The following is a 130,394-nucleotide window of genomic DNA, read 5'->3' as shown; positions in this document are numbered from 1 at the left end:
AAAAAGCATCTCATTATTTTTTTTTTCAGACGAGGTACCACCATACCCCATTGTGGGATGCACACTGCACACACCTGTTGCACATGGAACGGAAAAAGAAAACTACATGGATCAGCAGTTAGTTCTGTGCTCGGAAATGTCCCTGAATCATCTCGCTCAACAAAGGGAGAGCTTTGCTGAAGAGTTTTAGCCACTTGGAACAAAACTGCTGCTTTCTGAAGAACTATATACGGTTTTGCTTTTTGCTTTAAAAAAGGGGGGGGAAACACATACAGTTGATGAATATAAAGGCCATAATCTTGTAGCAATGAAAAGTGAGTGTGACAGGGCCGGCCCACCCATGAGGCAAGGTGAGATGACCGCCTCAGGTGGCAGGATCCACAGGGGCAGCAGATCCCAATGTAGATTTTTATTCTCCCCTTGTTCCTGATGCAGATCCTTGCTCACCCCTTCTTCCCTGGTAGGGAGTGGAAGCCTTTTTGTGGTTTGCCTCAGGCGCCAAAATGTCTTGGGCCGGCGCTGGAGTGTGATGTGTATTCAGTCATACTCAGAGTAGGACCACTGAAACCACTGAATTTACTCAAAGTATGCTTAATATTGGATATCATCCAAAGATTGGTGATGGGCATAGTCTCATTTGAAGACCTTGCCTGTCTGGCCATGTCAGCTTCTGATGCTTTCAGATTTCACCACAATTCAAGGTTACTGAATATCAGAAGCTATCCACCTTTCAAGCATCTTGAGTTGACAGACCTTAGGAGTTCTACATTCTTTCTGTGGGTGTAAGAACAAACAAGCCAACACACAGACAGACAGAAACAACATGCTAGCAATTTTCATTAAGGAGTTAGGAAAATGACAGTAGCTCTCGGTTACAATCAATTTTCTTTCAGAAAGTGCTTTGAATTTCAGGACAGCAGCATGGAGAACATGCAAAGTACAAAAATAAAATAAAAGGTAGTGCACATAAAAGTGTCCTTTGCAAGACCAATGACCCAGAGGCCTTGCCAAATTTGGTGGTGAATCAGGTTCTACTCATTAGGGGAGTGGTTTTCTGACGGTGCTCCAAGAAACCATGGGCTCCTTTGGGATACTATCAGGGAAGATCAAAAACAGCAGCTATGTTTTCCTGAAAGAGTTTGTCCATCACATCCACCTTCTTGCCCTTTAATGTGCATCTGCATGGGAGTCTTGGGTGTTGCACTTCAGTCACAACACAGCAATATATACACATCAAAACACTCCCCTACCCCCAGAACGCTTTGCAAATGCACTGGACTTTGTTGTGGGTTTTTTTTTACCAGAAAAGTTAATGCAGAAAGGATTCCCTGATAGTATTGTGTTTGAAAACCACTGCTTTGTATCTGCAGAAGAAACCATGAATGTGACAGCATCTAAACCAGTCTTTCTCCAACCTGCTGCCCCTCAGATATTGGAGTTGTGATGATGGGAGTTGTGGTCCAAAAGCATGAGGAGGGTATTAGGTTGAGAAAGCCTGATATAAACACTAAACTGATCTAATCAGCCCTTTTAGGGAAGGTTTTGACATGGTCCTCTATTTGCAGGGCAATGGTTTTCTAGTTCATTAGACAGGAGTTGCTTGCTCTGTTCAAGTAAATGGCACAAATAGCAATGCTGCAAACTACAGGTGTAGGATAACAGAAGAGCAGATTTCTAAACCATACCAAACACTAGTTTGCCCTAATTGAAAAGGGGAATCAAGGAGCTTGGGATAGTTTGAATACCAAGGAGCAAAGGGACCTTCTACTATACAATTTTGAACTTTTAAGGTGCTGCAATTTTAATGGCAAAAATCTTTGGTTTCACACGGGTACAAACGTTATTCATAATTTGCTTTAAAATTACATTGGAGTTTTAATTTCCTGCATTAACTTCAGCGCTTAGGCAATGTTAACAATGACCTAAACAAAAGTTCTGTTGGAACAACCTAATTTTTAACATTTAAATCAGAAGAAAGAGCCTTTAGATGGAAAAGGACAGAAGGTCGTGGAAACTGAAAGAGAGAAAGCTGGAGCGCCAATTTCTACATTCACAACAGAATTTGGTGAGGTGAATGCAACCTTCTGTACACTTTTCAGTATAAAAACGACCTAAGGAAAATAATTATAATTTGGAACCCTTTCCTGTGTCTTTATGTTTTAAAATTGACCAAACAACAACAAAAATCCACTGTTGAAAAACAGTGGATGTAAGAAATCATATAAAAAGAAAATAAACTTGGCACAATGATGATTAAGAGTGAACGACACGAAGGATAAAATGCTGATCCAAAGGGAAGACTCAGGTAGGCAGTCTTCCAGGCTGACTTGCAACCCAACATCAGAGTTCGGACCATCACAAAGTCATAAAAATAAACACAAAACTAGCTCTTGCATACCATTAAAAAAGAAAAAGAAAAAACCACCCAAACAACCCAGAACCACAAAACCAAACCCTGGTCCTGCAGCATTTATTCAGTTAGTAGTGCTCCCTCTTAGTAAGGTTTGAAGTGCAGATTCCCACTGCAGAATCAGGGACATTGCAAAAAATGAAAACCCAACAGCCACACTACATTCTACTCTGCCGTGCTCTTTTGAGAGAGCTGCAGAAAGCTGGAATCGCAATAGTTTTGGAAAGAGAATTGAAAGTGGTTTGAAAGAGAGCACTGCTTTACCTCCCCTTATTGCACACACAAATTTCTTGTGTCTCACTTTTGTTGCTGGTCAATGTATGGTGCATGATTTTTGGAGGAGTTAGCTGCCTTGAGGTTAGTATGAAAGGCGGGATATATAAACCCCCAAATAAATAAATAAGCAAGTTTTGCATGACTTTTAAAGAACAACAAACAAACCCCAAATGAGGCAAAACCTGCTTACTGGGCGCAGAAGTCAGAAGACACACTGCAAGCCATGACCCCTCTTTTAAACCACTTTCAAGTCTCCGAGAAAGGTACAGCAAGGAACTGCTTTGCATCCAGTTTTCTCGGTGGTTTATCAAACATTTAGCTATCAAAGATCTTTTAGAGGAACTCAGTCCTATAAGCATCTCACACCCCAGTGAATGTAGCAGCAGTTTCATATTTAATCGACTGTAATCCTAAACGTGCTTATTGGGCTAGGAAGTAAGCTCTGTTGAAGATAATGGGACTTGCTTCTGAGTAAACACGCATGGAATATTTAGTTTGACTCACAGACCTGCACAGGACTTGTTTTTCATTTAAGACAGAGTAAAAACAGAGTAAGATGGATCAGTTCAGAAGTGGAGAAAGAGCAGTATATAGTCTGATATAGAAAGGCTATATAAATTGTGACAAAAACAAGTAACAGGCTGCTATCCTAGGTACGCTGGCATGGATTTTGAGCTGAAGTTCTAAGCCCACTTACCAGGGATTAAACCCCACTGAAGTTACTTTAGAATAAAGCATGCATAGGGTTGTGTTGTAAATCTCAGTTCAATTTATAGGATTTACTACTAAATAAAGAGTTTAGGATCTTACTGTTAGCTTCCTAAGTAGGTCTCAAACCACAACATTTAACTAAACATTCAAGTACTTGCATATCAAAAAGGTTGGCCCATGAAGAGACTTTTTGGGGTGAGTGGGAACCAATATGTTATCAAAACCACCTCCTTTCTCAACTTATTTGCTGCTTGAGGGCAACTGCTAGTTTCTGCAGTCTGCTTCTCTGTTGCCTTTTATATTATTTTATTTAGTCTCCATCTACTTGGAAGCATGACCTGGCCAGGTAAGGGCTGCACTGCATGATGCCACAGAGCCAATCAAATGTGGTGACATTATGATGTCATAAAGCCAATTCAGAGTGAGGTCAACACTTCCCTTCCTTCCTAAGAATATGCAAGCCCCTTTCCGCCCCCCTCCTGTTCATAACTCCCCCTCCAAAATAAATAAATAAAGCTGGAAGGGCTGTGTGCTTTGACGAGCTGTGAAACAAACACTCAAAGCTACAGTCATGTTCCTAGATTCTAGAACATGAAGCCTAAAAATGCCTTTTGAATGCTGCACAGATGAGCATACCCTTCCTTTTGCCACACAACCATTTTGTATATTGTCACTGCTACTACTCATAGTTGCTAGCTGCACTGAGAAACTGTATAGTACCAGTACAACTTCCTGGGACTGCTCACAAAGTGTCAGGGATTGTGGGAGTGTACTGGGGTAGCAATCGTGCGAATCATCATATACATTTGCTAGTTCAGTGGCTCATAGTGTATAAGACACCTGTGTACTACTGGTTTGTGAATAATAATAATAAAATTTTATTTGTACCCCGCCCTTCCTGGCTGAAGCAGGGCTCAGGGCAGCTAACATAATAAAACTAACACAGTATCAGCTTTTGGGGAATTCAGTGCTTTATGGCAAAATTCATCTATCTTGTACTCTCTCTCTCTCTTTTGCAGCATACATTCCCAAATAAAGAAATATTTTCATGTTTAATCTATTGGCCACTTTGGTATCAGAGTAGAGAGCCTTTTCTTTCCTCCACTTCAGGAGCCGTGCAATACATTTCATACTGTCAATGTAAAACTTACTCAGCTTCCCCCGATAAACACAGCTTAAACGCATCATTACTGGAATTCCAGTAACGTTTGGAATTCCCCCTGCCCTGCACCCCAAAATACATTAGTAGTTGTATTCTCTCTTCAGACCACACAAGTGAATCTGTTTCAGGAGCAAATTCAAGGCACAAGTTTGAGACCAACTTAAGAAATTCTCCCCCCTCCCCCTCCAAAAAGAATGTAAGAAATCTTGGGAGATAGGAGACTCACTTTGTTTGCATGGCTTTAATTCTATGGGTTTTGCATATGGATTAACTACATTATGGGACTCTTCAACATAAATAACCATTGCCATCCTATATGCATTTTTGTCAGATCATGTATTTGTGTGTGTGTACATAATGCAGTACAATCAAATACCACATAGAATAAATCTTTTATCAGGGTGAGAGTATAAGTATCATTCTGTTGAAAAATAACCAGCAATAAAAATAACAAACTGAACAAAATTCAGAATTTCGGGCTTGTGGGGTTTTGGAATCCAAATCCGGACTCCTTTAAAGTGCAGGCAATTTCCAGTCTGCCATGAAATGAGACCTGTGACTGGAGTTTTTGTCTCTTGGGCCCACAAGCAAAAGGGAAGGAAATTATTAGGCATATATAGACCATTCCTTTTCTGGGGTGATGAGGGAACAGTACAAGAACATAATGCCTCTTCTTGAATTATTTGTCTTTACTTCTGGGTCTTACCTTAGATTATGGCATTCCTAGAATAGGAAGAAAGTGCTTTTAGCATATACTCTGGCTTATATATTATACAGATGTTCCCTCTGATGCCATAACTCAAAGACACCTGAATGCTTCAAGGTTGTCCTATACAGATCAGGCCTACCTAACATATAAGCAAACCTTCCTTATCCTATTGGTATCCTTTGGACGGGCTAATCCAATCAGAGACTTAAAAGCCTCATCCGATAAGCGCCCACAGTTAGGCAGCAGCATGTGCATACTGTCAGCTTGCGGGGACATCTTGTTCCCTTGCTCTAGCACAAGAGCACCATCCCAGTGGCAATCATTGCAGAATCAGTGATGCTCTTCCACTTATTCTTTGCCATGGTCCCATTGGGCTGGGGCACAAGGGCAGAGGACGGCAAGAAGCCAACTTAAGCAGCATGTAAAGGGCTGTTCATTGGCTCTAGAGCAGGGTTTTCCCAAATTTGGGTCTCCAGCTGTTTTTGGACTACAACTCCCATCATCCCTAGCTAGCAGGACCAGCGGCCAGGGATGATGGGAACTGTAGTCCAAAAACAGCTGGAGACCCAAATTTGGGAAACCCTGCTCTAGAGGCAGAAAAGAACACACAAGCATTTGCCTGTACCCGCATCCCCCAGGTATATGGGGCAGAGTATGGCATCTCTCTACACACACACCCTCATGTGTTTCAGCCTCAGTTTCAACTTTTCTGATGCACTAGGGGCAGCTGAAGCTGATTCTTGGGATTCGCTTGCCAGCTTAGGTCAATACTGATATTCATCATGAAAGACAAAAGAAGATTAAGTAGTACGTTTCTCCCTTTGCATAAAACTAAGGTTCAAAATGAGCAATGAATTCCTCACACCAATTAAAAATGAAGTGATCTGTTTGAAAAATAATAATTCCTATTTACAGCACACTTCCCAGTACAGTATAATGAATTTCCTGTGCACATATTTGCACTGAAAGGGATCAGCAGTTCTGTGCAATTTGAGTGATTCATGCGTGCAGGAGACGGCCTACAGCAGACTTTTCCACAAGCGGCTCTAGCAGGGCCTTTAAGCTTCTTCCTGCTGCTTGTATGGATGTGGGCTGATTCAGACATGCATGCACGTAATCTGATAACTGAACGCTTGGATGCTGAGCCAGCTCACACATTTTTAGGGGACCAGCTGGAAATCACCTGTGAATGCATGGAAACACATTTAGGATACTACACAAGCTACATGTATGCAAATATGTTTTCTATCATACGCTCAGCAGAGGGCCAGGACTCTGCTGAGTGTACAACACTTTGGGAAACCCAGGCTTGCCTCTATGTAATGTGTGAAACAGCCCTGTGAGATTCAATTGCCTTGAGAAATCTTGTGTCTAAGGAGAAGCATTATGGAAGTTCTATCCCTGATGGTTCACTCACACCTGATGTATACCAGGTGATGAAACATGGACAGGAGAACTAGCCTGTAAGAGAGGGAAATGGGGGGGGGGAGAGAGAGAGATTTAAATCTGCATTGCAATCTCGATGCGTTTCAAAATGCTTCCTGTGAGCAGAAAGGCTCTGTGTGGAACACACTATTCTACTTTCCCATAGAGTTGTACGCTGAAATTTGAGGGCAGGCTTTTAATGCATAATTTTTTCTTTCCTTCCTTTCCAGAAGTTCCTCTAAGGTCATTGTGAATTGGGCCAGCATGGGCTAAAATGGATGGGTGAAAGGGAAAAGAGTATCCTATTTAGTGGGGGGTGGGGGTTGTTGTGTGGACCTTTACAGTGCAAAAAGACTTGAGTTGTGAACAGTGAGAATGATTGACAGCAGGAAGGTTGGTGGCATCACCAAAGATCTGTGTGCAATAATTCAAGCAGTTTAAAAGTCCCTTGTGAGAAGCCCTGCTTGCCTCCTGCCATGGGGTATATAGTATTCTGTCACTGATACAATTAGTGCAGGAATTCTGCCAAATAGCTGAGCATGCAAAAATATATTTAATTTCTTTTTCTTTAATTCACAAAACCTTTTAGCTATCCAATATATTTTATTTAGCAATGTACATTAAAAAAAATAAAAAAGCTATTTATAAAGATAACTTGTGCTTCTGTAGAAACTGCATTTACCAGCGTAACTTTTCGTTATTTTGGAGTCAAGGAATGGTAATTAAAATATTAAATGTTTTTGGGGCGAATCTTGGTGGGATCAGCGTTTCAGCATTCCATGTAGCCAAGGTGAACCACCCCAGATGTAATCAGGAAGTGCTGTGGCTGAGTAGCAGAGCACCTGTGTTACATGCATAAGGTCCCGGGTTCAAACCCCCTGGCAGCTCTGGGAAGAGCTGGGAGAGATCCCTGTCTGAAATCCTGGAGAGCTGCTGCCGGTCAGTGCAAACTTGGCCCTCCAGATGTTTTGGGACTACAACTCCCATCATCCCTGATCACTGGTCCTGTTAGCTAGGGATCATGGGAGTTGTAGTCCCAAAACATCTGGAGGGCCAAGTTTGCCTATGCCTGGTGTAGACAACACTGAGCTAGATGGAGCAATGGCCTGACTCAGTATAAGGCAGCTTCCGACGTTCCTATGTATAAGCGGCTTGCGCTTCGTGTTTTGTGCTTCTCCTTAAAGGTCTAAAGTGGGGCCTTTTGCGTTTCCCTTGCATGATCTAGACACAAGCTCTAGATGCGGGTACAAGTAGTGCACCTCAACATGCTGGAGGTGTGCATCTCCTTGCTTATACAAGAAGAGCAAATACAGGCTGAAAGAGGTATTCTACTCTTGGTCACATCCCCCCCCCCCCCGGAAAAACAAAAACCCAACAACCTTACACTTATTTTATTTGTGATCTATGCTGGTGAGAAATGGAAACCAGGTTGTGGTTCTAGGGGGCTATGATTCTTAACTCCACTGCCAAGTCAGTCATGATTTGCAAAACAAACAAACAAACAAACAAACAAACAAACAAACAAACAAACACCTCTTGGATGCAGATTGAGCTAATATAAATTCTCAGAGTGCACTTGGGCCATATTGGCAGCATACATTTAAAGCACGATTGTACTACTTTAAACAGTCATACCTTCCCCCAAATAATTCTGGGAACTCTTTTTTTAAGGGTGCTGAGAGTTGTTAGAAGCCCTATGTTCCCTTCATAGAGCTACAATTCCCAGGGTAGTTTAACAGTTCATCTCACCAGCGGCAGAGGAAGCCTCTTGGGTGCCTGGGGCAGCACACCCAGGGGTGGGGCGAGCCACTGTGGGGCCTCCAAAGTCTGCCTGCCTCCTCCCACTCAGCTGCCCTACAGCTGGGGGGAGGCAGCAGGTGGACTGTTTGGGTAGAGCGGAGCCTGCGCGCGCCCAAGCCACCATGTCTCTCCCAGGAGCGATGCATGGCTCGGGCGCACTGCAGGCCCCTCAGCGAGTGCCGCATGGCATTTTGTCACCCCCCCCCCAGTGGTGATACCCACGGCGGCCCGCCCCCACGCACCCCCCTTCCTCCGCCACTGCATCTCACTGCCCAGGGAACTGTGGGAATTGTAACCCTTTGTGAAGAATAGGGGCCTCATCACAACTCTCAAGACTCTTAACAAGCTGCAGTTCCCCCCCAAAAAAATTGGGAGGGGGAAAGTCATGCTGTTAAAGTGGCATAAGAGTGTTTAAAAGGTATGGTGCAGATGCAGCCTTGGTGAGAGAGAATTTAGTCTGCAAAGTGCTGAGCAGTAGATGGCAGCAAAGCAATCAAGCAGGTAAATAGCTGGGACCCTTGCTTTCCTCCACGAAACTGCCCATGTGCTTGGATTTAAGGGTTCTCAATTGATATCACCCCCCCCCCCAATGTTTCTCAGTTTTATCACTGGACTGGGACTGTGGTGCTGTTTGCCTAACTCAACAGATACGGGGCATCAAATAGTCTCGCCACTCTTAGCCGATAATGATCACAGTGCTAACAAAGCAGGCGCAAGCTGTGCCCAAAGGTGGGTTCAAATGTGCAGGGCATGAATAATAATGTATACCTGTGCACACCATGCAGTGCTCCACAATTATTTCACTGTGTGCCCAGGTCCCAGTTTTTCAAAGCAGGGTAACAGCTCTTTTACCGTGATCCTACTGCCCAGTTTTCCCCCCAAAACCTTTTGCTAAAACACAAGCCTGTTTGAAAAAGAAAGGCTTGAGCATGTGGCAAAGCGATTGCACGGCCATTTCCACTGGGCACTTAAAGAGACGCAGCTGAAATTTCAGTCCACCTTCAGGACGGTGGAGACGAGCCCCAACAGCAGAACAACAACAAACCAGGGGTTGTGCAACAACTTTTAGAGCAGCTACATCTATTACGAATATGTTAAAGACCTCCAAATCCACAGTGCACCTATGAAGACCTGGAAGGCATGTGGATTAGACTGACTTTCTTCTTCTTCTTCTTCTTCAGATGATTACCTTCACGATTAGTTACTGAGCACCCAGGTATTTAAGTTTTCAGTTTTCCTCTAAAATTAGGGGTTACGCTTACTGGTGCTGGCACAACATTTTGACTTGTAAGCTTCATATTCCATGTATAGTCAAGCTTGATATTTGCAATTGTTCCTCACTGATTGCAGGACAATGTGTTGTTGCTATTTTCAAGTATGGACAGCTCCATTTTAGGTACCAAGATTTTCAGAGTACATCATCAGTAGTGCTGTATTATCCTTTTCCTTCTCTTACTGTTGCTGTATCTTTCACACCTTTCTTTTAAAAAAAATAAAATAAAAAAGTAAAAACAGGGTGACAAAGTACTACTGAACACCACCAATGACTCCTCAGTGTCAGTGAAAGTTCTCTATAAACAGAGCACTTGAAAGGGGGGGGGGGCAAATAGGAGGTCCTTAGTAGTGCATGCCATAGTAAGTCCATTAGAGGCCATGGCCAAGATGCTTGCAAGGACCCGAGATAAAATCTCAACCCTTTCTCTTTCCTCTTATCTGGAAAGCCAAAGGAAGGTATGTCCCCACCCCCTGCCCGCAACAAGCTTCATATCAATGTTGATGGATGGTTGACTGCCTAAATGAGCCTGAAACAGGATACCACTGGGCTTTTGCAAGTTTTGCTTGAGATCCACACCAAAGAGGAGCAAGAGGGAAATGCTTTGGTTGCCTTGAGCTTGTTATTCAAAGAAGCATCTGCTTTCCTTCCAAGTAGAGGAAAAGTGCCTGTAAGGTGATGAAGCAGGAAAGACACTGAGATTTTGGATACGAAGCAGGTAGAAATGTAAAATGTCTCCTGTCATTTATAGCAGAACAATATAGATGACATCCGACGGCGGTTTCTTTCAGTCATCTTCTCGGCACATTGGAAAGTTGACAAAAGTGAAGACGTTAAACTCTATCAGTATCGAGAAGCACAAGAAAACGGCGTAAAGGACAAGCACGTAGATGCCCAGTTTCTTGTCAAGTTTCCATTTGTTTATATGGATCCCGCCAACCTGCAAGAATATGATGCATGAGTTAAACAAGCATTGGAGGAAACAAACGCTTCAGCCTCGAAGGACCTTTCTAAATTTGTATTTCAATCACTGCACAAGGAAACTGGCACCCATGCATTCTGATGTCATGAGGATTTTTACCCCACGCACACCAGTAGTGGATGAGAGACTGTCAGGGGTTTCTGAGTGAAGCTTTGCAGTACACAAACAGCAGGATGGGAGCAGAAGGGGAGCATCTTCTCCAATGCTCAGTTGCATAAAAGAGTACAAAAGTGGCAGCAGAGGAGGAGGATATGCAGGGAGATAGGGCTTGGGGGGGGTCACCTGTTGTGGTATGGACCTTGGTCAATACCCAGCCCATGATACATATTCTGCATGAAGCCCCAATGTTGGATAAAACCCAAAGGAAGTATACCATCATCATCATCACTTCAGAACCATTATTTATCTTAAATTAAAACATGTCTGGAAATTTAATTGACTGACTACAATTCATGTGATCAATCAATTAGGATTTATTTAACTGAATGACAGCCTTGAAACATGACAGCATGTTGCTCTAGTCAGGAGAGATTCGCAGCTGCCTTTAGTGTTACCTAAAATATAAAGGAAATATACCTCTTGAGATTTCATGGATTTCAATGAAGCTTTGGCATCTAAAAATACACGAATTGTGAAGTTCTCTGGAGAACCTGGCTTCTGGCATCACATTCAAATTATATAGCTGTACCACATGAAACTGACTGGATGCAAAGAATGACTAATACAATACACACTTACAGTAAGAGCTACAGATCCCAGGAGAAGGACGACAGAATAGACTAGACCTTTGCTGTTTATCTTGACCTATGAAAATCAGAAGGAGAAAAATGCAGCTGAAAACTATGCCACTGTACCTCAAGGACGCACTAACTAGCAAATTGCTGTTTTCTACGTAACATGGTGCATGCAAAAATAATGAACGAGGTTTAGTTCTGTATAAACAAAGGAAATTTTCTGCTCATTTGAAGTCAATGGGGACTGTGCTATGGACATCAGCGGAAAAGGATCTGATTAAAGAACCAGAGAGAAGCAGTGATCAGACATTATTTTCCACAACAAAAACCAGCTCCAAACAGGAACCTGGAGTGTAATGCATCTCTGCAGAGGTGGTTTTAGGGTAGCAGGACTGCTTCTGCCACACTTGGCGCCAGTGCTGCAGGGGGTGCCACAACAATGATGTAGAATGGAGCGTGAGAGGCAAGGGAGGGGTGCCAAATTTTAGCATGGCACAGGGCGCTGCTGAAATTTCCGCCACTGATCTTTCTGTGCTTTTGACTGGGCAAAGTGAGGAGAGGATAAGGCTATATCTTTGGCAACAGCAGAGGGAGCAATCCTATCAAACCAGGAGCTGAAGACTAACAAATGAGAAACCAGTAGCAGTTGGGGAAGCTTCAACATGTATATTCAACCCATTATATTGAGCTACACAGTGCCTTAGGCCAGGCACAGCCCACCGGCCGTTCTATGGCCTATTGTTGGGTACCCATGATAAACAGAAGGACACTGCAGATGCCTCTGTATTATTGGGGAGGATTCTGGGTTGTCTTGCTGCTTTATGTATGGCTGAACTCATTGGACATGTATTGTAACTGTGGAGTTTGCAACAGTCAAGGCACTACTTCCAGTTGGGCAGCTGGCCCATGTGAAGTGAGAAAAAGTGGCCAATTTTTTCACCTGCCAGCAGGGCTACTTAATCAAGGCCCTTCATGGCCAACTGTCAGGGATAATGATGTGAGTTGTAGCGCAACAACAACTGGAGGGCCAATGGTTCTCCACCCCTGCCTTTTTGGAGGACTGGACACACAGCGAATTTGAACACCTAGGAATTTCAGCTAAGCAGTGCCCAGATAATGGTCTTTCAACTGTATCTGCTTCTGAAACAAGAAGTTTAATGAGGAATGTCTAAGTTTGTATACGTACAAATGAGCCGTAATTAACCACCATCGTCTGCAAGCCCCATGGCACTCCGAGGCCCACCAGAATGTCAAACACATTGCTGCCAATTGTATTGGAAACTGCCATGTCACCTAAGCCTGAAAAGGGAATAATTTCACAATTAAAACAAGCACATTTATTCATGCAATGACTGTCTTTACAACCAAGCAAGAAGTAGAGAGGACAAGTCATGTTTAGGCAATAAGCTTATCACCATTCTTGCCTGTTTTATTTTTATGGTTTGCTCTTGGTACATTTGACCCCCACCCCCAAATCAGACTGATACAGTAACTCTTGTTATCAAAGAAGGGTTAGATGGGCTTAGCTGTCGTGGCCTTGGGGGCTATAGGTTTGTGTGCTGGCCAGGGATCTCTCTGAGAATGTTCACCAGGTTTAGAAAACAACAGTCTTCATGGTTCATAGTGTGGGAATGAGTCCCATGTCATCTGGACTGGTTCAAAACCATAGTATATTTGTAGTCCTACGGTATGCAAAGACTAAATCTTGGAGCATTATGTGACACCCTTGGCATCTTAGTCATGTATCTTAATACAATGACATTCACTTAATTCTAATAGCTTGTACTTTTTATTTCAGCTGTAATTATTTTCTTGACTGATGATTCAAATTTAAGAGACCTACTTAAAGGTCAAAAAGTTGATTTAAGATATGCCACATTAACTCTGAGGTTGGAGTAAAAACTTGAGCATGGATTCTAGGGCTCTCCACTGATTTCTTCCCTTGACCAGTACAAAACCCAATCAGAAATGGGAAACCTGTGGCCCTCCAGATGTTGTTGAACTCCAGCTCCCAGCAGCCCCATGCATCATTGGTTAATAGGGATGATGGGAGATGCAGCTCAACAACATCTGGAGAGTTAACTTCTGGGAGAACCCACCTCCCCAGAACAGCACGCAAGGGAAGGAGAGGGGAGGTTATTCTGGCAGGGAAGCAGAAATGTTGCACTGACTGAACATTTGTTTTAGTATGACATGGAACCCCCCCTTTCTTTCTAGATGATCTAATATGTGCATAGCAGCAGAGATCTTATATGAAAGGGGGGTACCTTATAAAAACTGGTTAAAAAATTGCATATGCATACCAGAACCAGTAATTTTTGACTTCTACAAAACTGCAGGTGTCCAGCAACATCTTAAACGAGGTATTCTGTCCTTTTCCTCAAGTCATAGAATCATAGAATCATAGAGTTGGAATAGACCTCAATAGGCCATTGAGTCCAACCCCTGCCAAGCAGGAAACACCATCAGAGCACTCCTGACATATGGTTGTCAAGCCTCTGCTTAAAGACCTCCAAAGAAGGAGACTCCATCACACTCCTTGGCAGCAAATTCCACTGTCGAACAGCTCTTACTGTCAGGAAGTTCTTCCTAATGTTTAGGTGTATGCATATACCTGCTACTCAATTAATCAAGAGCACCTATTTAGTTAATGAAAAGTATTTATTTGATTAATCTAAGTGATTAACCATTGCAACCCTATTTTAGCCGCACATTGCTTTTCAAACAGGGTCAAACCCATTTGTGTATATCACACGCAAGAGAATTGCTTGAATGTGTCGAGAACACACGCCCCATTTCCCTGAAACTGATGCAGACCATACCTTGTCTTGCTACTATTAAACTGGCCATACAGTCTGGCACACTGGTTCCTGCAGCTAGGAAGGTAATGCCCATGATAACATCAGGGATCCCCAGAGTGTAACCAATCACCGTAACCTACGCGACAAAGGAAAACACAGGAGTTGAAAACAATAGAGAAGCCTCTTTTTTGGCGGCCCTGCGTTCACGATAAGAATTGTGACTCACAGGATACTTTAACTCCTTAAGTGTGTGGGAGTTAAAGTGAATCAAACACACAAACATGAGAATTTCAGAAATGGAAGTAAATTGCAGCAATAATCTGCCTAACCACCTAGAACAACAACAAAAAGGTGCTTGCAGATAACAAGAATCATCCACAAGAGGAGAGCTGTGTGGTGTGTTCCTTTGTCTACCTCCCATTCATTTAATAGAAATTGTGCGGGAGACATTCCCAGCGCCTGTGTGAGGCATCAAAAAACATGTGAAGTGGCAATCCATACATAAGCTGCCTGGGATGGTTCAACTATGCAGCCCTTGGGTTCTATCCTAAATACCTATATATTTCTCCTCCAACGGGCACGACTCTTCGCTGCTGATCTAACACAGCAGGAAAACCATAGAAAGCCAGGCCACCATACATTTAAAGTACTATTATACCACTGTGAACAGTCATGGCTTCCCCAAAAGCATGTTGGGAACTGTGTAGTTTGTTAAGGGTGCTGAGAGTTGTTAGGAGAAACCTGTTCACAGAGCCACAGTTCCCAGACGGGGTTCAACAAACAATCCCTCTTCCCCAGGGAACTCTGAGAATTGTAGCTCTGTGAGAGGAATAGGGGTCTCCTAACATCTCTCAATACCCAAACTACAACTCCCAGGATGCTTTGGGGGAAAGCCATGACTGTTAAAGAAGCATAACAGTGCTTTAACTGTATAGTGCAGATGGGTCCCCCAATGTGGTGTGGTGGTTGCAGTAGGCGGGCAGGTAAAAAGTGAACAGAACAATGGGTGTGTCTCTTACCTTTGCCCATTAGGGGAATTTCCAGCCAATCATAGGCTTACTCACAGACATACACAGACACCTGTCTCCATCCAAACAAGCAAGAAGCATTGTTATGGTTCGAGGACACATTCCCCTGGGCTAAAGCCCTTTTGAGGAGGGCACAGAGCAGGATGAGTAAGGTGTTGTGGTCTGGGGAGAGGGGGCTTGGCCTGATGAGAGTCCCAGGAGTGGGGTAGAGACTTGAAAGGACCTCATATGGCCCCTGGGCCTGAGCTGGGACTAGAACTGGGAAAACTGAGGTTCAAATCCCCACTCAACCCTGAAGATGCCTGGATGATCTCAGACCAGCCACCATAGCTCAGTCCAAAGTGCCTCACAGGCTTGTTGTGAAGGTAAAATTAGCAAGTGAGAACAATGTATGTGCATTCCTTGGAGGAAATGCAAAATAAAAATGTGATGCATAAACTTGTTTTAAAATAATTAAATGGTGGTGGTAAGATGGAAGTTCAGTTGCCTATGTTTTTAAAAAAACAAATGACCATAAAATATAATTAAGGCTACAAAACTATATAGTAAATATGTAGATGCCTACAATTACACACACACTTTTGCCCCATTGTTCTCGCTGGCCAAATTTGTTTTGCAGGTTACTGAACCCAACAAAGAAATGTCCCTGTTTATGTGAGCAGAGATGATAATAGGATGAGTGCATATCATGGCCAACGGTGCCTCTATCACGTCATCTATTCCCTACCTCCTGTGTTGGTATGTGGAGTTATTCCTTACTGGAACCTGTATTCTGAACTGTATTTCAAAATAAATCTTCATGTTAAAAAGTGTCTTTGCACTCACCAGCCACACCATAAAGTAGGAAAACACAGCAATCCACAGGGTGGATAAGAGAAACGTCAGCATGAAAAAATTCTCCCATCGTGGTTTGCTGCAGTTTGGGATGGTGAAAAAGAGGAGGATTATCAGCGGCCAGGTCAGAATCCACTTGACTTTGTCCATTTTTCCTTCTGAAAAATAAGAAAGGGAAAAGGAGCAATTTGAATATCAGTACTTAAACATAAAATGTGGGCACATTGATAATTTTTTAAAAAATATACCAACATGCAATTTATTGGTGCCCATATGGTACTACAGCAACTGTTCAGAATAAAATAAGATGCCAACAAAAACATGGCCCCGATCCCTGCTCCACCCTCCACATTAGCGTTATCAACCACATTCTTTCCTCATGTCTACTTTGGCCTTTAGTATGCATGTACAGAAAACAGTTAACCTATTGGACAGGATTCAGTTAATGGGTTCTGTCAGTGGAAGCCCTGTGCAATGGAAAACCCCTCAGCCTCGATCCACAAGAAGCCACAAAACAGATCATACCCATGAAGCAGTTTGTCTGTTGCACTAGATAGTTGGTGCTGCAGTTGTGGGTTTTTCTGGGGTTTTTTAATTCATCTGAACTCAGAACTGACAAAACTTCTTAGCAGAAAATACTATAATGCACTGGGCTGACAACGCTTGAATGCACCGTAAAAGTTAGTGGAGAAAGATTGGCAATCAGTAGCATGGTGGGATAGAGAGACATGACCTCCAGTCAGCTGCACTGCTGCAGTTTCGTTGTAGGGGGAGGCATGAGTCAATGCAATGCTCCCGGCTACTGTGTTTGCACTGCGATGCCCTCCCCACTGCCTCTACCCTCACCCTCCTGGTAAGAAACAATGAGTCACCTGCCACGAGATCAGGCAAAGTGCCTCTGCTCCACCATGCCATTTACTAGTGCTGTCAATACCAGGGAAAATGCTACTGTGTAAGCAAACTAAGACACAGTCATGCTGGTAGAGTGGCCAGATACAACAAGGCTCCTGCAGCTTCAACAGTTTTGTAACAAGGAGATTCCAGCAGGTATAGCCCTGTCCACTTTTTCACCGACATGATGCTTGAGTTAGGCCCCAAACAGAGATTTGAATCCAAGTCTCTCCAGTCCTAGTCTAATGCTCTGTCAATTCCACCACACTGCCTAGCAGGAATAGTTCTGTCACTGATTACCAGTGGTGTTCAAGGCACCTTTCAAATTGCTCTTGGGATCACAATGAGTAGCACAGACTAGGAAAGGAAAACTGCTTACCCCAGAACCTTCACTGAGGACAATTTAAAAGGCAATCCCCACATTGCTTAAACTTATCAATAAATACAGTGGTACCTCTGGATGCGAACAGGAACCGTTCCGGAGCCCCATTCGCATCCAGAAGCGAATGCAACCAGCGTCCGCGCATGCACGGGTAGCGATTCGCCGCTTCCGCGCATGCGCGTGACGTCATTTTGACCGTCTGCACATGCACAAGCGGCGAAACCCAGAAGTAACACGCTCCGTTACTTCTGGGTCACCACAGCGCGCAACCCGAAAATACTTATCCCGAAGCTACTTCAACATGAGGTATGACTGTAATTCATTAAGCCAGGAAACCTCAATATTTGCCTTAAAATAAACCCCCAAACACTGGCACCTGAATGTTGATTTCATGCCAGATTCTGCACTTGTGCCATGTAGCCTTTCTAACCAAACAGCTGAAAACCCCTGTCTCTTTCTAAAAACAATAACTTGCAGTGGTGAAAACTGTTTTGCGACTGGGCCACTTTGGAGGATGGTGGCGGGTAATGCTTGCTTTTCTCCCTTTGTAAACAGTTGTGGTGGATCATGAGCTTGATGTGAAGAAAGGGTAAAACCTCCCTCTATGACAACGTTCTGATCTGTCCTCTCTCCCTGGCCTTCCATGACTATTCATTAAAAAAAAAAAAACCATTACAGAAATTTGAATGTGTAGTTTGGCCTTGAGATGCTACAGACCAAAGACATACAGGGTTGTATCCTGCAAAGTCATCTTGTTAACACAAGGACTTCTGCCTGTACAACAGGAGCTCCTCTACCTTTCCTCTCTCCATGTGTCCCTACCCTACACCAAATTTTTTTCCAGAAGGTTGGTGGAAAACAGAGAACAGATTTGGGGGGGCACATGGGGAGAGGAGAGGGAAAGGAATTCTCATTGTGCATGCAGAAGTCCTAGAAGATCAACAAAATTCAACAGCAGAAGAACAGATACTAAAAAAACCCCTCATGATTTTATGCCACAGGTCTTCAGGGCTCTTATGTAAACCCTTGAATTCTTAACTGATCCATTGCTCCTTTGTAGTCTGAAGCATAAGAGCTGCTGGTCAGTGCGGTCAGCTGTACATCAACTATTGTAAGGGATGTTCTTTAAAAAGAAGAAGCTGAATAAACAAACTAAAATTAAGCTAGTAGCTAAACCAGCAGTTCTATTCTTAATTCAAACCACTATGCCTTACAGCATGTAATAAGTTCTGTTTGTTCATTTCTATCTCACTCTTTTATTATTATTATTATTAAATGCAGGTTGCATTTCTATATATATCTACGAAAGCATATATATATATATATATATATAAAAATAAGAGCCTGCTGGATGAGACCAATGGCTCATCAAGCCCTGCATACGGTTCTCACAGTGGCCAATCAGATGCCTGTGGGAAACCAGCATGCAGGATTTGAGGACAAGAGAACAAGAGAACTCTCCCATCCTTTGGTTACCAGCGACTGGTAAAATAATGATGATGACGAAGTTCAGGGAGCTAAACAAATCCCAAAAGGGGAGAGGAGGGAAGAGCCATTACGATTGTGACTATAATTTACATTTGCCAGTCAATTTATATAAAAAAGAAAAGGTTTCAAAGTGACTTAACAAGATACGAGCAATGTAATTCACTTGCTACATACTGAATATAGATCAAAGACTATACGAGTTTTCCAATGAAACACAGAGAATAGAACACAATTTGGAGCATAGCTAAACCAATAGCCAAAAACCACAGATTGGTTTTAAGCTGTTGTCAGCAATTTCTTCTAACCTTAAGGTTAGAAGTATTTTTGTGTCTTCCTAACAATTCACAGCAGTCATTTATTCTTAGGGCTGGATGAACTGGGTCTGATTAAAGTCAGGAAGTGGAAGGCATAAATATTTGACCCAATGGGCACAATTTGCTGTGGGCGCTCTATTAAAATAATTTCCCGGTGGGTATGTTGCAGCAGAAAAAATAAAGAACGCTGTGGCATCTGATGAAGTAGGTTCTGGTCCACGGAAACCAGTAGAGTACAGTATATGTAAAATCTAGCTACTTCCGTGATCTGAACCATTTGATGACCCTCCCCCTCTCAAGGTCTCTTTTTTTAATCTACAGCAAATTGCATCTAATTTATCTGAAGGAGCTTCAAGGAAGGGGCCATGTGGGTACAATATTGCAACTTCAGCATTTAAAGGGGAGGGGGAAACTGAAGCCTGCAATTCTTGAGGAAGGAAGCATGGATTTGCAGGAATAGTCTGAATGTACCCCGTAAGACTCATCCATATGCCACAATCAGTCCCTGGGGCATATCTTCACATAAATGTACAAGCATTCTATATCACTTTAGCTGCCTTGGCTTCCTATAAAGTATGCTGTGGTGTGTTTTTTTTAGTTTGCTGAGAAAGATGAGAATTCTCTTTGCCATCTTCACATAACTGCCCTTTCCTGGGCTGCCTGGGAAGAGGAGTTGTTTCTTAAATCAGTTTGTGATTCAGATATTCCCTTTGTGCACATTTCCTAACCCAAAATACTAAGACCACTTGCAATGGCAACAAATCTAAGATATCGTTTCTGGAAATATAAAGCTGATAAGGAGTACGAGTTCACTTTAAGGAGACCAAATATTCACTCACTGAGATCATAACTTGGAGACGACTTTTATTGCAGCCAAACAATTCCAAACATGTGTACAAGATTCACTTGTGTACAGATGAAAAGTTTGCCTTGCATACTATCCCTGGCCCCTGGGTGAGCACACGTTAATGAACCCCGCTCCCTGGAGTCTCCAAATGGTAGACGACCCAAGCAGGCAACTTGAATATACCTATTCTCCTTTTTGCTGGGCCAACCAGTAAGAAGACAAAGCAGAGTAGGAGAATGGGGAAACGACATAACTGGTGATCAAAGGAAAAGGAGAAGAGCTGGGTCTCAGTGGCAAAGCACATGCTTTTGATGCAGAAGGACCCTTGCTTAATACCCAGCATCTCCAGGTCACGCTGGTATAGACCCTTGCGTGAAACCCTGGCCTGAGCCATTGCCCAGTGTAGACAATACTGAGCTAGATGGACCAATGGTCTGGTTCAGCTTTTCATGTTCTTAGAGCTGGAAGTGAGAGGAACTGGCTGGCTGGAGGGTGGTGGTGATAGCTTGGAAGCTGAATGCCATGGCTGGTTCCATGGGGCAAAGCGATCTTGCTCACCCATTCATTCTGTATTACAATTGAGATTTACCTGGTGGTGAAAAAGGAGACAGGTTGGTATGTTCATGCTCCTCTTCTTGGTTATCAACATGGATGGCCCCATTTTCGATATTCTCATGCTTCCCATTCTGGATCAGCTTGCCATTGGCAGCATGAATTAGTCGCTGGCGCTAGAAGACATGTGAACCAAATCCAGTGAATACACTATTTCTGGAGTGTTTCCTAATCTTACTTGTATTTGTTTGTTTGTATAATTTTTCCATAAAGTACTCCCTCCCTCCGTGTCATCTTTGGGCAATTCTGGTTTTAGAATTCATCAGTTAGCCATTTCTGGCCCTCTATGGTTGGATCCAAAGATTTACTCTGGCATATTTTCAGCACATGTGTGGCCTTCTTTCTTTCTTTCAGACTGAAAATCGTGTTGATATATATGAAATGCTGCTGCCAAAGTTATTTCTATATAATTTTAAGTTTTCCTCTTGCATCAACATAAATAATATCAAGAACCATAAAATTTATTCCTTCCCTTGAGCTCCAATAGAACATTGGAAATGCAGAAAAGAAAGGTATCTCAATAACTGGAGGGGTAGCACATTGATAAAATAGAGAGAGAAGAATATTTAATACGCCTACAGTAAAGTCTCAGACAAGAACTGGGGATACTCAGGTTCAAAACTCCCTTACAATCATGAAGGTCACTATCTCAGCCTAACTTACCCTCACAGGGTTGTTTTGAGGATAAAATATGAGTGAAAGGGGGAGAGAATCATGCATGCTGCCTTTGGAGGAAAAGTGAACTACTATTTTTTAAATAAATACAGTGAGATGGGATCTTCTGTATGCTACAAAAAGGGCATCTAGGTTAACAAGAAATCAGAATAGCTGCCTATCTTCATCTGGACCATATTTTTGCCATCACTAGAAGTGCACTTTAAAATGCCCTCCTGTTCATCTTGCCTAGACCAGGGGTAGGGAGCCAGTGGCTCGCCAGATGTTGTTGGCAAGTGGCCAATGGTCAGAAACAATGAGCCTAGACATTATCACTGGAAACAAGAGCCCAAATCCAGTTAAGTATTACCTATGAAGTCGTTCAAAGGGACATGGGTGGCACTGTGGGTTAAACCACAGAGCCTAGGACTTGCCGATCAGAAGGTTGGCGGTTCGAATCCCTGCGACAGGGTGAGCTCCTGTTGCTTGGTCCCTGCTCCTGCCAACCTAGCAGTTCAAAAGCACGTCAAGTGCAAATAGATAAATAGGTACCGCTCTGGCGGGAAGATAAACAGCGTTCTGTGCACTGCTCTGGTTCACCAGAAGCAGCTTAGTCATGCTGGCCACATGACCCGGAAGCTGTACGCCGGCTCTCTCGGCCAATAAAGTGAGATGAGCACCGCAACTCCAGAGTCGGCCACGACTGGACCTAATGGTCAGGGGTCCCTTTACCTTTACCTTATGAAGTCGTTGCTTGCTTAAGCTGTCACAGATCTTCATTCTTAACCACACAAAAATACAAATAGGCTTGCTGGATATGACAAATGGTTAATCTAGTGCAGGGTTTCCCAAACTCAAGTTTTGCGTCTTCAGCTCCCACCATCCCTTGCTAGCAGGACCAGTGGTCAGGTATGATGGGAACTGTAGTCCAAAAACAGCTGGAGATCCAAGTTTGGGACACCCTGATCTAGTCCAACATCCTGTTTCCACACTGTGGTCAGCTGAATGCTTCTGTCAAGGCAAGAGCAGTCTCCCATTGCTGCTCCCCAGATACTGCCTCTGGACAGAAAGGTTCTGTACACCTTTGCAGCTAATATTCACTGATAGATCTTTCCCTTACAGATTTATCTAATGCCTTTTAAAAAGCTACCTAAGGTGGTGGCTGCTACCACATCCATGTGTGAAGAAGTACTTCAGGACTGCAGCTTGTGTGAAGGAGTATTTCAGACAATGAAATATGGAACCACAACAAATTACATGCATTTGTTCCCTCGTTCCTTTTTTCGCCCCTATCCCTCCTCTTTCCAATTCCCTTCTCGCTGTAAAACTTTAGTAGATTGTGAATGCCTTTGGGCAAAGTACTTTCCAAATAAATTATTCCGTAAACCATCATATACATTGACCGCTGCACAAACAATACATAACAGTGATGAAATGAATTGCGAAAAATAAAAAAATGATTGAGTAAGCGCTTTAATTATTCCCGCCCTTGCAGACTCACCTCATTAATAATAATCCTGCTTGCCATCCGTAGCCTGGTTCTCGGCCCAAATTTGTTTGTAATCATTATTCGCAAGCCAGCTTCAGGGAAACGATATTTTGGAGGACTGGAACAAATGATCTCATCGACCATCACAACGGAGTTTCGGCCATACTGTTGCGTTCCCTTCACTATTGACCACAATGCCAATGGTTAGCTATACAATCTGCTTCCTTTTCTGTGCCTGCCTCTGCCCTTACTTGCCCCTTAATGGCTTTTATAGGTTGCTGAAGCGTAATGTCACCTGGAGCCTTAAAAACCGCAAATCAGCAAAATTAGGTAGTACGTCAACAATGCCATTTTATGCTGCAGTTGTGTGGCAAGAGATTGGGTATGTGTGGAAACAGGCAGGTTTCCCCTTGGCACTTCACCTTGACCCACGAATCTCCTTCATTAATTTAATCAACTGCTTAATAATTTGTCTGTTATAAGGTAATCTTATTGTATAGCACCTACTAAATTTCACATGGTAAATTTATAATCAAGGCTGCAATCTATCCCAAGTTCCATCTCATTGATCTTAACAGAAACAGCATGTGCTCACCTCTCTGCCATCAGAGTTAATAGGCCTTAAAAGTGCATAACTTGTCTGGAATATGCACCATCATAATAAATAACTCCTTATAACAGGTTGGATTCAGACCTGCCCTTTCCCAGGAGGCAATATTCACTAATTACACCTTCTGCACGTTGCTCTCAGTGCCAACTCCCATGCTGTTCCTAGATTGTCCCCCAACACTTGAGCAGAGATTTTTAGGGGACACAGGGGGCTGCAAGGGGAAAGGAGGGGAATATCTGAAAATCCCCTCCCCCATTTCTGTCAGCAGGACAACATGGAGAATAGTGTGGGAGTAGTTCTGCGCACACATAGTGGGTCCAACCCAATAATAACACTAAAGTGTCAATCACTGCTGAGACAGAGAAGACAGCTCCTCAAAAATGAGTATTACTATTCAACAAAAGAATGAGCACGTTTGTAGCCAGTTCATTGCCCTAGCGACCAAATGATTTAATCCTTTCAGCCTCAACTATGGTTTTAGAAGGTGCTTTTGTCTTCACTGTAACTTTTCGGGTTACTGTGCTGGTTAGCAAATAATTGTTTCAAAGGAATTGCGACAATTTATATATAAATGGGAGCTTTAAGTTATCCCTAACTCTGTTACTAAACCAGAGGGGTCAGGGGGACATGCAGCCCTGAGAATTAATAAAAGGAACACATAATAAATGCATGCAAGTATTAACAACAAATGCAACCAGCTGGACATAGCAAGTGTAGCAAGGCTTAGCAGACAGGAGACATGTGGTGTTAGAAAACACATTGCAATGAAGTAAAATATTAACCCCAGAGAAAAAGGGGATGTGGACAATGGGGAAGGGAAAGAATGGAGGGGCAATACCATTCTTTATTGCCTCACTTATCAAGTTGGATAAATATATACATATACATTTACAGCAGGTTACTTACATTAGCAGGAACAGGAAAATTTAGTCAACAGGAAAATGAAATAAACAAATGAGTCATTAGTGTAGAATTTCAGTTCAAAAGCACTGGAGATCAGTGAAAACATTCAACTCAAACAAAAGAATAACAGAAGAACCCTCAGAAAAATCTCACACCTGGTGATCACATGCCTGTTATCTAAAACAGATGAAGACCCGTGAGAGAGGTAGGGAAGGGGTCAAAACTAACATTTAGTTTCAGACTATATCAGGCTATCACCTGAAGCATCTCTCAAGGCTGAGCTCAGATGACGGGTCCCTGGCCCCTGCTCACACAATTCTGTACTGAACTGGGGCCCCCAGTGTATTCATTTGAAAACAGATGTAGGTGGTCCCAGTGATTGTGTGTGTGTGTGTGTGTGTATCTACACCTGCCCAATGACATGGTGAGTGGGCATATACCAGGATTCCCACCTCCTTCATTCACCCAAGGCATGTGTAGGAAGCAAAAGGTGTGGATAAGCTAACCAATGGATGGGTTTTCAAATGTGTACAGTCATACCTCGGGTTACAGACACTTCAAGTTGTGTTTTTTCAGGTTACAGACCCACCGAAAGTACTGGAATGGGTTGCTTCCGGGTTTCGAAGGTTGTGCATGCACAGAAGTGCTAAATCGCGCTTTGCGCATGCACAGAAGTGCCAAATCGCAACCCGCGTGTGCACAGACACGCCGCTGCGGGTTGCGAACATGCATCCTGCACGGATCACATTCGCAACCCGAGCGTCCACTGTATCAAGTAACTTTGTGGAAGGTAAGATGTAGAATTAATCAAGACTGAAAGCAGCATGTTGAGGATTAGCATGAACGACTCCGGACTGAGAAAAACTACACCTCTGTGCTGCACATAGGTTTAACTGAACCTGGGCTCCACTGAAAGTTAGTCATGCCTATCAAGGGTCAGCATAGCCAGGTATCCGGGGTCAACCTTAATCTGCTGAAGTGAAGAGCTATGTTCACTAATAGAGGAGTGCCCCTGGAGGGTGTCTTGCCCAATGGCCTCCAAAACCTGGAGGCAGCACTAGTCATGACTGCGTAAAGCCCCATTAATTTCAGTGGGGAATTAACTACAACTCACTCAGTCTGGATCGAGCACAATGACTGCCATAGGTGCTGGAAGGCTGCAGCTTATGCATGGTACTCTTAATCTTCAGGAAGCTGGTTAAAGACAGTGTGGGGAACCTATAAGTCTGAACTACAACTCTCATCATCCCTCACCATTGCCCATGCTTGTAGGGGCTGATGGGAGTTGCAGTTCAGCAGTTCAACATCCAGAGGTCCAAAGGTTCACCTCCAGTGTGAAAGTCTCCCCTCAGATGGTTAAACCAGAATATATGAGCTGGAATGGCCTGGTTCAAATGCCAGCTGAGCCGTGAACTTAACATAGATGGCCTTAGGCATGTCACTACCTTAGCTTTAGCCACAATACCTTTAATAAGGATGGAAATATTGTTCTATCTATCTAATGGAATTGTTGCAGGCATTACTGAGAATAATCTATGAGAAGCACTTGAGCACTTAGGCAAAAGTGCTACAGGAGTACTAAGTGCCATTAAGTATGATTATTATCAAGAGCAAGAGACAGCCACAGATGCTTATCGCTGGATTTTAGTGGAATAAGAAGTCATGACATTTTTTAAAGAGCTAATCTTACTAAGGAAGCCTCTCTCGGGTGAAGCACATTATTAAAAGCAACACAGAAGCATCAATGCAGTTGCTACGGAACTTGCTTGAGGAGCCCCAATGAGACTGAGGAATGAGCATTGAAGTACCTGGGAGGATATACAAGGATGAAGGCTGTACTCTACGTATAGAGGGATCAAGGTTCTGGGTTCTGGACCCAGGAAGACTTGGCTGTGGCTGGATGAATCTGTCAATTTTGGCTTCTCTCAGTTTCAGTTTCTCATTTTTCCAATCTTAAGTTCCTTGTACATCAGTTTGCAATTTTCTTTAAAGTCCTCATGAAAACTCACTGCAAATTTCTCCTAACACACACATTTTACAAACGTTTCCCCTAATGTGCACATTTTTACCAAGCAGTTTTCACTAGCATAATGCATTTTTGAATGTTATTTTGACTGATATATGTATTTTTATGTACACTGTATCCTAGTAAATGCATTTTTGTACACATTACTTGGCTGGAGAAGTGCCCTGCAAATTTCAGACATATATGAAATTCAAAAGATGGCTGTGTTTCAGTCCTTGTACTGTTTTGGAAAGTGCAAATTAAATAAGTTTTCATTTAAATGCAACCTGAATCATATTCCTCCTCCATCACCAACTGCAGCTTAACTGCAAACACAGCACATTACTCTTTTGCTTGTAGCAAGTCCTCTGGCTCTATTGCTTCAAACTGATTCTCTTTGCCCCTTGAGATTATACATCAGCACCAAGCCATGGGTACCAAGGAAACCAGGGTGCTGCTTGCATAAATCTCAGCAGGATGAGATGGAACTTCTCAGGTGGAGAAGATGGGAAAGCCTGGAAGGGAGATCTGAAGGACAGGCAGGCACAGAGACTGGTGAACAGGCAAAGAGGATGGGATGTGCTGAGGCTTGGAATGTATTTGAAGAGTTTTGTAGAAGGGAATGGGGGAAAGAATCTGTCCGTTGCTTAAAGAAAATACCCAGACCTGACCCATAAGCATTTATAGCCAAGTCAGGCTGGGGGAACAAATGTGCTGCCTCCGTGAGTGGAGTTGGGACCTAGGAGAACAATGCCGTTGTTTCCACCAACTCGCTGCAGTCTCAAGTGGATTCACCACACGGTACACTGAAACACAGGTTTCAAGGTTGAGTAGAGTGTTGAGCACATATTGCATTTTACCCCTTGGCTGTTCCACTAAGAGGTAAGCTGCTGTATACCCTGGAGTAGTCCTTTCTAGGAGGTCATTCCCCAGGAGGAAGCAAGCATCTGTCATGGGTAGCTACAACCTTCTAGAGTAAAGTGGGGCAGGGGGAACGAGAATTACTTCAGGTAAAAGTGCTACAGAAATATATAATGTCCTCTTCTGGATAATTATCAAATAGGTAGAAGTCCTGTCCTTTTTCCTTCTGAGCACCCTGGTCCAGGGATTTCCAAACTGTGGTCTGTGGACCATCAGTAGTCCACCAGCTTCACCCAGGTGGTCTGCGGAGTGTCTGCAGATTTGTGGTTGAAGGTGGGAGATTGCACATCTATAGCACTGAATATTCAAATTGATTTTTTTATTGTACTTTTATTGTAATGTTTTTGTTGTACTTTTATTGCTTCTTTCATTTCTTAGAATTCAGATTGTAATACAATATAAGAAATTACAATTGGTACAATGGGCAGAAACATCATTAAGTGGTCTGCCAAGAGGCTCAGCAATTTTCAAGTGGTCCATGGGTGGTGCTGGAGTTTGGGAACCACTGCCCCAATTGTTTTGGGTAAGTTGTATCAGACAAAGTGGGCTCTAGCCCAGGGAAATCTATGGTACAACAAGTCTGTTAATCTTTTAGAGTGCCACACATCTCTGTGTTGTTTTTGCCGAAATAGATAAATGCCACCCTCTGGAATGTGAATAAGTTGTTGAAGCAGCTGACCTCTATTCCACACAATCCCATGCCCTAACGTATTTAATCACTATGTGGTTTCTATTGACTAGCTAGAAATCAAAGCCAATCTGTGGACCATCACAATAAAAACCAGGGGGTCCAGCCACCATGTTATTACTGTCAAAACATGGGCATTAGCAGCAAAGGTACAAATCTTCTCTTCTTGCGTAGAAGGCTTGTCTCTGAAATTGGATTTTCCTCTGGGTGAAAAGCTCTCTATATATGAGAATCCAGTAATAGAAGCTTTTATGTTTTTCCAGTCGAAGCTCTTGGAAGCAATAAAAGTTACAAGCTTCAAAGGCCGCTCAGCAGTCTGTGAACCTCCCTTTTATCTGCACCCTCAAGTAATAGAATTCCCACCACCAGGATGTAGAATACATTGGGTAGAGAGCAGGTGTTCTTTGTTAGAAAATAATCAGACCTTGCACTCATACACTGGAGAAGATTAAGGTGAGATCTGAGGCCCACTGACCCCAGAGAGGTGTTAACCAAGGACCTGGGCAGCTTTGCTGGAGGCTGTGCTCAAAGCTACAAGTAGGGCATGTTTCAGCAGCCAGGGCAACAGAAAGATGTGGCATATTTCAGCTAGCAGCAAAAAGGCTGCCTGGAGGCACTTAGTTGTGCAGAGGAGAGGTCAAATGAAGGCAAGCTATTGTGCAGCTTTAACATGGCAAATAGCTTCATTCTGGCTCAGTTTGCACAGTGCTCTTACAAAGGACAATGCTAGATGGATACTCACGCTGTATTAACATTCCCCCTTGAGTGAAAAAACCGAAGCAAGGAAGACAAAAACTAAGAACAGACCTTTTGGCATTCTCACTGCTTGAACCCTTACAGAAAAAGCTAACGATAACTGTTGTGTGAAAGCTTTTCTTTTCCGTAAAGAGGAGGAGATAGATAGATAGATGATCGACAGATAGATAGATGATATGGAAATCTTTCAGGATAAAAAAAAACAGGGTCGGAAATATAGTCTTCCATGCAGCGTTAGTTTAAATGGGAAAAAGAGAAGGGGAGAACGAAAGAAAAAGATGCAGTTCCTTTTCTAAACAGTTTTTTAAAAAATGCCTACTTTTCTTCCTACAAGTGTTGAGACTGTCTGTATATGGTGAGAGCCATCTCTCAATGTCCGCTTCGAAAATTCAAACACTTCGTAGTACCACCTAATGCACCAGTCTCTTGGCTGTTACTTTCCCCACTCAGGAATTGCTGGTAACTTCACAGACAAGCCTGTGAAAGGCAGCATATCTTGCACAGCTGGGTGCCAGTAATTGCTTCTGAGGACACAACATGATACCAAAGTGCCAGAACACTTGCTCCACACTGGAATCCAGCACTCTTATGGATGCTTCAGTTTTCCTGCTGTTCCTCACTCAGCGGCCACACATTAATGCTGAAACAAACGTTCTGTTTGGTGCCTTATTAAAATAGTTTCCAGGCTTTCCACCACTCGTATGGACTTGTCAAGGGATTCCTGCACACCTGCACCAGAACCCCAGCATGTTGCAAACGAGTCTTTTGCATGTTCTTAGGTGCAAGAGAGCCGTTGCCAGGCATGTTGGGCCTTTTTGAGGCTCTGTGCATGGCCTCCTGGAATACATAAAATGCTCTGCTGTAGCTGTATATTGCTAAGCTGTCTTTTAGAGACGACTGTCTCCTATTACTGATGTTCTCCAGGGTCCTCCAGAATGCAGCATGAAAAACAATGCTATCGTAAGTCCCAAGGCGGTGCTATATATAATACATCTGGGAGCATATATCTGCATGAATGATCTATGTGGCCACAAGGGCATGTCAGTCAGGGAAGAAACAGCGTGTCTGTGAGCCAGCTTCCATTCAAGAAATAAGCCTGAGATTCCAAGAGAAGCCAGTAAGCACCTGTGGGAATCTTGAGGTGCATCACTACAAGTGTGGCCGTACCTGAGAGCAAGAATGCCAGCAAGACGGGTGATATAGGGCATTTTCCCTTCCAGTGGCCCAACTTTGGAATGCTTGCCAGGTGCAAAGAGAGAATTGCCTGGTGCAAAATCTCTCTTTTCAGCAGCAGCTAAAGACCTTTTTTATTCACACAGGTATTCCTAGTTTGTGCAGCTTGCATTACTTGTTTTAATCTATCTCTTGTTTCCGTCACATGCTGGTTATATTGTACCTTCTATTGACTTGATTGTTGATTTAAATTGGTGTGAACCATTCCGAGAGGCTTTCACTCGAAGAGTGGCCTATTAATAATCTAAAATAAATAAATAAACCACAGCAAAGCTGCAGGCACAGACATTAGGATCCGTGTTAGCATCATGTGAACATGTGTGCTAGGGCAAAGGTGGATAACCCTCCCCCCACCCGGTCTTTGGGGCTCCATGTGGTCATCCCAGCATCTCTGAACTCTCTGTAGGCTAGATTCCCTTCCTAGCACATGCCCCTCATGAGCCATGCCCTGTGTCCTCCTTGAGTGCTTTTGCTTGGCTGGAATTGACCTGCTAGCTAGATGGATGATGAAGAGATATATCTGATAGTCTTGAGTTCTGCATATCTGGCAGGTAGCCTACCATACAACTGCAAGAGTTGCATCCATTGCTCCACTCCCTTTTGATTCTGGCCATGCCCAACACTGGCTTGCGGACCCTGGAAGCTTCTCTACAACTGAGCATGGCCTTCAGGCTGAAAAGGGCTCCTTGCCCTCACGCTGGGGTAATTTTGAAAAGGCTTAGCTGTGTCAGATGTGATTGGGTTGCATCCAGCTATGTTTTACTCAAACCACTAAAATTCATAAACCTAAATTAGTCATGTCCATTGATTTCAGTGGGTCTACTCTGAGTAGGGCTAACATTAGCTACAATTCTCAGAGAGTAGTGAAAGAAAAAAAGAAAGAACTGGAAAATATTATATAATTCTGCTTGAGACTGTGGGAGCTGGCTAACATACCCTCTGTTTCTGATGTTCAGGCATGAGCACCATTGTTCTTGGAACCAAAACTGCCTCTCTCTCTCTCTCTCTCTCTCTCTCCAGTTCTAGTTACAGGTAGGTAGCTGTGTTGGTCTGCCATAGTTGAATCAAAATATAAAAAATCCTTCCAGTAGCACCCAGTAGATACCTAGTATATTAAGAAGTGTGCATGCACACGAAAGCTCATACCAATAACAAACTTAGTTGGTCTCTAAGGTGGTACTGGAAGGAATTTTTTTTATTTTGTTTCTCTCTCACACACCCACACACCTCACAACCACCCACATCAAAACAGCCCAGTTGAAAACTGAGCATACTCAGTTGCCACAGAATGGTGATTGGCTCTTGGGCAAGGACCAGGACATAAAAATGGAACAGAATGCCCTGTCATGAAGGAGAGCATAGCTGCATGACTTGGGGCAGAAAAGAGGAGTGTTCCCCATCACAACATTTTGTTGCAGGTGCCAGTTGTCAACGTATGGAGAAACACTATCAGAGAACAATATTTCTCGTCAAGCTTTTGTCCAGCTCCTGTCTGCTTAGCCTTACCTTTCCACAGCAATGGCAATGAAGGGTCATCACAGCTAATGTCAAAAGATTCATTACCATCTTCCAGTTCGCTGTTGACAGTGTTGCCATTGCCAACATTCATGCTTTTGATAGTAAAGAACTTCTGCATCTTCACATTGTACCTAGATGGATAGAGGGAGAAAAATGTTAACATTCTAATGGCAGATAGTTAACTTCCAGCAATCTTTTCTATGGCACTTTGCAGTGCTTGTTACCACTGTGAAAAGGGTAGGTTGAGACACAGCTATTTGCCAAAGGCCACCCAGGGAACATCACTGGATGATGAATGCAATACACTTTGGCCGTGATCCAGCCAAAATTAATCAGTTTTACACAGCATTGATTTTCAAGTGCAGAACTAAGAGCATGCCTATATATCTCCCGCTAAATGCAATGGAGTCTAAAAGTACATATGCTTCAGCTGGATCATGACTTATGCCTTTTATGGGTACACATACAAACAAAAGGTATGCATGCAACAATTGTGTATATTACACAGGTATAAAAGCCATGTAATATACATGGTGCATTGCTACATGAACACACACTATTACTAACTTCCTATAGCACCTCTCCACATTTCAGTCAAGGTTCTCTCCCAGTTCCAGCCCTAACTGGAGGTGCAGCAGAATTGTACCTAGGACCTACTGCATCCAAAGCAGCTACTCTACTACTGGGCTAAGAGCCTTCCCTCAAACAAGGCACAATCCCTGGTTCAGATGTAATGGTTTGCTTTCTCTGCATGCAAGTGGGTAGAACAGAGCCCTTTTATGTGTGATCATGGCAAACCATTAACTATTGTTCAACATGGCATGCAAACATGACCATTGTCTACTTCTGCTCTATGAAATGAAAAAGATGAACAGCAACAGAAGAAGAAGAAGAGAGAGAGAGAACATCTCCCATACACATCAGACTTTTGATCTTTCTCAAGATCAAACCTTTCTCCTACTGCAAGTCATGTATTTACTTACACTGGGTTATAAGTAAAGGTAAAGGGACCCCTGACCATTAGGTCCAGTCGTGGCCGACTCTGGGGTTGTGGCGCTCATCTTCCTTTATTGGCTGAGGGAGCCAGTGTACAGCTTCTGGGTCATGTGGCCAGCATGACTAAGCCGCTTCTGGTGAACCAGAGCAGCGCACGGAAACGCTGTTTACCTTCTCGCTGGAGCGGTACCTATTTATCTACTTGCACTTTGACGTGCTTTCGAACTGCTAGGTTGGCAGGAGCAGGGACCGAGCAACGGGAGCTAACCCATTCGCGGGGATTCAAACCACCGACCTTATGATCGGCAAGTCCTAGGCTCTGTGGTTTAACCCACAGTGCCACCTGTGCTGGGTTATATCTAATAGTAAAAAAAGTAAAAGGTAAAGGACCCCTGGGTGGCTAAGTCCAGTCAAAGGCAACTATGGGGTGTGGCACTCATCTCGCTTCAGGCCAAGGGAACCAGCATTTGTCCACAGACAGCTTTCCGGGTCATGTGGCCAGCAGGACTAAACCGCATCTGGTGCAACAGGACACCTTGATGAGTGCCAGAGTGCATGGAAACACCATTTAGCTCCCCGCCACAGTGGTACCTATTTATCTACTTGCATTGCCATGCTTTCAAACTCCTAGGTTGGCAGGAACTGGGACAAAGCAATGGGAGCTCAACCTGTCGCATGGATTCGAACCACCGACCTTCCGATCAGCAAGCCCAAGAGGCTCAGTGGTTTAGACCACAGCGCCATCCACTCCTTCCACTGATGAAAGGTTCTTTGATCTAGAGGATGCCTTTTATCAGTGAAACAGCCCAGGAGGCCATTTTTACCAAATCCCCTTCCCCCTTGCAATCTGCACACCACACCAAATCACCTCCCATGCTGTTCTAGAGGCTCCCCTAAGTTGGAATGGGTGAATCCATCAGTTTTGGTTCCTCTCAGCTTCTCATTTTTCCAGTCTTAGGTTCAGTTTTCCACATTTCCATAGCAGCTTGTTGTGCATATTTGTACAGAGTGGATGGCTGGAAAACTGCATTGCATATTTCAGAGAAGTGTAAATGTCAAAGGATGGCTGTTTTTAAGTTTCCATTTGTTTCAGAATTGGATAGGTTTGCCTTCAAATGCAAACTGAATCAAATTTCTTCCCCACCCCTACCAGCAATCATTTGGAGTAGATTTGCAGGGGAGGGTTTGGTTAGCTTAAGGAGACAATGGAAGGCAAGAAACCCACTTTCCATATTAGTATTTCTTCTTAGTTGCAACTCCCTTCAGTACTACGGCAGCCTCCACAGGGCCAAACTGCTAACTCTCTGTGCTTTTTTGCACACAATATATATCCAGACAAAAATCTATCCAGCCTGGGGAATGTTACAGCAATAAAAGGAAAAGGTGATGTTATCTGAGTAATCATTAGGCATGCATTAAATCACAATGCACCCCCAGATTAACAATAGCCAAACACAATTAAAGATCAGTGGGAGAAAAGAAAAGTACTTACTTCATGATAAGTATATAGAACGAATACATAATGATGAGCACAAGACTTTCCCACCTCAAAGAAATAAAAAGAAGGAAATTAGTAAAGTACCAGGTGCAATTAGAAGTGCTGTCACTAGGCCACAAAGCGTACTTTTCTTGGGAAAGCACCACTGATACCACTGTGAGCAATTATTTTCTGCCTTTTGTGCATGCAGGGCTCCCATCGTTCATGCAAACAGATTTGCCTCTTTGGGGCTTTTTGTTGCGGGAAGCAATTCGTAAATTTAATAAGCTAACTAAACTAACTATTGTCATGGGCAAAAGCTCTTTGCTCCCCCTTTCCCTTTGCACCTCGTCTCATTATCTGCATTATTTGGAAGTTCGGATCCCAATTTGTTCATAATTACTTTTTTTGGCTTGTTGGGACTTTCATCTCTTTAGCCTCTTCTCATGCCATCCTTTCTGCTTTCAGCTCCATTTTCTCTGTTGCCCAGTGTTACCTTCTGAACTGGCATTCTCTAGGTCTAACAGCCTCTGCCACTCTGCTTGCCAAACCATTTCCCTCTCCTGAGACACCTTTCTTCAGCAAAGACTTCCCTGAAACACTGTAGCATCACTTTATTCATTTATCTAATGCTACGTGACCTTCACCAGCCCCTTCACCCCGGCTAACCATTCACTTATTTCAATCATCGGAACTGCAATGACAGAATGGGCTCAAGCCAGGGGTCTCTCTCTTGTCATATGGCCCAAAATACTTAAGAAAGGGTTGCATTCTAATCCTCAATCCACGTGTAAGAAATAAGAACCACAGCTTACCATACAATTTTCTCATCATAGATAAACTAAAAGGGGGGAGAAAGGAGAGGAAAGAAGAATTATATTTCTCTAGCACAATTTAACGAATTTCCAGTACATTACACAGCACATGAAAAGGTTTAACAGAGGCAGATATTAAGGTCTGGCATAGAATGGTTTCTGGGCAGAAAATGACTTTCACTCTCAACCACTTCAAATGTTTGATACTGTATAACTGTTGTGGCAGTCAAGGCCAAATTCAACACCACATCTATACTGGGTGTTTGTGGCAAAATAAGGTGGCAATTATATTGTACGGATGCAGATAGTGCCTTAGGTTTAACAGCACTGAGGTGGTGGGGAGTAAATGAAATATTACACACAGGTTTATCATGAAGCCCTGGCATTCCCCCCCCCCCCATTTTTTCAAACATATTTTTATTAAAGATTTCTTGGTTTACAAAAGTATGTGGAATGTCTCTTTATTGTTTCCCTGTTTAGGGAAGTTTTTTAATGACTAATAATAATAATTTATTATTTATACCCCGCCCATCTGGCTGGGTTTCCCCAGCCACTCTGGGCGGCTTCCAACAGAATAATAAAATACAATAACCTATTAAACATTAAAAGCTTCCCTAAACAGGGCTGCCTTCAGATGACTTCTGAAAGTCTAAAAGTCTGGTAGTTGTTTTTCTCTTTGACATCTGGTGGGAGGACATTCCACAGGGCAGGCGCCACTACCAAGAAGGCCCTCTGCCTGGTTCCCTGTAACTTGGCTTCTTGCAGAGAGGGAACCACCAGAAGGCCCTTGGCACTGGACCTCAGTGTCCAGGCAGAACGATGGGGGTGGAGACACTCCTTCAGGTATACTGGACCGAGGCCTGATGACTGATGTTTTAATGTATTTTTAATCTCCTGTTGGAGGCCGCCCAGAGTGGCTGGGGGGACCCTGCCACATGAGCAGGGTATAAGTAATAAGTTGTTGTTGTTACATTTTCTACAGATCAGTTTCACTTGTGGAGACATTTAGTGCTACATTAGGAAGAAAAGGGGGAAAGAGGTGGAGGGGGGGGCATGGTGAATGGGGGTGGGGTCGGGTGGCAATGTTTCTATTCTACTTGACGTATGTATTATTTTTTAAATAAAAAGTGGCCCTGGGAAGACTGTAGTTTTGAGTAGCAATACTGCAGGTTGCTTTACTCAACCATTTCTAAACTGGCCTCCCAACTTCTTCCCCACTCCTGTTGGAATCCAGAAATATGTTTTTAATATTGGTTTTTCACCTTGGGGGGGGGAAAGTTAAGACCTTGTTCGTGCATTTGCATGCAGTTCTCCCCTACAACAGAATGCAGTTCCCTGCTCCGGGAACATTGTGAGAATGGCAGTTAGACCCAGCCAGCCAGAGCTACTTGAAGCATCGTTGCTCCCTCTACCACTGTCAGGTACTGTAAGCTCATCTGGGTTAATCAAAGTGCCACCAGAGACCATCTTGCCCAGGTCCCTCTCAAACATGGAGCCAGCAATGATGGATTGCATGGGGCTTGAACACTGCACTCCCCTAGGTAACATCATAAGTGGGAGGACTTCCAGTTCCAGTTGAGGATGGGAACGGCAGCTAGATTCACAGCTCAGTAGTTTTTTGAGCTTTGAAATTTAGTTTTAAATTTAGTTTTAAGCATCATAAGTGACCTCATCTACTGATTATCATAAGAAATCCTAAAACAAACAAGAACTTTCTGGTGGCAACAGCACGTCTCAAATTCAGGCTCTTCACAACTCCATGGAGGAGCAGGTCAAAAATGGAAACTTACCGCGATAAGCACGATCACAGAAAGGGTATAGTAGACAGAGTCCCTGAACACAGACCACCAGGTGAGACGGACCACCTGGAAAGAGGACAGAGTTACTCCAGAATTACTCCTTAGCCATCCTTTCATCTTAGGGTTTTAAAGGACTGATTCTGAAAATACCTGGTTGTATAGTAGCTTTACTATACATGAGCAATGCTAATGAACAAAGCGCCGGTTCACATATGCAAGCACATCTCTCTGTTTGCTCATCACATATGACTTAGGACAAGATAGCCAACCTGGTCCTCTCCAAATGCTGTTTGATGCCAACTCCCATCATTTCTGACCATTGGCCAAACTGGCTGTGGAGGATGGGAATTGTAGTCATACAACATCTGGAGGGCACCATGTTAATGTAGTAAGAACCGTGCTAATACAGTCTATGAGCTATTTCAATGCAATCCTGCCCACCCAACACAACATGCATGGTCTCTTATCTTCTTTTGCTATCAGAGCAGCATAGGCAAGCTTTTCAACAGGAACTGTCTCCCCCCGCCCAAGGCTATCAATGGCTACTAGTCATGGCTATGTAGTGCCACCAGGATCAGAGGCAGTAAGCCTCTTAGTGCCATTTGCTGGGGAACAACATTGGGAGATAGATCTGGGAGATTTCCAGGCATATTGTTGGCCACTGTGGGAAATGGGATGTTGAACTAGATTCAGCAAGGGCTCTTTTTTCTTAAGGGGAGTTCTGGATCTCAAGGGAAAGGGCCAAAATTAGTAGTAGGTAGACCATGCAGAGCCACTGCCAGTTGGGGTAATTAACAAGGAGTCAAATGGACTGATGGTCTGACTCAGTATTAGGCAGCTTCCTATGGTCCTATGTTCTTATGTTTTAAGAACCACACGGGAGACATCAGAAAGCAGTAGCCACATGGGTATTCATCCAGGGTACCCTACCACATAGAATGAAAGCCCTCATACCATAGGATGGGGAAACTGTTGGCCTTCCAGATGTTGCTGAACTACAATGCCCAGCAAGCATGGCCAGTGGCCAGGGATGATGGGAGTTGTAGTTCAGCAACTTCTGGAGGACCAAAGGGTCCCCCACAGCTGCTGTAGGATATTCAGGGCTATTATGGAAGAACTGCTTCACTCTGACGTAAGAAAAATTCTGAACAACACGGTCTTAATTCTGTCTGGTTAAGCACCCACAAGGAAAACAGTTATACAGTGTGATGCTTTGTGGGCATAATTCAAAGTTAAGCACACTTTTAAATCCCACCGACAACCATGGGATATTGAGCATATGCACAAGTCTTTACCAGCGAAAGCAATGGACTTCGAAGTGCTTCATTTTGGCTGGACTGCACCTCTTGTTCATTACAATTTACCATGAAAGTAGAAATATTCAGGTTTGCAAAGTAGAGAAAGGGCTGTGTGCTCAGCTGAATATAAGGAGAAACATTAGGTACTTCTGCTATTCAGATGAGTATTCTAAAGAAGTAATTCTTTAGTAATTACGAAGTATTCTAAAGAACATTCATCTGAATAGCAGAAGTACCTAATGTTCTCCTTATATTCGAATGAGTACACAGTGCTTTTTCTCCATGTCAAAGTTGAATATTTCTACTTGTTTGGTAAACTTTAATGAATGTCCATTAATATTTTAAGAACAGGTGCAACACACACACACACACACACACACACACACGTTCCCAAGGAAGGCCAGTGTCAACAAAGCTGCAGGGGAATATTCTACAGTTCTTTGTGACTCAGCCTGCTGTGTTGGAGAGAGGCACTCTGGAAAGAGGAAGAGCAGATTCTCCCCCAGAGCTGAAAAGCACCTCTGGAGAGAGGGGATTTTCACTGGGATTGTGATGTGGGAGGGAAAGTTTAAAAAATGTATATGCCATAGTCCGTAACCTGCTGCTCCCCTCCAAACCTTATTTAATGTTTTTAAAAGATTTGCTCAAATACAAGTGCGAGTTTAGCATCAGATCCACTTTGGTCAACAGAAACTACAGCAAGCCCAAAACTTATAGCACATTTGTTAAGTCTCTTGTTTCTGTGAATAAGGCCAAAAGAAATACTTCCCTTAAGAGGCAGGACATTAGATATGGCACTACATCACAAGAACTGAAGATATGTCTCCCTCAAGCCAGTATTTTTTAAATAAACAAGTATATTTATATTTGCGCACACACCAGCTGGGTTTGCACATAACACTAAGGCATGGTTTATTTTAACCATGGTTTGTTCAACAAACCACAATAAATCTTACAGTGGAACAAACAAGTCATGGCTTGTTCCTCCAAATCCAGGTGCTGTTGCTCTGTAGCTTGGTGAACACCCGAGCAGAGGTGTCCATGTAAACCATGCCAAAGCAAGACTGTTGGGGTTGGATACACCACCCAACCATAGTTAAATAAGCTATGCTTCATAAACCAACAACAAACCACGGCTTCACAACATGGGTTATTACTAGAAAACAAACCATGGTTAGCCTGCTGGGCTGGGTTCAGATGAAAAAACAAACCACACTTTGGCTAAACAAGCCAGGACACTGTGAAACTACTTCAAGTTGATTCATTTAGGTATCATCAGGAAATGAACAGAGCTTATTATGTTCACAATCACACAATTCCTTTGATTTTTAAATAAGATTTACTCCATATTATATTATCTGATTTACCACCCTATGCAGAAGTAATGGTAAAGAAAATGAAAGAAACCTACTAACCTGTCCAGCAAAAAGTCCACAGACCCCAATAATGCAAAGAATATTGAAAACGGCTGAACCAACAATGGTTCCAACTCCTACATCACCATGAGTGATAAACACACCTAGACAGAGAGAAAGGGAGAAAGAAGGAGGGGGTTAGTAATAGATATGCTAAAAATAACAACTAAATGACACGATCCTTGGGAAGGGCCGTAGTTCAGTGGCAGAGCATCTGCTTTGCATGCAGAAGGTCCCAGGTTCAATACCCACCATCTCCAGGTAGGGCTGGGAGAGATTTGTGCCTGAACCCCTGGAGAGCCTCTGCCAGTCAGTGTAAACAATGCTGATCTTGATGGACCAATGGACTGACTTGGTACATGGCAAATTCTTACGTTCCCAGAAGCTGTGCCAGAGGAGTAGTAGTATGATGAAACATCAACAACAGAAGCTACTTAAAGAGAGGGAGGTCCCCAAAATAATATACATTATACATTATTACGTGGGAGGGGCCAAATGCTGCTTAGAGTGCTGGAAACCCAAGAACAGTAAAGGGAGCATATAGCCCACCAGATTTTGTTGTACTACAACTCCCACCTTCTCCAGCTATTAGCCAACAACATCTGGAAGCATGGAGACGAGGAGCAGCATAAGGATTTGGTTAACAAATGAAGGGGGAGAGGGAAGGGCATAGAATCGAAGCAGGGGAAGCAAGAGGAATGATGCACACAGATTAGCATATGAGTCTAACGAGGAAAGCAGAAAGACAAGACAGTATGTAGAAAAACCGAGAGAAGTCTGCATTTAATGCTAAAGTTCACTTTGGTGCATAATGAAATAGAGACTTGGATGTGAATTTAAGGAAGTTCATGAGGAAAAAGTTTCTCCTTCTCTCAACAGCCACCAGCACCTCCCCCTGTTAGCCAAAAACATCCCAAAAGGGGTGAAGGCCCTCCTGGACATTGTGTGTGGCTGAAGTGTAGCTGACTGTACAAACATAAGTTACACCCATCGTTCTACCCACATTTGCCTCTGGATCTGCCCTCACCAGTTCCCACCCCTGACACAGTGTATGATTACTGTGTGAAGTAGGCTCCCACTTGAACGTCATTAGGATAGTTATTTTGAATACCAGTGGTCCATGCACACATCTGTGTAGTAGCCACCTTAGCACCCTTTCCTTTGGAAAACTGGTGCATATGAACACTATAAAGGAGATTCCTTACCTATGACAGATGCAAATAACTCTGGGGTTGAGCTTCCTGCAGCCATAAATGTGGCTCCTGCAACATCTTCGCTCAGATGTAGTTTCTGAAAGAAACATTTGGGACCCATTATTTCAGTATGTGATTGGCAGCAATGCTAAATCTTAAAATGCCATTCTTGGCTGACATGGCCTTCAGATGCTGGGGTGAAGCAGACCACAAACAATTAGAACTAAGAATGGAAGGATCTGTCCATTTTGGTTCTCTCAGTTTCACATTTTTCCAATAATAAACACATTTTTTATGATATGCAGTTTTGATTAATGTTTTGCTTCGCATATTGTTTCAGAAAGCGTGACCTTGGTAGATTCAGCTTCAAATAAGACCTGAATCAACCCCCCTCCCCCATTCCTGGTTAGAACAAACAGTCCCGTGTTTGATGTGAAGGATGAAATAATATAGGTTCCATTTTGTCAGGCAGGGATGCAGCTTCTCCCCCTTAAGTCTACCAACTGTGAATGCATAGGTTTTAAAGAGCAAAAATCCTCTATTACGTACCTCACATATTTTTTCTAAAGATGGAACAAAGAAATCATCACACACAATAGCCAAGGCATAGAACATATACAGAGCCTGTGGGTTGGAGAAAAAAACAAGAATATATTACAAAACTTGGTCATAAGTGAAACTCACTTAGTACTGAGTACTGATCCTAATTAAACAAATGAACCCTGAACTCAACTGACAACTGAATCACTTAGAAAGAATGCCCATTACAAGTACCAAGTCTTCGTGGCAGCAGTGGTGATGGTAGGAGCTGGAGTCTAATAAACATTTGTTCTCCATTCCTGTTCTACTGTGTACTCCCTTCCTTCTGCCACTTTTCACCTAGGTCCCCTACCCTTAGCTTTCCTGTCTTCTGTGTCCTCCATCTCCTTATCTGAAATAAGGGTGGAGCGCTGGATTTGGCCAGCAGGCTAGATTCTTAATTCCCACCCCCATGGGTCAACACTGACAGGTCAGTAGAGTGGTCAAAATTCAAAAGGGCTTTCAATAACTGCTGATTAGTGGTTACAGTGAGCGGCTTTGAAGTCTGCTTGCAAGCACAGTTTGGATTCAAACCACACCTGCAAATGGACAGAGTGAGGCTTCTTGACCGGCACTGACAGTGAACCCATCAGCTGCACTAGGGAGCTCCTGATGGCCCTAACACTATGAACAAATAACCAAGATGCGAAAGCTAGGAGCTGTTGTTGTTGTTTAGTCGTTCAGTCGTGTCTGACTCTTCGTGACCCCATGGACCAGAGCACGCCAGGCACTCCTGTCTTCCACTGCCACCCGCAGTTTGGTCAAACTCATGTTTGTAGCTTCGAGAACACTGTCTAACCATCTCGTCCTCTGTAGTCCCCTTCTCCTTGTGCCCTCCATCTTTACCAGCATCAGGGTCTTTTCCAGGGAGTCTTCTCTTCTCATGAGGTGGCCAAAGTATTGGAGCCTCAGCTTCAGGATCTGTCCTTCCAGTGAGCACTCTGGGCTGATTTCCTTAAGAATGGATGCGTTTGATCTTCTTGCAGCCCATGGGACTCTCAAGAGTCTCCTCCAGCACCATAATTCAAAAGCGTCAATTCTTCGGCGATCAGCCTTCTTTATGGTCCAGCTCTCACTTCCATACATCACTACTGGGAAAACCATAGCTTTTACTATATGGACCTTTGTTGGCAAGGTGATATCTCTACTTTTTAAAATGCTGTCTAGGTTTGTCATTGCTTTCCTCCCAAGAAGCAGGCGTCTCTTAATTTCGTGGCTGCTGTCACCATCTGCAGTGATCATGGAGCCCAAGAAAGTAAAATCTCTCACTGCCTCCATTTCTTCCCTTTCTATTTGCCAGGAGGTGGTGGGACCAGTGGCCATGATCTTCGTTTTTTTGATGTTGAGCTTCAGACCATATTTTGCGCTCTCCTCTTTCACCCTCAATAAAAGGTTCTTTAATTCCTCCTCACTTTCTGCCATCAAGGTTGTGTCATCTGCATATCTGAGGTTGTTGATATTTCTTCCAGCAATCTTAATTCCGGCTAGGGATTCATCCAGCCCAGCCTTTCACATGATGAATTCTGCATATAAGTTAAATAAGCAGGGAGGCAAAATACAGCCTTGTCGTACTCCTTTCCCAATTTTGAACCAATCAGTTGTTCCATATCCAGTTCTAACTGTAGCTTCTTGTCCCACATAGAGATTTCTCAGGAGACAGATGAGGTGATCAGGCACTCCCATTTCTTTAAGAACTTGCCATAGTTTGCTGTGGTCGACACAGTCAAAGGCTTTTGCATAGTCAATGAAGCAGAAGTAGATGTCTTTCTGGAAATCTCTAGCTTTCTCCATAATCCAGCGCATGTTTGCAATTTGGTCTCTGGTTCCTCTGCCTCTTCTAAATCCAGCTTGCACTTCTGGGAGTTCTCGGTCCACATACTGCTTGAGCCTTCCTTGTAGAATTTTACGCATAACCTTGCTAGCGTGTGAAATGAGTGCAATTGTGCGGTAGTTGGAGCATTCTTTAGCACTGCCCTTCTTTGGGATTGGGATGTAGACTGACCTTCTCCAATCCTCTGGCCACTGCTGAGTTTTCCAAACTTGCTGGCATATTGAGTGTAGCACCTTAACAGCATCATCTTTTAAAATTTTAAATAGTTCAGCTGGAATACCATCACTTCCACTGGCCTTGTTATTTGCAATGCTTTCTAAGGCCCATTTGACTTCACTCTCCAGGATGTCTGGCTCAAGGTCAGCAACCACACTACCTGGGGTGTACGAGACATCCATATCTTTCTGGTATAATTCCTCTGTGTATTCTTGCCACCTCTTCTTGATGTCTTCTGCTTCTGTTAGATCCTTACCACTTTTGTCCTTTATTATGGTAATCTTTGTACAAAATGTTCCTTTCATATCTCCAATTTTCTTGAACAGATCTCTGGTTCTTCCCATTCTGTTGTTTTCCTCTATTTCTTTGCATTGCTCGTTTAAGAAGGCCTTCTTGTCTCTCCTTGCTATTTTTTGGAATTCTGCATTCAATTTCCTGTATCTTTCTCTATCTCCCTCGCATTTTGCTTGCCTTCTCTCCCCCGCTATTTGTAAGGCCTCATTGGACAGCCACTTTGCTTTCTTGCATTTCCTTTTCATTGGGATGGTTTTCGTTGCTGCCTCCTGTATAATGTTGCGAGCCTCCATCCATAGTTCTTCAGGCACTCAGTCCAGCAAATCTAAATCCTTAAACCTGTTCCTCACTTCCACTGTGTATTCATAAGGGATTTGATTTAGATTGTATCTTACTGGCCCCGTGGTATTTCCTACTTTCTTCAGTTTAAGCTTGAATTTTGAATTTTGCTATAAGAAGCTGATGATCTGAGCCACAGTCCACTCCAGGTCTTGTTTTTGCTGACTGTATAGAGCTTCTCCATCTTTGGCTGCAGAGAATATAATCAATCTGATTTCGATGCTGCCCATCTGGTGATGTCCATGTGTAGAGTCGTCTCTTGTGTTGTTGGAAAAGAGTGTTTGTGATGACCAGCTTGTTCTCTTGACAGAACTCTATTAGCCTTTGCCCTGCTTCGTTTTGAATTCCAAGACCAAATTTGCCAGTTGTTCCTTTTATCTCTTGATTCCCTACTTTAGCATTCCAATCCCCTATAATGAGAAGAACATCCTTCTTTGGTGTCACTTCTATAACGTGTTGTAAGTCTTCATAGAATTGGTCAATTTCAGTTTCTTCAGCACCAGTAGTTGGTGCATAAACTTGGATTACTGTTATATTAAAAGGTCTGCCTTGGATTCAAATCGAGATCATTCTATCATTTTTGAGATTGCATCCCAGTACAGCTTTCGCCACTCTTTTGTTGACTATGAGGGCCACTCCATTTCTTTTGCGGGTTTCTTGCCCACAGTAGTAGATATGATGGTCATCCGAACTGAATTCGCCCATTCCCGTCCATTTTAGTTCACTGATGCCCAGGATGTCAATGGCACATTAAACCTAGGTTATGGGTGCAACAATGGAATGTCTAGGCACACTTTTTATAGAAAGAAAGAATACAGAGCTGAAAATGAATGAACTGCAGCTAAAATATTATGTTCATTTTTCACATGGTCTAGTTCTGTTTCCCCTGCCTGCCCCCCTAATCTTCTTAAGAGGGTCTCTTCTCCAGTCTTCAGAGAGTAGCTGGAAGTGGGGAAGCAGAAAAAGGTCCTCCTTTCCTTCCACTCTATAGTTTTAATCTGAAATCTTAGGTACTGCACCCAGAGCTCAGAAACTGCTCGCGCTAATGAAATTCCTTGTAGCAACAAATGCCTAGGACTATTGGAGTTTCGAATGCTGAGAACAAACCATTGAAACTGGATCCGAAATGGATGGGTTTCCTGGTCAAGAAGATTGCAATCCTATGAATAACAGTGACCCTACCCTAGGTCCTCCAACTTGTGTGGCTGCTGCACCAAGTAACCAGAAGGGCAAAGCTTCTGAGGACACCTCTCCAGGTCTTAGTATTACATGCCAGATTCATCAACTATCAAATGGTAGGTCAGGGATCTCTTGTTATGGGCTGATTTGGCCCTTAGCAGCAACAGGACCAGGGATGAGGACTTTCGGTTATGGCAACCCAAAGCCTTTTGTGTGGAAGATGGCCCAGAAGGAAAAATGACCTTCAACTTTCTTATGCCCCTTCTTCTTACCTGGTCTGATCAATCCCTGGCCCCATACCTCCCTCTGCTAGTCACAGCAGCAATACGGGGTGCCAAAACACTCTCCCAGTTCTCCTCGCCAAGACAGACCTCTAATCTCCTTTATTATTAAAATAGCAATTTAGCCAGAGGCCATTTGAATCATCCGATTCCTCAAAATACAAACATGAAATTCAGATTTATTCTTTAAAACAGTACAATTGAAAAGAACAATTTGCATTTAAAATGTGAAACCACTGAAGAGGTGGCTTTAAAGCAGAAATGTAAATATAACTGAGCCTGATTATGGATACTGAATTGAATTAGTTCAGAAATTTGTAGAACTGCTGAAGAGAAAAGAGGAGGCTTTATCATAGGCAAGCCATTACTACTTCCTGAAATCGAAAACAGAAATGGGTTTGTAACTTGCAGCCATCTTATAGACCTGGACCCTAAGCGTGCTTTCTGTGAACAGAAGGAGTCCTTCCTTTTTCAAAAGGACCTTCAATCCATTAAATGCTGGTGGAAGGGAGAAGGAGGGTGATTTCTGCTCATACTGCTCCACCCCCCGCATAACCCACCCCCTCCCAGCAAACTGTTTTAGAAGGTCTTCTAACATTAGATTTTGGGGGGCCACAAGAAGCTGCAGAGGGGAGGAGAATCAACAAAAATCACCCCCTTCTGACGGAAGGTGTGTCCAATGAGCAGAAATTGCACCTGAAATGTATGTTAGATGCTAAACAATGAATAAAATAGGTAAGTCCCTTCCCTGAACTACACACAGTCAATTGAATACATGGGTGTTTTGCAGGCATGGAGACTCCAAAGCAAGACCTCCCCCCCACCTGCAAGATCTTCATTATTCAGTTCTACAGAGAGAAGGTTCCACTTGTTCATTACTGTCTCTTCCATTGACAGGAATGGGGATCCAGAATGGGGAGCCACGATGCTGTGTGTGTATTCACACAAGTATACACACAAGGCTTGGGGCTGGTCTTCTTGTTTTAAGAAGCACCATAGGTCTCTTCCTCCTTCTTAGTGCAACCCATCTCACAGCCTGGAAAATGCACCTGCAAGAGTTCTCCTACCATTCATTTATATGGGCCTGCATCTTCCTGTGAAGTCTGTGAGCAGGCCTGTATGTTCAAGAGATCTGTGTTGCATTGCTGTATACAAACCACCTTAAAGTTGCAAATTCTGCACAGGCTGATCTAGGAGAAAGTCTCACCGGACAAAATTTGGCTTATTTCTGACCAATGTGCATAGGATCAGGCTGCATGTGTACTTGGTTGCTTGGAGGGATCCATTTACCAATCTTAGATGAAGAAAACTGGGTTATGCCCAATGGTCTTCTTTCTAGAAAGTTTGCAATGAACCATAAAGAAACAGCCACAACTCCCTAAGGTTGCCACTTGGTGTTTTGTTTATTTTGTCTTGCTGCTCCCTGTATGGGATATTTTGTAGTCCACCTCAATGAAATCTATATATAACAATATAGGATCTATATTTCACAATAATCCACAGCTGCAGGGCATACTGCAGGTTTACTTTTAAAAACTAGGAAAAGGTTGCACCACAATTGTAACAGGTTTTCCTGGAAATATACTGTTATCCTTTTTTCTGAGGGCTAAACTACAATGAATGTTATGAACTGGGGGTCAGTGCACATGGCTATTAATCAGAAGGTTGGTGGTTCGAGCCCACCCAGGGACAGCATTGCAGGGACCAGATGATCCGAGGGGGGGGGGGGGTAATTTCCAACTCTGCAATTCTATGATTCTATGAATGCTTGCAAAATATATTTAAAACTACATGAGGAGAAGTGAAAGGGTTATGTGCTCAGCCCTGCATCTTTGCTCCCAATCAGCTTTTACAATAATAATAATCTCCATCAGACTTCTGTTACATGCATTCGCACGCAACATGTAATTTGGTCCTGAAGCACAAGGAGGATGTAAAGGAGAACTCTCCATGTTTTGCATCAGAATAACCAAAGTTAAAAGGCAAATAAAACAGGATAGAACTGCGCATTATGAGGCTGCTAGAAATAGCAGGCAAGTCTTAAGTTATTCCCTTCAGCTTTCCTAACATGCAGCAAAACTTGTGAGTGTCCTGGCATCATCACACTGAATTTCCCTGCCCTTACCAGCAGAAGCCAATGATACAGGGTGAAGAGATATCCTACCGCATTTCTGTCAACTACTAGCCCATATTAAGTGTCATGTGAGATTCTGCCCTGAGCTTTTTTAGGAGCTGAGGCTCTGTGGACACTCCTACTGCATCGTATCAGGTCAGATGGTTTGTCCATCTAAGCAAGTATTTTCTGTTTTGACTGGCTGTGTGGCTTTTCATAGTCTCCAGGAAGTCTGTCAACTGAAAGCAGAGCTCCATTAAAGAACTTACTCTCTCCAACCCTTCAGGATGAGGTGGGCTATAAATGGAAAGCATATATAAATTAAGGGCATGGGTGGGAATCAGTGTGTCATCTCCCCCCCCCCCCACGATGTTTTTGGACTCCAACTTCCACCAGCCCCAGCTAGGACAATGGTTAGGGATCATTGGGGTCATAGTCCAACAACATCTGCACCCCAAGTTAATAAATAAATCAGTGTCGTGCTTAAGCAAACCATCTGCACAATAACAGCAACATATATGAGAAAAGTTAGGTATACTTACACCAAGAATATGTAGCAATACTGCTCCTTTCTGCCTTTCCTTATTTGTGAATAGATCATCAGGAAATTCATGAATTGCTGAAAGAAAGAAAGAAAAAGGGAACAGGAAAGATTAAATTAGGGTGTCAAAAACAAACAAACAGAAGGGGGGAGGAGTAGCATTATATGCAAATAATGTTGCTCCTCATCATCTCGGGGGGAAATGACAAGTGGGGTGCTGCAGGGTTCTGCCTGGGCCCTGTTGCTGTTCAATGACTTGGATGAAGGAATTCAGGTGATGCAGATGACACCAAATTTGCAGATAATGTCAAACCACAGGGGTAGCAAATGCCACAGAAAACAATATCATGATTCAATATAACCTTAACAGATTGGAGAACTGGGTCCAAACTAACAAAACAAAATTCAGCAGGGACAAATGTAAGGTTCTACACTTAGGCAAGAAAAACCATCAGCACAAATATAAAATGGAAGACACTTGGCTTGCTAGTAGTAGTAGTAGTAATATTAATTACTTTATTTATACCCTGCCCATCTGGCTGGGCTGCCCCAGCCACTCTGGGCTGCTTCCAACACATATAAAAACATAGTAAATGTGAAAAGGATCTAAGGGTCTTAGCAGACAACAAGCTTAACTTGAGTCAAAAGTGTGATGCAGTTGCAAAAAAAAAGCTAATGTTTCTCTAGTCTGTACCAACAGAAGTATAGTGTCCAGATCAAGGGAAGTAATAGTCACTCTCTATTGTGTCTTGGTCAGACCACACCTGGAGTACTGTGTCCAGTTCTGGGTGCCACTATTTAAGAAGGGTATTGACTAGCTGAAAGTGTGCAGAGGAAGGCGACCAAGATGATCAAGGGTCTGGAAACCAAGCCTTATGAGGAACTTGATGGGGTTGGATATGTTTAGCCTGGAAAAGAGGAGAGATGATAGCCACCTTCCATATCTCTAGAGCTGTCACTTGGGAGATGGAGCAAGCTTGTTTTCTCCTGCTCTGGAGGGTCGGACACAAAGCAACAGCTTCAAGTTACAGGAAAGGAGATTCCAATTAAACATTAGGAATAACTTTCAGATAAAAGAGCTGTTTGACAGTGGAACAGAGTCCCTCAGGAGGTGGTAGTTTCTCCTTCACTGGAGGTTTTAAAGCAGAGGTTGGATGGCCATTTGCCATGGATGCTTTAGTTGAGATTCCTGCATTGCAGGGGTTGGACCAGAAGACCCCCCAAGTCCTTTCCAACTCTACAGTTCGATGATTCTGTATGGCAACAGCACTGACGCCATAAAGAAAGCTTAACATTCAGGAAAGGCTAGGATTAGCTGAGTACACTGCAGACGGCAACACTTTCATTCTGTCTCTGGGGAACAAATATTAAACCTCAAATAAATAAATCTCAATCCAATTAATTTTCCTGAAATAGAGATTTTGGCCTCAATACACCACGGAATAATCTGCATGCAGAGAGCATATCTAAGCCAATGCACACATGAGAGGCAACAGGACTGCAGGGAATCCTTTACACCAAGCAGATTTAGGCACACACATAGTGCTTGATCTCCTTTCCATCAACACCAGATAGGACAATACCCAATACTCAATTTGTGCGATAGTAACTTCTGTGGGCTGATTTGCAAGGCTAAAGTGAAAGCCTGTTTTTTTTTTTAATTCTTGCAGCCTCTAAGTGACTGAAGGCCATGGTTCCTACCACATTCCCCAGGATTTTTGAGTGGCTGCAAAAGGATGTTTTGGATGTGCCCCATTTTACTCAGAAAATGAATTTGGTTCAACAGAGCTGAATCAGAAACACGAGCAGCTCTTGGGAACACAGGAAGCTGCCAGGAAGCTGAGTCAGATGATTGGCTCATATAGCTCAGCATTGTCTACACAATGCTTGACAGCATCTCTCCAGGGTTTCAGGCAGGAGGCTCTCCATGACCTACAGGGGAATGAACCTGGGACCTTTTGCATGCAAGGCAGAAGTGCTATCACTGAGCTACAGCCTTTCCCCCGTAGCTCTTTTTAGACTGTCTCCTATGGTCACCCTACAGCATGGATGGGGAACTTAAAAAAACAAATCCAAACTGAGCATTGCAGCTCAGTTGGTAGAGCCCCATTGTTGGGCAGAATATTCATGCATTGCAGGGAGTTGGACTATATGCTCCTCGTAGACCCTTCCAGCGCTACAACTCTATGATTCTAAGAAGGGGAATCAGCTGAGAGCCACATGCCAGTGTGGGGCAAAGGATGTGTCTCTCATCTTTGTACCATTGGCCACATCCCATTCATGCAAAATTTAGGTGCTGGCAAGGGTGTGTCCTGGGGCCCAGACAGAGCGGCCTGGGGGGCTGCATTTTGGGCCCAGGAGGATCCCCACCCTTGCTCTACAGCAGTATTTCCCAAACTTGGGTCCCTAGCTGTTGCTGGACTGCAACTCCCATCATCCCTGACCACTGCTCCTGCTAGCTTGGGATGATGGGAGTTGTAGTCCAACAACAGCTGGGGACCCAAGTTTGAGATGGGAGCTCTCATGATGAAAAATACAAATAACATGGGTTTCCTGCCACTTTCCGTCTCTCAAGGACATGTCCCTAAGTGTGAGCTACCTTCTCTTTCCCTTATCCCATCATGTTCATTTGGGTCTACACTGTCCCTACAGTGAAAACCATGTGGTCAGTTCTTCAAGAATTTGCTGCGCAGAGCTCTTTGATACACTTTAATTGCCCCAACCTAAATTTCTGGAATGCGACTGAATCCCTCCCACAAAACAGAGGCAGTCTGGAGGCAACAGAGCAGGCACAGGAGTCAGCTAACCAAAGTCTTCCCCACTATGGTGAGATAAATTGTATTCCTATTTAAATTAAGGTAATTATTGATAAATATGCATCTAGACACATAAACCAACACTGCACAATGCAAATGTTATGCAAATATTTGTATTCATTTGCAGTGGATAGTTTCCTTTTTCACATTACAAATTGGCCCCTCAAATTTTAACCATGATTCTCAAACCCAATTCAAATTGTGGTTAAAATCTTGGTCTGTTTGCGATAATGATGTGAACGTGCAAATATTTTTTTTTTGGGGGGGGGAGGGAGAGGCCCATTGCATTTTAAATTTCTGGTGCACCTGTAGCAGCAGAAGGGCAACAAACCTGCTTTTCAGAGTGTGTTGCCAAGTACTGCAAATCAGATTTGTTTTGTTTTTTTAAGTCCCAAGCCTGGCTCCTTTAAAAACAGCAGGAACTTCTGAAAACCCAGCCAAAAGGAACTAAATAAAGTTGTGTTAATGCTGCAAACTGCATTAAAGGACTGAATTATTCATAATATGTTCAGGAGCATAGCCGATAAATCACTTCAAAATTCAATAGGCAATCAATTGGGAGTAGCACATAAAATGTTGCTTTGATACAGATACAAACCTTCCCAGTTGCACTTTTCATGCCCATGGGCACCAAATTGCGCAACATCATCACAGAATAAAAGAATAATAATGTGCCAATCTTTTCTGAAGTCCCAAAGACAAAGCTGTATTTTTACAAACCTCTCTGCCAATATTCAAGACAAATGCAAATAATCCAGCGGCCAATAAAGCAAGAAGGAGAGGGGGAAAGAGTACAAGAATTTGGCATATAACAGAAACAGAGTGCTTATTGCTGTTTTTGTGTTCTGCAATATATTTCATCATTGCTATCAAGCCAGAGTTGCCTAGCAATTCTTATATGAAGAGTCACCTTAATTTACAACGGCTTTTCTATCTGGATTTTCACTGTTTGAAATATGGCAACCCTAATGTTGTGAGTCTAGCAGAGTACGTATTTCAGCTTACCTGGGAATCTCAACATTCGTTTTTAAAAATCTCACAAGTTCCTAGCCTCCATCACTGCTGAAATCTGAGAAGCTGGGGCGGGGAGAGGCTGAATAAGATTTGAAGTGGTTGGGGAGTCAGTACTGTATTCCAAAGCATAGTTCCCCCCTCCCCCAACCCCGCCGCCAAGAATGGCCAACACAGAATTAATTAAGCAAAGCAGTAAAAGTGAAGTATAATAAATTAAGCTCAACGTGTATGATTCATATCAGTTGCAGAATCCATATTTTTTAGCACAGAATATGCACATGCATGTTCTTTCTCCAGAACCACATGGACCATTGAAGACATGCTTATTACAGAAAAGAATATATTAGGCTCTGCTGCAGTTCCATAGAAGTGATGTGCTAACTGCTTCTTTTTATATTTGAAATTCTGATCAGACAACGCTATGCAGAATTCTTGCTGGCAACTAGCTGACAATACAGAGAGTGGCCCAGAAAATAATTTGAGAATGTTACCTACAAGTGGAGGCTGTGGGACAAAGGAAGCACATGCAAAACATATATATCATATGAAGCCGCATTTTGCATCCCAAAGTAGTGCAGCCTTAGGGTGAGTTGGCCATCATTGGTCACAACCTGACTGTTGCTGGATTTTTGCCATTTCTCAATAGGGCCGTATGTCTCTATCTGCTTAAAGGTGCAATGAAAGCTCCAGCCAAGGATTGCAATTGAGTGTGCCCTCCATTATGGTGGGTCTTAACCAGGTTTCAAGGTCCAGGCAGGCACCTGTGGAGAGAGGCAGTTTTCTTTTAGAGCACCCCCACCCCAAGCTGGTCCCAAGCTGTGAAGGATCTTAAAGTTCAAAACCATGAGTAGGGCCCAGCAATGGAGAACCAGTGAAGATGGCAAAGCACTGATCCAATGCGCTTAGATTGCTCAGTTCGAGATATTTAGTTCCTAAGTAACTTAAATTTCTGGAACATTTTCAAAGACAGCCCCAAATATTGTGCTATGTTAAAAGAGGGGGGGGGTGAAGAATTCAACGGAAAAGAAAAATGGGGCGTTTATGAGGTCACCTCTGAAATGACTCTCACCAATTCCAAATGAAAGGGTGGAGAAAGTCACAAACAGGCAACACTTAATTCTCAGTCTAGTTCCCTCACTTCTCTCCTTCTGTGCTTGGAAGAACCATATACAAGGGGTGTGGGAGGGCGAGTGTGTTTGTTTTGAGCAGCAGAGATGAGGGGAAATAGGGAAAGGGAGATTGGCAGCATTTTTGGCACCATGTTCATCAGGAGATGGTGCATATTGACACTGGGATGAAAGTGACATTATTAATCTTCTGGGACGTTGAAGCAGATAATCCACAAAACGGCTGCTGGCGTGCGGTAATCTTCAGTGGTTGTTGTCAATTTTTCGAGAGGCCAGAATCGCTACACATTATGTAAACCGGATGTTACTAAATCCAGCAGCTCCCTCAAATCACTTGCATCAGGCAGTGCATTATCCTCCTATACAGCTGCCCCCTGCGCTGCCGCTCGGGATTTATCATTCTCTCCCAGACCTCAGTACAAAAGGCAGCATGCGTCCCCATTTATGATTAACCAGCTAAATTCCCACTGTGTCGCTTGGCAAAGCTGGTACCAAACAACAGGACAATGTTTATGCACCTAAAATGTAAGGGAGAGAAAATGGAACACGTGTCCATTATAGCCAGCTTAATTAAATTACTCCCAGCTCCTCCCAGTCTTTCATTAGAAACCTTCAAAAACCCAAAACAATGCAGCTGTGTTGTGATGGGATTAATTGACTGGAAGTTACACCATGACACTGGTGGTGCATCTGGAAGTCCGCAATGTTCCTCCATGCACTTTGTGGACTGTTAATGGTTTTGTGGATATCTAATGAATCTGAATTTTGAAGGACATACTTCTTCATGCAGCACATTGTCCAACTATGGGACACTACATTCCACATAAGGCAGTGATAACCAGCAATTTTAAAAGAGGATTAGACAAATTCATGAAGGATAAGGGAACCAATGGTTGCTAGCTGTGATGACTATGCTCTGCTTCCATGGTCAGAGGCAGTAATGCTTCTGAATACCAGTTGCTGGAAACCACAGGAGGGGAAAGTGCTCTTGCCTTCAGGTCCTGCTTGCATGTTTCACACAGGCATGTGGTTGGCAATCATGAGAACAGAATGCAGGACTAAGATGGGCCATTGGCCTCATCCAGCAGGCTCTTCTTATGTTCTTACATCCCCACTTCCTGACCTCAAATAAGTAAGCCCGGGATGTATGTTATTTTATTTCTCTATCTCATTTGCATGCCACCCTTGCTCCAGGGAGCTCACAATAGCATCCCTGGGGTGATCCCATTTTATGTGCACTACAGGTAGGTTAGTCTAGAGAACTGGGCAAAAGCAAACAAGATGAATTTTAACAGGGAGAAATGTAAAGTATTGCACTTGGGCAAAAAAATTGAGAGGCACAAATACAAGATCGGTGACACCTGGCTTGAGAGCAGTACATGTGAAAAGGATCTAGGAGTCTTGGTTGACCGCAAACTTGACATGAGCCAACAGTGTGACGTGGCAGCTAAAAAAGCCAATGCAGTTCTGGGCTGCATCAATAGGAGTATAGCATCTAGATCAAGGGAAGTAATAGTGCCACTGTATTCTGCTCTGGTCAGACCTCACCTGGAGTACTGTGTCCAGTTCTGGGCACCACAGTTCAAGGACACTGACAAACTGGAACGTGTCCAGAGGAGGGCAACCAAAATGGTCAAAGGCCTGGAAATGATGCCTTATGAGGAACGGCTAAGGGAGCTGGGCATGTTTAGCCTGGAGAAGAGGAGGTTAAGGGGTGATATGATAGCCATGTTCAAATATATAAAAGGATGTCATATAGAGGAGGGAGAAAGGTTGTTTTCTGCTGCTCCAGAGAAGCGGACATGGAGCAATGGATCCAAACTACAAGAAAGAAGATTCCACCTAAACATTAGGAAGAACTTCCTGACAGTAAGAGCTGTTCGACAGTGGAATTTGCTGCCAAGGAGTGTGGTGGAGTCTCCTTCTTTGGGGGTCTTTAAGCAGAGGCTTGACAACCATATGTCAGGAGTGCTCTGATGGTGTTTCCTGCTTGGCAGGGGGTTGGACTCTTGTGGTCTCTTCCAACTCTATGATTCTATGATTCTATGATTCTAAATGCTAATTACTTGCTCAACAGATTCCAGGAAGCTGCACAGCAAAGCCAAGTAAGGATTTCTAGTCCATGCATGATAACACATCGATAGCAGTGCAATCCTACGCAATGATAATGATGATATTATTAATAATAATAATAATAATAATAATAATAATAATGCATTCTTATTCAGAAGTCCCTGTAATTTCAAAAGGGCTTACTCTCTAAAAGAGAGTATACACTCAGCAAGCGAAAATTCTATTAAAATAATAATTGTACATAAGATTGCAGCTTAGGAACTGCATCACTAAGCAGCAACCTTAAAACTTATCAGAGGGTGAGTGCCATTCATCAATAAGACAAGGTGAAGCCATTTGCCTCAGGTAGCAGATCCGACCCTTGCCCTACCTTCTCCCCACCCCAGCCACTGAGCTGCTGCCAACCTCCCCCCCCCCCCCCCGCAGGCTTCACTCGCACCACTGCACCCTTGTCACTGCATTGTGGCGGCATTGTGGCACAGCCACAGGCACCTGTGCAGTTTCACTGGCAGGGCTGGTGGCAGAACAGGTGCAACAGCTGGGCAAGGAGGCTTGGTTCTGTGGGGTGTGGCATCAGGGCATTTTGCCTACAGCAGCAAAACATCTCAGGCTGGTTCCACTGGACACAGTGGAAATAACTTCCAAGTAAGCATATCCAAGATATGTCCTGTGAATTGCCATTTTAGGTTTTTCTTTCAACTCTATTCTTTTAACTTTTCCCCAATAATCTGCTGCGAGCACCAGAAATTTGAACGGAGACCACTTCTTCCAAACACAGTCTTTTGTTTGTTAAAACCAGAGGTGTGGTGACCCAGTCGTCACAGGGGATCAAAGACTCAGCAAGGTCCCTGTCTCTAGCACCCTAGAACCACCCAGTCAGCATGAAAGTGGATCTTTCCAGCCACTGAGAAGGAGCCGTCTCCCCCTTTGTGCTGATTCAAGCCAATCAGAGTGAAAGGTGAGTCAGCCACTGAGGACTGGCTCCTGCTGGGATTTTTATCTCTCCGAGCTGCTCCAGCAAGTGGTACTGTTGTACTATGTTTTGTGTACATCATGTGAGTGTCTGAGTGAGCATGAGACAGGAAGTCTGAGGGCTGTTGGAAGTTAGTTTCACTTCTGAAAGTGTTGCTGTTCTGTACTGATGCTGAAAGAGCACAGACGCGCTGATGGAGTCTTTGTATATACTGTAAATAAAGTAGTTTTAGAGCTACTGATTGTTTCTTTCTTCTGCAATGATACACCAGAAGATAAGTGTGCTCCTCTCAGGAGAGAGGAGTCGCTTATCACCGGTCTCTCTGGACTGAGGGAGATTTACAGCCAGGGAGGACCACTGGAGAGACGCCCCAAAGACTTGGGAAGTTGGGGGCCTTCCCAGGCGTGTTTCCAACAGCTCCTTGGGTCACTCTTGAGAAGGCACATGGGAAGAACATCATGCAGTTGTTGTTCTGTATGCTCCAAAGCTAAGCATTTGGGAACACTGAAAACAAAGGGTGTTCCAAGTTCTGTTATATAAGATGGAACTGCAAGGAAAACGCCATTCGCTCTGAAAGAAGAGACTGGAGCTCTCCAAATCATTTGCCTATGCATACGCACACACACAAAAAGTAGCACATGCATCCTTAATTGCTCTTATTGTATAATTATAAGATTACTGTATAATCTTAGTGGATTATAAAGTCTTATAAGGAAGCATAGCAGTGAGAGGGGCGTGGCTGTGATTTGTATGAATGGATCTTGCGTATCAGGGACTGGCTAGATGAGGGGGAATGGTGGGAGGCTACAGCCAGCGAAACCAACCCACCCCACAGGGAAGCATCAGAGTGGGAAGGCTCCGAGTCAGGAGAATGGTGGTGGGATTCAGAAGATAAGTCAGAGGAAGAAAGGGGGCAGACAGGTTGGAGGCTGAGCAAGCAATAGGTTTAATTGAGAGTGAGGCAGCTGAGGAGGAGGAGGCTGGAGGCAGCAACAGATCCCCAGCAATCTGCCACTTCCAGTTTCCCCCTCCCCTCCTCCTCTGTCCTGAAGAACGAGGAGGCCATTGCATGCAGCAGAAGAAAAGGCACAGGCAGCCCCTCCATGAAGGAGTTTGCTACTATTCGGAAGGCAGCTCGCTGGAGGCTCAGATCCACAGTTCTGGCAACTGCTTCATTGGGCTGGTTCTGACCACGAAGGTCTCTGCTGTGTTTTGTCTCTCTGAATAAACCTTACTGCTCACTTTTGAATTTCTGTGCTGAACCAGCCCTGACACTGCACTTCTAAATTTGCTACTGCACTACTGGTTAAAACACCATGAAAATTTCTGTATCAATCTCTGTATTTACAGATAGATCTTTTTTAAACAAGCTCTGGACAACTCAGCAGATGATCATGTGATATGTTTGTTTTTTGAAAAACACTCTCAACAACTGGGTTATCAACACACAAGTGTTAAATGGAAATGCATTGCTTAAATGACCACTCTGTGTGTCTCCTCTAGTTTTCAAATGTAGAGTGGCTCTGCAGGAGCAAGGGGTGTGTGGATTTGTGACTGACACCTGATGGTTATACTAGATAATGATTGCAGCAGACATTCCTGTATAGCAGGAGAGCATTGCTCCCACATGCCCTGTCTATACTGCTGAAGGCAGCCTGCCAATGGACTAAGTTCCAAAATCTCATAAGCCTGACAGAACATCTCACCAGCCACGTGGAACTGCTGTTTTATAACCCATCCAGGCATGTGATTTCTTCACCTTATCGCCAGATGATTCACCCACAGAGGCAAGAAATCCTCAGCAGGATGCTGATTGTACAGGGCATTCTGTGACTTCCCTGACACAGTTACTGCAAGTGGGATTAGTCCTTCTACCGGAGCCTCCCTGATCTTAAATAGCTATACATAACGGGCTGGGCTATGGGTTATTTTAGGCAGGAATTTGGGTTGATAAGGAGCAAGTTGTTGGGAAATTCTTGCTGATTCTGCAGTTTAATCGAAGCATCCTAGAGGGGGATTTGTTTGCTTGTTTTTGTAGAGCATTCTGTTTCCTGGGGTTAATTTCTGTTCAGGTTGGAAAAGATGACAGGGCTCCTGCACCTTTAATAGTTGTGTAGAAGATGAAATTTCACCAGGTGCAGTTTATTATTAAAGGTGCAGGAGCCCTGTACTCACCTGCTCATTTTATTTCTGTTTTACATGAAATGAATAGGGTCCATTTTAAGACTCACTATCCAGGAAGAGTGTGTGTGCGCGCACACACAGACAGGAACAGCAGATGTTTCTGGGAAGCAGACAACCAGGACATTGAATTATCCATCGCGTGTTCTTTCATCCCAGCATCTGATCACCAGGGATATGCTGCCCATGAACATGTTAATAAGCCTTTTAAGCCTGGATAGCTCAGCTGGCTAAAACATGGTGCTGATAATACCAAGGTTGCAGGTTTGATTCCCATATGGGGCAGCTGCACATTCCTGCATTGTAGGGGGTTGGACTGGATGATCCTCAGGATCCCTTCCAACTATATGATTCTAAGTGATCTGGTTTTTTTTTATTTTAAAAAAAAACATTGCAGAATCAAAATATAGCATGCAGAGATGAAGGAGATATCTACTAAATGGGTGGGTCATTAGGTCTTTCTAGATTGTTGTCACTGTACAAAACATTTCCTCCCCTACCTCATTCCAAAATTCCATAACATACATTTGTGAAAAAGCTGGCAAATATTAAAGGAGCATAACTGCAATATATCAGTTTGTGGCTTGATAAATGTCTGCTTGTTTATATTAGTACTGTAAAGCATATGAAACCAAAGTAACAAACATTCAAGGAATCAGGGTTGTTGTTGATTTGTCCTCCTGCTACTAGGATCTTTTCAGTTAATTTACTCATAATTGCAAAGTCCCATAGCTAACAGAGAGAGTAGGGACCTTAGATAACCTCCATAACTAGGCAAGACATAGCTTAGTGGCAGCAAGTAGGCATTTAATTACTACTTCATAAGTAGGAAAGGTATCTCCTGCCAACCACTATTAAGGAGAATAAAAAGCACCTGTTTCATTTATTTAAAACATGTCTATACCATCCTTAATCCTATTTGGAGTTAAGGGCAGCATACAACCAATTTATATCGTGATATAAATAATAGAGAAGACAAAATCCTTGAAAATGAAAGTAGGATTTACAACATATTAGAATGCCTGGGTAAATGCAAATGTTTTTGCCTGGGGCCAAAATGTTTTGCAGGTATCATGTGAGACTGTTAAGGGATGGCATTCCATAACTGAGGTGCCACTACTAAGAAAGCTCTCTCCCTTGTTCCTGAATACAGCACCTCTATTAATGGGGATCTCAGTAGAAGTTATGGGCCCATTGCAATGCTCCTTCTTGAATCTACATCCCAAACTATCTATGGCATTATTAAAGATAATGATGGACACTTTGCATTGGTGCAGAGCTATAATAGTAGTAGTAGTAGTAGTAGTAGTAGTAGTAGTAGTATTTATACCCTGCCCATCAGGCTAGGTTTCCCCAGCCACTATAATAAACCAGGCAGTCCCAGTCATAACTATGACCTCTGCATTCTTCCCCAACTGAAGCTCCCAGTTTGTCTCCAAGGGCAGTGCCATGAATGACCCACTGCAGCAATCCAACTGGGGTTGACCAAAGCAAACACCACTGCGGCCAGACTATCTCTGTCCAAAGATCAATTGATTCTATGAATTCATTACAGTCAATAAACCAAAAATAAAAAGCATACAGTACACAATCTCATCACAAAAGAGATTGAAAAGTTTAACCTAAAAAACTATCACATAGAACTATAATAAAATCATCATCATCATTGAATATGACGCCCCTATTTTCATTGAAGAAATGTTGGAGGGTATGTAGACTTACTGAAATCAATAAACATTATTAAGTCGTGGCCAATAATTTCAATCGGTGGTCTACTCTGAGTAAAAACTTAGTTGAAGGCCACCCTCTGCCAAAGGGTGATTTCATGCATCTGACAAAATGAGCTCTGCCAGAATAAAGGCACCACACAATACTCTGTTGTTTTTTCTGCAACTGACTAACATGGTTACCCCTCTGGAATAACATAATCAGACTGTCGTTTCCAAAACAACCGCCCCTTTCTTTTTCAGTTCTTAGCAGTGGGCAGAAAACACCTGAGCTCTGCTTCTGTTAACCAATGAGTTTGTGAGAGAGATGCAAGATGAGTTACAAGCCCTTTAATTCAAAGCAACACACAACTTCATGAGCGACACTGAAAGAGCCTGCAAAGGGCAAGTTCTTCAGAAGCCGTTCTGCACACAGATTTAATGGGCTGCCCTGCTAAGACAATGACTAGCGGTTGCAAAGGAGCCTGGAATGAAACAGCACTTAGCATGCTTGCAGTCCCCACCCCACCCCACTTCTTCTTAGTAATCAATTTGATGTGGTGAGAAGCCAAAGATCAAACCTTCTCTCTCAGGGAGAGCACCATATGGCAGGACAGGAAGTAAGCTCCTTGTGCTCCAAAACCTGCTTGCTCTCCCTCTCCCAATTCTGCAAGCAACAGCAATTGCTAAAACATTTAATCTCTGCAGTATATTAATTCAATTTGCCTGGCTCAACCAAGAGAAGGCTGCCAAATACGATTATCTTTGTCACGGCGAGTGGCAGGTTACAAAGCAAACGGCGGACTCTAACTGCAAACTATTAAATCCACCGAATATTTGCATTCTGAAAGGGTGGTGTACTGTGTCTTAAAGAAACAAGACTCCAGAAATGCTCTTTTGCTCTGACTATAAACATTCTTTGTGTAAAAGTCAAGATTAGCGAAATAAATGCAGCACTAATTCATTCGGATTTTTGTTTAATTCCCTTAAAAGGTAGTTCAGTACTATTAACCCTATTTTACAGATGGAGGCACTGAGCTGGAGAGAAAGTAGCTTGGGTCACCTCCAGACCGTCAGTATTTTTCAGGAGGGATTCAACCACATCGTGGAAAGTTAGGTTTGTGCAATTAAAGTAGATTAAAGTGCTCTATCGCCCTATCACACACACACAAAAAACCTATTTTTAAAAAATAAATTTAAAAACCTTACTTTTTTGCTGTTAGGAAGGTGACAGGAAAATACACTGAAAAGTGTGGTATGATTAACAGATGATTAACAGGAAGATGCAGAAACACCCAGCAAGCAAATCAGGATGAAAGCTCATTGTTATATTAAAAAAAAAAAAAAAAAAGGTAAAGGACCCCTGACAGTTAAGTCCAGTCGCGGACGACTCTGGGATTGTGGCGCTCATCTTGCTTTACTGGCCGAGGGAGCCGACGTTTGTTCACTGACAGTTTTTACAAGTCATGTGCCCAGCATGACTAAGCTGCTTCTGGCAAAACCAGAGCAGTGCACGGAAATGCCATTTACCTTCCCGCCTCAGCAGTACCTATTTATCTACTTGCACTTTGACATGCTTTTGAACTGCTAGGTTGGCAGGAGCTGGGACCAAGGAATGGAGCTCACCCCGTCGCAGGGATTCGAACTGCCGATCTTCTGATTGGCAAGCCCAAGGCTCAGTGGTTTAGATTGTATACAAATCAACAAATGATTGCTCAGTAAAATGTAACCTCAGTGTTTGCTTTGTTCAAACCCTTCAGGATGTCACACTCCCTTCCTAAAAAACATGACAGTGACTTTTATTTGTAAGGAAGGAAGAGATCTTTATTCAGACTAATAGGGGTACAGACTCAGCAGCAAGCTAAGTCCAGAAGTCACAATTCCCAGGTATAAGAGCAAGGTAAGAGGTTCATAACTGAATGGAAGCTACAAAGATATCCCACCAGTTGACCTGCTCCTCCCACTAAGCTTCTAGAGATGAGGTGGGGCAAGCTCAGTCCTTAGAATCATAGAATAGAATCATAGAGTTGGAATAGACCACAAGGGCCATCGAGTCCAACGCCCTGCCAAGCATAGCGACTCTTTGGCCCAATGCACACACATGCTCCATTGGGGGGAGGTGTGTCTGATCCCACCTATAAAGAAGGCACCTGGTTCTTAGTGACAAGGCTGTGTCTTTCTCCTCAGCCTCCATGTTTCTTCCTGTTCTAGGCATCTTTCCTTTGTGAGCCAATTTAATGTACTTTACGGCGCTTCTTTCAAAATGGAGCGTAACTCTTTCTGTGACTCAGCACTGTGAAAAGATTCTCAGTTATATACAGTGGTACCTCAGGTTAAGTACTTAATTCGTTCCGTAGGTCCGTTCTTAACCTGAAACTGTTTTTAACCTGAAGCACCACTTTAGCTAATGGGGCCTCCTGCTGCTGCTGCGCCGCCGGAGCCCGATTTCTATTCTTATCCTGAAGCAAAGTTCTTAACTCGAGGTACTATTTCTGGGTTAGCAGAGTGTGTAACCTGAAGCGTGTGTAACCTGAAGCGTATGTAACCCGAGGTACCACTCTACTGGAAAAGATTCTCAGTTATATACCCCCTACCTCCACCCTCCAAACCCTGTTACCCACAAGCACTCCTGAAACAGTTCTTTGAAACTCTCCACTGTGGCTGGAATGGCTGGAATGTTGGAGTGAAATGAAGATAGCTGGTTTATTCAAAACCTATGAGCTAATTTGTGCTCCAGCCCTGTTAAAACAAAAACAAAAGAACCCTTTCCTTCTATTGTGTTTTGTTGTGTTTTCACTATATTGCTGTGCTACGGGACAAAGCAGCTCCCGGGAAGATTGCAGAAATTCCCAACAGACGATTGAGAGTGAAATTTTGTTTTCCGTATAAGTGTACTTGCTTCCGCAATACTACATGGCACATATTCCTGAGAGACTGAGGAGGGTCAAATATATACACTCTAGGAAAGAAGCGATCCAATGGGAAATGGCCACCATTTCTAAATATTATCTATGTAACCATGCAGAAAGAGACAGGGGATTATTTGGAAGTCTCAAAAGAAAGCGGCGCTTGAGAGTTAAATTTTGTTTCCATATGAGTGTGCTTGCTTCCACAGGATCACATTCCTGGGAGATTGAAGGGGGTCAAATATATATTGTCTAGAAAGGAAGAGGTCCACTGGGCATTTCCAAATATTACCTATTTAACCATGCAGAAGAACACAGGGAATTACTTGGAAATCTCAGAAGAGAATGGAAACTGAGGGCGAAATTTTGACAGCAACTGAGACTGAAATCTCTCCCCCCCCCCCCCCGCACATGTGCAGTTGCTTCCATAGCAAGCAATGCCTGGCACATGTCCCTGAGAGACAGAAAGGTGCCAAATAGATAAACTTCAGGAAAGAAGAGACCTAGTGCAGCACAGCCACCTTTTCTGAATATTGTCTACGTAACCATGCAGAAGAAGACAGGAAATTACTCAGAAGACTTGGAAGATGGCAGGGGTTCCGTGCCTCCGGAGAGACAGGAGCCAGACCTGGAGGGTGGGGAGGGGTCTGAGCAGTCAGAGACAAGGGTGGAGGTGCAGGACGTGGGAGAGGAGCTGGAGCTGCAGGAAGGCCACGTTGCACCAGGAGCTGAGAGATGGTGCCTGAAGGGAAGTGGCAGCAGGATTCCTTCTGTCCTCTCCCCCACTGTCCCCTAGAAACAGGAGGGGCTTGAAGAGGCAGGCACAGCGACAACTTGCATGTAGAAGTTGCAGGATGTTTGCACTCACACTGTCAGATGAGGGTATAGGTGTGGCCACCCATTGCTCCAACCATCCATTGCTCCAGCACAGAGAGAGAGAGAGAGAGAGAGAGAGAGAGAGAGAGAGAGAGCGCATGCACGCATTTAGTGCACCTCAGGAGCTACTGTAAGTTCATATTTTGTCAATAAAGAATTAAACTATGGGGCAGCTGTCCTGCTTGGGCTGAGCTCAGGACAAGCACAAATAATAGGGGGGCAAGGAACCTCAAAGGGCAGGGAGAAACTCAAAACCCAAGGTCATCTAACCAAGCTCATTGGTCAGAGAGTGCTGATGGCGAAATGGAAAACCATGGAGGAATGGGGACCAGAATGAAGTGTAACTGAAGAAGATATGGCTGGCTGACTAGAAACCTAAACAGGAGCACTCCATAACACATTTTTTTTTGTTATAAGTCCCACCTGTAAAATTCTATAGTAATATTAAAAAATAAATAATTATATAAATATTATGATTCTTCTAATCTCAAGAAAGTCCCAAGGAGATTACATCCAAAAAGAACGAGTCCGAGACAACAAGCTGCTGAAACAGTAAGAAGGAGTCAATACATTTTTATTGATATCACTGTTATCACGTGTGATTTCCAACTACTCCACTCCAGTAACAGAAGTTGTTTGGAAATATTCCTTTGGGTGCATATGACATGAATGTGCCATTGCTCCAAGCTGCAGGATCCGACAGACTTCAGGATGCAGGGCATGGGATCACCCTTGAAGAAGCCACAGAGGTTATTTCTCTAAGTGGAAGACTATTGATCCATTTGGCATCCACACTGATCAGGGATGACTGCAAAGAGCTCCTGTGGATTACGGATGGGGGAGGAATTCAATTCAGTTTGCATCTAAAGGTGAATCTAGCAAATTTGTACTTTCCCAAACAGTATCAGAACCGAAGCACAGCCATCGTTTGAAATGCACACTTTTCTGAATTTCGTGAGGCGGTTCTCCAACCAACCAAAAATGTTTTCATAATAAACACATATATCAGGGCAAAGTGTGAATAAAAATTGAATACATCTGTGAAAAGAACTCACAAAAATGCATTATATGGGGGTAACTGCTTTGCAAAAAATGTGTACGTTTGTAAAAACTGCATACAAAAACGTGTTTATTAGGAGAAATCTGCACTAAAATGAAGATGAATTTTCATTAGGAATTTTAGATAGATGATAGTGGATAGATAGATAGATGGATAGATGTAGAAAAAATTCAGATTCCTGAAGAAATGCAGAGAACAGAATTTAAGATTAGGAAAATGTGAAACTGAGAAAACCAAAAATGACAGGCCCTTCCATTCCTACTGTGGATACATGATGCTATATTTTAACTGGCATTCACAGCAGCATTGTGAATCTGCTCTGAAGTTCTAATAATGGGACTGGAAAAAACACCTCCCCCCCCCCAAAAAAACCCAGCAAATGATTTCAAAGCAATGCACCACACCCATTAACACCTTGTATTTCAGTGATTATGGGGAAATTTGGATGAACTTTATGCAGGCAGTTTCATCTTGAAGAATATGAACAGGAAGATTAAGGAAATAATATCCATTTCTTTCAAATATAGATGCAAGATTATTACAAAGTAGCTTGAGTCAGCTTTCCAAGTTTCATAACCTCTTGCTTAACACATAAAAAAAACTGCCTGCAAGCAATAAATAGTTAACAGTACCTGTTTACCCGAGGCAACAGTTTGTGCAGACCCAAGGCTCCAGGCAAATTCCTAGATTCTGTACTCCTAGATTCTTGTCAAGTTTTCACTATCTTGGAGTCAGCTGCGTAGTATGTCAATCTAAGGCCACCTAACCAACAGGTCAGCTTTATGTTGTAAAATGACAGTCTGATATTAAACATAGATCCATATATGACAGGGTATACGAGCCCCTAGATAGTATGTATAAGACAATAATCACTTGAAGCCTGAACTACAAAGCTAAATACACTTTATCTTGATCTTCCATATCCAATAGCTGTTTGGCATTTCAGCATTTTGTTATCAACAGATTTAAGTTCCAGTTAAGGAGGCAATCCTATACATGCTTCTCTGGGTGTAGGTCCCATTGAGCTCATTAGTGATTACTTCACTAAAGCTTGCATACTCTCCCTTCCCTTTGCATTTAAGAATTAAATCTTCCATACCTGGTTTGTTCTAAGCAGCAGTTTCCTATTTTATCTGAATACAGGAAACTGTGGTTTGTAGGAACCACAGTAAGTTAACAGGCCAGGACATCAAACCATGGTTAGTTGTTACACATGAACTGAGTCAGTAAGTGGCTTAGTTCAGTTCAGTTCAGTTCAGTTCAGTTCAGTTGGCTGGCTTCACACATTTCTAGACTTCATTTATGAAATCGTCAAGTGGGATTTGTAATATACCATATGGAGGTCAAATACTCTCCTGTGTGAACCTCCATGAAACAAAAGGAAAAATGCACTGGAGTTCTGCCATTTAGAGTAAGTTGGAAAGAAATTAAAAACCCAGTAGGAGATGCTATGAGCTTGGATCAGGACCGAGAAATGGCCTAGGGACTAGCATATGGATGTAGATTTCCTCCTAAAATTTGTTTAGCGTGACATGAACAGAATATTTATTACTGTTTAATGAACAAACAAATAGGGGAGACCACTATCTAGGAGGGTACATGTAATAGCCTGCCATATACTTACAGCAATTGTTGGATAACAATTTGAGTTGTCAGTGCTGTGACCTGAATACACTAACCTATATTTTGTCCTTCCTTGAAAACACCTTTTCTTTTTCTTTTCTTTTTTTTAAATGCTCCTCCTGTTATCAAAAGCATTAGGAGAATCTACATGCTAATTATTAGCTCTGCAACAAAGGCACAGCTCTGATCTACTCAAACTGCATTTACACTGGTGTCTAAAGTATGCTAATGAAAATAAAAATGCTTATTTGAAAATATCGGTCAAAGTCATGGCTCAAAAGGATAATTTTTAAAATTCCCTTTTCCTCAACAGCAAACTGCTAGTACTGGTAATCAATTATCTATAATCAATTATCTATAACTGTATATCTACCTGTAAAATAAATCAAAATAACATAACATAAAAATAAAAATATGATCTCAAAACATGAACAATGCCAGAGAAGCATCACAGGGGGGTGGGAATCTATTATAAAAGTTATGTCAGAACCAATGAAGCAATACTTTCATAAATAAATTACTGCAGACTGAAATGGATAAGCCAAACTACAGCTCTAAACAGTAACAAGTCCTCATATTGAAGAAAGAAGCCAAATTATTGTGGGGGAGGTGGAGGCAGGTCTGAAGAAGAGTGTAATTGCCGTAATATGTATTCCACTCATGCTGGCAATGTTGAAACAGCATGCAAAGGACAGGCAGAATCTTAGGAAGCCTCTCATTGTGACACTGTCAGGGCTCTGGAAGAGAACTGGAACCAGAAGAGGTGCCAAGGGTGAATATGAACAAACTCACATAAAGGGTTTTTTAATTGAAGGGAAGACTTTGAAAATGGAGAAAGGCAAGATAATGGCAGTGAAACATCTGTCCAAACTGACTGCAGGAAGTTCATTCCCAGTATATGATGAACACATCCACAACAACAGCAACAACATATTTCTGATACCCCCACCCATCTGATTGGGTTGCCCCAGCCACTCTGGGTGGCTTCCAAGAAAAATACAGGGGAAAAACAAACATGAAAAGCCTTATGAAACAGGGCTGCCTTCAGATGTTTATAGCTGTTTATAGCTAAAATATAGCTGTTTAACTCTTTGGCATCTGCCAGAAAGGCATTCCACAAGGTGTGGGTACGGCTACTGAAAAGGCATTTCCCCAATTCCCTGTAATTTCACTTCTTGCAGGGAGAGAACCTCCAGAAGGCCCTCAGACCTGGACCTCAGTGTCTGTGCTGAACAATGTAGGCGGAGATGCTCCTTCAGGTATACCAGGCCGAGGCCATTTAGGGCTTTGAAGGTCAACACCAACACTTTGACTTGTGCTTGGAAACATACTGGGAGCCAATGAAGATCCTTTAGGACCGCTGTTATATGGTCCCGCTGGCTGCTCCCAGTCACCAGTCTAGCAGCCACATTCTGGATTAATTGTAGTTTTCAAGTCACCTTCAAAGGTAGCCGCATGTCTATGGTGAAATAGTACAAGCTAAACACATGGAGGGAGAAGGGGGATCATGCCTGATGACCTATCTCCACAGGATCCAGTTGAACCTGGATGTCTTATTGTCTTTAAACCAGACTTTAAACCAGCGAAGGAACAACCAAAGGGCACCATTAGTCTTGCTGGATAATATAACAGCTAAAGGGAGTCTAAATCTAAACCTCGTTAAAATAGAAGTGAGGTATATATTCAACCATGTCCATATTAAATAATACATCTTTCCAACTATAGAGCTCGGGGTATTTATTTTGGTATGGCAAACTATACTAACAGAAAAGCACCAACATCACATGCCAAAGATGTCTTCAGTATTCAAATTTACATTCACCAGGGTAGTCCCACACATATCAAGTGTTGCATTTATGATGTTAATAATTTTTTTTAACCACCTTTCATTTCCAAAAAAAACCTGGAGTTGATCACTTTATCAAACTCTGTATCCTTTGCCAAAGATTGGTCAGCTAAAATAACTGCAAAGTGAGAACATATTTCTTGGAACAGTGGCAATTTCATTTTGTTATTAATTTACTTTACTGAAACTCCATAAGTTAGTTATTAGTACACTGTGCTTTTTGTATATTCGAGTCACTCTGCAGACAATTAGTATTTTCAGGAGCACTGGCTGTGGAAATGATAGTCATCTTCCCTTCTACCTCTGCTGGATAAGCTACATAAGTTTGCCACGTTACTGTGGTTGTTGACAAAATGCAACTCCTTCCCCTCTCCTGACACTGTGTCCAACTTAAACAACTTAAGGCTGTGTCCACCTTAAACAACACATGTGATCTTCTTAATGGGAACTCTGCTGACGTCTGATATTGTTGCTGATACAATATACAAATCTTGTCTCTCATGCCTGCACTTCCAGTGGTAACACCAAAGTGTGGATCACCACAGCAAGGCTATACTGGTCCAGGAGAAGCCACAGCCAAAAAGATTTGGAAAAATGCACCAGTAGCCACCAAGATCACTTGATCACATATGATTGCACCCACTGGGTGGCAGTAGTGATGACAAAGAGAGCTTGACTAATGACACAGCATCTTCAAGTGGCTGTCAAGCAGCCAAGCTCCTCAAGTTGAGGATGTGGCTGGTTGCTTCCAGTCTCCCTTCTGGGTCAACAATTCCCCCTAAAGCTGAACATGACAATTTCCCAAGGCACTTTCAATTATTTAATGATTTTTTAAAAAAATATATCATTGCAGTGTGTTCGGGTACTCCATAAGGACTACATCATGCCCCGTGGGCATTCCAGAAGTTATGGCCCACTGAAATTAATAAGCATGGCAAATTTGGGTCCATTAATTTCAGCAGATCTACTCTGAGTAAAATTTAGTTGAATACAACTCAGGATCTCTACCTGCTTTTTTGGGATGGAGCTTTCTTTTCATCTTCCCCAACCCACAAATGGCTGATGGGTGGGTGTATGATTAGCTGCAATAATTGGAATAACTCTGCTCTCATTTATTAGTTCATTCTCTACTTTTCAGATGCATGTCCTGAAGAGAGAACTGTCCAGATGTGTTCATTTCCCCCAAATTTCATTTTATGATGTCAGATGCAAAGAATGTGCAATATCTTTCTCTCTCTCATGGGTACATATTTCAGACCTTCATTATCTAGAGATACAACTGACTGCCAAGCAGACTTTCTACTTCTAATATTTCATATAGTTAAAAATATCCAGTTTGTTTGTTTTCAGGAAAATCCTCTTAAATGTAACTTGCTAAACCAAAGGCACTATTTTTGCTCATTCTGATTACACTTCCAATTTTTGCACAATACCTTTTTGGTTTTTAATCTTTTCTTTGTATGATGCAATTTCACTTCTTTTTCTTCTATATAGTTTTCATTTGATTGGATTGAGGATGCAGCCTAAACACTCTTGCTAAATAGTAAGTGTGGGAAATAAAACATTTACCTCTTTAAGCATCTAGTGTACCTAGAACGATGCCCAAATTTTCCCCAATACATAGCACTCTATCTATCACATTTCAAGTATCATCCATACCTTGCAAACATCAAGAGGAATCTGGGCAGATGCATGTAATCTTTGAGATTTATTAATTATTGTCTGACCTAGAATTATTTAGATACTTGTTTTCTTTTGATATTGTCCTGTAAGCCAGTAGTGAGCAGACTTCAAGCTACTTTGTTTTTTAATTAGAGCTCTAAGGCTTAAGTGGTATACTAGCATCTCAGCAGGTGGGTCACTTGATTGCTTACCAGGTGTTAGGATGCTGTCAGCAGCTACCGGCTGGTTGCCCAGGAAGTATAAAGACAAGGGAAAGCTTCTTACCGTCCTTTTTTATTTCAATACTTACATAGAGAGGCTACAGAACACATCCTCTTGGATAATGGCATTGTCCCAAGTGAATTTCCACCCCTGTCTTTCCTACTTCCTCATCCGGGTGCTGCTACGTGCCCTCTGTCTTCAAGCTCTTCGCTCTCCTACTTTTAAGGCTCGCCAGGTTCTGGGAAATTGAGGGTCTGGGATGCTTTCTAATGACACCATGTCAGCCAGCTGCTGCTCTAGTTCTGCCTTCCCAACTTTTCCACCTCATCTGTGACCCTCTGCAAACCACTGTTGTAAATCTATACTGTCGTCCTCTCCCTCCTCCCTGGAAGGGTCAGGATGGGGAGGCAGTCTCCATCATTCGTCCTCTGCCCAGTCGCTGACACCAGGAGAGGGGAAAGTTGGAAAGGAGGTTCGCACATTAAACATGCACCAGTAGAGCCAGGCCAGCACTCCTTGCCAGTGCTTTTGCACCATGCCGACATCCCCACCATCTTGGCCCTCTCCCTCCCAGTATGCAACAGTGACCTACCTGCCAGGAAGTAGTGTAACAGTCCTGTTCCACCTAGCAAGCTGCTTCTGCCCTGAGGTATAACATCCAGAGCCAAGGGAAAAGAAGAGACTCAGGAGGAATATGGACACACCCTTACAATTAAAGAACATGGTGCCTCTGGGCGCATACTAAGTCCAAGAATTTGTTTCCAATTCCATAATTGTGCTTCCAGTCCTTTCAAACAAAGAACCACTCCTCAATTTCCTTCAGGCTGGCTTAATTCTAGCAGCCTAGCAGTTGCTACTATTGTTAGACAACTGGGAGTGAGAAAGTGTTGCCAATCTACTGCAATTCACCCAGAAACCTACCATGTAGGTGCTGATCTTCCCTCTGCCCACACCTGATGTAAGGCATTGAGGCAATCCAAAATGCCAATAACGACCGGAGAATGTGTGCTTTTGGGAACAGCCAATTTTAAAATTTCAGTTTACTTAATTAAGTGACTGAGCGCAAGGATGTGTCTCCTGCCAGATTCATCTGGCTTCTTGCCGTGGCCATTTTCCCCTAGGGCTTATTGTAGGTGATTAAGGTATTTGCTGAAGATGGACCATCTCCCTGAGCAAGTCAAGTCCACTCTGCTGTTAATCAACTGCAATCCCACAAGTTCTAATCAAATGTAAAAGTGTGGTATCCGACACTCACTGATTGCTAGGTCAAAATTTTCAACCCAAAGGTGACAATCTGGAACTGTACTGCCTGAAATAAAGGCTTCTGCCTTCTGATGTGGAGCTAAAGCGTATTGCTCAAGTCGCACATCAGCATGGTGCACTGAGAAAAACCAGTGTTATTATTTGTTAATAGAGTGAAATGTTCTGAGAAAACTCTTGATGCAAATGTTTTATGATGCCAGCTGATCTCTTGGGATCCCCAATTAAGTTCCAAACTGGCAGCGAGCTCTGCGATTTTAACGCCTTCTAGCCTGAACATGAATATGACCCAGCCTCACTCACAAAGCTAATTTGGAGCTAGCTGTTATTCATCATTGCTGCTAAGGTTCATGAGCTGTGTTCAAAATCCATGGTTTTCTCTTATGATTTTTAAAAATACTTTCCTGAAATTAAAATATCAAAAAGCTTTGCCTCTCAAGTCGTCCAACTTGTGCCTCTTTATCTTGCAGCATGAAGCTAGGATAGCTTTCACCAATGATGACAATGTACTGGAACTGCCAGCTGCCCTGGGAACTTTCACAGAGCAGGCCTCCTGCTCCCACCTGTCTCACAGTGATTAGGCAGAGAAGACCATATCATCTGTCACCATCAACCGTGTCTCTCTTTCTGTATGGGATACAGAGAAGGAGCTCTCCACCTTATGTTGCAGAATGAGCAGGTTGGTACGGGAGGAGGCATACTTCAAATATCCTGGACCCAAGCCATTCAGGAGGACTTGCAGTTTGGGCCATTTGCTTTCTGAGGGTCACTACACTTCTTCCTTAAGAAGAAAGATGGAGGGGATAGCTTGTCAATATCCATATGTGAGGAACTATCTTTAGAGTTTAAAGTGCCCATTTCCTAGTAAGATGATCTACAGATATTTGCTGGAGTCCTGCAATGTATGAGAACAGAGGCAAAAAAAAAAAAAAGGTTCTTTATACATTTTAAAAAGCAGAGGCTTCCAGTGCATCGTGCCTCTGTACCAGAGGATAATCCCTGCTGTGGGAGCAGCATAGTACCCATCCCACAGGCATTAACAAGGTGAGATGAAACTCTCAGTGCTCACCTGGAAGCATGAAACATCCAGCCTCATTTCTATTGTCCCTCAGTCAAAAATAGCTGTTATGATTCTGTGCACAGCATGCATTCATATTACAGCCCAAAAATTTTCCTTTGCTAAATTGCAACATGCAAGAAACAGTAGAATCCAGAAAGCTTTCATTTTTTTTTTTCTACTGTGGGCACTTCCAGACAGTCGCTATTTAGCATATGGGATTCAACTGCATACTAGCAAATTCAGGTTCCACAGCTGAACAGGGATTTGGTGATCTTGTGCAATAAACTTGCCCCCCCCCCCCCCAATGGATTTTTTGAGGTAAGGAAAGTGACAGGAAAATGCACTGGAAAATTGTGGGACAACAATTGCTTGATGTGACATCATATTAAAAGGTATGAAAAGGTAAAGGACCCCTTGGATGTTAAGCTCAGTCAAATTCAACTATGGGGTACGGTGCTCATGTATGCTTTCAGGCCAAGGGAGCCGGCGTTTGTCTGCACATCTTTCTGGGTCATGTGGCCAACATGACTAAACCACTTCTGGCATAACAGAACACCTGACGGAAGCCAGAGTGCATGGAAACACCGTTTACCTTCCCGCCACAGCGGTACTTATTTATCTACTTTGTGCCGGAATGCTTTTGAGCTGCTAGGTTGACCGGAGCTGGAACAGGGCAATGGGAGCTCACCCTGTCGCGTGGATTCAACCTGCTGACCTTGTGATCAGCAAGCTCAAGAGGCTCAGTGGTTTAGATCACAGCACCACCTGCGTCCCTTGACATCATATTATCTCCCCACAAGCAAATCAAAATGAATAAATACTCAATTAGCAGCCAACACTGTAATACCTCCCAGAAAGCTTTGTTCGAATAAATCTGGATGAATGCTCAGGAAACATGTTGTCCAGAAGTGACCTGAGGTAGTTCAAAGCCGTATTTGGGGTTTGGCATCTTATTTGATGGAAACTGGAGGAGTATTTCCATCACTCCCCCGCCCACCTTTTAAACAAACTGAAGGGAAGGACTAAAGTGGATAAGAAAGGAGAGAAGGGAAAGAGGAAGATAATGCCCTACATTAATTCATGTGGTGCATCTTTTATTATCACAATCCAAGATGTTGAGAAATCACTTTATCCTAATCTTCTAAAATAAACCCTCTCCACAAACTTAACTGAACTACTGGGGGTTTTGGATGTATTGACATATGCCAAAAAATTTAGGTCCTGTCCATCTTCACCATTCTCCCCTAACATTGTTGTCATCATCAATTACTACCACCAGGTCTCAGTATGGATTATGACTATTATGGTGGCAGGTACAACTCTCTGGTGAGAGCATTCCACAGTCAGGGAGCCATCACTGAGAAGGCTGAGTCTTATATTAAAATTATATTAATAAGATGAAATTAAAAGAGAGAGAGAGAGAGAGAAGGCTGAGTCTTGTGTTGCCAACATCTGCACCGCCCTTGGAGGGTCCAGTGGGTGGAGGGTATCTCTAAGGTACTGGGGTCCTGAACACATAAGGTTTCATAGGTCAAAACCAGTGCATTGATTTGAGCCTGGAAACTAAATGGCAGCTAATGAAGTTGTGCTAAGATTGGTGTTATATGATAAAACCTCCTCCTACTAGTCAACAACCTGGACTGCCTCCTCCAGTAAGGAACCCTTGTGCTGAGTTTGACAACAATATCTCAAGAGGCAATGAAACCTATGGAGAACAGATGGAGAGAAGGGCAAACCACTTAGAAGATTATGTATTTCACAAGAGAATACATCTTTCTATCTGTCTTGGGAATTTTCCTGGCAGGAAAGACTGTGGGGAAATTTCCTGAGCCAATCTGAAGGCTCACAGACGTGTGTCAAGCACCTTCATTATATAGTTATATAGTTTCCCTCGAATGCTGAAGATGCACCTCTTTGCCTTGAGAAAAATTATATTAATTGTTGACCAGCTGCCATTTGGAATTAAGATGGCGGACTGAAATGTGACCATGGCATGACTTTGCCCATAGTCAAACTTAGCACAAGGCTTCCCGAGGTGGGGGAGGCCATCTTCATTGATGTTTGGATGCCGGGAGCCACTTTGGATCAAACTGGTTGACCAAAACATGGCTTGGGAGTGGCTTTGCCTGATTTTTGGCATGAGAGGTAGAAACTCACAAATTGCACTGTCCATTAAAAAATCACATTTTTTTTAATTTCTGCAAATCCCAGAGCAGTGTCATGCGCTCCCTGCTAATATAAAATAATAATAATAATAATAATAACAATAATAATAGTATTTCTGCCTCACCCTTCCACCTGCTGTAGCCACATGTCTTCTTCATCTGAACTTTGTAGCACCAAAAGGATTATACAGATTGAGCTGCCCATGCGTTCACATCAACAATTGTATAGTTCCTTGCTGTTCAAGCCATTCTAGGAGAGCTGCCCCACATGGTTACAAAAGAACAATATAGGAACATAGGAGCTTGCCTTTCACTGTAAGACCACTGGTCCATTTAGCTCAGCATTGTCAGTACTGACCAGAAGCAGCTCTCCAAGAGTTCAGACACAGGACATGGAGAATGCCGAGGATAAGATGTGGGACTTTTTGCACACATGTACATCTAGCTGAATAATCTCGGCACACCACAGGGACATCATGCTAATTCTGTTTCGGATAACAGGCCTGAATGCAATTTTTATTGTAAGGATCTTTTGTAAGCTCCTTTGAGAGGGCTAGAAAGTGATAAAAAGTATTATTATTATTATTTATTTTTAAAAATCAGAAACCACCCCCTTATGCAATACTTTCCTAGCCCCTTATGAATCTTTCCTCTTTCTAAGCTGTCTCCTTTTTTCCATTCTTTTTCAAAAAATGAAATGTAGCATTAAGCTGTGTGCTTTCTTCTTCAGTGCTGGAATATAAATCTAAGACAAATAACAGTATGGGGTCACATGTAGCCATAGAACCAAGAAGCAAGTGGGTGTGCACCAACGCCTGAAGGGAGACCCCCCTAAAAGTGTTTCTAAGCTTCCCAATGAGGAGCAGGATAGTGGCAAATACTCAACCTTCCCCTCATGTATCTTACCTGTTTACAACTCTCCCCTTTATATAATTAAAACACTTGTATATGCTCCAGGGAAAGCGTAGTGGAGATGGCACAGGCACTAACTAATTAAGTGTTCTATAACATAAAAAAGCATTGCTAGCAGATTAGGCTAGTGGCCCTAAGCATTCTGCTCTCACAGAGGCCAACGAGTGAAGCCTACAAGCAGCAAATAAGGGCAAATAACACTATCCTGCTCAAGGAACCTCCAGACACTGGAATTCAGATGCCCCCCTCTGCCTCTGGCACTGCAGGTGCTACAAAGCCATTGTGACTAGTGGCTGTTATCCTCAATGACTTTCTCTCATCCCCTTTTAAAGCTATTCAAGTTGGTGGCCATCACTATCCATGATAGCTCAGAAGGTAGACCATGAGACTCTTGATCTCAGGGTTGTGGGTTCAAAGCCCACCTCGAGCAAAAGATCTAGATGGTCCTTGTGTTTCCTTCCAACTCTTTTGTTGTTTAGTCGTTCAGTCGTGTCCGACTCTTCGTGACCCCATGGACCAGAGCACGCCAGGCACTCCTGTCTTCCACTGCCACCCGCAGTTTGGTCAGACTCATGTTTGTAGCTTCGAGAGCACTGTCTAACCATCTCGTCCTCTGTCGTCCCCTTCTCCTTGTGCCCTCCATCTTTCCCAGCATCAGGGTCTTTTCCAGGGAGTCTTCTCTTCTCATGAGGTGGCCAAAGTATTGGAGTCTCAGCTTCAGGATCTGTCCTTCCAGTGAGCACTCAGGGCTGATTTCCTTAAGAATTGTGCGGTAGTTGGAGCATTCTTTAGCACTGCCCTTCTTTGGGATTGGGATGTAGACTGACCTTCTCCAATCCTCTGGCCACTCCTGAGTTTTCCAAACTTGCTGGCATATTGAGTGTAGCACCTTAACAGCATCATCTTTTAAAATTTTAAATAGTTCAGCTGGAATACCATCGCTTCCACTGGCCTTGTTATTTGCAATGCTTTCTAAGGCCCATTTGACTTCACTCTCCAGGATGTCTGGCTCAGGGTCAGCAACCACACTTCCTGGGGTGTACGAGACATCCATATCTTTCTGGTATAATTCCTCTGTGTATTCTTGCCACCTCTTCTTGATGTCTTCTGCTTCTGTTAGGTCCTTACCACTTTTGTCCTTTATTATGGTAATCTTTGAACGAAATGTTCCTTTCATATCTCCAATTTTCTTGAACAGATCTCTGGTTCTTCCCATCCTGTTGTTTTCCTCTATTTCTTTGCATTGCTCGTTTAAGAAGGCCTTCTTGTCTCTCCTTGCTATTTTTTGGAATTCTGCATTCAATTTCCTGTATCTTTCTCTATCTCCCTCGCATTTTGCTTGCCTTCTCTCCCCCGCTATTTGTAAGGCCTCATTGGACAGCCACTTTGCTTTCTTGCATTTCCTTTTCATTGGGATGGTTTTCGTTGCTGCCTCCTGTATAATGTCGCGAGCCTCCATCAATAGTTCTTCAGGCACTCTGTCCAACAAATCTAAATCCTTAAACCTGTTCCTCACTTCCACTGTGTATTCATAAGGGATTTGATTTAGATTGTATCTTACTGGCCCAGTGGTATTTCCTACTTTCTTTAGTTTAAGCTTGAATTTTGCTATAAGAAGCTGATGATCTGAGCCACAGTCAGCTCCAGGTCTTGTTTTTGCTGACTGTATAGAGCTTCTCCATCTTTGGCTGCAGAGAATATAATCAATCTGATTTCGATGCTGCCCATCTGGTGATGTCCATGTGTAGAGTCGTCTCTTGTGTTGTTGGAAAAGAGTGTTTGTGATGACCAGCTTGTTCTCTTGACAGAACTCTATTAGCCTTTGCCCTGCTTCATTTTGAACAATCCTATAATTCTGTGGATCTTCTGGTAGAACATTCCATACTTTAACTGTTCAGCATGGGAAATTTCCCTACTTCAAACACGATGAACAGTTGCAGAATGAGGTTTTCTTCTCTCTCTCTTTTGTTTCAGTCCCCACAGCTTGCTGTGGGAGAAGTTAACACTAAGTGTGACGAGGGTGCCTCCCCTTGTACAAATGTTTGTTGTTGTTTAGTCATTTAGTCGTGTCCGACTCTTTGTGACCCCATGGACCAGAGCACACCAGGCACTCCTGTCTTCCATGGCCTCCCGCAGTTTTGTCAAATTGATGTTGGTAGTCTCAAGAACACTGTCCAACCATCTTGTCCTCTGTCGTCCCCTTCTCCTTGTGCCCTCCATCCTTCCCAACGTCAGGGTCTTTTCCAGGGAGTCTTCTCTTCGCATGAGGTGGCCAAAGTATTGGAGCCTCAGCTTCAGGATCTGTCCTTCCAGTGAGCACTCAGGGTTGATTTCCTTAAGAATGGATTGGTTTGATCTTCTTGAAGTCCATGGGACTCTCAAGAGTCTCCTCCAGCACCATAATTCAAAAGCATCAATTCTTCGGCAATCAGCCTTTTTTATAGTCCAGCTCTCACTTCCATACATCACTACTGGGGAAACCACTATACCTTTTACAGCCACTAAACATTTGTACATCACTACAGGGAAGCTATGGTTTTCCCAGTAGTGATGTACAAATGTTTAGTGGCTGTAAAAGCTATAGGGGAAAGAGTGGCAAATTGGGTTTCCCACCTTGAAGGAAAGGTCTCCCATCATCTACATTACAGGGAAAGGATATTCTGCTACATGCTACTACAAAGCACAAGGAGGATCGTTAGAAGCTTTGCATGCTTTTGCTCCCAGCGTTGCTTTGTCACTACAATTTCATGTATTTGGTTCAGGCTCCCACTTGATCTCTTGCCTCTTTTGTTGTTGCCTTCATTATTTTATTGAAACCCTTATTTCTGTGAAGCACTCAAGGTCATGTCTATCTGAAGAATGAGGCCACTTAAGCCACGCTTTGGAATTAATAAATGCTGAATAGGTAAATTTTTAAAAGGTCATAATGCATTTTTGAATCCTATCTTCTGCTGGAATTCAATTAAAGGGAGGCACCCAAGTGTGAACCTAACCTTTGGAAATCTAACCCTAGGTGCTGCTTCCAATTCAGGATTCACTCACATTTGCCGTGCAAAACAGATCATTTCTCCAAGCAAGGCTTCTGTGTTTCCAAATATTGCTCTGCATGGAAGAAATATGACCCTATACGCCAAGGAAGCGGAACCTGCAGTCCTACAGATGATGGACCCATTAACCCCCATCAGCATGGCCAATGTCAGGGATGATGGGAGCTGGAGTCCCACCAACACCTGGAGGGCCGCTGTTTCCATAAGAAGAGCCCTGGTGGATCAGGCTAATGGCCCATCTTGTCCAGCACCATAATGGCCAAACAGATCCCAACGGGAAGCTGAAAAGCAGGATCTGAATGCAACAGCACTCTCTCTACCTGAAACTGCTAGCAACTGGAATTCAAAGGTATACCGTATTTTTCCGTGTATATGGTTTTTTGCTAAAAAAAAACTAGTAAAAAATTGAGGGTGGTCTTGAACATGGAACGTGGGCATCTGGAGGAATTTTTAAATTTCATATTATTATTTTTTAATAGTATTTTTATTAGTATTTTCCAAATAACAACAAAAAACATGAAAAATAACAATACACAAAACACAAAAACAAGCTTATAAAAAACCAAATCCAAATCTTACAAATTAATAACATAAACACTAAAAAGGAAAAAAAAAATTGACTTCCACCAATCCCACAGCACCTCCTTTACCTCTCATTGCATCTTCCTGTTTTCCTGATCATCTCTATCCTAACATCTAGATATAAATCCCTCTTTCTTATCCTTTCACTTCACAAGGTTATTCCAGGTTATTTCTGTCCTTGGCTTTTAAGGTATTCATTTAGGCACTCTCATTCCTTTTTCACTTCACTTTTTGGTTTTTGCCTTATTATATCTGTCAAAAAAAAAATTGACAGAATTTTTAAGCATATGTCCGGGATTTGGGCTTGGGTGGGCTGCGGCGGTCCCACCTGCTGACATTCCCCCTCTCCAGGCTGCATGCTGGTGACTGGCTCGCCTCCTGAAGCCTCTCCTGGCTCAACCACCGGATCGAGAGCAGCTGCCACCGCCGCTGCCGAGAGCTGCCTCAGCTACTTCTCCTTACCCTTCTTTCCTTTTCCTCCTCTTCCTCTCTCAAATTCCCACCCTGCCCCCAGCCCACTCACCACCTTCCTCAGCTCAGTTTGCTCGATGGCATGGCCCAGCGCAGAGTGGCTGCTGCCTTCCCCTGTCTCTTCCTTGGCATCCTGCTTGGGAGCCTGCTTCCCTGCAGCAGAAACTGCCACCGAGGGGGGAGCGTGTGGTGCCCCAGTCGCTGCCTTTGCTTCTGCACCTCAGTGCACTGCATGCACCTCATGCTGGAAACTTTGAGGGCAATCACCCCCAAAAAGATCAACAACATGCCGTCGCCAATCATCCTGATTTTCACTTCTACTTTAGGGATTTGTTTTCTTAATTTTGGGTTCAAAAAAATAGGGGTTGTCTTATGCATGGGGGGCGTCTTATACATGAAAAAATACGGTACTTCCTCCAGCAGTGGAGGTTAAACACAGCCACCATGACTAGACGCCATTGATAGGAGGTGGAAGTTGAACTGAAGGCCAAACATTTTCTTCTCACTGTAGAAAAATACACATTCCATATATCCTATTGGGACACTCTGGGCGCATTCTAGAGTAAAATTAGCCTGTGCCTTAGGGGTAGGGTTCCTTAGAAATTTACCAAGAGGAAGCAAAAGTGAGTCCCATTTTGCATTGAGGCAAAAAGTGGGGTGTTGGGGTCTGAAAAGCTTTCTGTAGACCAGCATCTAGCCATAAAGTACCAAACAAAAATTTAAAAACATAGAATTGTCATTTTTTCCATGAGAAAAAAAATATTTGAAATCTAGATATGAAATAAATTACAATACCATAAAGACAGATGCTTAGAATAGCAATTCTTCAAAAAATATACAAAACATTTTATGAGATAAAACACATGGTTTTCTTGGTAAAAGTTGTCCCACATAGCAAGGGTACATAGGACATTTGCTTTATTGTGATTTTTCCCTAGCTGGTAACGCATTATACAATCTCCTTTTGTAATATGCTGCGGCTTTAAATAGCACACAGTTCTGTCCTTTTCTATAATCCCTTCAGAGCCCCTCTACACATCATTCAGATCTTCTTTGAAATTTCACATCAAAATTTACATTTCAGGAATGGTGGTTTTTTTAATGGTTTTTTTTTTTTTTTTGCTGTTACTTGCAATGCAATGAAGAACAGGCGAGAGTCTATTTAAAAGCTCAAGAGTGACATCTAAGATGAGTAATACAATGCTAAGCTACTTTTCCATTGCTTTTTATTTTAACATCGGATTATAAAATTATCTTTAAGAGAAAGTTTGACTAATGAGAAAGCAATTGCTATCTTGGTGGCCTAATGCAGCCATATAAATAGAATGATAGCTGAAACTAGGTCATGCCAAAGCATGTCTACTTAGAAGTAAGCCCCAATGAGCTCACATTGGACATGGGGCTACAGCCTTAACCTTCTACTGTACTGGACTTCGCAGACTTTATATGTCATTAGACAGCCACCATTTACAGCTACTTTATCCAGATCACTGCATCATAGTAAAAACTATGAATTTTTCTTCCATCATCCATTTCTTTTCAATCACAAACACTAATTCGTGGACGGGGAACCTGTGGCATGGAATTTGCCTTTTTCACAGCCGCCACTGGGTCAATGTCTTCATCGAACCACTACTATAATCCCAAGGTCTCGTTCCTGGTTAGTCAGCACCAGTTCAGACACCCTGAGTGTATATGTGAAATTAAGATTTTTTTGCCCTGGCATGCGTCACTTTACACTTGTTGACATTGAAGTACTTTTGCCATTTTACTGCCCATTCACTCAGTTTGGAGAGGTCCTTTCCAGGTTCACAGACTCTTTTTGTTTCAACGACCCTGAACAACTTAGTGTCATCACAGCAAACCTGGCTGCCACCTCACTGCTCGCTCATAACACTAGATCGTTTATGAACAAGTTAAAAAGCACATGTCTCAATACTGATCCAGGGCTGCGTATATTTCTATAACACTCCGATAGATCTCATTTATTTCAGTGTGGTTTTCACAGAAGTTCCTGGTGGATTGTGACCAAGTTTTGTAAGGAAGGGTTATTTGACACTTGAATGGGAGGAACACTAAGAATGGGTGTGTGTATATACAGTGGTACCTCGGGTTACATACGCTTCAGGTTACATACGCTTCAGGTTACAGACTCCGCTAACCCAGAAATAGAGTTAAGAACTTTGCTTCAGGATGAGAACAGAAATCGTGCGGCAGCACTGGGAAGTCCCATTAGCTAAAGTGGTGCTTCAGGTTAAGAACAGTTTCAGGTTAAGAACGGAACTCTGGAATGAATTAAGTACATAACCAGAGGTACCACTGTATACACAAAATCAGTGGCGTAGCGTGGGTTGTCAGCACCCGGGGCAAGGCAAGTAATTTGTGCCCCCTAACCCGTGGATTTGCGCCCCCTAATCCTAACCCCCAGATCTTGCGCCCGGTGCGGCCGGCCCCCCCTGCACCCCCCACGCTACACCACTGCACAAAATGAACAAAGGGTAATCTAAATTTATTTTAGTTTGCTTATGTCCTTTCAGACTATAAAGTGAAGGCATATCATGCAATAATTCTGCTGAACCTAAGCAGGCTTTGATCCAGTTGGTGCCTGGATGGGATACTACATGCACCCTGCCTTGAGTTCCACAGAAGAAATGTACAGTCATTTTAAACACACTTGGGTTTAGAAGGCATTTACCTTTCCTCTTTCTACCTTTCCCCCCTCATCTGCAAGACTATATATTGCATACATTTGAAATATCACGAGCCATCTGCAGGCAAACCATGTAAACATTATTAAGCTTTTTAAAAGAAAAAAGAAAAAGTATATACCTCTGTAACAAATTAAGCAAGCACACCAACTCTAACCTCTTTTCAGAATTGTGAAAAGCTAATTGGTTTTAAGACTTTTATAAAGAAAGCTGACAAGCACCTTTAACCTGCCTTGTAAGAACCAATTTGCTTTGGGATTTCCCCCCCCCCCATGGAGTGTCAGATGTGATACAGCTGTATAGAAGGCAACAAAATACTTTTAAAAAAAATCTCTAAAGCACCAGGACTAATAAATAATGTATACTAGGACTCTTTCTTTGCCTTATTTCAGTTCCAACGTTTCCTGCATAAATAACACATCTGCCGTCCCGCCGAACCAAGTCACATAAGGACACATTACAAAGCTTAGCCAAATGGTTTGCTTTTAGTACATTTGGGTTACCAAAAAAAAATAAAAAATGCCAACAAATCCAGATTGAGCAAAACAAAACAAAAAATGGCAATCATCTTTAGCAGTGATCATAAAATTTGTCAGGAGGGTGCTGCAGCCAGCATAGTACAAATGTATGGTTGTGGCATGGATGGTCTCCCCATTGAATTCAGCAGCCTACACTAGCATCAGGATAGGCATCAGCTCAGTGAGCATCAACTTTCCAGATTTGACTGCAGCAGCAACTACCTCCCTGCATGTTCAGCGGTGCAGAATTTGCCTTGCAGGCATAAGGTACCAGGTTCAACCCCCAGCATCTCCAGGGTAGGGGTGGGAGAGACCCCCATCCGAAACCCTGAAGAACCACTGTCAGTCAGTGTAGGCAATAAAGAATAAGCTAGATGGACTGATTGTTGGGGATTCCATTCCACCCTTTGCTGCAGACATGGGATTGTTGTGTGTCACGTGTCTGTTTACATTCCAGCACAGATTGCTGGCGTGAGCGGAACTTCTGCTCTGTACAGCTTTTGCTTTTCTGTCTCTCTCCGAGAAGACAGCAAGGAGAGATGCCATGTTTTCTTTGTCCTGATTTATGTATAATAAATGCGTAGTTTAGTATGTGTCTACAGCCTCAAGCCTCTTCTGTTGTGCAGCTTACACTGCTGAGTAAAGTGTGCTCAAGTCTGCAAGCTTGAGTCACTGATTACATCGGAGCAGAGGTTGAGGGATCTCCGCAGCAGCAAGGCTGAAGGGAGACGCTCCAGCTAGGCCAGCTGGCCTTTTGACCCCCCAATTCCGACACTAATGGCTTGACTCGGTGTAAGGCAGCTTCCTATGTCCCTGGCTTTATTCTTTCTCAATTAAAATAAAGTTGTTAATGATAACATCCAGTATGGGTTCTTTTGTGTCTTAATTTCCCATCTTAGAGACAAATTAAATTTTGTTCCCAGCAGGGACAATGTGCATATGTTTAGTAGTGGGATCTGACCTCTTTTTATACTACAACTGGTTTTTAAGGGATTTTGTCATTATGAAGCGCTAACCAACTTGGAAGACCTGCTGGGGTACTACATTTCTATTAGGATGCTTTCTTTGTTGCTTTCTAATAAGGATTCACAACAGAATGAACTACTGAGCATTCTTAGGTTTGGGGGTTCAGTGGATGCACCACCAGGACTTCATCCTGCCATAGATTTGGCGGTATGAATATAAGAAGAACCTTGCTGGATCCAAACAAAGGACTATCCTATTTCTCACAGAAGACAACGATAAGAAAACCATGACATGAGGGCAATTGCCCCCTCATGATACAGTTTGCCAGAAGGTGGCAGTCAGAGGCATCCTAGAAATAGCATTGCCATTATGACTACTAGTAGAAAATGGCTACATTTGGACATCACGCTAAACCACAGTTTGGAATGATGTAAACAAGTGTTTACACGATTCTCAGGATCTTGTGCTCTCCTCTTCTCCTCTAGCACAACCATGGGGTAAGGGGGTGATTTGGAAGCTTTTGCTTAACCGCAGCTTGTTGCATCATCCAAACCAACTTCCACGCTCCACTCAACTGTCTTCCACACTGACAGTTAACCCCCAATTGACAGGAACCTCCAGCCAATCAGAACTTGCTGCCACCCAGACCAATCAGACTGAATTTACCTGATCGAGGCCCCACCTAACAAAATCATAAAGAGATGTTGTATCTCTCTCCTCTCAGAAGCCATCAACAAGAACTACTGCTACAAAGTGGTAGCTTGAAACATCATAACACTACAAGGCCTCAAACTTTAAAATATTTAAGTATATTTTCCCCTTCGAAACACAAACAGACATTTCGCTGCACTGGCCCTGATCTTGCGAACTTGGTAGCAGAACTCTGCTAAATTTGTTCCTTCTGATGCAGCCTCTCTGGATCTTTTGAAATCTTCCAAAAACTACAGGGGAATTTTATTGCCATCATATATGGGATTAGATCAGGGATGGGGAATGTGTTTCCTCCAGATGTTGTTGGGACTCCAACTCCCATCAGTCCCAGCCAGTACAGCCAGTGGTTAGGGATGATGGGAGTTGTAGTCCAACTGTATCTGGTTTCTGCTTTTAAGATTATTACTTCAGAGTACAACACTATACATGTCGACTCCATGGCACTTGTTTTCAGGTAAGTGGTATAGGACTTAAGTGGCAAGCTTTTTAAAAATATATCCTAAAAACTCTAATTTTGCTGAAAAGGATTTTGTAAACAGATATATTCTATTCAAAAATTCCCTTTTTACATTGCTTGTGCCACCAAGCAAACCTCATATGTTTGAATTCACCTTGATTTCTGGAGTCATTAAAAATGGTGTTAAAAGAGTACAAATATTCCTTTTTAATTGCCTTCAATACATTAGTGGTGGTCAGATGTCCCCTTTTCAGAAAACAATAATAATAGCAAAGTGTACCAAGGGATTACACAGAGAACTATGTAAAGCTGTGCAGCCTCCAGAAGACTTAATGTGGCCACTTGCAGATTAAAATTCCTGACATTTTTCACTTTTCATAAAGTCTGAGCACCGTACACTTACAATATGCTTGGCAAGTCCATTTATTGTGCTGAATGAATATAATGCAAAAAGAGAGACTTAATCTTTTTGGGGGGAGAAGCCAGATGTTAAAGGCAAGGAACCTCATATACCTTCAACTCCCTTAATCATACCTTAAATATCTATTCTGAGATATGCCAGCATAAAATAATGGCTAGTTACACAATGCTGATCTTCTATATATTCAATAGCCCCATGCAGTTAATGAAGCTCACTTGGTGGCCTGGGGCAAAACCATGGCCTCGCAACCTGTTCTACCTTACAGGGTTATAATGAGGTTAAAATGCTGCTATGAGCTCCTTGGGGAAACTGTGGGATAACAACTTAATAAATACCGTCAGACATTCTACAGATAGTAGAAAATACCGTAATTTTCCTTGTATAAGACTATGTTTTTTGTTCAAAATTAGGAGTCGTCTTATACATGGGTGCATTGTGGAGCCGTGGGATAGGCTGCTGCTGTGAGTTGGAGATTGTTATTGGTGGCTGCTGCAAGGGCTGTTGCTTATTGGCTGTCGCTTCGGCAATTGGGCGGGTGATATACACGGGGGCGTGTTATACACGGAAAAGTACGGTAACTTCCTTGCCCACTGAACTCCACTTAGGCTTCTATTTCAGAGTTGGCTTATGCATTCCCTGGGTTGAGCTAAAAGGAGTGTTGGTGCTGTTTGTTAAAACCATTAAGCACAGTCAAGGAGTGCCTCCTTTTCAGGAGGTACTTTGCAAAAAAGGGGGAGAAACTGGTCATTCAGGGTGTTGATCCAGAAAAGATTGCCCTCACACAATCTCTGTGATGTCATCATAGAGCCAAATGTGATTGGCTACATGGTGTCATAAGCACATCATGCTCACTATGTCAAAGGGGTCTCAGTGGGTCTGTGGCACCATTCACGTAACAAAAACCACCATAGAGAGATCAAAATTTTCAAAAGTAAAGGGGGCCTTGGCTTGGCTTTTGAAAAACAGGGGGTCTGCGGTACTTAGGTAATTGTGAACCACTGCACTATGTGATCTCCAATTGGCTTAGGGAAGAAAATGGTACAAAACCCCCTCAATGCTGAAGCAATCAGGCAGTGACCGTTTTAAACATAAAAAAATTAAACATTCAAATTATAGTGAGTGCCTATGAAAAATGACATGACCCACAATGAAATCCAGCTTTGATGCAAGCCAACATGTCTATATTTATGATTTCAGGTTAAAATTATGGCCTTTTGCTTGAGAGATTGCATTAAATCTTTTTTATGTAAAAGAAAAAACTGGATGAGGTTTGTAGATGGCTATTGACATCAATCATTTAATGCCACATCTGCACTGTACATTTAAAGCAGTATCATTCCACTTTAAATCTTGGGAATTATTATTATTATTATTATTAATTATTTTATTATTATTAATACCCCGCCCATCTGGCTGGGTTTTCCCAGCCACTGTGGACGGCTCCCAACAAAAGATTAAAAATACATTAAAATGTCAGTCATTAAAAACCTCCCTAAACAGGGCTGCCTTCAGATGTCTTCTAAACGTCAGGTGCTGAGAGTTGTTAGGAGACCCCTATTTCCTCCACAGAGCTACAATTACCAGAGTTCCCTGAATACAGAGATTGATTGTTAAACCACTCTGCGAAACGTGGTAATTGTTTTCTGTTTCCAATCTAACAAGTAACAGATATAATTAGGGTGTTCTTTTGGGGGAATATAAGTAACAGCTTGCTTTTCGTAGGCACTATAAAGAAGAAGAATACAATATTCCAAACTTCATCCTCTAGCAAAATGTTTATTGACGTTAATCCTGAAAAATGCAAACATATCAGGTCAGTCCACAGATAGCTTACAAAATGATTACTCCAACTGTTTCAATAATCCCTCTCACACACCCTATACATCTTTGAATTTTGTTACCTGGCAGTCCAAAATAAGTGGAAAAATAACAGCATCTTCCTTCATTAATTGCATATATTTCTCTTTCCAAAGACAGAGGGTGGGGGAGAAAGAAAAGTGAAAATACTGTTTCACTCATCCATAACTTTGAGCGGTGAGAAAGTTGCTCAGCACTTACTGGCGTTTGATTTCTTTTTGAAGGAGGTCATCGGAGGCTTATTGGTATTTTATGATATTCAGTTTATTTACTAATATACATGTTGAGCTTATATGGAGGCACAGCTTAAACACTCCATTGGACACCCCAAATTTACCACTCTCACATCAGACAACTAGTGAGGCACCATCCTAACAGAGCCCAAACTCAACTCTCTGTGCCCATACACCCCAGACATTTAAAGCACCCTCCCAAAGAATCCTGAGAACTGTGGCTTGTTAAGGGTGTTGGAAATTGTAGCTGTGGGAAGTAAACTACAGTTCCCAGAATTCTGGGGTGGTGGTGATGTGCTTTAAATTTATGGTGTTTACACAGCCTCCAAAGCCTAAATTGCAATCTGTCTGCTTTTGTTTCCTTCTTTCAAAAAGATACCTAGATCACACCATCCCCACTGGAGTGGAGGGACAGGCTCTTTTTCAGATATTACCTTGCTGTTTACAGAGCAATCCAAACTCCCTTGTTGTTGGATGGTGTGCAGTTGCCTCTCAGTCAGACAACTGAAATATACTCAGTCGAGAGTGGATTTCATGCTCTTTATTCAGCTCATAGTGGTGAGGAGGAATGGAAGTTCCCCCAGAATGTCTGCTCTATATACATTATTTACACAATGGGCCCCACGTGACTGGCTAATTCCGGGATTCTCTTGTAGGCCAATCAGGTTGCGGATTCACTTCTACCTGGAGCTGGATTGGGTGGCTCCTGTGGATCAATCAGACTGCTGCATTCTGGATCCTATTGTTCTAGGACCAATCAGACTGCTGCATTTTGAATCCTATTGTTCTAGGACCAATCAGACTGCTGCATTTTGGATCCTATTCAACTCAGTACATGCAAACAGATATTCAACTCAATGCAAACAGATATGTGGCGGTGGCTCTGCTGAAGAGAAGGTCCCAGCTCTACCAAAGCGGGAGGTCAGCTACCACCAGCAGTAGCCTGAAGAAATCCCTGAAATTGAATATATTGTTGCTGGTCACCAGCAGCTTTGACTGTCCTGGATTCAAAGACTTGTAGATCTCCAAGTGGTCCAGTCCTTGGGTCACTGAACTACAAGAGCCTGGAGCTGGCATGACAAAACCCAAAGAATGTGCTGCCTTGTGGGACATCTTCTGAGAAAGAAAGGGCTAAGGAGTAGGTAAAGGTAAAGGGTAAAGGTATCCCTGATCATTAGGTCCAGTCGTGACCAACTCTGGGGTTGCGGCGCTCATCTCGCTTTATTGGCTGAGGGAGCCAGCATACGGCTTCCGGGTCATGTGGCCAGCATGACTAAGCCGCTTCTGGCAAACCAGAGCAGCACACGGAAACACTGTTTACCTTCCCACCAGAGCGGTACCTATTTATCTACTTGCACTTTGAGGTGATTTCGAACTTCTAGGCTGGCAGGAGCAGGGACCGAGCAACAGGAGCTCACCCTGTCGCGGGGATTCGAACCACTGACCTTCAGATCAGCAAGTCCTAGGCTCTGTGGTTTAAACCAATTCGGAGTGGAGTCCCTAAGACGATTGGATGGCACTTGGTATGCCTCCTTCTGGCAACTCCTGCAGCCAAACGTGTGCCAAATGTATTGCTCTGCTTTCCTTTGGACCACATCAGAGAGGCCAAGGTGGGAGGGTGGACCTGGTCGCTTGAGCAGCCCAAGATCTCCATACACACTGCTCAGCCTTGCACCTTGAGGAGGTCACCAGTGCTACTAATGCAGCAGTTTTACTTCACCCCCAGAGGCACAATCCATTGTCTCTTGAGACAGACAGATGCCAACAGCTCTCCCATAGTTCAGCTTCACTGGATCGCCCTGCATTCTAGTATCATGAGATAGCAAGAGGTCTCTTTATCCACAACAACACACATCTTTCCATACACTTCTGTCACATTCCTCTTTGCTCGCCTGTTTTCTAAGTGAAAAAATCCCCAAATGTTGCAAACTTTCCTCACAGTGGAGTTGCTCCAGCCCACTTCTGGATGTCCTTTTCTGCCACCTCCTCTTCAGATATAATCATCCACACGGTCCTCCCTCCAAGGAGTGTGTGCATCTGTGCCTACTTCCCCCCTCTGGCAGTGAAACTGGGTGTAAACACTGCCTAATGCCACGGCCCTGCTCCTTAAGCCTTTTAAACAGTAGAAAAACCTTTTGGCTAACAGCAGATTCCTAGCCAAAAGGTCAGATCATGCTTTCGGTCAAAGAGCACATGTATTCACACACCCATGGACTTAAGGCAAAATGAAAACACAGTGTAACTCCGGCTAATCTTATAATTACAAGAGGCTTTTGTCCGTGGCTGTTAAATAATAACAAGATCCAGCGTCTTAGTTCAAAATATGAAGTCACCATGTAACCAAAATAGCACACAGGGAAAAGAGATTGGATTTGCTATATACCATTTATATAAATAATATGTAAGCCTGTAGGAGTAATTCAAAGGGAAGGTGAATAGACCGCTCACACACACTGCATGGATATGTCAAACTAATAGCCGATGTACAACTTCCTAATGCCAGCAGGGTTAAAAATGAGCTAAAGCAATAGCCTTCAGCCAGTCCAGACGTGGGCCCCACATTTAATCTCATTCTACAACATGGGCTCCACGTTTACTCTTTCCTTTGCCTGTGGAAAAAGTTTGCAGCTCCCTTGTTTTTTCCAGGGGACTGGGAAAGACCTCTGCCTGGAATCTGGAGTGGAGAAGACAATATTGACCAAGATGGAACAGTGGTTTGACATGGTACATCATGGTTTGACACCTTTCTATGTAGAGAACTTGTTTTATTTTGAAGGGACAAGGGTTTGCATTGGACGAGTCGAATGAGCTTTCAATGCCATGTAGTGCTGAAGAAAGCTTTAGCTACGAAATATGCATTTTCCTCTTATCAAAAACAGAAAGCATTGCTGCATTTTCATACGATGGCCCTAGTCCAACTAAGTTATGGCTTAGTTATGACTAACTCAAACTACTGATTTCATCTAGGTGGAACAATCATAGGATTTCACATAAAACAGCTTCTGGGGCTGTCCCCCTGCACATTCCACCTCCATCCATGCTGTGTCTTTAAAGACTGGCCAGTGATTCTCTTTTACAAAGAAGGGCTGAGAAGGCTCATTGCCCAGCACAGCCGCAGAAAATGCAAGAAGACGCTTGGCCCTTCCTTCCCTTATGTATATAAGGTAAAGGTAAAGGGACCCCTGGCCATTATGTCCAGTCGTGACCGACTCTGGGGTTGCAGTGCTCATCTCGCTTTATTGGCCGAGGGAGCCGGCCTTCTGGCGAACTAGAACAGCGCATGGAAATGCCGTTTACCTTCCCACCGGAATGGTACCTATTTATCTACTTGTACTTTGAGGTGCTTTTGAACTGCTAGGTTGGCAGGAGCAGGGACCAAGCAACGGGAGCTCACCCCGTCGCAGGGATTCGAACCGCCGACCTCCTGATTGGCAAGTCCTAGGCTCTGTGGTTTAACCCACAGCGCCACCAGCATCCCAATATGTATATATTTATGCATAAATAAAAGAAGTATGTATATGCCACCCTGTTGCAAAATATCAGAGCAGCTTACATTAAAAAACACATTTGAAAACAATACAGAACCATCATTAAAATGATGGCCTACCATTGCACATGCAACGCCCCTCCCTGCAACTCAGGATCCAAGCCCATATTTGCAGCCAGGCTCTGAAGACAACAGGTAGAGGCACAAGATGTAGGCATACCCTTTTACTCCTCTCTCCTTCTTCCTACCTTCATCAGCACTGGGGTTTGAGCTGCCCCTTCTTGTCCACGGGATGTTATGCCCTTATTACTTTAACCAATCTCCTGCTCTTTTAAAACACACACACTGAATTCTGCATTATCTCTGGGCTGATTCACACAGTCATTATGCCACAGGTAGGTTGCTCATTATTACTCCATTTACAATTTCCTCCCAGTGAAATAATCCCACAAAGGTTCCATCACAAATGTAACACATTGCAAAACAGATTGTTGTGAGTGGATGGATCACAATGTGGTATTACAGAGTAGCAGGCAAGAAGAATGAACTCATTGTGCATTATAATTATATATATATATATATATATATATATAAACAACAGAAAGGCAAATTATCTCCCAATGCTTATTGGGGAAACAGGAACTAAGTAAGGCCCAAATTCCAAATATCCACTTCTATTGCAGCCAACTCAGAATTTACACAGTGCCTTCACTTTAAGTGTGAAAACATAATGTTCAAACCACACATGAAGTGGTGCCAGTTGAAGAATGAACTTTTTCTCCCATATTTCATATTCTTTCCCTCTCTTATAAAGCCCCAACATTGCAAAGCAGTCCATTTTTTACATTTTAAATAACAGCTTTTATTTTGACTTCAAAATGTGCGCTGATGCTTTGAAGCTAGGCAATCCTTTTAATGACAAGATACCGTCCTATTTCAAATGACGGTGTATTTTCTTTTTGAAGTCCTCAATTTAATCAACCCGATTCAGACCCTTATCGCAAGGAAAAGATGTTATCAGATTCAAATCGATAAAGACATGGATTGTAAACTGATGACCTTGTAAATACCCTTCAAAAAGAATTGCGGTGTCTTTCGAGAGAGAGAGTTTAGGCAGTTTGGCATATTTCCCAATTCTCTAATTGTTCCTTTGTCTAAATAATTAATATGAATGTAAAAGGAGGACTGAACCCAAGTCACTACTATAGATACCTCTTCTCATTTTGGACCAAACTTGATATATTTGGCTATGAGAGGGGTATTTTTTTATTTTAAAAAAAAACACATTTTAGATTAAATGGAGCGGGGGGCAGTGGAGGACAGGAGGAGACAGGGAGTGGGGAAATCTGCCTGACTTCCCTGCTTTCAGTTGTTTATAGGTTTCCAATAGACCTGCTGATACTAGAAAAGAGATGGGTTAAGAAAAAAAAACCTGCTTTAAATAGCACTGCATGGGGAAATAAAGTGGAGAAGAGGCCAATTTCACACTCATGGTGCCCCTGCCCCCACCCCTCAAACTTAAGTCAAAACGAAAAGCAAAATCCTGCCACTTTAGAGCCAAACTGGGAAATGTGTGTTAGCAAACAAGGAGAGAACACAAGGAGAGTTTGGCCCTTTGGCATGACTCTGACACAGCCACTATCAAACATAGGGTTGCTACGGTGTTCACCGGGTCTTGCAAATCCTAGAGCTGTAAGGGAAACAGCCATTATTTCTCCCCAGCCTCTAGTATTCAAGCACAGTTATTCCCGAAATATTTGGCATTTGGCATCCATCTGTTTGCAGTGTTTCAAATGCCCCCTTGCTGGAAGTTCTGCCAGGCACTTGATAAAATGTCGGGAACTTCCAGAGGGCCTAGCAACAAATTCAGAATGCGTTCTTGGTGCAGAAGAAGAAGATGGGTTTCTGAGGACAAGTACCAGCTGATTCTAAATAAGCCGTGGAAAAGGTGAATTTTAAAGCCACCACACAATTATCCATTGCCCGAAGCAATTTGCGGAGGAAGAAGAGCATTATGGCAATTTGCTATGCCTGCTCAGAATGCTGTTTAAGAAGCAGCATTGCTCTTCTCCCAGCGCCTACTGCTAAGAAAGGATAAGCTGAGGTAAGGGAAATGTGCAAGTTGGGAGATAAAACACAGGCACCATCACAGAGCTCAAGGCAGGTAAGTGAGGTAGCCAGGTGGCTTGAAAAGTGTAGCATCCTTAGTGCTTAACCACTATTCCTATTTTAGTGATGATGTTCTCAGAAAACAGTTGCTTTGGGTAAGTACTTCCCAGGCAACCCAGGGCCTCAGACAGACTTAATCCTAGACTGGCCCCCGAACTGAAACATGGATTAATGAGAGCACAGCTGGATTTATAATGCCTTTTCAACTCCAGTTTCCAGGAACAGTTGAATGAAGCATGAGAACCACTCTGTGTGGTACTGAGAAAGAGGAAGAGGAGAATTTCCCCCTTCTGGCTGTGGGAGCACGTAGCTATGTTCTAGTATTGGTAAACACTGCAAAAGATAAGCATAAAGGAACAAACACACAACCAAAATTACAAAGCAGTTCCTCTAAGGGACAATGACCACAACTGTGGGGGTTGGAGGGTTGTTGTTTTTCTCCAACCAGGCATAAAAGCTGCATAACTTCTGCACGTTTTAGTACAGTAATACGTAAAGGAATCCAGTGGGGCCTTGTTAAATCTCTCTGCCAGGTAATTTAGCACAGGATCAGTCCCTCTAATAATGAACTCAGGTGGTGTGTGCTAGCAGGATTGGATAAAAAATGGGAGCACCAACAAACAACGGGGAAATGTCAGCATGTTCAAGGAACCACAAAGGTTTGCAGAAATTGTTTAAAAAGATTCTTTTAGAAAGAAGTAAAGGGGCATTCTTCCCCCCCCCAAAAAAAAATACCCCACCAGCCCATTGATTGTTGATCATGCTCATTAGCATGCTCATTAGAAGAGACATGGGGATTGGGGCGGCTGGAAAGGAGAGAGCACTCCTGTTTTGCTATTTGTCATTCTGCAATGTTAATCTGATAGAGAGAGAGAAGTAGAAGGAAAGAGGAATAATGTAGGAAAAGTTTCTTACACAACATGCTGGAAGCAAAATAAATTGCATAATATAATAGTCTTGATGCTGGATTTTAATTCTGCACTAACAAGTAAAATTATATGAATTCTTTCTTTTTTTTTAATTGAAGGACTGAAGAACTGTGACCCACAAAACCAATCAGCTGTCAATCAGCTCACCAAGGTCTTGATAAATCTCATTTTTCCTGCCTGGCACTGCAAAAACAGGAAGATCATCAAGTACCTGGCAGGTATTCATAGATGGGTTGTAGGACTGAGTTCAGCTTAGTGGATCACAAATTGTACAGGTCCAGGCTATGGTAATCAAAGCAGATGATGGCACTGTTCTGTCCATAATTTCTGAAATATATACAGTGGTATCTCAGGTTAAGTATTTAATTCGTTCCGGAGGTCCGTTCTTAACCTGAAACTGTTCTTAACCTGAAGCACCCCTTTAGCTAATGGGGCCTCCTGTTGCTGCCGCGCCAGAGCCCGATTTCTGTTCTTATCCTGAAGCACTATTTCTGGGTTAGTGGAGTGTGTAACCTGAAGCGTATGTAACCTGAAGCGTATGTAACCCGAGGTACCACTGTATATTTGTTTTATCTTCCAATGGTGTTCAGATTAGGGCAATGGGTGGGAAGCAAGGTTCTATAAGTGATCTACAAATGAAAATATATGCTGCACCTTAGAACAGAGCAGAACCTAGGAAAACTCATATTCAGCGTAGTATAAAATACAACCAGGGCATACAGCTTTATATATCAAGATCCCAAAGAAATTAATGATGGGCATGAACATAGGTAAAGTTTGTTAACAGAGCTGGGACATTTCAAGGTAGAAGGTGCTCTTTGTAATGGAATATTTAGTTCTTGTTCTAGAACAGAAGATTTCTTTGAATGCAAATGCATTGTGCCTACTTCAAGACAATCTGGGCTCTTTCCTGTTACCCGAGGGCTATGATCAATCTTGCTTCTAAAAGTCAGTGCATGGTATAATTTGTTCCAAAGCAAACAAAACACTCTAGAAATATGTTGCACAGTAACCTGCCATTCTACCATGCACTGTACTAGGAAATGAACCACATTATTATTATTATTATTATTATTATTATTATTATTAGCACCACAATAACGCATCAGCTTTTCTTCAGGTTTGAATCCAATTTCAACAAGCTGAACATGATTGCAATTTAGTTTCAGTTCACTGAAGTAAAAAGAACAGCCAGCTTTTCTGATTCTAAAGTTGGATAAGAAATGGAAGTACATCAAATTATGTGTGTAGATTTTGAGAAAGTTTGTTGCTGCTCTCAGTTGCATCTGCTACTGAAGCAAAGAAACCAGTCACAGCTCAATGACACATACAAAGAGGTCCCAGGTTAAGTCTGTCACATCTTTAGTTGAAAAGGATCCCTGGTCACAGAACGAAGAAAGACTTTTACCTGAAGGCCTAGAGAGCCACTGTCACTCAGATTAGACAATTCAGATGAGATCCTCAGTATAAAGCAGGCTCATATCTCATTAATATGAGGTAAGGGTCATAGCTCAGATATAGTGCAGGTGTTTTGCATGCAAAAGGTCCCAGGTTCAATCCTTGACATTTCCAACTTAAAAGAAGATGAGGAACTAGTCTGCATAGGTACAGCAGCTCCATATGTTCATAAAGAAATATGAGGAGATTCTGAATGAAAACTACATCTGAAGCAAGAACCTGAAACTAAAGACAGCCAGTCTGGTGTATCGGCTAGAATACTGAACAAAGACATTCACAATCAAATCTCTGCTCAACTCTACCTGAGCTCATTGGGAGACTGTCTACAGTCTGTCTGTCTGTCTGTCATCTCTGGGTAAAACCATATGTGTGTAAGCAAATAACATCCACTATATTGACAAATGTAAATAGCTGTTGCAGCTATTATTATTATTATTATTATTATTATTATTATTATTATTATTATTTATTCAACTTATACACCACCCTATACCTGGAGGTCTCTACTAGCAGGTAGGATCATTTCCATGGTGTGTGCATATAATTGGGCAGGATGAGACATCATAAATAAGTTAAGAGGCTGAAGTTCCAGTCGGCACATTAACAGAGGGCCAGTCCATACATGAAATGGCATCATTTGATGCAAAAGTCCATGTCAATGTCCTCAGTTTTTCTCAGAATGCCCTGGAATGGTGCTCTGACCACAGCATTCGGAGGAAAAAAATGGCATCTGTGAGCCAGCAGAATTCAAGAACTTTGCTGAAGTCACAGGCAAGAGCACCAAAATAGTAATAAAAGAAGAAATCAGCACTGGACAAGGCAAATAGAAAGCCTCCCTAACTATTTTAATGTGCACCCCCCCAAAAAAAAAAAAAAAAACCACAACAGAATGGCCAAATAGGTTTTGTAAATTTGCTATGAAATACCTGAAGACTCAGAGAGATGCTGCCAGTCAGAGTAGATAATACACAGATGAGTTAGATCTAGTATGAAGCAGCTTCCTATGTTCCTCTAAGCTTCTGCTAGATCTTGCCTTCCACACCTTGCTGCCACCTAGTTGTTTTGGACGTCAGCTCCCATCATCCCTGAGCAACTGGCCATACTGCTAGGGACTGATGGGAGCTGGAGTTCGACAACATGTGATGGGCATCAGGTTGGAGAAAGCTTCTCTTGATTATGGAATGAGCTTTGTTATGCAGCTGAGCTACCGTTGAAGCAATATGTGTCATGCAGTGGAGCCAGTCCAAGATTGCTACCTCCCTGCCTCCCCCCTGCTCTGGAAACAGGTTTCTGTTGCTTCCTAACTGTTGATCATAGAATCATTATGTTGTATAGTTGGTCTTTTGGTCCAATCCCTGCAGTGTAGGAATCTCAACTTAAGCATCAGTGACAGATGGCCATCCAATTTCTTCTTAAAAACCTCCATGGAAGGATAGTCCACCACCTCCCAATGGAGACCATTCCACTGTTGAACAGCTGTTACCGTCAGAAAGAGTTTCCTGATGTTTATTTGCAATCTCCTTTCTTATAACGTGAATCCATTGTTTTTAGTCCTACCCTCCAGAGCAGGAAAAAACAAGTTTGCTCCATCTTCCATGTGACAGCCCTTTAGATATTTTGAAGATGGCTTTCATATCTCCTCTTAGTTTCCTCTTTTCAAGACTAAACATACCCAGCTCCTTCAACCATTCCTCATAAGGCTTGGTTTCCAGACCCTTGATCATTATGGTATCGCTCCCGTGCAGCACATTCCATCCAGACTGGTGCCTAAAAACTCCAGCCACAGATGAAACAAGTTCAAGTAGGTGCAGCAGCCCAGTCATTGCATTGCTAGCTGCATTTTTAGAAGATGAAGACTACAGTGAAAGCAACAAATGAGTATCAGAAACAACAACAAAACCACGGAGACAGACCTGCCAGTTGACATCTTGATCTAAACCCCAGCCGCATCTGTTTCTGTGGCTGTTCAACAGCTGGGCAAATAAACGAAGGCACACTGTCATGATGAGATCCTGTCATCCGAGGAATTTAGGAATAATATAACCTATGAAATTTGCACAAGGCAAACCCCAGCATTGGGCTTATTCTCAAGAGCGTCTTTGTAAATGGCGGGGACCAGAAAAATTCTGCCCACAATGTAAGCTTCCAGCTACTCCAGCTCAAGGCAAATAGTGTGCGCAAACTGTCATGTGCAGGATCTGGCCTTTGGCATGCATTCAGAAATGTCATTCTTTCAACACTTCCCAAAGCGTACTGAGAAACAATAAGGTGAATCTTCCCCGATTTCCACGTTTACTGCCTGGTAACATGAAGACTAAATTCAGGATGTAACAGATAGGTGGAACAGACAGGTGGGAAGCCCTGTACTTCTCACCTTTACGTATAGATGCTATAGGTTGCTGCAGTTGTTATTCAGTGCCATCTGCATGGCATTTTACAGGATTTCATAAGCCACCAAGGGACTCACAGTATAAAAACAACAAGGAGTAACAGCATTGGATCCAGTGGAAATGTCGACAGAAGGGGGAGTTGACTTTCCTGACCCAGGGATGGAGGAGAAATTTTATTCAGTTGCATTTAAAGGTGAACTTAACTAATTTGCACTTTCTGGAACAATGCACAAACCAAAACACAGCCATCCTTCATAATTCACGCGTCTCCAAATTTTGCAAAGTGGTTCTCCAGCCACGTAATGTGTACCAAAATACATATGCTGTGCACAGGTGCATACAAATGCACATATTAGTAAGAATAATATGCAAAAATGCATTATATTAAAGTAAATTGCTTGGCAAAAAATGTATACATTTGGAGAAACTCACAGTGAAGTGCTGGTGAATTTTCAAAAGGTGATATTTGGGAGGCGGGATGTGAACATGTGGCGAACTGAATTTGAGACTGGAAAAATGAGAAACTGCGAGAAAGCAGAATGGACCTATTTGCACATCCCTACCTGACCCCTCCTCTCTCAGCAGTCCCTGGTGCGCCACAAAAAGCTTCTCCAAAGAATCAAGGGACCCTATTAAATGGGATGTGTTGTGGCACAGGAGGCTGTGGGGGAAGGGGAGACCCCTAAAACCCAGGAAAGAAACCTTCTGGGAACACACCTCCCTTTCATGGAAGGTGCCGTCTCCCAAACTTCAGTAATTCCCTCTCAGTTCTCTCATGCCGCTGATAGCGAAGTCCCAGGTTTTGCAATTCCAACAGCCACAGCCACCCTATTCAGCAAGAAAGGCTTTTCATAGGCTCAGCAGCAGACCACAGGAAGGAGGGGTTCATATTCTAACACCACCATCCCTTTGGGTGGTAATTTCTCTGAATCCAACCCTTTGATTTTAAAAAGTTGCAGAGCTCTTTTCAAACTCTGTTGAATGTCAGAATGCTAACATTGCATTCCCGTTCTATCTACTCTACCAATATTAGCAAACAGATGGATTCCTGTTCTTTGTTTCTCTCTATGCCTCCTCACAGCCCTAGGCTACTTTTAAAATGTTTTTTTATTTATTTAAAGTACTACTAGATGAACTTTAAAATGTTTTCTGTTCCAATACAGCAATTCCGAGAGCATTAATAATTTGCTGAAGAGAACACAATGTAAGTTGATGTACGTTTTACTTCATACTTTATGCTTTCTAATCATTTTGAGAATTCTTCCCGCAAGATACCCTCAAGCTCTTGGACAAAGGAACAAGTTACCTTGGAGAGTTTTAGAGCTGCTGTCTCTGCAGTATGTTAAGAAACGTCAAGAACCATCACATGGTTTATGTAATTTAGATACAGTGGGGAATAGCCTTTTCAAAATCTACTATCCAGTGTCTTGAGTAGAAAATTGTGGTATTGACCACAATGCCACCCTAGGTGCCCTCCTAAAATGGTGCTGGTTTGTGGTTCAGATAAATAAAATATTCCATTTATAATCAATCCACTTAATTACAACTGCTTTAAATAAGTGCTAATTGTCTTCTTTGGCCTGGTTGAGACATGAGGCTGAGCCAAATAATGGCTATGCATTAACACAGAATTTGTGGCTACTCACAGAAAAAATCATGATCGTTTCACTCCTCCCCTGGTCCTGCTGCTTCCACACAACCCAGAACTAAACCATGGTTCGGCTTTGCATTGTGTCCAAACTCAGGCTCGTTTTTTAAAAAAATAATCTTTATTAATTAATCTTTATTAATTTAAATTACACACTTATACAAAGAATTTACAATCTCATACTACAAAAAGAAAATTAAAGAAAAAACAATTAAGAAAAAAGAAAAGAAGAAAATACAGAAAGAAGAAAAAGCAAATTTATGTACACATAAATCTTCCTAATTAATACTTAATTACCGTAAACACAAATAAAAAAGACTTCTGACAAAACGAGTCTTCCAATCATTCTCATTGTACTGTTTATACTGACACTGTTTTTTCTGCACAGTTTTATATTCTTTAATATTGTTTCCGTCTGCTCCACAAACTCAGGCTCAGTTTGTCTCGTTCTAGGCAAGCCATGACTTGTAGCAAGGAAATGTTACAGAGAGCAGTGGGGCTATCCTTCTATATGTTCAACTATGTAAAAATCAAAGCTGCCACATGGGATAAAATATGATATTCTGAGAATCACCTAGATGAGAACACATTCATGAATCAAAATAACTATATCTTTATGGAGAGAAAAAAGCAAAGCAGATAGTTATTTTATAAGGAACATCAAATATTGGTTCTATCTGATATCCTAACCTAATATCACCAACTCCCCTCTTCAACAGGAATGCTAACCACCAGTCTTTTAGGTTAAATAAGTAGCCTTCTCTCTCTCTCTCGTATCTCCTTGTTTCACATCTCTACAACTCTCTGACCCGGTTTGCACATAACACAGCTTAGTAGTGGATACCGCAGCAGCAGGAATAAGGAAGGAGAACGGCAGCTGCGGTTGTCACTACAGGAATCTGCCCACTTGCTCATTCACACTAAACCATGGTTTGCCTTAGCAATATGTGCGAACAAGGGATCCCAGACAATTCATGGACCTTTGGGGATTTGTTTGCTTTTTTGTACGGAGAAGCATTTGATCACGTGAGCCTAGGCTGCAGAAGGAAGTGGTACGGTTGAGATACAGATTTATCACCTCTGAAAGAACTAGGCCTGTGGTATCTCTTTTATCTTTGTGCAGGGATGTTATCCTATTTGCTTATCTTACAAGGATAATTAAAACTCTTACTCATGGACTCTTTCCCACAGATTAGAACAAACTCATGATTTCATACAACCCTATAAGAAGATCTTACATGCTAACAACTGAGAGAGGTAATAGCCAGTTACAGCTTAGTCATTTCAGTGCCAGCAGTGGATGCGAGCTAGGTTAGTCCCAAAGTCTCCTTCTTCTGCTCCCTTGGGAGTTGCACATGCAACTCAGGTGAGATTTCATGGATAGGCACTTGGAGCACAAAGCAACTGAAAATGGCCTGCGTCACTTTGTCCTGGAAGAGCTAGCATGGAGGTGGAGTACAAGAACCATCTGTGCTTCAATCATTGATGGCATATGAACAGTGGAGCCAGGTGCTTCTTTCCGGATTGTTGTTAGCACCAGGCACAATCTAGCAGGACTTTTCCACTACTGTGATTTTGCATAGCTCATTTTAATGGTGCTTGTGAGATAGACGTTATTGCGGGGATTGTGTTCATTTCATGCTAAGGGTAATAGCTACAGCCACAACCCAAGCCTCAGGATGTGTCTGATCTGAGAACCAAGTGAGAGGTTTTTAAATGTTGTGTTTTAAATGTTCCCCATACATGGGGAAACAGTGGTGAAGTTACTTGTAGCTTTAGGGAAATATTAGGCAATAACTTCCTGGGTTAAAAACAAAACAAAACAACCTTATGCTTTTGCCAGCTAACTTTACAGACAACCACAATAAAAATATTAAATGGCAATTAGATTAACATGATTGAGGTTTGAAAGTAAGACCAGGCTTCTCATCGCAGTCGGTTTGCTAACCTGCTCCTTTCCAAAGGAACTATCAAAAAAATTAGAAGGTACCGGTAATATTTTATGTGGATAATTTTCAATTGCTACAGAATTTCCTGGTTCTCCTTGCTTATCAGCAGATTGCCTAGATTTCCTATCTGGTTTCTCTTATCTCTGGCTCCATTGCAGTTTCCCTTTGAACCCTTTGAACCGAATGCTCAACAGAGGATCTACAATCTAGCATGGTTGTCTAGCCTCTGTTTAAAGTGAAGAAGAACTGACTACCCACAAGATGGTCTGTTCCAATGTGGAAGAGCTCTTACCATTAGGAAGTTTCTCCAAATAGTTGGCTAAAATAAACAAGTGCAAGCTGTGAGTGCATAAATATTGCACTGTTCTAGCAAATTCCCTAAAGTGTGTGCTATCCAATAACTGAATAATAATAAAAAACTAGTGCACTTTTTATCAGAAGCAATCTGAATGATGTTATGCTATTTATATTGGGTGCTATCCTACTAACTCGTTCAGTCAGTGCAATTATTTTTGCTGGCACGACAGAACCTCCTCCACTAGCCTCACTGCACATGCTCTGTACCTTCCTCAAATCTGTTCTGGGAAGTTGGGAGAAACCCAGAACAGGTGCACAGGGAGAGGAGGGCGTTATGTTGAGCAAGGGGGAAACTTCGAAAACTACTCATTGTCAGTGGTGTGAAGAAAGTGGTAATGTTTTCTCTCTTTTAGAATATTGTACTAGTAGTCAAGGTCACCCAAAGAAAGTAAAATTCTGGACCAGCAAAAGGAAATACCGGTAATTCTTTATGCAATTCATAATTAACTTACACAACTCACTACCACAATATAGGTTAGGCCTGGTGGCTTTAAAATGGGATTAGACAAATTCATTAGCTGCTATTAACCACAAGCTAAATGAAACCCACATGTTCAGAGGCAAGAAGCCTATAAATATCAATGCTGAGGACAAACCACGGAGGCCACTGATTTTGTGTTCCACTTGTTGACTACCCTGAAGCATCTGTCTGCACAATGACAGAAACAAGATTCTGGACTAGGTGGGCTTTTGATCTGATCTTGTATTGCATATTTATGCATACAAAACACTGTCATATGGGTGGTGAATGGTTCCCCTTTTCCTTTATATTTATATTTAGCAGCTCTATAGAAAAAAGAAACCTCACGCTGGGAAAGCAAGGCTAACAAAAGATTTCTGTCCATCAAGCTCCTTTAGAAATGCACACGCGTAAGAAAACAGTGAATACTATTTGAGGAGACATCTAAGTATAGAAGCTTGGCAAAATCCCAATGTTGTAATCTGTGCTTGGTAGCATTAATGGAATTGATTCTGTCAGCTTCTGGGAGTGGATTCTGTTCTCACTCAGTGGGTGACCATAAGCCACGATGTAGGCTTCAGCCTATATTGTATTCTGCAAACCTTGAGCCCATATTCTATCGTGAATCCAAGAGAGTTGAAAAGAATTAACCTGAGGGATAGATCAGTTGGTAGAGCATGAGGCCCTTAATCTCAGGGATGGGGGGGGCGGGGGGGCCCTGAGCCTTATGTTGGGTGAAAGATTCCTGCATTGCAAGGGGTTGGACTAGATGATCCTTATTGCCCCTTCCCACTCTACAATTCTATGAAAGGGGGAAATGGTAAGAGTGGGGTAGCCAGTGAGGAAATGTCTAAAATATCCAGCTAAAGCAAGCCATATTTTTTTTCTGAAGTTAACCAGTACACTAAGGAGGTTACAGAGCACAGGTCACAGCCAGCCAAATAAGGCTGAAAGAGTCCACTGGCTTCTCAGAGCAGAGAGCAGGTCCTTAGAAAAATCCTCTCTGCAGTTTAGGACTGAATCAGAGCATGTGCACATTGCTACATTTGCAATAAATAGTAATGTGGAGGCTGGCAAAGTGGGAAGTGAGATTAAAGAATCACAGGATTCTGTGACCCCAGAGTAGGAATCCGCAGAAACTTTTGATGTGGTCATGACCACTGTCTCCAAGCGCTTTTGCAAGAGATGCTAAAAACATTTTTATTTTCTCTAATTGGCTATTTTTTTCCATTTGTGAATATGAGAAAGAGCAATTATAAGCTCAGATAAGAGCCCCATTCCCATCTGATTGACTGAAAGAGCATTTCCAGGTCTGTGAACAGATGTGGACTTAAAAGACACACACATATTGATTGATTGATTGATTGACACAAGGAAATTAGGATATAAGTGGTCTTCCCGGAGTGAAAAATGCCACACTGAAAAATGGTGGGTGTGTGTGTGACATAATTTAGTGTTTTTATTAGAACGTCAACATTTTAATGTGTATAACTTGGATCGGAATTAAAATTATAATCACAAAGGTTGTGATTAAACCGCTTAATGGAGCAAGCAAATGAGACTGCAAAGCACAGGAGGTTTTGAACCAGGCTGTGGCAACAAGGGTCAAGTCAAGCACCTTGCCCTTGATGCAACCATGGTAGCTTAACCAACAAGGGTAGGGCAGGGTGGGGGGGAGCTGTTGACATGTTCCCTTCCAAGCTTAGAAGCCAAGAGGACACCTGGTCCTATAAACCTTTGGATTCCCAGCAGTGACAGGAGAGGAGGAGGAGCAGCAGCCAGAACAACTGCAGAGCAGACGGAACTTTTGCTGTATCTCCCTGCTCTGAATTTGCTGCTGCTATCTCTGCAATAGAGGAGACCCATTGGCATCATCCCTGGAAAAGGACCCTCACCATACTAATTTACAGCAGCCAGTCTTGACACAAAATTTCTGGGTGGAAAGTTAAATAATAAAAAAATACAAACCAGGAACACTGGGGGGGGGGGGGAGCTGGTGCTGGCTCTTCCAAGTTAGGGATTCCTGGGCCAAGGAGAGGAATATCAGTGTTTGAGCTTTTATTTTTCTCTGCTAGAATATAGATTTGTTTTTTGTACTGCCAAGGCTGTTATCACTGTTATTGGGGGAGGGGAGGCTTGTGTGTGTGTGTGCGCGCACGCGCGTTACATGGAATGTAAACCTTATATATGGTTTTGTTTTTGTTTTTGCTAATCTATTTTACAAGGTATTTTTGTCTATGTTCTTCAGTGTAAGTTGCTTGGAGATCTGTTAGGTGATAAGATGCTAATAAGTTTAATAATTAATTATAATTAATTAAATTTCTAAACCACCTTCACCTGAGGACCCACGGGGCCCATTTCAATATAAACAAACAAAAATACACAGCACAATACTGAACAAAAACAATAGCCTCACAATAATTTAAAAGGCCATAGATTGTTTAATTGGCCAAAGGCTAATATTATTAATTTCACACTGGCTCCTCAACCTGAGGCTGTGTACACAATACCATTTACTCCAGCTCCAGTGTGCTTCCACCGATGGTGCTTGAAGTTGTGCACACATGACAACAGCTACACTCCATAACTATTCTGCAGTCTCTCAAGAAATACTGCTAACTAATGTGTCTTCCCTCGTACCACCTCCTGTCCGATTTGAAATCATAAGCCTCACGAACTGCACAGTTAAGCTGAGGTGTGTACATTTCAGACAACCACTGCACATGCGCAGACCAAAGCGTATGTGCGGATGACAACTTCATGAATGGGAGTCCAGGGGGTTGTAGGTGCAGGGACACCCAACACGTAATGTACATCAGGTGAAGACATCCTCTCTCTCTCTGGTGTGTACAGCAACATGCCAATGCAACTTGAAACACAACAAAGTGTAACAACCTCGCTGTGTTTTAAGTCGCTAATGTGGATACAGCCTGAATAACTTGCTCCTTTGGTATGGAAAGGGCTACTTGCAGACTCCAAACATATCAACCTAACTACTAGGTGATGTGACCGCCTACCACTTTCCAAACTCCTTTATCTACCTGGGTCACACTGCACAGTTAAAGCACACTTACTCCATTTTTAGGAGTCATGGAGAGTCCTGGGAACTGCAGCTTCTTAAAGTTACTGGGAACTATAGATCCGTGAGGTCAGTGCTCCTAGCATACTACAGTTTCCAGGATTCTTTGGGGGAAACTATGCCTGTTAAAGAGTGCTTTGAATGTATGGTGTAGATGTGGCGGGTCAGTATCTGCTTGTCTCTTTATCTTCAGCTCTACTAGTGATAAAAGCGATGTTTTGGTTTTTCCCTCTTTCTCTGTAAACATTATGTATATGCCAGTAAAACTGGGCTACGCTAAATATATTCATTTATAACACAGATCAAGGCATCACCAAACCAGAAGAAGATAGGTAACTTTTCAAAGTCACATATAATAATTATTTTTACTGCAATGCACTTCGTTGTCTCAACACCCAGGCACAAATAATAACTTATGCATTCACAAGATATAAGTATCTACAGGAAAACCACTGTGGATGAGAACTTGAGCACTGTTTGCGTGATGGGAAAATTACCTTCCTGCCTGCTTAGGCACCGCCTTATGTTCTTGTGTCAGTTGTGTCTCTCAACATGTTTTGTGCTCATGAAAACCTTCTGACATGGCACAGTCTTCAGATCTGGCAAACCACTGCAGTTTTTGCACAGCAGAACTGAAATATACTTTTAAGCTTCCCGTTTCTTACCTGGCTTTGTGCAGTTCATTTCTTCATGTGACTCATTATTTGATGCCATCAATCTTCTTTTCCTCCATAACTCTGACAGGATATTTCTGTCGACAAGAGTTGATTCTTGTCCTGTATAAAAAGACAAACACAGCATTTGCACCGGCAAAAATAAAAATAAAAATGCTGTCCCTAGATATCTATACCTTTAAATTTTCACTGGATCAGCCTTCCCCAATCTGGACTCCAACTCCCATCAGCTTTCAGACAGCATGGTCAATGTTCAGGGTAAATGGGAGATGTAGTCCAGCAACATCCACTGGCTGCGTTAAGATAAAGGTTCTCTGTGACTAAAGCAAAGCTTGGCATCTTCTGTTGGTAAACAACACATTATATAAGGGTTGATGCATACCGGAGAACAAGCTGTGCTAAGGGAAAAGAGCCATTTTGGTATAATGGTATGAGTACTGAACTCTGGCTGAGGAAATCTGTAATAATCCTGATTATAATGCAAGTCTGAAAAACCTAACATTATATATATATCTAATGTTCAAGTCAGGGGACATGAAACTGAGGCCAGCAATCCCACTAAAAGCAAGCCAAGCCACACAGAACAAGCATTAAGAGCTCTGCAAGACCAAACGAAAGGCATACGTGGGCTATTCTCTTTTCACAGTGGCCTAGCTATGGGAAGCCTGCAAAGAGGATGTGCATGCAATACCACTCTCCCCACTTATGTTCCCCAGCAACTGGTATTCAGAGGCATATTGCCTCTGAATCAGGTGAAACCATCAAGGCATGGATAGCCTTGTCCTCCATGAATGGTGGCCTGTGGAAGTTCTACACACCAAAACACATTTGAACGGAGAGAAAACGGGTTTTCAGTTCCAACCAGGAAAGGCAGTTCAAACACAGGCCATTTTACACAATAAGCACTGTGTGGAAATTCCTTTTCAACAATTCTTCAATCAGGAAAGAGAAGGGTTCATTGGAAGACACGGAGTTACCAATTGTTTGCAGACTGTAAAATGGATATGCTTCATATACCAGATAAGATTTAAAGTTTATCATTCTTGAACTAAATGCACCATATAAGTTATTTAGATTGCAAACACACCAGGTTGTCCCAGAGTAGATTACCTGCAATAACCTTATCATGATCACTTGGTGCTCCAATCTTAGATAACTATGCAAATGTCTGACAGTGAATAAAAAAGAAGGTTGAGTTGCAAGTAATATCAGATTGAAAGAGAAAATAAATGAATTGAAAGAGAAAATCGCCTTGGAAATATGCCCCTTGACAAATGGCACAACTGACAACAGTGGTCTCAGAGCAGTTTTCTTGGCTAGCCACATGAATCTAGACTTGCCACTTTTCTTATAAATGTATACATTAGCAAGATCAGGGAGTTGCTTCCAAAGCTAAGGCAGTGTGTTAGCTTTCAGACTTGCTCTCCCCTCATGCATCAGCTGATGGCTGATGTGGGTTTAAAGATGTTTATGGCCCCTAACAGATTACCCTTAAGGGGAATGTGGCCTTCTACGGAAGAAAACACCCTCCTCTGTGGAATGCATCTATCCCTAACCTGGAGTGGAGGGAGAAGTTCAAAAACTATAGCAAAACCTACTGGGTGGGGAAGATGTAGTGGTGACTATTAAGTGTCTGCTGCACCAGGCCAGTGGCCCCTCTAGTCCAGCTTCCTGTTCTCACAGTGGCCAACCAGCAACTGGTACTCAAAAGCATTCAGTACTGCCTCCAACAGTGGATGAAAAACATATTATCCATCACAGCTAGTAGCCACTGGTCGCCTAACCCCTCATTAGTTTTTCTAACCCTCTTCCAAAACCATCCAAATTGGTGGCAAGAAGTCAATTCCGTAGTTTAACTACGTACTGTGTGAAAAAGTACATTCTTCCAACATTGCACTACCCAAAAAGTCTCAGCTTCCCTCATTCAAACTGTACCCAAAAAAACAAACATGAAGAACTTTGTCCCCCCCCCCTTTTTATAACAGCCTAGAAAAATGCATTTGCTATTAACGCCATGACAGCTCCATCAAACCACCTCTTCCACTGTTAAAATATTACATCTGCCTTCATTCTCTCTTTCTTCAGCAACAATATGGGCTTGGACCTTAGGTACTAGATATGTTTTTGTATCATCGTCCTTTTCGGGGCTTGCAGATTCTCAGGGGGCAAAGGTTTATTACATTACGATTGGTACAGAAGGAAGATTCACGATTAAACGTATCGTTCAAGTGACCTTCTTTCCGATAAGGAAACTGTGGACCCAATAAAATATGAAATGCTCCAACAGACCATAGAGTTAAAGGCTCTAAACCAGCACTCTCCCTGTGTTTGCATGAGGTTGCCCTTTATAGAGATTCAGAAGTTTTTGCTAGTGCAGATTTTGCAGGTTTGCTTTCTTCCTGAAAGGGAGGGGGAGGATACAAACATCAGCATCTGTGCTCCCTCCCTCTAATACTCTCTTTTTTTAAAAAAAACCAACAACCTATAGTTTATTCAAGTTCTCATATTATTACAATAGAACAGAATGCTCCTTCCACTCCTCCTCCTTCATTAAAGTATTTTCATGCCTGGTATTCAGTTGCTTAGAGCCCAACCCTCCAACTAGACTGGGATCAAAACAAAACCGCTCTGAAACAAAAAGGAGCTATCGCCTTGCTCAGGTATCTTAATGCACAAGTACACTTTTTTTAAAAAGAGGGGAGCAAAATACCCCAAAAAAACCAAGCCCAATATAGACACAGCATGCTCAGTGTTCAGCAGAAGCCACAGAATGTTAAGAGTTAGCTGGAAGCCAACAGAAAACTCTTGACTGGCCAACTTGAGCCTCTCCCAGTTTATATATTCTGGAAGAAAGCATGGCTGGTTGCTTGAAAACTGAACAGGAGCACTCCTGTAAGGGACCAAAGGCAAAATGCAACATTTTCTTTGCCGGTCCCACTTTATTTATTTATTTTAAAAATATATACTGCTTAATTGTAAGTAAAACCGCTTGTGACTCATTATCATTCAAGATTAACTGAAGACTGATTCTAAGTTCTTTCCATTGTTTTGACCCTGCCTACTTAGAAGGCTTAGTCATGCTGGCCACATGACCCGGAAGCTGTACGCCGGCTCCCTCAGCCAATAAAGCGAGATGAGTGCCGCAACCCCAGAGTCAGCCACGACTGGACCTAATGGTCAGGGGTCCCTTTACCTTTACTTACTTAGAAGCAACTCAAATCACAGATTTGCAGAGTTGGAAGGAACCACGAGGCTCATCTAAGTCCAACCTCCTGCAATGCTTTCTTTCACTCAACATGAATCTTTCACTCAATGTGAGGCTCAAACCCACGACCCTGGGATTAAGAGTCTCACGTTTTACCCAACTGAGCGACTCCCAGGTAAATGGGGTTGGAGTGCGGCTTTAGGCATTTAACCAACCTCCTCCTTGTTGTCCCATCAAAAAAATGTCTAAAGCCACTCAACAGTGCCCTCTTAACAAAACCATATGTTCTCCAAAGTAGAACAGCAAGAGAATGCGTAGGGAAGTCCATAGTGATTGCCATGTGAGTGGAGAAGTTGTGTACCTTGCTACTGAAATTCCCTTTGTCTGGAGACTAACAAAAGCCAAACAATTTCTGGAATTATTTACTGTCCACACTTAAAGTTTAGGGGCATGGCCAAATAGGGTTTTAGCAAAGTGTTTTGATCAAATAGCTACAAAAACTGGATACTGTACTTATCCTACTGATACCTGTCTCTGCCTTGTTTTCCTAGGGATGGCATAGCGCAGGGATACTTATATATGAAGTACTAATAATACATTACATTCAAATAGCATATTTTGGTGTCCAAAATGCTTTATGCACATATCTCAGTAAGCCTTGCAACAACCCTGTAAGGTAGATCAGTGTTATCACATGCACACATCCATATTAATAATAATAATAGTCTTGAAAGAATAATGGAAGGACCAAAGGCAAGGGACCTTAGGTCAACAAGTAGAGCACCTATTCTGCAAGCAGTCCCCAAGTTCAGTCCCTGGCATCTCCAGATAAGAGGATCAGATGGCAATGTGACATGAAAAACCTCTGCCTGGTGCCCTGGGGGAGCCACTACTCATCAATGTAGGCAATACTGCACCACAATGACAGACAAGTCTTTATTTTGTCAGGCAGCTTTCTAAGTATCCTGAGCGTTTGTGGCAGAGGTAAAATTTGAACCCATAGCTGTCTCCTTTAGGCAACAAGGCAGAGCAGATTTCAGGGAACTAAAGCTGGCAAAAGGGAGGCATGGATCTGCAGAGAAGAGGTCTGAGAAAACTGGACAAAACCTTCAGAGAAGGACATCTTTATGTTACTCTTAATCCTAATCCTTAATTCACTGTGCATGTTGCCTTTCAGTTACACTACTGAGAACTGAAAGGTGATTTTTTAAAAAGCAGAATTTGGTATGTGGCTTCGCTTGCTTGAATGTAAGAGGAGCCCTGATGGATCAGGCCAAAGGCACCTCTACTCCAACTCTCTGTTCACAAAGCAGGCAAACAGATGCCTATGGGAAGCCTGCAACAGGAGATGCGTGCAACAGTGCTCTTCTACCTTGTGATTCCCAGCAACTGGTATTCACAGGCATGCTACCTCCAACCACTGTTGGAACGACATAGCCGTCATTCTGCATCCTCCATAATGTGTGGGGTCACTTGCACGTGTCACCTGCCAGAGGGCTGTTGGGTTTGTCTTCTGTTTGAGCGCCCTCTGCCCTTTGCTTGTTAAGGTGACCCATTAATGATCTATGGCCCGGGAGAGGACCCAAAATCCAGAAGTTGCCTTTTCATTTGATTCGGGGACTTTCTGATTTACAGTTCACCCTGACGTAGCATGTTCACTTGAAATCCTATTAACTTCAGTTACTCCAGCTAAGAGTGTATATGATGCCCCATCCTTGGCCGTGAAGCTGTGCCAGCTTTTAACAGGGGAAGCCACAGAAGGAATATTTATCTTTCCCAATGGCTACGCACGTCTACTTCCTGGTGTGGCTTTTGATGCTCTACTTCCCCAGCACCTGCTGTTAGCATCAGGATAAGTAGCACAGCCGTGGCTAAGCTAAGGAGGCCTGCCAACACATGGCCTCACAGGTCATTCCTTTAATAACTACCTGGGCCCTGGCAGACTAATGTTTGGAACAGCCTGCTTTTCTGGCAACAAAGGGAGGAGCCACCACACCTGCCAAACTGACTCTCTCATTAAAGGAACAGGAGTCCCATTGGTGGGGGAAGGGGAGGAAGTAGCGCCACAGCAAAGGTGGTGAGATGTCCATTTATTTAAGAGCCTATTGTATTTCTGTAGTTCGGGAACACCTGCTTTCTGATTTGACCCTGCTTTGTCAAACTCTACAGAACAGAGAGCAAAATTCCTTGGTTCCTTCCCCCACCTCCACTCCATCCCCATGTTGATCTGGCAACCCTTGTTCTAATCTGCCCATTTTGGAATTACTGTTCTAAGCCTACAGCAAGCAGCACAGCAGGCAAACAGAAAATATTTCAGCGGGGTTTTTTTGCATCAACTCAGCTTACAAGGCAGGAATGAAGCACATTAGATCGGCAGCAGCATTTTCCAGCAAAATCTCTCTTTCTCTGCTGAAAGTTGTCAGTTGGGGCTGTAGCTTTTATGCAACATATAATAAATGGGACACAAAGTCATCAGGTTACTATTGCTGAGACGTTGTGCACTGCTATATGGGATCTCTTCCTCATCAGGTTTGTTCTGTTCTTCCTACATTTCCGAACTAATACTTATCCACAGTCATTCGCACATTATATTTAGTAGTCATAAAAAAATCACTCCTAAAATGGGATCCCACGTCCCAGGGAAATATAATGTTCTGTTTCAGAAATGTTCCATCTACTCATCATCTCCAGATCTGACTCTGGAATTCACAGGTATGGAATCAGTTTGAATGCACAAGTCACAGGACTGTTGCAAAACTGAGTGTACATGAGTTTATACGGATATGCTGTTGTTTTTTCCTAAATGGAAGTTCGTTCCTCTATGAAAAAAATGTACAGTACACAAATCTGCCTTGTATTGCTGGTAGCCAATCCTTAACCATTTCCTCAGATATTCAGGAGCAATCTCACCCTTATGAACCTATAAGCATGAAGCATTATCCCATGGGTGACAAAGGATGCAATCCTAAACATACTTGCTCAGGAGTAAATCTCATGGACTCTTCTGGGTAAGCATAGCATAGGATTTCACCGCAAGCAGGACCTAAGAACTGCCTGACACTTCACTATTCCTACTGGCAGAAGATTCGGGACAAAAGTTGGGGGGGAGCACTTCGTCACACAATAGTGTAATTCACTTGCGGAACTCATTGCCACAAGATGTACTAGTGACATCCATTAGCTTCAACGGCTTTAGAGCGGGGGAAGATGGCAAATCCACTGAAGAGAACGCTGAGAATGACCCTAGTTAGATGGGCTGTACAGAACCACCAGCTTTCAGAGGCACTTTTGCTTTTGACTATTACCAGTTGCCTCCACATCTCACTTGCGGGCTTCCCAGGTGAATCCAGCTTGTTGCTCCTGTAGTCCTTTGCTTTGATCCCACTGCATACACACCGTACATTGAAAGCCCCTAAGAATCCCGGGAAGTGTGGTGGTATGAAGGTCAATCTCCAATTCCCAGGACTCTTGGGAAATGTCTGGGGGTACACAGGATCGCCCAGGTGTGCATGCATGCCTGGTGCCCCAACAGCTGTTGCGCTGGCAGGGAAAGCATCCTGGCCAGATTTGGGGAGGGGGAGATAAAGGACACAGGCAGCTGCTACCTTCTGTTTCTCCCAGCTCAGCCTTTAGCCACCCACCCAGCAGGGGTGCCAACTTGAATAAAATATTGGGGGTGGGAGGTAAACCCCTCCCCACATAATTGATCACATGGTGTGATGCATGGACACAATTTGAATGGCAATTCCCATCAACTTTGGGATGCCCCTCTCAAATATTTCATTGGGGGAAAGGAAGAGACCCCAGCCCCTAGGAGTTGCTTCCGATGCACCCACCCAGCCACCCTTCCCAACCCATCCCCTGCGGCCAGCCACCTACCTAGCTTAGACAGCAGGGTGGACATGCCCCAGACGAAGAATAGGATCGCGCAGATGAAGCCGACCTGCTGCAGGAGCATCTCCCGCCTCTTGCGAACTTTCCTCAGCTTGAAGAGGGGCGCCTTCGGCGGGCCGCTCGGCTGCACTTCCAGCCCCATGGCGACCCCGGGGCTCGCTGCACAGGGTCGGGAGGTCCTGCGGGTCAAGAGGAGGCAGCCTCCTTCTCCCCCCACCCCTCCGCGCCTTCGCGAGCGGGGCTCACTTGCGGGGGGTCCCCGCGGAGGGCTCCATCCCCACGGCCAAGAACCGGGTGCGCATCAACAGGGAGTCACAGGACGGGGGGCGGGGGGGGGGAGCGGGCCGGTGCGCAGCAAGGCAAAGCCTCCTCGGCAGCAGCAGCAGGTGGGGAGTTCGGGGTGGCTTCGCGAGCTCTGCTCAGGCTCAGGAGCCCGTCGTCGCCCCACGGCAGGCCTGGCGCCGGAGGCAAAAAAAATATTAAAAGATCCAGGCAAGAAATCACCGCCGGCGATGGAGAAGCAGTTGCAGTTGCAGCAGCAGCATCCAGCAGCTTCCCTCCACAGCGGTGGCGGGGCGGAGGTGGGAGCCGAAAGTGCCCTTGAAAAACCCCAGGCAAGCGCCGCTTCAGGACAGAGAGCGATCAGGACCGCAGCAGCGCAGCTCCGCGCAGCATCCCGCTGGAAAGTTTAAGTGCCCCCTTCCTTCCCTCGCCAGCGGCTTGCGAAGCATCAGCGGCGGCGGCAGCGGCGACTCTCCTCCGCCTCCTCCTCATGAGGCTCCACATCCCTCTGGCGGCTCGGAGTTGTTGGGCTCCCGGGCGCACCAGCCACGCGCTCTCCTCCCCCTGCCCTTTTCTCCGGGCGAGGAGCCACCAGCAAGGGGCAAGTTCCTGCGCTGGCTGGCTGACTGGCCGGGTGGCTTGCAACGCCTCCTGGTCCTCCTCCTTATCCCGCTCGCGGGCAACTTTCTCTCCCTCAGAAGCACCTCAGCGCTTCCCTCAACCCGCGCAAAGCCACCCCCCACATACACTCACTCGCCCGCGCAACCAACGCGCATGCGCCTCCTCTCCGGGCACCACAGGGTCCCCTCTGCGCCTCGCGCTAACGGTCACCTGCAGAACTGTTTGTGCATTTTCCCGCGCTCGGTTCTTCGCGGTGGGCGGGGGGAGAGAAGGAGGAGCAGGAGGGGATTAACTGACCAAATTAATCTTTTCCCCTAAATGGCGCAGGAATTATCTCTTCTCTATTTAGCGCTTGGCAAGTGCTGTGGGTTCTGGGATGAAGCGTGCAAGAGCATGTGCTTGCGCCGCTGAGCCCAGCCCTGTCACACTCAAGATCACACCCAAGTTGCTTCCCCCCCCCCCGCCTTTCCCCTTCGCTCAAGGTGGAATGAATTCCCTCAGCGATGAAGCCATGGGCGTAGCCAAGGGGGGGGGGAGCAGCTGCCCCCTCAGATCAAGTAAAACAATAGAAATACTTCACTAACTGACCAGTCAAGGCGGGTCTGCCCCTCCCCTAACAAAAGTCCTCACCCCGCTAACAAAAATCCTGGCTATGCCCATGGATGAATCCCGCCTTTTCGGAAGGACGGAAAGGTTGAGGTGGACTGGGGACTGTGCGAAGCTGCCGGTTTGGGTGAAAATGTTTATTTCATATATTTAAACATAATTTGAAGAAGAAATCAAAAACATTGGCTCCTGTGGGCTCTTTCGAACAGTGCCTTTCGTTGAACGCAAAAGTTGGGTCTCTGCACACCCTCCAACATTTCTCCGATGAAAAAATAAAGTTTACTCCAAGTAGACCTGTGGAAATGAATGGGCCTTACCCTTACTTCATCATGTTCATTTCAGTGGGTTTGCTTTGTGTAAAAGGCAGCTGAATACCACCCTGGGGCATCTGCAGTATGGTTCCTCATAAGGTTTGCAAAAAAAAAAATTAAAAGGCTACAAAATTCACCAAAGTCCAGTGGTACTTCGGGTTACAGGTGCTTCAGGTTACAGAGTCCGCTAACCCAGAAATAGTACCTCGGGTTAAGAACTTTACTTCAGGATGAGAACAGAAATTGCACGGCAGCAGCAGGAGGCCCCATTAGCTAAAGTGGTACCTCAGGTTAAGAACAGTTTCAGGTTAAGAACGGACCTCTGGAACAAATTAAGTTCTTAACCCGAGGTACAACTGTAATGCAAACTATATGTTTGTATTTCAGCCTCAGTCCATTAATGTTATACTTAGGTAAAGGTAAAGGGACCCCTGACCATTAGGTCCAGTTGCGGACGACTCTGGGGTTGCGGCGCTCATCTCGCTTTACTGGCCGAGGGAGCCGGCGTACAGCTTCCGACTCATGTGGCCAGCATAACTAAGCCGCTTCTGGCGAACCAGAGCAGCGCACAGAAACACCATTTACCTTCCCGCAGTACCTATTTATCTACTTGCACTTTGACGTGCTTTCGAACTGCTAGGTTGGCAGGAGCTGGGACCGAGCTCACCTCGTCGCAGGGATTCGAACCACCGACGAAAAAGAGGTGCCAGAACTCATCATTCTCTAAGAATGGCAATGGCACATACTCAAGAGGTGCCGTAACTGAGATCTGGTGAGTTCCCCCCTGAAAAAAAGTCATGGATCTACTTTTGAATAGAAATACATCTCACCATGGGGACGCAGGTGGCGCTGTGGGTTAAACCACAGAGCCTTGGACTTGCCGATCAGAAGGTCGGTGGTTCGAATCCTCGCCAAGAGGTGAGCTCCCATTGCTCGGTCCCAGCTCCTGCCAACCTAGCAGTTCGAAAGCACGTCAAAGTGCAAGTAGATAAATAGGTACCGCTCCGGCGGGAAGGTAAACGGCGTTTCCATGTACTGCTCTGGTTCTCCAGAAGCGGCTTAGTCATGCTGGCCACGTACCCGGAAGCTGTACACCGGCTCCCTCAGCCAATAAAGCGAGATGAGTGCCACAACCCCAGAGTCGGCCACGACTGGACCTAATGGTCAGGGTTCCCTTTACCCTTTACTTTTACATCTCACCATAGTGGATATCTAACACAGTCTGCTGTCTAAGTGCTGTTGATTGGCAACTTCACAGCCACTGCTCTCCCTTCTTATGGTAATTTATCTTTAAAATGGGCCAGACAGCTGCTCAAATAGATGACTGTCCTCTAAAAACTAGAACATAGTCACCTTATTCATAAATTGCCTGATTTCCCTCCAATTGAACCCTAACACGACTCTATTCCAGAGACAATCATGATAGGAGGAGGAGGAGGAGGACAAGTCCTAAGCCAGGTCATAAAAGTGACATCTGGCAACTTCACCAAATCCTTCAAAGCTCCAGCTGTATCTGTTTAATAGCACTTGTTTCTGAACTGTGTGTACTGACTGATTGTGTGTGTTCAAGCTGTACCTCGTTCTTAGACTCACCTGCCAAGTACACTCATTTGCCTGGCACAGCACTGCTCCCTCTTTTTCTTGGAAACTGGAATTGGCAGCTTTGCTTGTATGAACTGTTTTAAATTATGGACAGCTTAATATTTTAAAATCCTATAATTACTAGCCACCGTAAATATGGCAGGAAGCAGGATCAGTGTGCTGAAATTAACAAATTCAAGGAGTAATCTATCATGTGTTTGTATAGTAAACGTAAGACTTCTGAGCACGAAAGTCAGCTTTCTAAATTGTAGAAGTCTATGGTGATTAATATTATTTCCATCCTTTGTCATTTCAGGTAACTTTGCTCCACAAAAAATGCCTCATACAAAGCTTGCAACATACTATTATCAGGAGTCAGCAAACCTTTTCAGCAGGGGGCCAGTCCACTGTCCCTCAGGCCTTGGGGGGGGCGGAATATATTTGGGGGGGTGAATGAACAAATTCCTATGCCCCACAAATAACCCAGGGATGCATTTTTTTAAAAAGCACACATTCTACTCATGTAAAAACACCAGGTAGGCCCCACAACCCAGAGATGCATTTTAAATAAAAGCACACATTCTACTCATGTAAAAAACATGTTGATTCCCAGACCATCCGCGGGCCGGATCCGGCACCCAGGCCTTAGTTTGCCTACCCTTCCTATTATGATCCCCTTGTTCAATTAACTTGAAACAGGGCATGTTTTCTTCTGTCAAATGTTAGCTCCCCCTTTCTGCCTAAAGATACCTTCTTTCTAAAAAGGTAGTTCCAGAGCAAGCTCCTTTTTTATTGTTTTGCGTGCAACAACAGTTGGGAGATATTTCTTTCTTTCTTTTTTTACAATCCCTGTGCAGGTGTCTGGAAACAAAAGGCACAAAAATAAATACAATTTTGTGGGAGCTGTTTTTTTGTTGTTGTTTTTTTGTAAAAGAAAGAGAACTTTCTAATCTACTAAAAAATTCTAGGTATATGCATAGAACTATATGTGGAGAATATAGAGAAACATACTTAACAAGTTTGCATGATTTTCACAGAAGTTCCAGATTTAAATCTATTTTCCAAGACTGTGATTATGTGCCTTTGTTCCTTCTCAGTCCTGGAAACTCCTTGATTTTGCCTCAATTCTCCCTTCAACAGCACTACAAATTATTGTGATGACAACCAATTCAATTTTTGGCTCTTTTGGCTTGGATGATGATGATACCACCCTTTATTTGAAGATTACAGGGTGGTTTACGTTTGCCACCTTTTGTTGCTGATAGCCAGCATCTCCCAAGGTCATTAATTTGCTCCTTCAACATTTAAAACTCTAGGTAAACTCAAAAGTATACACTCTTGCCAGGGACAAAACCATGCCCAGTATTTACTTCTTTGAAGCATTTCACCCTGCTCTTCAGCTGAAAAATCTCACAGAGCTTACAAGGTTCAACAATAGGACAATAGGTTGTTTTATTTCAATTACTTTGTTCCTCTCTTTTCTTCCATGGAAATCAAAAGAACAATGATGGAACCCTGAATTACTGAAACAAGGAGTTAGCAAAGAGTGCATTATATACTGATGTGTTTGGTGCTAAATTTGAACTTCTATTTTTAAAAATGCAGTAATGCCCATGGCTCTGTTTTTAAAATGTGCATATTTTTAATCAAACTCACAATTTTGAAGGTGCAATGAGATTGTGTGTGCAGACCCAGTCCCAACACAGAATTGCATGAGAAGTTCCCATATGAACAAGAGCTTCATGTTTGCATCAGAGTCCCTTTGTCCATAAGAAAACTTTATGGGGATATGAATTTTTAATCTGGATTTGTAAATGTAAATGTGAAACCTGCATTGTTGCACATACACACGATCTGAGAAGTGATACCTGTGTTATTTATTTCGTCACCAAATGAAACAATTTGGCTCTCAAACATTATCTACAAACTATTACATGTTTTTTAAAAATGTTAACATAAGAGGGTGTTTCAGCCAAAACTCAGTTGAGCAGGAACATCAACTGCAAGGCAGGGGAATTGCCAGCTTTCCTCTTGCGCAACCTGCTCTTCGGGCTTCGGGTTCTTGCCATGCTGCGCCGTCATCATGCCAGTCTCCAATGGGGTGCAGAATTTGAATGAAGCAATGCCTTGCTGTGTGGCTTTTGTTTTTGAGGGATGCAGAAGCAGGAGAACAAGTCAGTAGTTTCCATCTGGCACATACTGTCTCTGCAGTGTGACTATAGCTGCTGACATCACGAAGCACAATTCCCCACCCTCCTTGCAATTTGCTGGCAGTCACCTGTGGGATGGGAGGGAATCAGAATGGGAGGACTCCGAAACAGCTCTCAGAGTGAGTAGCTTTGGTTTGTCATAGTTGAAGAGCTGTAACTATATGTAATGCCACAAATTACCTATTTCAGTTGACCCTGTTTTCAAAATAGGTTGTGACCTGGGACTGGATCCAGACTTAACCATGGTTGGAGTAGACCCACTGAAAACAATGGAACAAGTTGGTAATGCTATTTACTAATATCCCCAAATATTTGCAGAGCATGTGTGGTTATATTCTGTTTCAGTTTTTCAACTGTTCTTTATCCTGTAGGAACCAAAGCACGCACGCGCGCGCACACACACACTTCATTAAAACCACTAACATTCAATTCACAAAGACTTCTCTTAAGAAGAAGATGATTTGCCAGATTCTGAGACTGGGAGGGGCATGGCAGGTAATTCAGAGTTTGAATCGGACTATGTAAAGGAATAGAATCATAGAGTTGGAAGGGACCCCAAAGGTCATCTAGTCCAACCCCCTGCAATGCAGGAATCTCAGCTAAAGCATCCATGACAGATGGCCATCCGCCCTCTGCTTAAAAACCTCCAAAGGAGGGTGTCTGTGCGAGTCTGTTCCACTGCCAAACAGCTCTTAATGTCAGAAAGTTTCCCCCGAATGTTTAGTCAGAATCACCTTTCTTGTAACTTGAAGCCATTGGTTTGAGTCCTACCCTCAAGAGCAGGAGAAAAACAAGCATGCTCCCTCTTCCACATGACAGCTCTTAAAATATCTGAAGATGGCTATCATCTCTCCTCTCAGTCTCCTCTTTTCCAGGCTAAACATACCCAGTTCCTTCAACCGTTCCTCATAAGGTTTGGTTTCCAGGCCCTTGATCATCCTGGTCTCCCTCCTGTGCACACATTCCAACTTGTCAACATCCTTCTTAAATTGCGATGCCCAGAACTGGACACATTATTCCAGTATTCTGGTAGGCATTCAAAATGAATGAAAAAATAAAATGACTGGGACCCATTTGGTTCAACTTTAACTCATTCTGATATGAATGCATTGTGCAACACTTGGGAATTTTCTTAATTATCCCGGAGTGCCCATTCCTCATTCAGCAGCAGGGAAGACTTACTTATGACATGGATAGCAGTGCTGGATTTAGTGCAGTGTGGGAGGTTACCCCACACAGGGCACTGAGCCAAGGGGATGCAAAATTTCACCCACTACCTTTTCAGTGCAGCAGGAATAATTCCTCTTCTCAAAGCAATACTGATAATTTCTGAGTAATCCTGGTCCTAGCAGATTCTGATAGCCAGGATAGGCAAAGAGTCCAGTACACAGGGGTAGTCCTCAAAGCCTCAAGCACCTTTTCCACATCCTTTAAGGAGGACTAACTGAAAGGTATCCAAAACTATCTAAACTAGACAGTCTCCTGGCTGCATCCATCACTGATTCTGCGAACAATATGCATAGCTGTCAACGTTTCCCTTTTATAAAGGGAAATTCCCTTATTCTGAATAGGATTCCTCACAAGAAAAGGGAAAAGTTGACAACTATGACAATATGGCATCCAAGTCATTACATATGCCGTTGGATTTATCTGCAAAAGCTGACGTTTCTATCCAAAGAACTTTATGCTCTTCCTCAGCACCAGTTATTGGAAATTTGCTAGCTAATTAACTAGCTCAAAAGTTAAAGAATTGGCCAGCTTTTAACTTTAACTAGCTGGATTTTCCGGTCATCAACTTTCCATTTTTGCTAGATAAAAAAGAGTTAATTTTAACTTGCTTTGAAGTACAAATCAAAGTTTTCCCAGAATTTCCCCCCACACAGACACTCGCAAGGATTCTCTATGGAATAACAATATTTCTTTATTGAAACTCTAGGATCTGGGCTGGCTCCAGATTTCTGGGAGTTCTTCTTGCAGTGGGAATCGCTTTTCTCCTCAAGCCACAACCTCTTGGCCCCATCCAACAATGCAGGTTGGGTTTTTTTGCAGTAAGTTCTGCTCTACTTACATCTGAGAAGCATTAATTTATAGAGCCTCCACCTGCATCCATGATGTGCTGCTGCTTGTAGCTGAGTCCCCAAATATAGCTTCCATTTGTACCAATAGGACACACACACATAAGTTCATTTGATCATGTGCTGTTACCGAGAAATTCGTTATGACTGACTGTATGGATCACAATGAGAATAGGGATTGTAAGACATAGCTGAACAGCTTTCTAACAAAGTTCACTAACACCATCCTGTTCATACGAGAAGATGAGCAATTTGTTTTAGTGCACAAGCTAATAAATTAACTGAGCTACAATCCGACAACGATGTGTGTAAGCCTCCCGCAAATCACTCCTAAATCCTGTAGTTACTCCTCACTTCATGTGCCAATATTTGACCCTGTTGGAACATTTGTCCAGCCATAAAACTGTCAATACTGAGGTGCAGAGACAAATGGAGTAACATTTCTATAAAGCCAGTGTACAACACTCATAGAAACATTTACAAATCCAGATTAAAAATTCATATCTCCTAACAGTTTCCTTATGGACAAAGTTCATTTTGTGAAGCAAAGGGTTTCGTCATATGGCTGCATTAATCATAATCAGATCAATAATCAGCTGCTGCACACTGGGTCAACATTTTCATCCACCTATGTACTACAACCCCAAGGTCTAATTCCTGGTCAATTACCACCAGTTCATACCCTATGAGTGTATTAAGATTTTATGCCAAGATGTGTATCATGTCACCCTTATTTACATTGAACTGCATTTGCCATTTTACTGCTCATTCACTCAGTTTGGAGCAGTGCCAGATTAAAACCTGCAGAGGCCCCTAGGCAGTCAAAATCTTGGGGGGCCACCCTCACAAATTATCTCCTAATACATTTTTGAAAACTTTGTATCTGGAGGTTTCTCGTGCGCATGCTCTAGTGGGAAAACATTGAACTAAGAAAGCTTGATTGTAATTTTCTTTTGGGATCAAATCAATATTATTTCGATCTGTTGTTGTGGGGTCCCTGGAAGGCATGGGCCCCATAAGCCAGTGCCTACTCTGCCTATTTGGTAACTGGCACTGGTTAGGAGAGGCGCTCTTATATTCTCTAAAATTACTTCCGTCAAAATAAACAACTATGGGGATAAAGGGCAGCCTTGCCTAGTTCCTTTTCTTATTAAACATTCGTCTGAGAGATCATTACTTACTAATATATTTGCAGATTGTTCAGTATAGATTGCTTTGATTCTTGCTATAAATACCGGTCCTTGGGGGGAGGGGAGACACTTTCTATAGCTCTACCTTTTCAAAAACTAAGCTGACTCTCCCACTAGCTAGATCTGTGTTGTGTGGAGCCATATGCATAGTAGACTATTCTTTCCCCCCCTTTTCCAAAACTGGAGTTTTTAGCCTAGTTTTCTGCAGCCCCACAAACTTCTCTGCTGGGGTAGCGCAAGTTCCTGCAGACTTTCTGCACTTAGAATTTAGCTCCTAAGTGCTTTCAGGATGTGGCTCCTACCACACGTTGACTTTACTGTGCCCTTATTAGTCTCTGGCCTGTTTTAATTAAGTAAGTGGTATTGCTTACCCTCTCCTTGCATGTCTACTTAACTCGCCTTGGCTTTTTGTCAGCTGGGGCTGAGACGCTTCGTCATATGAAATGAATGGAAGCACAGTGAGGCCTCCAGAGGAGGAAGTGTTCTTGGTAGATTATGCCCTCAGAAGCAGAACTGATAGGACATGCAAAGGGTAACAAAGAGCCCAACCATTGAGTGGTATTTCACTGAACGTTTATTCAAAATACTCTGGAGATCCCTATGCTTTTCACTGAAGCAAAAGCAAAGAAAGGGGGAAAGTTTACAGCACAGAAGCGGAACCTTAACTGAAATGTTGCTGTTTGGGTTATTTCCTCTGCACAGATAATTGCTTAGATGCCCTCAGATACTCCCAAGTTATCTACAAAAGCAGTGTGTTCTTGTGGACTAAAAACAAAAACCTGGAACAGTTCATACAATCTTTTATCTTTTAGATCTAAACATACCATGAAACCAATTGTGTGCTGTTTACAGGAGATTTACCATGACATTTAATGACCAAGCAAATGCTATGGAATTCTCATTTATTTTACAACCACAATCAGAAGACCAAGTCCATAAATATCCTGCCCTGCAAACCCTGCCCCCCCCCCACAAAAAATCACAAACAGGCATGGTGATCCAATACTCTGACCATGCTGGGCAGCTGCAACACCCGTGCCTATGCCTGTAGAGCAGGAATGAGGAACCATTCTTGGCCAGCAAGGGGGTCTAATTTGACCTGTGAGGCCATTTCCACCAAACTGCTTGCACCTGCCCATCAGCTGATCCTGCCTTCGTTGTATGCCCTTTTCCTAGGAGGGAACAGGATTGCATGGCTAAGGTAGCAAGATTTAAAGCCCTTTGCAAAAGCACTCTTTGAAGCACATCCATGCTTTTTCTTTAACCCACCCCCTGCCTGTTTAAAAGAGAAATACTTCAAAGCGCATGTTTGCAAAGGATTTTAAGATAAATCCCATGCTCCTGTTTTAAGACTCAAACAGGAGTTCAGGGGCTAAAAGCCCTTTGCGTACACCACGCACAAGGGATTTTGAGAGTTGCGTGGAGCCACTCACCTGTCAATCATGTGAAGTCATACTAACACCATGTGACTGATAGTTGGCTGGCCCCGCCCACATGTCCAATTTGGCTTGTGAGGCCGATCCAAATAAGGATCTAGCCCACAGAGCCAAAAAGATTCCATATCCTTGCTATATCGCTCCCTATGCTGAATCACTAACAGAAAAGGGTGCAACAGTAGCCACAGAAAGAAAAGAAGGTATCAGGTAGCTCTGTGCTGTATGAATTGGGAAACATGTCAAGTGACAGGGGCAAGTCTCATCATAAAGCTCTACTGTGGGAAACAGACCTCTCCCCCCCCCCAAAAAAAAAATTAGGAATCGTATTCTTGCAAGTGATTATAAAAAGAAAGAGAATGCTGTATTTCACTAGGTTGGTCTTATTAAAAATAAGCTCAACTACTACTTCTGGTCAGGTTTGCATGGAGCAGCAGAGTGTATTGGATGGGAAGACGTTGGTATGATCTTGTGCTTCTGCAAATGAATGGTGCAAAAGCACATTCCCTAATTTCAAATGCCACAACAGGGAAAGAATTAATGTTAGAAGCCACTTCCTTTCACCCAACATGTGAGGGATTATCATTAATGCTGTCAGGTCTCATGGAAATCACAAGGATCAGACCTAACTAAGCATGTGGTTACTCACAGGCAGGCAAATTTCTGGTCTCCTTCTCGACTGAGAAGTTTCTCTTGGCTTTAAATGCAACGTTGTGCAGCTTTAAGAACCTGCTGGGGATGCACGACCCTTTGGAGATTAACTGAAAGGGAAATGATGTTTTGTGAGTCAACTGAACAAAGGAAACCCACTAACCATAAGAAGTAATCTCCATTCAGATCATATGACTACAATAGTGCAGTTAAAGCTGGAATTATACTAATCTTCCAGGCGCAAAAATAATTCATACTTCAAAACCACATGATTAATCAGCAGTCAGTGATCAAAGTGCAAGTCAGTGAATGTGTCTACATACCAGATAAGATTTATACAGGACCTGGCATCCCAACCCTGCAGGCAGACATAGCTGAGATGAGCACAGAGCTCTGCCCCCTCTGAACAGGTTACAACTGGATACAAAAAAATTAAGGTTTCCCCACATTGAAGAATTCAAGTCTGCGTAGAGGCGACATCTTCTGACCTGCTCACACTGATCTCTAGGCATGGGTTGTGGGAACTGGCTATGCATGTGCTACTAAGCATGAGGACTAAGCATGGTCGCTCTCTTAGGGTGCCTGCAGACTGTCTGTATTTTGCAGAGGCTGATTCTGTCACTTGCATGTTGAGACCCTGAAACCTCCCCCCTAAATAAATTCACACATGACTCAAAATTTTGGTTTGGTTTTTGGCAGAATTTAGGCCACAACTTTATTGATTACAGAAAGTGACTGGTTGCATAGGCTCTGGTTTGACTAGCTCCCTGCCATGCAGGTAGCGCTGACCCAGGGTTCCAGCATAGGTCAGCCAAGAGTGAACACCTGAATAAGCAGAAAGCCGGGAATGGGCTAACTCCACCCAAATGTCCCCCTGAACTCAGGCACGGGCACAACCCCCTCTCAGGGGTTGACCAAACCATCAAGTCCCTAGATTCCTTTAACAGGATACATTTCACACAGGGATGGCGAGAGCGTTCTCCCATCCCTATCACCTGAACCACAGCCTATCTGCAACCTTACAAGTTGTGTCGATTTGCTCCGCGGCAGGCGAAACCTAAATGGCAACAGCCAATCAGCCAAGTGGGGAAAATTCTTGCCGTGCCCATGTCCCAACGACAGACGACACACGACGGCAAAGCAAGGTCAAGCGCAAAGCCCTAAAAGTAGGGAGACATGTGTGGATGTTCCAAATGCACACACCGAAAGAGGAAGCTCCAGGTCACATGCATGGGCATAAATAGGTCCCTCGAACTGTTTGGACTGCATCCCATTGGCCAGATTGCACCCAGCTACAAGGGACCTACCAATCGGGTGTTGTAGCTGACCAATTGTACCCACCCACAACACAGGGTGTCAGTTTGCCAGGTTTCACGCAATACATGCCCTCTTTAAGGGAGGACCTGATATACCAGCCTTTAGGGTCTCATCCGGAATGGTATTTTATTGCAGGTGTATTCCGCAATATGTTCTCGACATAATAGTAGTGCATTGTGGCAGGTTTATTTCACTTTTGTGTCCTTTGTGCTGCTTCCACAATGCTATACCACATTATTGCTGTTTGGGTGGGTGGGTGGGTGCGTGTGGGTGTGGGTGTAATGAAACAGACGCAAGACAAAAATATAAAAAAAGTGGGATGAACGAATGACCAACAGGAAGACATAAACACACCAAAAGCAAATCTGGATGAATGCTCACTGCCGTATATGTGTCCTTAAACAAATCAGAAGAAATGCTCAATAAATACTGGATATAATTGCATTTTTTTTCCCCCATTTTTGATGGGTCTAATATAGGTTTAAAATGTGAACCACTTACAATTTTTCTGTTCATAGCTGCTCAGTTGACCATATCACAGGGCTAGAAGGAGTCCTCAGGTTTTTCTTTAAATATTTGGTTTAATAAAGCAATTTCTGAAAAATTGACTCAAAAATTAAGGGTATCTTGGGGTATAGCTAAATCTATGGATTTTCCCTTTGTTTGGCAGCCATTTGCTATTTATATGAGAAGTCAATCACAGGGATTGCAAGTCCCGATGAAATATGGCATTATTTGGTATTCATAACATTTGTTTTGTACTCTCTTTATATCTGGTCAGTTCATGCTGTAACATCTAGCTTATTGTGTAGTCTCTTGAGAATGTACTTTATTTTATGTGGTAAACAGCTGTGGACCAAGTTGTTGTCTTTTGTATAGTTTTTTCTTCTTTTTCCTGTTTTTGTTCCTTTATATTTTTATATTTTTTGTTCCTTTATATTTCTTACTGGCCAGTTATTTTAATGTTACAATACAGTTTTGCATTATTTTTTTTTTTTTAAGACTGGCTATAATCTTACGCAAGCCTTGGCAGTGTGTATGGAGGTCCCGTGCTGCCCAGATGACAAGTCTCCCTGCTCAGCTTCACTGAAGTGGTTCTTTCCTTTCGTTGGACAGAGGAGAGAACATGAGACTTTTGTCCCATGAACTTCTCAGGTTCAAAAGTCAATGAATTCTCCCTCATCCAATTGCCATGTCTAAGATTTACAGCAGCAACTTATCTTTAGGAAGAAAACTCTGCACTTGCCAGCAAACAGCTGCCATAAACCTTTCAGCCAGGGAACTCCCTCTGAGAAGATAAGTGAGATCAGTTCATTTGATGAGAATGTAGTGGCACTCAAAGAAAATCGTGAGCAAACCAGCCCAGACTAAAAGCTCTGGCTATTAGCCACAGATTGCACCAGTGTTCACTGCCAAGGATCAGTCTAATGAAATGTGAAGCAATAATGTAGAAGTGGGTGTCTTGAGCATATGCAGAGTGCCCTGGCTCACTAAAAAGTAACTTTTACTAACTCCAGCAAAAAAGGGATTAGAGGGAAAGGCAGAAAGCCCTCCAGGTCAAAGGATGTCCTACATTTACCCTGTCTAAAATTATAGGGAGAAATAAAATTTATGAGATGCCGCGCTCAGTTTCACCAAAGAGGGTTCACAAACAGGGGCTCCCTGAAAAACATTAAGGTAGGCCCAAGTTAACGTTATGATGACCCTGAGGAAGAAAGGGTCTAGGTGGCATGTTAACAACTGATGATGATGATGATTTTTATGACTAAGTATAAATAATTAATAAATATGCCCCAAAAGACTTCTGCTTCAATATAGATGTCATCAAATTATCTAAAATTAAGGGGGGGGGGAATTAAAATCAAAAAGCAGATCTCCAAAAATGAATAATTCGCTACACCAGTTTCTGTAAACGTAAAGAAAAGCAACCCAACCTGGCTTCGAAGGTGGAATTATGTACCGTAATTCGTCTGAGGTACTCATGGTGGCACACATACATGGATTTCCCTTCCTCCCTGTCCTCACAGCAACAACAACCCTGTAAGCAGTGTTATCTGAACTCACCGTGAGCACCTCCCTCGTTCTCTTATAAGGCAATGGCACCTACCTGAGAGGTAGCAGAACTGAGTTCCGGCGAGTTCCGGCTGAAAACAAAAGCCCTGCCTGTAAGGAAATAAGGGCTTGTCCCCATTTCCACTTGTCCTGTGCTTAGACAGCATGGGCTTGAGTGGTTTTCACTTGTCCCCCACTTTCTAGGCATGGATCTGAGCAGTTTGGGCCCACTGCTTTCCCCTGGAAAACCCACTCTTCAGCGACAAACCCTCTGTTCATCCCTGGAAATGATAGTCATTTGTTCTAATTCTGCTCTAAAGATCAGGTTTTCCCAGGCGAAAGCGGTGGGACAAACAGAAGCCCTAAGTCTAAGAGAGAGAAAAAGAGAGATTAGCTCAAAGTCACCCAGTGACCTTCACTGCTGAGCTTGGAAACAGAGAGCCTCAAAAAAACATGAGAGCTAAGGCCTTGTTAGGCCTTCTTCTGGGGATATAAGGAGGACAATTACTGCAACAGAATAATATTGAGTAGAAGCGTTTTCTACCTGCACGTTCTTTCTAAGTGTGCAGCTTTGGCATGCGGCTCTTTTGCAAGTGTGCCAAATGTATTTTAAGCTCTGCTTTCATGGATGCTGACACCCGTCTCACTTATTGCAAAGTATCAGCAATAAGATGCCTTCCAGCATTCAAGCAACAACCGCATTCAGGCTGGCCTGTCAGGCACCGGCTGGACACAGAAGTAATGCCACACTCCTGTGTCATCTTAAATAAAAGCAGCAAACAGGACGGCTGAGAGGGTCAAATAGCTGCCCTTTGCCTGGCTAATTTTGCATGTCTTTTCCCTTGTTTTGTTTAAATACCGAAGTGCCTAAATCCTGAGCCACATTTCCACCTTTCTCGGGATGAAGTGATGTTTGAGCCATGTCACCATGGAAACCTGGATGAGGTGGCTGAGTGCGAGAGCCGGTTATCCAGCATTAAAATATCCAAAGATGTCCTGGACCATTCTTAAGGGGGGGGGGGTTCATTATTTAATTGTTTTTGTGGATGTGCTTTGTGTCCATCTTCTTATCATTGTATGAGATGGCACTTCTTCCATCCACTATGAATTAGGTTGTGCGTGTTTTTCCGCCTTCTGAAATCCTCAGCACATAAAAGGATGTTCAACAAAAGAGTCTGTCTTATTCTTTGGGCATAAATGGCAGCAATTGTAGGGCAGCTGTCACTCTCCACTGATAATGGAGCGTGTCATTTTGAGAGGAAGTGGTCGCATTTAAAAGGTGCGTATCCATCCTTGCCTTTGCCCGTTCTGCAGGAATTAGAAGGAAGAGTTCCATACCAACTGGTTGTCACAGAAGGCGCTTGCGAACCAGAAGGCTGGTGGTTTGAAAGCCCACTCAGGGACAGCTGTGGACAGGATTCCTGCATTGCAGGGGTTTGGGCTAGATGACCCCAGGGTCCCTTCCCACTCTACAATTCTATGATTCTAAGAGGTAGACTTGGTTAGGGAAGGGAGACCATGGTAGATGCCTTGACCAAACTGGTTGGTATGTTGGAAGCACAACTAGAAGTTCAGATGCAATGACCCCTTGTACCACACACACACACTATCTCTCTCTCACACACACACACACATGGTTGTTAATGACACATTTAACATCACATCTAGTTTGGCCTTTACTGAAAGTTCTAAGTATCTGAAGAAGTGTGCATGCACACGAAAGCTCATACCAAGAACAAACTTAGTTGGTCTCTAAGGTGCCACTGGACAATTTATTTATTTATTTATTATTTCTACTGAAAGTTCTAAGTGATCTTTTATGCTTATTTTCTTGCACTCTTCATCATGTATATTCTCTTCTGTTTCCCCATCATAAAACCTTTCCTCCATTGAAGATCGTTTGTTTTGCCCTGGCTTATTCACTCATTTGGCTTGGAACTCGCTCAGTATCAAGAGGAAGCCACAATCAGCCCCAGCTTTCTGATGATAATACTCTATAAAGTACATGTTTTCAAACACCTACTTGTTCCATTTACATTTTACATTATTGGGTGTGAAAACAACGATAAAGTAAAGTACTTGCACATCTTAACCCATTTAGAAATAAGTATGTGGTTAGGGACACGGGTGGCACTGTGGTCTAAACCACTGAGCCCAGTGCTTGCTGATCAGAAGGTCCGCGGTTCGAATCCCCGCAACCGGGGTGAGCTCCCGTTGTTTGGTCCCAGCTCCTGCCCACCTAGCAGTTCAAAAGCACATCAAGTGCAAGTAGATAAATAGGTACCGCTCTGGCAGGAAGGTAAACAGTGTTTCCATGCACTGCTCTGGTTTGCCAGAAGCGGCTTAGTCATGCTGGCCACATGACCCGGAAAAACTGTCTGTGGACAAACGCCGGCTCCCTCGGCCTATAGAGCGAGATGAGCGCTGCAACCCCAGAGTCGTCCACGACTGGACTTAACTGTCAGGGGTACCTTTACCTTTACCTATGTGGTTAGATGGTGCCAAGATGCCCCCTCAGTGAAGTACTAGTTTGAGAGCCCACTTCTGCTTTTGTAAATAAAAAGTATGAAAGTATGAAAAGTACATTTGCTCAAACTAGGTCAGTCTCTGAATCTGTGATAGGAATGCTGCAGAACTCTCTGACATATTGACTATTCTATCCTGGCAAAGCCTCTGATTATTCTGGTCTGCCAAGTAAACTACAGGGGGGTCAGAGGAAATGCTGTGTGGACTGTGCACAGACACACTACCAGACCGCCGGTCTATTTAGTTCACAGAGAGTGTATTTTCTGACTCATCTACCATGAGCAAATGTTATCCACCCTGCACATCACCCAAAGTGCACTTAGAGGTGGTTGGCAGAAGCATGCAAAATCTCACAGCTCCTGCTTGCAGAAAATGAGTAAGACAACCCACTTGCCATGAGCAGGAATCCACCATGGACCCTGCTAGAGTTCTGCAGGGAAGGGAGCTCTGCTGCCTAGGAAAGGAACCCTAATGCCCTTTGCAAACCCTACTGCAGCACAGAGCTTTTATTTATTTCTCTTGGTTTGGACTGTTGCCATTGCATTAAAGAATGAGGCAATCCCTA

General features: G+C 43.1%; 1 protein-coding gene and 3 long non-coding RNA genes across 11 annotated transcripts; 1 reads left to right on the top strand and 3 right to left on the bottom strand.

The window, feature by feature from the left end:
- Positions 1 to 9,984: 9,984 nt before the first annotated feature.
- SLC24A4 (solute carrier family 24 member 4) lies at positions 9,985 to 114,196 on the bottom strand. Of its 2 annotated transcripts, none has more exons than XM_083436758.1 (17): positions 112,960 to 114,196; positions 105,867 to 105,977; positions 47,824 to 47,900; positions 40,999 to 41,073; positions 40,462 to 40,546; positions 39,257 to 39,360; positions 36,535 to 36,609; positions 34,745 to 34,770; positions 33,945 to 33,998; positions 31,445 to 31,587; positions 22,835 to 23,004; positions 20,657 to 20,795; positions 16,137 to 16,303; positions 14,305 to 14,419; positions 12,669 to 12,781; positions 11,487 to 11,552; positions 9,985 to 10,706 (listed from the first exon to the last, which is right to left on the bottom strand). In XM_083436758.1, exons 1-17 carry the CDS (start codon positions 113,114 to 113,116, stop codon positions 10,554 to 10,556), a joined length of 1,830 nt encoding a protein of 609 aa, XP_083292884.1. In that variant the 5' UTR covers positions 113,117 to 114,196; the 3' UTR covers positions 9,985 to 10,553. The 2 variants fall into 2 exon arrangements, with proteins under 2 accessions (XP_083292884.1, XP_083292885.1); XM_083436759.1 differs by having other exon boundaries at positions 31,502 to 31,587; positions 112,960 to 114,184.
- LOC310677694 lies at positions 64,051 to 66,851 on the bottom strand. Of its 6 annotated transcripts, none has more exons than XR_014511368.1 (3): positions 66,551 to 66,851; positions 65,187 to 65,398; positions 64,051 to 64,315 (listed from the first exon to the last, which is right to left on the bottom strand). It is a non-coding gene; the product is annotated as an uncharacterized lncRNA (long non-coding RNA). The 6 variants fall into 6 exon arrangements; XR_014511369.1 differs by lacking the exon at positions 66,551 to 66,851 and adding an exon at positions 65,654 to 66,541; XR_014511370.1 differs by lacking the exon at positions 66,551 to 66,851 and adding an exon at positions 65,654 to 66,541 and having other exon boundaries at positions 65,187 to 65,354.
- On the top strand, positions 69,516 to 78,718 carry LOC310677966. Its single transcript, XR_014511538.1, has 3 exons — positions 69,516 to 69,566; positions 71,638 to 71,846; positions 78,318 to 78,718. It is a non-coding gene; the product is annotated as an uncharacterized lncRNA (long non-coding RNA).
- Positions 114,197 to 118,765: 4,569 nt separating the features above from the next.
- On the bottom strand, positions 118,766 to 127,748 carry LOC310677855. Of its 2 annotated transcripts, none has more exons than XR_014511486.1 (3): positions 127,316 to 127,748; positions 123,933 to 124,044; positions 118,766 to 118,845 (listed from the first exon to the last, which is right to left on the bottom strand). It is a non-coding gene; the product is annotated as an uncharacterized lncRNA (long non-coding RNA). The 2 variants fall into 2 exon arrangements; XR_014511487.1 differs by lacking the exon at positions 127,316 to 127,748 and adding an exon at positions 127,186 to 127,288.
- Between the last annotated feature and the right edge of the window lie 2,646 nt (positions 127,749 to 130,394).

The sequence above is a fragment of the Podarcis tiliguerta genome (genome assembly GCF_965153285.1).
Source record: "Podarcis tiliguerta genome assembly, chromosome: 1".
Lineage (NCBI taxonomy): Eukaryota > Metazoa > Chordata > Lepidosauria > Squamata > Lacertidae > Podarcis > Podarcis tiliguerta.
This window is presented reverse-complemented; position numbering and strand designations above follow the sequence as displayed.

Excerpts from the sequence above, each read along its gene's own strand:
- SLC24A4 (XM_083436758.1), bottom strand. The coding sequence starts at position 113,116 with ATGGGGCTGGAAGTGCAGCCGAGCGGCCCGCCGAAGGCGCCCCTCTTC. Across the intron at positions 33,999-34,744 it reads TATGATGAGAAAATTGTATG|GTGGGAAAGTCTTGTGCTCA; the intron begins GTAAGCTGTGGT and ends TATTTCTTTGAG. Across the intron at positions 12,782-14,304 it reads TTTAATAGTAGCAAGACAAG|GCTTAGGTGACATGGCAGTT; the intron begins GTATGGTCTGCA and ends TTCCCTTTTCAG.